The sequence below is a fragment of the Lacerta agilis genome, chromosome 6, assembly GCF_009819535.1.
Source record: "Lacerta agilis isolate rLacAgi1 chromosome 6, rLacAgi1.pri, whole genome shotgun sequence".
Taxonomy (NCBI): domain Eukaryota; kingdom Metazoa; phylum Chordata; class Lepidosauria; order Squamata; family Lacertidae; genus Lacerta; species Lacerta agilis.
In genome coordinates, this window is record NC_046317.1 from 94,495,605 (window position 1) to 94,608,944 (window position 113,340).

At 47.6% G+C, this 113,340-nt stretch overlaps 4 protein-coding genes and 1 pseudogene across 5 annotated transcripts; 3 read left to right on the plus strand and 2 right to left on the minus strand.

The window, feature by feature from the left end:
- Positions 1 to 23,995: 23,995 nt before the first annotated feature.
- On the minus strand, positions 23,996 to 29,751 carry LOC117049280 (coiled-coil domain-containing protein 96-like). Its single transcript, XM_033154019.1, has 3 exons — positions 29,631 to 29,751; positions 25,493 to 25,927; positions 23,996 to 24,057 (listed from the first exon to the last, which is right to left on the minus strand). Exons 1-3 carry the CDS (start codon positions 29,704 to 29,706, stop codon positions 23,996 to 23,998), a joined length of 573 nt encoding a protein of 190 aa, XP_033009910.1. The 5' UTR covers positions 29,707 to 29,751.
- A 12,106-nt stretch (positions 29,752 to 41,857) lies between these two features.
- DNTTIP1 (deoxynucleotidyltransferase terminal interacting protein 1) lies at positions 41,858 to 51,015 on the plus strand. Of its 2 annotated transcripts, XM_033153912.1 has the most exons (13): positions 41,858 to 42,025; positions 42,139 to 42,209; positions 43,767 to 43,863; positions 44,129 to 44,227; positions 46,655 to 46,723; positions 46,938 to 46,994; positions 47,535 to 47,596; positions 48,149 to 48,194; positions 48,517 to 48,575; positions 48,932 to 48,992; positions 49,810 to 49,881; positions 50,401 to 50,456; positions 50,717 to 51,015. In XM_033153912.1, exons 1-13 carry the CDS (start codon positions 41,873 to 41,875, stop codon positions 50,853 to 50,855), a joined length of 1,041 nt encoding a protein of 346 aa, XP_033009803.1. In that variant the 5' UTR covers positions 41,858 to 41,872; the 3' UTR covers positions 50,856 to 51,015. The 2 variants fall into 2 exon arrangements, with proteins under 2 accessions (XP_033009803.1, XP_033009804.1); XM_033153913.1 differs by lacking the exons at positions 50,401 to 50,456; positions 50,717 to 51,015 and having other exon boundaries at positions 47,521 to 47,596; positions 49,810 to 49,874.
- A 2,100-nt stretch (positions 51,016 to 53,115) lies between these two features.
- On the plus strand, positions 53,116 to 57,831 carry UBE2C (ubiquitin conjugating enzyme E2 C). The gene is made up of 6 exons (XM_033151061.1): positions 53,116 to 53,256; positions 53,505 to 53,532; positions 55,358 to 55,444; positions 56,282 to 56,486; positions 57,032 to 57,091; positions 57,605 to 57,831. The coding sequence occupies exons 1-6, from the start codon at positions 53,153 to 53,155 to the stop codon at positions 57,661 to 57,663; spliced, it is 543 nt and encodes a 180-aa protein (XP_033006952.1). The 5' UTR covers positions 53,116 to 53,152; the 3' UTR covers positions 57,664 to 57,831.
- Positions 57,832 to 59,483: 1,652 nt separating this feature from the next.
- Positions 59,484 to 62,227, minus strand: LOC117049281 (annotated as a pseudogene).
- A 15,871-nt stretch (positions 62,228 to 78,098) lies between these two features.
- Positions 78,099 to 90,471, plus strand: LOC117049282. Its single transcript, XM_033154020.1, has 6 exons — positions 78,099 to 78,253; positions 79,677 to 79,781; positions 80,938 to 81,093; positions 82,642 to 82,705; positions 83,470 to 83,533; positions 90,260 to 90,471. Exons 1-6 carry the CDS (start codon positions 78,099 to 78,101, stop codon positions 90,469 to 90,471), a joined length of 756 nt encoding a protein of 251 aa, XP_033009911.1.
- Positions 90,472 to 113,340: the final 22,869 nt, after the last annotated feature.

Here is a 113,340-nt window from a genome sequence, read left to right on the forward strand (position 1 = left end):
ACTGTGGGCAGGAATCCCGTAAAAGAAATGGAGTGGCCCTCATAGTCAACAAAAGAGTGGTGAAAGCTGTACTGGGATGCAATTTCAAAAATGATAGAATGATCTCGATACGAATCCAAGGCAGACCTTTTAACATCACAGTAATCCAAATTTATGCACCAACTACCAGTGCTGAAGAAACTGAAATTGATCAATTCTATGAAGACTTACAACACCTTATAGAAATGACACCAAAGAAGGATGTTCTCCTCATTATAGGGGATTGGAATGCTAAAGTAGGGAGTCAAGAGATAAAAGGAACAACTGGCAAGTTTGGCCTTGGAGATCAAAATGAAGCAGGGCAAAGGCTAATAGAGTTCTGTCAAGAGAACAAGCTGGTCATCACAAACACTCTTTTCCAACAACACAAGAGACGACTCTACACATGGACATCACCAGATGGGCAACATCGAAATCAGATTGATTATATTCTCTGCAGCCAAAGATGGAGAAGCTCTATACACTCAGCGAAAACAAGACCTGGAGCTGACTGTGGCTCAGATCATCAGCTTCTTATAGCAAAATTCCAGCTTAAACTGAAGAAAGTAGGAAAAAGCACTGGGCCAGTAAGATATAATCTAAATCAAATTCCTTATGAATACACAGTTGAAGTGAAGAACAGGTTTAAGGATTTAGATTTGGTGGATAGAGTGCCTGAAGAACTGTGGATGGAGGCTCGTAACATTATACAGGAGACAGCAACGAAAACCATCCCAATGAAAAAGAAATGCAAGAAAGCAAAGTGGCTGTCCAATGAGGCCTTACAAATAGCGGAGGAGAGAAGGCAAGCAAAATGCGAGGGAGACCGTGAAAGATACAGGAAATTGAATGCAGATTTCCAAAGAATAGCAAGGAGAGACAAGAGGGCCTTTCTAAACGAGCAATGCAAAGAAATAGAGGAAAATAACAGAATGGGAAAAACCAGAGATTTGTTCAAGAAAATTGGAGATATGAAAGGAACATTTCGTACAAAGATTACCACAATTAAGGACAAAAGTGGAAAGGACCTAACAGAAGCAGAAGATATCAAGAAGAGGTGGCAAGAATACACAGAGGAATTATACCAGAAAGATATGGAGGTGTCATACACCCCAGGTAATGTGGTTGCTGACCTTGAGCCAGACATCCTGGAGAGTGAAGTCAAATGGGCCTTAGAAAGCCTCGCTAACAACAAGGCCAGTGGAAGTGATGATATTCCAGCTGAACTATTAAAAATTTTAAAAGATGATGCTGTTAAGGTGCTACACTCAATATGCCAGCAAATTTGGAAAACTCAGCAGTGGCCAGAGGATTGGAGAAGATCAGTCTACATCCCAATCCCAAAGAAGGGCAGTGCCAAAGAATGCTCCAACTACCGCACAATTGCACTCATTTCACACGCTAGCAAGGTTATGCTTAAAATTCTACAAGGCAGGCTTAAGCAGTATGTGGACCGAGAACTCCCAGAAGTGCAAGCTGGATTTCGAAGGGGCAGAGGAACCAGAGACCAAATTGCAAACATGCGATGGATTATGGAGAAAGCTAGAGAGTTCCAGAAAAACATCTACTTCTGCTTCATTGACTACGCAAAAGCATTTGACTGTGTCGACCACAGCAAACTATGGCAAGTTCTTAAAGAAATGGGAGTGCCGGATCACCTCATTTGTCTCCTGAGAAATCTCTATGTGGGACAAGAAGCTACAGTTAGAACTGGATATGGAACAACTGATTGGTTCAAAATTGGGAAAGGAGTACGACAAGGCTGTATATTGTCTCCCTGCTTATTTAACTTATATGCAGAATTCATCATGCGAAAGGCTGGACTGGATGAATCCCAAACCGGAATTAAGATTGCCGGAAAAAATATCAACAACCTCAGATATGCTGATGATACTACCTTGATGGCAGAAAGTGAGGAGGAATTAAAGAACCTTTTAATGAGGGTGAAAGAGGAGAGCGCAAAATATGGTCTGAAGCTCAACATCAAAAAAACTAAGATCATGGCCACTGGTCCCATCACCTCCTGGCAAATAGAAGGGGAAGAAATGGAGGCAGTGAGAGATTTCACATTTTTGGGTTCCATGATCACTGCAGATGGTGACAGCAGTCACGAAATTAGAAGACGCCTGCTTCTTGGGAGAAAAGCAATGACAAACCTAGACAGCATCTTAAAAAGCAGAGACATCACCTTGCCGACAAAGGTCCGTATAGTTAAAGCTATGGTTTTCCCAGTAGTAATGTACGGAAGTGAGAGCTGGACCATCAAGAAGGCTGATCGCCGAAGAATTGATGCTTTTGAATTATGGTGCTGGAGGAGACTCTTGAGAGTCCCATGGACTGCAAGAAGATCAAACCTATCCATTCTCAAAGAAATCAGCCCTGAGTGCTCACTAGAAGGACAGATCCTGAAGTTGAGGCTCCAGTACTTTGGCCACCTCATGAGAAGAGAAGACTCCCTGGAAAAGACCCTGATGTTGGGAAAGATGGAGGGCACAAGGAGAAGGGGACGACAGAGGATGAGATGGTTGGACAGTGTTCTTGAAGCTACTAACATGAGTTTGGCCAAACTGCGGGAGGCAGTGAAGGATAGGCGTGCCTGGCGTGCTCTGGTCCATGGGGTCACGAAGAGTCGGACACGACTGAACGACTGAACAACAACAAACCATACTCCTGCAATTTATGCAGGGCTGACATTCTGGGAATCATCCCTAAAGCCAACATTGCATATAGCCAAAGCCCTTTGGGTTCTATGGTGGGGGGGATTTCCAAAGTCATTTCCCCCCAAACGTAGTCCCTTTTCTATAAGGAAGTTTTTAATGCTCGATGTTTTATTATGGTTTTATAATTTGTTGGAAGCCGCCCAGAGTGGCTGGGGCAACCCACTCAGATGAGTGGCATATAAATTAGTAATAGTATCATCATCATCATCATCATCATCATCATTAATTCTGCACTTTTATTTTTTAAATTGCCACATGCGTGAACCTAAATGCGCACAAAGCCCTGCCTGGCTTAAGTCCAAGCCATCTGAAAGACCTTAGTCTCCCCTGTGGACCTGCCCGGGATCTAAGATCTTCAGGAGAGGCCCTTCTCTCAGTCCCACCCCCCCTCCCAGGCCCCCTTCTCAGTGGTTGTTGTTGTTCAGTCTTTCAGTCGTGTCCGACTCTTCGTGACCCCATGGACCAGAGCACGCCAGGCACCCCTATCCTCCACTGCCTCCCGCAGTTTGGCCAAACTCATGTTAGTAGCTTCAAGAACACTGTCCAACTATCTCATCCTCTGTCGTCCCCTTCTCCTTGTGCCCTCCATCAGTGGTAGCTGCTCCCAGATTCTGGGACTCCCTCCCTGGAGAGAAGCCCGGCTGCCTCTCTCCTCCTCATCCTTCCACCGGCAGGTGAAGAAGACCTTCTCGTTCCAACAGGCTTTTGGGAACTGACTGCTTTTTGGAAAAGGGCTGGTGCCATGCTGTTTCACTGTGATTATGTGCATGCTTTAAAGAGTGTGTGTGTGTGTGTGTACACACCGTTTTAACCCTATCATTGTTTAACTGTTTTTTAATTATTGTTTTCCTCCCGCCTGGGGTCCCTATCCGGAAAAGGCAGGATATAAATATATAGTCCTGTTCATTAAAAAATGCTTCCTGCCCTCACCTGAACCAGCTTCCTGACCTCCTCTGCCAGGCTCACGTGGGCTGCTGTGTGGAGCAGAGGAAGTGCCTGTGAGCAAGGCTCCCTGTCATTTCCAATCGGCAATTATGCTAATTAATTGAGCAACTAGCACCTGAACCTGATAGCCATCAGAGTTGAATCAAGCCTGGGAGGAAGAGGCGGGAGGCATGTGAGTGAGTGAGCAGCCCTTGGCAGCAGAAGGCCTGCTGGCGGCATGCCATCCTGCAATAACTAAGGCGAAAAGAAGACAATAGAGCTCTGCCGGTGTGAATAAGGTGAAAGTATTGAACTTAAAACTAAACACAACTCAAAGAATATAAGGGTAAAAATCTCCTGGGAAAAAACTAGATAAGGACATAAGTTTGCAAAATAACCTCTAAACTAAAGACAACCCGGCTCGTTACTCATTTCACTGGACTTAATGTCTGTTTCCTCACAGGGAAAATGATTCACAAAACTAAATAAGAGCTAAGAAAAGCTATAAGGAATTAAACATGAACAGAAAAAAGCAGTCGGGAAAACTTTCTCCAGGATAAAGTTGACATTACTTAAACAGAAGGTTAGCTGACCTAAAAACTTTAAGTTACTGAGTGCCAATATTTTTGAAAGGAAACATGAAAGGCTGCAAACGCTCCTCCAATAAGCTGTTATCACAACATAGTTCAGACTGCCCTGTGGAACGCCCTCCCACCAGATGTCAAGGAAATAAACAACTAGCCCACTTAGAAGACACCTGAAGGCAGGCAGCCCTGTATAGGGAAGTTTTTAATATTCTGTTGGGAAACCCAGCCAGATGGGCAGGGTACAGGGGCGTCGCTGGGGAGGGGCGGTGGGGGCGGTACGCCCCCAGTGACAGGGTGAGCAGCGGCGGGTGGGGGTGACAAGCGGCGGCCCCTCCCGCCACTCCCACGTGCCACCGCTCCCTCCGTCACCCCGGGAGCAGCAGCACACGGATGGGGTGCTTCTGCCGCTTTTTTTCGGCGGGGGGGGGGCCGACCAGCGAGGTGGGGGTCACGCTTGTCACCCCCTCCTCGCTGGTCACCCCCCCCTGCCGAAAAAAACCGCGGGGGGGGCGGGGAAAGCCTGGAAAGGAAGCAGAGCAGGCGCGTTTAAGCGCCGCTCTGCTTCTTTTTCCGCTTTCCGCCGCTTTTTTTCGGCGGGGGGGGCCGACCAGCGAGGTGGGGGTCACACTTGTCACCCCCTCCTCGCTGGTCACCACCCCCCGCCGAAAAAAAGCCTCGGAAAGGGGGAAATCCCCCCTTTCTGTATACACGTGCGTCGTGCCCCTCCCCCAGGGGGTGCCTCTGCGCTGCCGCCGCCCCCAGCAGCGCAGAGGCTAGCGACGCCACTGGCAGGGTATAAATACATATTATTATTATTATTATTATTATTATTATTATTATTATTATTATTATTATTATTATTATTATCATCATCATCATCATCATCATCATCTAGTCCAACCCCCTGGAGCAGGCGCTGCGTGCAAGGAGAAACACAGACAAGGAACTCCGCAGTCTCCCCCGGGGCCTGTACAATCTCTTGCACCCACAGGACCCTGTGCTATTCTGGGCAGAAGCCAAGAGCTGCCACTTGGCCGAGGGATCCTGCGCTCAGAGGGTGCTGAGCAGCTTCGGGGGGTGGGGGCAGGGCAAAAGGTCTTGAGCCAGCCTTGCCTGCCAGGCAGAATAGCCAGGGCTTCTTTTTTTTCCCCCAGACGGAACTCAGTTCCAGTACCTCTCAGGTGGGCGCCATTACCATTATAAGAGAACAAGGGAGGCGTCCATGGTGAGTTCCAGCAGTTGTTTTTCTAGAAAAATAGAACTGAGAATAGTCAGGCCCACTTACAGGTTACACACCAGCCAGGTGTGGGGTATTAAAAAGGTAAAGGGACCCCTGACCGTTAGGTCCAGTCGCGAACAACTCTGGGGTTGCGGCGCTCATCTCGCTCTATTGGCTGAGGGAGCCGGCGTTTGTCCGCAGACAGCTTCTGGGTCATGTGGCCAGCATGACTAAGCCGCTTCTGGCAAACCAGAGCAGCACACGGAAATGCTGTTTACCTTCCCACCGGAGCGGTACCTATTTATCTACTCGCACTTTGACGTGCTTTCAAACTGCTAGGTGAGCAGGAGCAGGGACCGAGCAACGGGAGCTCACCCCGTTGCAGGGATTCGAACCTCTGACATTCTGATCAGCAAGCCCTAGGCTCTGTGATTTAACCCACAGCGCCACCCACGTCCCAGTGTGGGGTATTACTAGCACCCTAAGGAGTCTTCCCCCTCCGGCTCGCAAGGCCTCCCTGTCCCATGAATAAGCTGAATTCCCTTTGAAAGTGCTCCAAATTTGTGGCCATAACGGCACCATCTGGGAGTCAATGCCATAGTTGAGTTATGTGCTGTGAGACGAAATCCTGCTTTGAAACAGCAGCCCAATTTTGATCTCTAGGGTGACGCTCATCACAGTAATATACTGAGCCAAGCCTCTGCCTGGTGGTGGTTGAATCCTGTGCTAAATTTCTGTTCCTGAAGGTGCTTCCGTCCTCAGGTCTCATCTTTCCCATCTTGACTTTGTCCCACCCACCCACTTCTGCATCAATTTGCAAATTTTGTGTTTCAAGCTTGTGTTCAACCAACTTTTATTCAGAGTAGACCCACTGAAATGAACCTAAGTGAGTCATGGATGCTAATTCCAATGGGTCTACTCTGAGTGAATGTTAATCGCATAAAAATCTGCATTTAAAAATTGTCCCCCTTTTTAAAAGTGCTTTTCTCCCAATATAAACCTTTTGTGTGCAATTGTGCCGAGTCCTAACCAGAGGCGTATCGAGGGTCCCTTGCAGCCTTGGCAAGGAGCCATATCAGCATCCTTCCCCCCTCCCCCCCAAAAAACAACTTTACAGCAATAGCTGCATTAGAAATTACTACCTTTTACGCATCCCAAGTACTTGAAGTGTCTGGAGTGAGGGCAAGGCGAGGAAAAGGGGCAAAAGAATTGCACACCTTTGTGCTGTTGTGCAAGAGGATGGAAAACGTATCCCACATTAGATCTCGCCATACACAGCACACACTCCATAGTCTCCAGCAGTCTATCATCATCATCATCATCATTATTATTATTATTATTATTATTATTATTATTATTATTATTTGTATACCACCTTATACCCGCAAGTCTCAGGGCAGTCTACCTTGCCATTTCTCCTACCGCTCAGCTCCCAGCTCTCATCTAAACTCAGAACCTTACACAGGTGAAGATAGATTTCTGGGGTGATTTTTGTCGGGGGCCCTCAGGCCTGTGCCCCCAACAGGGGCCGGTTTCGCCAGCCCCCAGGTATGCCTCTGGTCCTAATCTCCACAAGCAATTTCCCTTTTATTGTACACGTTTCTACTTTTTCCCCCACCAATATGGGCATTTTTGCACACACTGCTTGGCAGGAGATCTGTTTGCATTTTGAGGGACGCCTGCATTTCAGTTTGTGAAAAAGAGAAATGTGGAAAATGAATGTCTATTACTCCCTCACCACTGCCCCCCCCTTTTTCAGGAAAAGAGCAGCTCGATGGCATGCAGGAGTTCTGCAGGTGAAGCTTTCCCCCCCTCTGCATGCTAGGAAAGCATTCCCTGTTGGATTTGTGCCTGTCAAAGTAAAGGCACACGGCTCCATCTGAGAGAGCCGGGGGAATATTGGCAAGTCAGCCATTTACGTGCAAGGACCAGAATTGCACGTCTAATCCTTTTCGTCATTGCAAAACCATTCCTTGATTTCCCCCAGGAAAATAAAACCACTCCTCCCTCACCCGGCAGGCGCCTTAGCTTTGCAACCCAGCACCCACCAGGACAGCAGCTGCCTCTACTTACCTGTATGCGGTGCAGCCAGCAGGGCAGTCCAGAGGACCGAGGACCCCAGAAGGAGCAAGAGGCCACCTGGCTTCATGGTGGTGCTGAGAGGCAGCTGTAAGTGCCTGGGATTTAGCCATGCCGGGATATAAGCAATTGCTTGGGCGGAGCAGTTTGGGGAGTGACGTAACCAGCTTGCAAGGTGACTTTCAAGGGCCTCCCGTTAGATAGACCAATTCCATTCCCTAATAAGCTGCTTGCGACTGCCTCAGCCACCTACACAGCCGGCAGAAGCACGAGAAAGGCAAGGTGCCAAGGGAAGAGCAGAAATCAGCCAGCGCCCCAGGGCATCATAGCTGCGTCCCACGAGGTGCGGATCCTCCTGAATATCAACAGCTGGTCCAGCCAAATTCCGGAGGAGGGGAGCTCCGTTTTGCTCTGGGGCCTCCAGAAATCAGGCTCCTTCTGCTTCCAGGCCACCGGTGTGATTCCTGATTTGCAGGGGAATCCCTTGGAGTCCCTTCCATCACGCCAATGCTATGATTCCATGAAAAAGAGGAGGCCGCCTTCAGTTATCTGCCTTGAGTCACCAATCCCAGAACACAAGAGCATAAGATCAGGACAGGGGACCATCTAGCTCACAGGGGCCAAACAAAAGCCCCAAAGGGAAACCAGCAAGCAGGATCTGAGCCCAGGAGCCATGGACGTACCCAGGTGGGTAGGGGGGCAGCTGCCCCCCAAGAAGCAAAAAATATATTTTTTTAAATGGTTATTGGCAGCCTAGAAGGGAAAAAAGCTCTCCTAAAAAAGCTCAACTACTGGTCTTTCTCCCCCTCCCAAAATCTCAATAACAATTGAGCTCTTGGCCGACACTGTGTGTGTGTGTGTGTGTGTGTGTGTGTGTGTGTGTGCGTGTGTGTGTGTGTGCTGGCTGATCGTTGCAAGGGAGCTTTGGAAACTGAGTTCCCTTGCATGGTGAGTAGTTCCTTTGCGAGGGCTGAGGATCCTGGGAAACTGAGTTTTTCAGCCATTTGGGGCTTTCTGTTTTTTGGGGGGGGGGAGTTTTTCTGTTTTTTGAAGCTGTTGTTGTTTGCTGTTTACATAATGTGGTCAGTAATCTAAAAACGAACTGAACCCCTAAAAAACGGGGCATTCCTCATCCCCAAAAAAGGTCAACAACTTTGAGCTGAACCCCCAAAAACGGGGGTAGATCACTGCTGAAAGTAGATCACAGTCTCTTGGGAGTTGGCCACCCCTGGTATAAGACATGTAACTAGAATAAAAAATTCAAAAAAAATCAAGTAAATAATTGTAATAACTACTGTAATAAAGCACTGCTATAATTATATATAATTTTCCTAAAATTTTGGTTTCATTCGCCTTTCCGTGCTGAAATGTCACAACCTGAATGACCATGGCTTGCCCCCCCCCTAGTTTGGAACCTGGGTACGCCCCTGCCAGGAGCAGCTCTCCCCTTCCATGGTTTCCAGCAACTGGGATTCAGAAGCCTGGCTGCCCCCAGCTGTGGAGGCAGAGCAGAGTTGGTGGTCATCCCTGCTCCCTGCGGGAAAGTCCCCGTTGTCAGGCCTGCTCAGCCCCTTCCTCAAAACCTGGCAGCACCATGACATAAAATCCTAGAACTGTCGCATGGGATGGGACCCGAGGGGTCATCTAGTCCAACCCCCAGCAATGCAGGAACTGAAGCACATGGGGATGTTCATGTCCCTCCTGGAAATGCCATGCCCGTCGTTCTGATCACAGAATCGTACAGTCGGAAGGGACCACAGTGATCAGCGAGTCCAAACCCCTGAAATTTAGGAATCTTTTGCCCAGCCTAGAGCTTGAACCCTCAAGCCCTGAAGTTAAGAGTCTCGTGCCCTTGTTCTGCATTCCTACATTCCGGGATTCAACCGCATCCTGCGCCACCGAGGTGCACTGACTGGCAACATGTGCTGTGGATATTTTTGCTCTTGTGATGCACGCTGAGTCACCCACACTCGGAGTGCAAACTCATCTATCTCCAGAATTATACGTTTCTTGATAATGTTGCATGACTGGTCAGTGCAGTGCTAGAAGCCAAGTTGCATTTCTGCATTGTTACCTTTCGGGTAGCACACCTGAGCACCTTCAGAGAGACGTCTTAATAGCAAGAGCAGGCCAACTCATTTCCTGGGGAGGGGGTGGGCTCTCTCTCCTCCCCCCCCCCTTCCTGGAGGGAGACATTTGAGGACCATCTGCCCGGGGTCTTGGTCTTTTTCGGATCTCCTAGTTGTGTTGTTGTCATTTAGTCGTTTAGTCGTGCCCGACTCTTCGTGACCCCCTGGACCAGAGCACGCCAGGCACTCCTGTCTCCCACTGCCTCCCTCAGTTTGGTCCTAGTTGTACTTCTCTCCAATTTAGCAATCTTGGATCCCGTTTCTGTGGATTATACCCTGTTTGATTTATTTCTGTTGTGTTTTTAGATGTTGTTGTTGTTGGCATCCATCTGCCTTGGAGGACAATGGAGAACTGGGCCTTTGGGGCTGTGGAGACCAACATGTATTGTTGCATCTGGGGCAGATGAAGGAGTCAGGTTGCGTTGCTCTTTCTAGCTATTGTGATGAAAAATGCCGAGTGGTTACTTTGAAGGGTGGGGTATACATTGTGTAAGTAAATAAATAAGTAAATACCCTTCATCGAGCCAGAGCCTGCCCGAGGTGGCCTGCAAGGCCTGAACCATCTGCACAATTTGATAATCCTTTAATTATTGACTTGATCTATTATAGTCTAATCCCCCTTTTCCTCAAGAAAGCTGTGGTTCTTCCTGCTCCAGCTGCACAGTAGACAGGTGTAATGCATTTTTGCTGCCCTGGCCATGCCATAATTATTATTTATTTATACATACATACATACATACATACATACATATACATACATACATACCCTGCCCATCTAGCTGGGTTTCCTCAGCCACTCTGGGTGGCTCCCAACAGAATATTAAAAACACAATAAAATATCAAACGTGGTCCATGGTTGTCTTCTTCTTCTTCTTCTTCTTCTTCTTCTTCTTCTTCTTCTTCTTCTTCTTCTTCTTCGCCAATCACTCGTAGCCGAGTAAGATTGTCTTCCATAAGCACAGTTTTAACAGTGAGTCCATAAGTGACTGTGGAGGCCAATTCTGGACCCACACGTCCTTCCACAGTGGGGACATTGGTTTCCAGGCGGGAGTCGATCACCATGTGGAATTGCCAAGCATGCCTTCCTCCCGGCACGTTTCTCCCTTGCTTCCTGAGTTCGAGTGTCTTCAAAGCCCATGACACCTTTGGTAAAGGCTGTTCTCCAACTGGAGCGCTCGCAGGCCAGTGTTTCCCAATTGTCGGTGTTTATACTACATTTTTTGAAAATTTGCCTTTAGACAGTCTTTAAACCTCTTTTGTTGACCACCAGCATTATGCTTTCCATTTTTAAGTTCGGGATAGAGTAGTTGCTTTGGAAGACAATCCGCACAACATGACCAGTCCAGCGAAGTTGATGTTGAAGAATCATTGCTTCAACACTGGTGATCTTTGTTTCATCCAGTACACTGATATTAGTTCACTTGTCCTCCCAAGTGAAGTGTAAAATTTTCCGGAGACACCGTTGATGGAATCTTTTGAGGAGTTGGAGATGGCGTTTATAAGTGGTCCACGTTTCACAAGCATAAAGTAAGGTTGGTAGTACAATAGCTTTGCAAACAAGCATTTTGGTTTCCCTGCGAATGTCCCGGTCCTCAAACACTCTGCACTTCAATCGGGAGAAAGCCGCACTGGCAGAGCTCAGGCCATGCTGGATTTCGGCATCGATGTCGGCCCTTGTGGAAAGATAACTGCCCAGGGTAGGAGAAGTGATCGACATTTTCCAACGTTACAACATTGAGTTGGATTTGTGGTGCTGCAGAGGGGTTATTTTGTACTTGTTGGTGCAGCACTTTGGTTTTTTGGATGTTGAGTGATAGGCCAAGCTTTTCATAAGCTTCTGCCAAGATATTTAGGATGGTTTGGAGGTCACCCTCTGAGCATGCACACACTACCTTGTCACCAGCATACTGAAGCTCTACGGCGGAAGTTACGGCAACCTTACTCTTTGCTTTCAGCCTGCTCAGATTGGAGAGCTTTCACTATACTGTATGATTTCTACACCAGAGGGGAGTTTCCCTTCGGTGATGTGTAGGATCATGGCAATGAAAACAATGAACAGAGTTGGGGCAATAACACAACCTTGTTTAACACCTGATCCCACTGTGAATGGTTCACTTTGAGAGCCGTTGTTATCTGTGGTTGTTGCTGTCATATTATCATGGAGGAGACAAATGATGTTCACAAATTTATCTGGGCAGCCAGTTTTCAGGACAGTCCACAGGGCATTACGATTTACAGTGTTGAAAGCCTTAGGTCAATAAATGCCATATGCAGGGGTTGGTATTGCTCTCTGCATTTTTCCTGAAGCTGTCAAGCGGTGAAAATCATGTCCTCTGTCTCCCTAGAAGCCCGAAAACGATTTTGGGATTCAGGAAGTGTCACCTCGGATATTGTTAGGAGACAGATTGCTAAGATCCTTGCAAGAATTTTGCCACCTGCAGCTAATAGAGAGATGCCTCAATAGTTTCCGCAATCAGTTCTGTCACCTTTTTTAAAAAAGATTGATAATTTTGGCATCCTTGAAGTCTGCTGGGATGTCCTCTCTCTCCCAGATTTTTTCAGTGAGCTTGTGAAGTTGTTGTGTAAGTTCAATTCCGCCCACTTTGAAGATTTCGGTGGGTATCCCATCAGGTCCTCTGGCTTTCTTGTTTTTCACTTGGTTAATAGCTGTACACAACTCCTCCAAATCTGGAGATACTGCAAGCTCATCTCTAACTTGTTTTTGCAGAATTTGTGAGAGGACCTCAGCAGCTACCGTGGGGGTGGGGGTTGTGGTTAAGGAGATGCTGGTGATGTTCTTTCCAGCGCAGTGCAATGGCTTCTTTATCTTTTAGAAGTGTGGTACCGTCTGCTGAGTGTAGGGGCCATATGCCATGATTTATTGGCCCATAGATGGTCTTTGTGGCTTTAAAGAAACTCTGTGGATCATGAGTGTCGGCTAAGTGCTGGATCTCTTGAGCTTGTTTTATCCACCAGGTGTTTTTTAGTTCTCTGGTTCTTCTTTGAACCTCAGCCTTAGCGTTGGCATAGGTTTTTTTTCTTACTGGCACCGTTTCTATCTCTTTGCCAGATCTGAAAGGCCTTCCTTTTCTCGTCAATCATGCGTTCAATCTCACTGTCATTCTCGTCAAACCAGTCCTGTTTTTCTTGGTTTGGTACCCAATAGTTTGTTCACAGGCTGCAATAATGGATGTTTTTAGCTTGGTCCAGTGTTCCTCAGGGGATTCTGAAAGCAGGTGGTCCTTAAGAGTCGTTTGGAAGCAGTCCCGCTTCATGGGATCTTGAAGGGCTTGAGTGTTCATTTGGCGCCTTGGTTTCCTTCCTTGAAGCCTGCATTGAGGTATAATCTAGATAGCCGCAGCTTCCTTGTTTACTTCTTATAAACTGTTTCCTGTATAGATAACTATTACTGGTTATCTCAAATTGTAACTTAAGAACCATTAATCCTGTAGGAATTAATCGAAACAAGTCCGGGTGGTTATTTGGGGGCACTTTAATGTATTCTTAATCTTTTGTTGGAAGCTGCGCAGAGTGGCTGGGGAAACCCAGCCAGATGGGCGGGGTATAAATTATTATTATTATTATTATTATTATTATTATTATTATTATTATTATTATTATTGCCATCATGGAGCATATTAGTTGGTGATCTGTCCAGCAGTCGTCAGTGCTCATCATAGCTCTGGTAAGGAGCACATCACGGCGATATTTAGCACGAACAATTTGTTGTTGTTGTTCAGTCGTTCAGTCGTGTCCGACTCTTCGTGACCCCGTGGACCAGAGCACGCCAGGCACGCCTATCCTTCACTGCCTGCCACAGTTTGGCCAAACTCATGTTAGTAGCTTCGAGAACACTGTCCAACCATCTCATCCTCTGTCGTCCCCTTCTCCTTGTGCCCTCCATCTTTACCAACATCAGGGTCTTTTCTAGGGAGTCTTCTCTTCTCATGAGGTGGCCAAAGTACTGGAGCCTCAACTTCAGGATCTGTCCTTCTAGTGAGCACTCAGGGCTGGTTTCTTTAAGAATGGATAGGTTTGATCTTCTTGCAGTCCATGGGACTCTCAAGAGTCTCCTCCAGCACCATAATTCAAAAGCATCAATTCTTCGGCGATCAGCCTTCTTTATGGTCCAGCTCTCACTTCCATACATTACTACTGGGAAAACCATAGCTTTAACTATACGGACCTTTGTCGGCAAGGTGATGTCTTTGCTTTTTAAGATGCTGTCTGGACTATGAGCAATAACATAGTCTAAGAGGTGCCAGTGGTTTGACCGGGGATCCCTCCATGAAATTTTGTATTTATTTTTCTGTTGAAAGAGTGTGTTAGTAATAACAAGGTTGTGCGCTGCACATATCATCAAGAGTAAGATTCCCTTCTGGTTGCTGTTGCCAGTTCCTTCTTTCCCAATAGTCCCAAGCCACAGATCGAAATCTTGCCCAACTCTTGCATTAAAATCACCCAGGAGGATAATTTTATCTTCCTTAGGTGTCTCTGGTAGGAAGGTATTCAGCTGAGAGTAAAATTTTTCTTTAATGTCTTCATCAGCATCCAGTGTTGGTGCATAAGCGCATATAATTGTAGCCTGTTGTTTGTTGGTTGAGAGTTGCTCATTAATGCCGGTAGGGACTTCTGACAGGAGCTTCACAAGATCGTTTTTGACAGCGAAGCCTACTCCATGTATTTGACGTTCTTGTTCAGATAGATCTTTCCAGAAGAATGTGTAGCCTCCTTTTTCTTCCTTCAGTTGTTCCTCTCCTGCTCTTCGAGTTTCTTGAAGCGCTGCAATATCAATGTTAAAATGTTGCAGCTCTCCTGCAATGATGGCAGTTCTGCGTTCAGGACGCTCGTTGTCTGTGTTATCTGACAAAGTCCGTATATTTCATGTTCCAAGGTTCAATTTTCTTTTACGACCACTGGGTGGTGACCCCACTGGGCACGGCAATCCAGTCAGGGAAAAAGGGAGGCAGACTATGTTCATGGCGCCTTTTCTAGCCCCTCCCCCTTTTGGGGATGAGCAGAGTGGATCCTAAAAAGGTCTGCTCAGTCATGGATACAGCTGTCCAACTGCTGAATTGGCTCGTTCCTTGAGTCAGAACGACTGAATCTGTATCCACCGCCCATGTGCCGGTTCATGACTAGGGGCTTCCAGATTTCATGATCCTGCCCCCGTTACTATTTTCCGATCGCCATGGGACTTTTGGGGTTTGGGTTGGGTTTTTGGAAGACGCCTGTGCATGAATTCATTTTATGTGTTTAGATCAGTGCACGCTGACCTCTGTTCCGATGGCATGAGGATCACGACAATTCATCTGCCTTCACAGCCATTATAATAATAATAATAATTTATTATTTATACCCCGCCCATCTGGCCGGGTCTCCCCAGCCACTCTGGGCGGCCTCCAACAAATACCAAAATACAATACAAAGTCACAAATTAAAAACTTCCCTAAACAGGGCTGCCTTCAGGTATTTTCTAAATGACAGGTAGTTGTTTATCTCTCTGCCCCCTGATGGGAGGGCATTCCACAGGGTGGGCGCCACTACCGAGAAGGCCCTCTGTCTGGTTCCCTGTAGCTTTGCTTCTCAGGACCAAGGCTGTTTAGGGCTTTAAAGGTCAACACCAACACTTTGAATTGTGCTCGGAAACGTACTGGGAGCCAATGCAGATCTCTCAGGACCGGTGTTATGTGGTCCCGGCGGCCACTCCCAGTCACCAGTCTAGCTGCCACATTCTGGATTAATTGCAGTTTCCGGGTCACCTTCAAAGGTAGCCCCACATAGAGCGCATTGCAGTAGTCCAAGCGGGAGATAACCAGAGCATGCACCACTTTGGTGAGACAGTCCGCGGGCAGGTAGGGTCTCAGCCTGCGTACCAGGTGGACCTGGTAGACAGCCGCCCTGGACACAGAATTAACCTGCGCTTCCATGGACAGCTGTGAGTCCAAAATGACTCCCAGGCTGCGCACCTGGTCCTTCAGGGGCACAATTACCCCATTCAGGACCAGGGAGTCCCCCACACCCGCCCGCCTCCTGTCCCCCAAAAACAGTACTTCTGTCTTGTCAGGATTCAACCTCAATCTGTTAGCCGCCATCCATCCTCCAACAGCCTCCAGGCACTCACACAGGACCTTCACCGCCTTCACTGGTTCTGATTTAAAAGAGAGGTAGAGCTGGGTGTCATCTGCATATTGATGAACACCCAACCCAAACCCCCTGATGATCTCTCCCAGCAGCTTCATATAGATATTTAAAAGCATGGGGGAGAGGACAGAACCCTGAGGCACCCCACAAGTGAGAGCCCAGGTGTCTGAACACTCATCCCCCACCACCACTTTCTGAACACGGCCCAGGAGGAAAGAGCGGAACCACTGTATAACAGTGCCTCCAGCTCCCAACCCCTCTAGCTGGTCCAGAAGGATGTTATGGTCGATGGTGTCAAAGGCCGCTGAGAGATCCAGCAGAACCAGGAAACAGCTCTCACCTTTGTCCCTAGCCCGGTGGAGATCATTGACCAGCGCAACCAAGCCAAGGCAGTTTCAGTCCCATGATGAGGCCTGAATCCCAATTGGAAGGGATCCAAATGGTCCGCATCTTCCAGGCGTGATTCGAGCTGTTCAGCAACCACCCGCTCAATCACTTTGCCCAAGAATGGTAGATTTGAGACTGGGCGATAGTTGGCCATATTGGCCGGGTCTAAAGATGTTTTTTTAAGAAGCGGTTTAATGACCGCCTCTTTCAGCGGGTCTGGAAAGATTCCCTCGCAGAGGGAAGCATTCACCACCATGCAGAGCCCATTGCCCAGCCCTTCCCGGCTAGCTTTTAAAAGCCAGGATGGGCAAGGATCAAGGAGACAGGTGGTCGGTTTCACTCGTTGTAACATACTGCTTGTTGTCATCCACCTGTTCTGCCGTTGAGGACTTCTTGGATCTTTCTTGTCAGGAGTTTCATCCTCTCCCATGCTGCAGAGTGTGTGTGACATTCCATTCTTTGGAATCATAGAATCGTAGAATCCTAGAGTTGGAAGAGACCACAAGGGCCATCCAATCCAACCCCCTGCCAAGCAGGAAACACCATCAAAGCATTCCTGACAGATGGCTGTCAAGCCTCCGCTTCAAGACCTCCAAAGAAGGAGACTCCACCACACTCCTTGGCAGCAAATTCCACTGTCGGACAGCTCTTACTGTCAGGAAGTTCTTCCTAATGTTTAGATGGAATCTTCTTTCTTGTAGTTTGAATCCATTGCCCCGTGTCCGCTTCTCTGGAGCAGCAGAAAACAACCTGTCTCCCTCCTCTAGATGACATCCTTTGATATATTTGAACATGGCTATCATATCACCCCTTAACCTTCTCTTCTCCAGGCTAAACATATCCAGCTCCCTAAGCCGTTCCTCATAAGGCATCGTTTCTAGGCCTTTGACCATTTTGGTTGCCCTCTTCTGGACACATTCCAGCTTGTCAGTATCCTTCTTGAACTGTGGTGCCCAGAACTGGACACAGTATTCCAGGTGAGGTCTGACTAGAGCAGAATATAGTGGTACTATTACCTCCCTTGATCTAGACGCTACACTCCTATTGATGCAGCCCAGAATTGCATTGGCTTTTTTAGCTGCTGCATCACACTGTTGAGTCATGTCAAGTTTGTGGTCTACCAAGACTCCTAGATCCTTTTCACATGTACTGCTCTCAAGTCAGGTGTCACCCATCATGTATTTGTGCCTTTCATATATATTTTTTGCCCAAGTGTAGTACTTTGCATTTCTCCCTGTTAAAATTCATCTTGTTTTCTTTGGCCCAGTTGTCTAATCTGTTAAGGTCATTTTGAAGTGTGATCCTGTCCTCTGGGGTATTAGCCACCCCTCCCAATTTGGTGTCATCTGCAAACTTGATCAGGATGCCCTCAAGCCCATCATCCAAGTCACTGATGAAGATGTTGAATAAGACTGGGCCCAAGACAGAACCCTGTGGCACCCCACTAGTCACTTCTCTCCAGGATGAAGAGGAGCCATTCATGAGCACCCTTTGGGTTCAGTCAGTCAGCCAGTTACAAATCCTCTGAATGGTAGCATTGTCTAGCCCGCATTTTACCAGCTTCGTTACAAGAATATCATGGGGCACCTTGTCAAAGGCCTTGCTGAAATCAAGATAGGCTATATCCACAGCATTCCCTTCATCTACCAGGCTTGTAATTCTGTCAAAAAATGAGATCAGGTTAGTCTGACATGACTTATTTTTCAGAAACCCATGCTGACTTTTAGTTATCACAGCGTTCCTTTCTAGGTGCTCACAGACCGTTTGCTTAATGATCTGCTCTAGAATCTTTCCTGGTATTGATGTCAGGCTGACTGGGCGGTAATTGTTTGGGTCCTCTCTTTCCCCCTTTTTGAAAATAGGGACAACATTTGCCCTCCTCCAGTCTGCTGGCACTTCGCCTGTTCTCCAGGAATTCTCAAAGATTACTGCCAGTGGTTCTGAAATCACCTCTGCCAGTTCTTTTAATACTCTTGGATGTAGTTCATCTGGCCCTGGAGACTTGAATACATCTAAATTAGCGTGGGAATGGAAGGAACTGTGCGCCACATCCGCCTTCTTTGTTCTTGGCTCTGTTCTGTTGTTGTTCTCTCTCGGAGGAGAATAGACACACCATGATTGCTCTGTTCTTTATTTCAATCCTGTAAATAAATCACTAAACCCAGATGCTACGTAGCCTCAGTCCCAGTTTCTGCTAAGTTCTGCTGTTTGCTTGAACGTCCGGAGAAGTGAATGCTGTGCTATGCGTTCCAGACTGGTGCCGGGAGAGAGCTGTCTGTCACCCAGAAGCACCAACAATTCTTTGTCTAGCTCCTTCCCTTGGACCTTACCGCCTTGGGTGACCCTGCTGGGAGTATGAGATTCCCGACGGCTTCGCTCACAAGGGTCATGGGAACGTGACCATGACAAGGAGATGATCCAGTGAGCGAGGATCCATGGTCTACTAACCTCCCCGCCACCTGCCACCAGTTGGATTACTGCAATGCATTCTATGTGGGGCAGCCTTGGAAGATGGCACTGAGGCTGCAGTTAGGGCAGAACTCAGCTCCTGGCATTTTGGTGACTACAGCCAAAGTTGTTCAAGAGAGCCAGTGTGGTGTAGTGGTTAAGAGCGGTAGTCTCGTAATCTGGGGAACCGGGTTCGCGTCTCCGCTCCTCCACATGCAGCTGCTGGGTGACCTTGGGCTAGTCACACTTCTCTGAAGTCCCTCAGCCCCACTCACCTCGCAGAGTGTTTGTTGTGGGGGAGGAAGGGAAAGGAGAATGTGAGCCACTTTGAGACTCCTTCGGGTAGTGATAAAGCGGGATATCAAATCCAGACTCTTCTTCTTCTTCTTCTTCTTCTTCTTCTTCTTCTTCTTCTTCTTCTTCTTCTTCTTTATAAACAAAGAAATAAACTTGCTTCATTTTCACTGATCTCCTCTCAGCCCATTCCAGTTTGTCTGTATCCAACTTCAAGTGCAGTGCCCAGAACTGCAAATGACATCTGCCTGGTTTAGAACAAAGTGGAGCTATTATTTTTGTGACTTGGAAAATCTGGTTCTGCAGCATGGAATCATGTTTGCCTTTCTTGCAGCTGCATCACACAGCTGACTCATGCTCAGTTTATGGTTGATGACAATCCTGAGATACTTTCCACATTTATTTCTGACAATTCAGGAATCCTCCTCTTACAAATGTTTATCTGTTTATGCCTACACATGGAAATTTGCATATGTCTCTGTTGAATTTCATTTTGTGAGGGTTTCTTTGCTTCATTTTCCATTCAACGAAAATCATTTTGAATATTTTTCCTGTCTCCTGAGGTCCCTCCAAGTTCTGTGTCATCTGCAAAATTGATAAGGATTCCCTTCATCCCTTCTTCTTAAGTCACCACTGACAAAAGACGTGAGGAGTGGCAGGCCTTGCACAAAGCTCTGAAAACCCATTTGAGGAACGGCTGATGAATGCCCAGAGTACAGTTTTCCAACCACCTGGAAAGAAAGACAGCAGAATCGTGTCCCCATCCATTCTAAAAAAAAGCTTTAAAAGCCAATGCAATTCTGGCTGCATCCATAGGAGTATAGCATCTAGATCAAGGGAAGTAATAGTACCACTGTATTCTGCTCTGGTCAGACCTCACCTGGAATACTGTGTCCAGTTCTGGGCACCACAGTTCAAGAAGGATACTGACAAGCTGGAACGTGTCCAGAAGAGGGCAACCAAAATGGTCAAAGGCCTAGAAACGATGCCTTCTGAGGAACGGCTTAGGGAGCTGGGTATGCTTAGCCTGGAGAAGAGAAGGTTAAGGGGTGGTATGATAGCCATGTTCAAATATGTAAAAGGATGTCATATAGAGGAGGGAGAAAGGTTGTTTTCTGCTGCTCCAGAGAAGCAGACACGGAGCAATGGATTCAAACTACAAGAAAGAAGATTCCACCTAAACATTAGGAAGAACTTCCTGACAGTAAGAGCTGTTGGACAGTGGAATTTGCTTCCAAGGAGTGTGGTGGAGTCTCCTTCTTTGGAGGTCTTTACGCCGAGGCTTGACAGCCATCTGAATTGGGCCTGGAAACTCACTGGCAGCCAGTGCAGCTGGGCCAGGATCAGTGTGAGATGCTCAAGACGTCTTGCCCCAGGGAGCAGCCTGGCTGCCAAATTCTGCACCAGCTGAAGCTTCTGAACCGTCTTCACAGGCAGCCCTGCGTGTAACGCATTGCCGTAACCCAGGCGTCCCCAAACTAAGGCCTGTGGGCTGGATCCGGCCCAATCACCTTCTAAATCTGGCCCGCAGACAGCATGTTTTTCCACTATTCCTGCCTCCATCTTGCAATGGGGAGAGGCAAAGGTAACATTCAGCTATGCTGCAGAAGGAAGCTGAGAGAGGGAGTTGCTTACAGCAACCTTGCAAGGCAGTCCACGGCTATCAGACGGAGTTACGACAACTCTACTCCACGGTTGCAACATCTCTGATGCTGGTGCCGTAGTCTGACAGAGAGTGGTTTTCAAAAGATCCCCAATTATAAGGATTGCCACCCACACAATCTTTACTGATGATGTATACGCAGCTCAGAGTGACAGCTGTCCACTTTGCTCCCGTATTGCATTATCAATGTATGTTATCAGGATGCAGACAGTAGAAACATTATATAATAGCTGTTGTGTATGGCTATTACAAGTGAATGCTTTGCGTGAGATTTTCAGCTGACATCATCACAACCATGCAGAAAACAGAGGACAGCAGAAGAGGTCAGAAGGCAAAACAACTCCTGGCGCATCAAAAATAAATCTGCAGGGAACTGGTACCTGTAGGTGTTAAAAAGCAGTGGGGAGAGGATGGAGCCCTGAGGCACCCCTGACAGTGGTGTCCAAACTTTTTTCAAGGAGGGCCAGATTTGATGAAGTGAAGGGCCATGAGGACTGACCAAAGGGCCAACCAAAGTTGTTGACCTTTTTTTAGGATTGAAGTTGTTGAGTTTTTATGATTTTACAGCCACAGGAGTCAGATTAAATTGACTGGCGGGCCGCCGGATTAGGCCCCCCAAACGGACTTTGGGCATGCCTGCAGCTGGGCTCCGCAATATTGTCGTGGGGGGTGGGGCTGAAAACACTTCAGCCAACTGGAATTGGCAGCTATGCTCAAGAGGATGTTTGCTGCAAGCAGAGGTGCAATTGGGATTTTGTCAGCTGAGTATTTGACTCCAGCGCAGAGGTGGTTTCCCAAGCTTTTCCCTGGCAAGAGGACTGGACCAGAACTCCCCTGGCAGACTCTTATCATTGGGGGGTTTTGAGCAGAGATTGAGTGGCCCTCTGTCGGGGCGCTTTAGCTGAGATCCCTGCATTGCCGGGGGTTGGACTAGGTTAATCCTTAGTTGCGCCCTGTTATAAGAAAAAACTGCTCCTTTTTCTCTTATGGGGTATCCAAGATCCCATATAGAGTCCTTATGTAGGTTCTCCATCGGTAGGAGAAAATAACAGAGGCCAACCAGAGAATATTGAGAAGCAAAGCAGCTAGGAAGCCTGATCTTTATTAAAGCTGCTGCAACAGGGTCCCCCATTCCCCCCCCCCATACAGGGAGGGAGGAGAGGAACCCAGAACATTGGTGTGCAAACCCTTATATAGACTTTTGAAAGTGCCTCCCCTGTAGCTCAAGACCACCCCCCTGAAACATCACAGAAAGAGGTGGTCCCCAGCAGAAATTTGAGTGTGTTGCTTCTCTGCTGTCTGCCAGGAGACCTGATAATGTCTTATTATCGGATTGCCTTTTCTGGGTAGCCAGGCCATTCCTTTGAGATGGTAAATAGTTCCTGAATCTCTTACCCATATTGAGTGTGCTCAGCTTAACAGATGCTTGCCAGATTGTATTTGAAAAGGGAGGTGGAAGCCCCTCCAGTCCAAAGACACTTGGGGAGCTTTTCCCATTTCCTTCCTCCTTGCAAAGAAATATTTGAGGTCAATTTCGGAGAGTCAAAATGGCTTCAGGATTGTTCTCCTGAACTATTTCAGACACTTGTGTACATGGGGGGTACCAGGGGGGCAGCTGCCCCCCCCCCGAGGCAAAAAAAATATTAAATGGTTATCGGCAGCCTAAAAGGGGAAAAAGCTCTCCTCCTGAATAAAAGCTCAACGACTGGTCTTTCTCCCCCTCCCAAAATCTCAATAAGAATTGAGCTCTTGCCCTCTTGCCGAGGCACAATTGGCCACTGTGTGTGTGTGTGTGTGTGTGTGTGTGTGTGTGTGTGTGTTGCACCATCTGTTTCCCCCTCCCTCATGCCGACAAAGAGCTGGCATGCCTATCAGAGACCGGATCCTAGCCTGCACCCTGCTTGGTCAAATGGGGATGCAGGCTGAGACTTGGGCAGTGTCAGGGGGCGAATCCGAGGGCAGACCATGGTCTTAGCCTGGGTTCTCATCCTTCCTCGTCTGCCTGCTTTTTGTATCCACACTACATCGTGCTGGCAAGAGAGGAACAGTTTCTGAATTTGCCGGGATTCATCGTTGCAAGGCAGCTTGGGAAACTGAGTTCCCTTGCATGGTGAGTAGTTCCTTTGCGAGGACTGAGGATCCTGGGAAACTGAGTTTTTCAGCCATTTGGGGCTTTCTGTTTGGGGGGGGGGTTTCTGTTTTTTGAAGCTGTTTTTGTTTTTTGAAGCTGTTTTTGTTTTTGAACCTGAACAACCATGGCTTGCCCCCCCCCCAGTTTTGATCCTGGGTCCGCCCCTGCTTGTGTATGTCTTTGCCTTGTACATTTATGAACATTTATTTTATATATATAAGACCTGAGAATTCCTATAACACGCCCCACAGACAAAACAAAATCGAAAATTCTTTCTAGTAGCACCTTAGAGACCAACTGAGTTTGTTCCTGGTATGAGCTTTCGTGTTGGTCTCTAAGGTGCTACTAGAAAGAATTTTCGATTTTGTTTTGACTATGGCAGACCAACACGGCTACCCACCTGTAACGCCCCACAGAGCCAGAGTCAGGGTAATGTCAGCTATGGAGTGCAGGATTCCAAAAGAAGGATGCTGAAAACATCAGAGCAATCGTTTCTAATGCTTTATTGAAGAAAGGTATTGATACGGAATGGAACGGGGGGGGGGTCACCTAAGTGAAGTCTCCTCCCGAGTAAATCTGTAAGGAGCGGAGTGATGCCCTCAAGTGAGCCCCTCCGGACAATGTCTCCCTTCTTGCCCCACCACATGAACCCCTGAAGGAAACCTGAAACCCCTGACGAATAAAGATTGTTTTCCCCTCTGCAGTGCTCAGGTACGGGTTACTGTGTATTCTATGAATGAACGATGTTTTTCAATAAAGGCGTTCTTTAGCCAATCAAGGGAATTCATCCGCTCTGCAGACACTGCTCAGCTCCAGCTGTTTTGCACGCTCCATCAACTACTGATAAGGTGATGACAGATCCCGCTGAGAGAACAATGGACTGAGTTAATCAAAGTCTCTCGCCTTCGATAAAGCAATCAAAATAGATACAATGTAGTGATGACAGTCCAGGCCATTTCTCAATCAAGCGGGCCACAGTAAACATACGTTTAGAGAAGATTGGAAAACGTTTATTGAATACATGGAGGGAATTGTGGACACTTGAAAACGTTGGCAGCATTAAGATAAATTCAACAGGGCGGTTTTTAAGCAGAGGTTGGATGACCAGCAGTCAGGTTTTTTTTACCGGTACTTCCTGCCTTGCAGGGGGTTGGACTAATGACCCCTTGAGGCCCCTTCCAGCTCTACAATTCCATGATTATATTACGCCAGACAGGTGTTTTTTAAAAGGTATGTGTAATTTTTCTGAACCTCAAAACTCAGTTGGCAGGAACTTTGAAGGGCCAAAATCCTCTTCATCCAGCTCATCGTCATCTGAAAAGGAAGACAAATGAGGCCTTCGGGGAGGTGGATTAGATCAACCTTTGCCGCACCAACGCAAGGGAGCTGGTATTTGCCAAGCGAAAGGAGAGGTCTCTCAGGTGTAGCTTTAAGAACAGCTGGAATGTTTGCTTCTGAGTTTTGCAAAAGGCCTGCCAGTGCTGCTCTCTGGTGGTCACCTGCTGCACAACATGCCAGTGAGGCTTGCTGGTTCATAAAATCCACCCAGGGAGCGCCTGAGTCCTGCTCCCCCCACCCCAGCAGGTGGGAGGGCGTCCCTTTGGATTTCAAGAGGCAGCTCTGTGGGACCTCCAGCATGAAGCAAGGTTCAGAGCAAACACTGGAACACTTCCCCCCCCCGGGAAGTTCATAGAATTGTAGAGCTGGAGGGGACCCCAAGGGTCAACTAGTCCAACCCCAACCCCTTGCAACACGGGCACCACGGCTGAAGTTCTCCAGCACAATCCCTGCAGAAATGAATGTGAGCAGAGAGCTTCCCAAGGGATGTGGCTGTGGGCCTTTTCCGCTGAGCAGAGAAATGGAAGAGTCTCCACTGCCTACAGGCCAGGATCAGAGGCAGTTTTGCCTCTGGGTACCAGTTGCAGTTGCAGATACCACGGGAAGGACAGATCCTGAAGTTGAGGCTCCAGTACTTTGGCCACTTCAGAGAAGAGAAGACTCCCTGGAAAAGACCCTGATGTTGGGAAAGATGGAGGGCACGAGGAGAAGGGGACGACAGAGGGCGAGATGGCTGGACAGTGTTCTCGAAGCGACTAGCATGAGTCTGGCCAAACTGCAGGAGGCAGTGGAAGACAGGCGTGCCTGGTGTGCTCTGGTCCATGGGGTCACGAAGAGTCGGACATGACTGAATGACTGAACAACAACAACCAGTTGCAGAAGGAGCAGAGCTAGAAAAGGACCCCTCCCTGCCTGCCTGGCTGCAGGGTTTCCCATGAGGGTATCTGGGGGGGGGGGTCCAATCTATGGGAACAGGAGGCTGAGCTAGCTAGGCCTTGCATCTGCTCCTCTTACCTATCTCTATCTATCTATCTATCTATCTATCTATCTATCTATCGGTATCTATATATCTATATATCTATCTATCCTCGTCCAGAGAGGCCAAGGTCTGTGATGCAGCAAGGATGATGCCCCAGCAAGTGGCCCCAGGGACGAAGCAAGTTCCTTCTCTGCGGTTTGTGACATGGCAAGAACTCTGCCCCTGCAGCTGCCCATGTGCTGCTTTGATGAGCTTTATCTTTCCCTGTCTCACATGTTGGGGCAAGGCACTCTGCCTGCACTGCTTCCTTCAGGCTGGCCGTGGACCTGAAGGATACAGACAGGGGTTAATCGCCACCACCACCACCACCACCATCGTCATCATCATCGTCATCATCATCGTCGTCGTCATCATCATCATCATCATCATCGCCGTCGTCATCATCAGCTTTGTCCTCATCATCGTCATCCCTGTCGTCATCATCATCATCATCACGGTCGTCCAGTTCCTCGAGGGGAGGAGGCCTTGCAAGCTTTGCTAGCCTTTCCCCACTGGGGAGTCTGCTCAGTTCAACAGCAGCCCTTGCCGCTTCGCCGTTTCCTGGCTGCCCCCCAGAGGCAGCCGGCCCATCATTGGTGACACGTCCCGCTTTGGACCGTGGCTTCCCGGTGGCTTCCCCACTCGCTGACTTTTCATGAGAGACGGGTTCCATAAGGGCAGCGCCTTGCAGCTCCTCAGACACAGGATTATTCTGGGCCAGCTCCTCATCCTTCATCACCTCGGCTTTCCTCCCGGAGCCTTCTTTGCACTCGGGTGTGGCTTCCGTCTGGGCGCAGCGAGGGGCAAGAGAGGCCCTTCGTGGTGTCTCTGAAGACAGAAAATATGAAGGGCACGCAGTTAGTGAACCTCCTCCCAGCTCCCACAGCGGCTATTCCCAGTCCCCTGACATCATCATCCTGTGTGCGTGTGTCAGGGAAGTTTGGGCGTGGGAAATGCAGGGTGCCCTCCTCCTTGGAAGGGACTGAGCTGTTGCCCAGGTGCAAACACATCTTTCACAGACAAAGGGCTCTTGACTCAGAAGAGCCAAGCAGAGATGGGTAATCCGTGAGCAGCCAAGTTGCCCACTCCAGGGGCAGCCCCACATAGACATCATCATCATCATCATCATCATCATCATCATCATTTATTACATACCCCACCCATCTGACTGGGTCACCTCAGCTATTCTTGGCAGCTTCCAGAATACCAGAAACACAGTGAGTCATCAAACATTAAAAACTTCCCAATACAGGGCTGCCTTAAGATATCTTCAGAAACAGGTAGGTAGCCGTGTTGGTCTGCCATAGTCAAAACAAAATAAAATAAAAAAATTGGTGTATCTGAAGAAGTGTGCATGCACACGAAAGCTCATACCAAGAACAAACTTAGTTGGTCTCTAAGGTGCTACTGGAAGGGATTTTTTATTTTGTTTTGTTATATCTTCAGAAAGTTATGTAGTTGTTTATCTGATGGGAGGGTGAACCACAGGGAGGTTGCCACTGCCGAGAAGGCCCTCTGCCTGGTTCCCTGCAACTTCACTTCCCGCAGTGAGGGAACTGCCAAAAGGCCCTCGGAGCTGGACTTCAATGTCCGGGCTGAACGGTGGGGTGGAGACACTCCTTCAATAATCCAGCCTGGAGATTACCAGCACACAGACCATAGTGGTCAGGTTATCCTGGTCCACAAATGGCCAAAGCTGGGGAAAGGCAATCCTGGCCACTGAAGTCACCTGCGCCTCTAGAGATGGATTTGATTAAAAAAGGAGCCTGTTCCTCTAGGGGACGAGTACAACCCCATCCGAAGGAGGCAGCTGACCCCAGCACCTCCATCTCACCAGGATTCAGGGTCACTTTGTTGACCTTCATGCAGCCCACTGCTGAGTTCAGAGACCAGTCCAAGAACAAAAGAACCTAAGAAGAGCCTGCTGGATCAGGCCAGTGGCCCATCTCTCCAGCATCCTCTTCTCACAGTGGCCAACCAGGAAACCCACAAGCAGGATCCAAGCATCACAGCAGCTCCCTCCTGCTGCGGTTTCCAGCCACTGGGATTCAGAAGCATTGCTGTCTCCAACTGCAGAGCCACCTTGGCTTGGAGCCACCGACAGCCCTCTCCTCCTCCTCCCTGAATTTGTCCAGTCCTCTTCTCAAGCCCCCCTAGGTTGGTGCCCAGCGCTGCCTCCTGCAGGAGCGAGCTCCGCAGTCTAACTCTGAGCTGTGTGAAGGAGGACTTCCTTCCACCTGTCCCAAATCTTCCAGCCTTCAGCTTCACTGATGATCTGATCTGCAGGACGTGCGGCAGTTTGGGCGAGGTGAGGGAGGCAACAACCTCCGCCCTGTGCCTCCCTTCTGCCGCAGGTGTGGCTCCCGTTTGTGACAACAAGGTGTGTGAGGCGAGGGAGGTGTGCAGCTTTGGAGCTGTTGCTCCATGTGGGATGGGGCTGGTGCTCAGTGAGGAAGGGTGGCTGCAGGAGGGTTTGGTGTGGCCAGAGCCCCTTGACCACTCTGCATAAAAACTTTGCCCCAGAGTGGCTTGTGATGCACCAGAAACCAAGGCCCAGGCAGGTGAGCATGAAGCTTCTTCCTTCTCTGTATCTTGGCCCCGGGCATCGTTGGGCATGAAGCAATCCCAGGAGCTGGGGCAGTCATTTCGGCTTGGATGGGCTCCAGCCACCACATTCCTCCTCCTGTCTAGCCACAGAGAGTAGCAGAATCTCTCCCACTGGGTGAGACTTTGGCTCTGGCCTCCTCTGCCGGGTTCTGCTCACTGATGGGAAGCAACAGGGCAAGAGGGGACCAGACGGGGCATCAAGTCTCTCCCTAGCCAAGTGCAGAATCGTAGAGTTGGAAGGGTCCTCAAGGTCCCCTACTTCAGCTCCCAGCAATGCAGGAATCATAGCTAAAGAACCATAGAATCCTAGAGCTGGAAGGGACTCCAAGGATCATCTAGTCCAGCCCCCTGCAGTGTAGAATTGCAGCTAAAGAATCCCTGACAGATGGCCACCCAACCTCTCTTTGAAAACCTCCAGTGGGAGAGTCCACAACCTCCCCAAGGTAGTCTGTTCTACTGTCAAACAGCTCTTACCGCCAGAAAGTTCTTCCCAATGTTTATCTCCTTCAGATATTTGAAAATGGGTCTCATATCACCTCTCAGTCTTTTATTCTCCAGCTCCCTCCACTGTTCCTCTTATTGCATCTCACATGTTCACCTGCTTGTATTGATTTGTAATAGAGGGTCCTTCTCCCCCCCCCATATAATCATGGGCACCTCAGCACAAAATCTCCGGCTTGCACCCCAAGTGGCCATCCAGCCCAAGTCCATTGGCTCTGTAGTTCTTTGCAGACTGTGGCCCCTGGAGAATGTGCCAGTTCTGGCCCGCCTCAGCCCCTGGATCCCCTTTGCTCCTCTCCTCTCAGCCTCCATGCGACAACCAGGCTCCCATTTTTCTCTGTGAAGCCACTTCTGACCACAGAGCTCCAGGGACGGAGGCACAGCATCTGTCCAATTCAGCTTCTCATTTTTCAGTCTTGATTTTGGCTCTCTCTCACACACACATTTCTGCATCGGTCTGCAAATTTTGTTTTAGAAATTCTGCACAAAACTGAATGTCTGTATTTCAAGCACATTTCTCGTAAGATATAGGTTTTGTATACACGTTTTTGCACGCAATTTCCCCCTCACATAATGCCCTTTGTACATTCATGTTCAGAGGATTGGAGTATTGGACTACTACTACCTTCCAACTCGACACTTCTATGGTTCTATGATTCTATAAATTTTTGGGTTGGGGTTGCATCACCAAATTCAGAGGTGTGTGACTTCTGAAGGACAGAGGCATTTCAGTTCTGAACAAAGACATTGGATTCTTATCTCATTATACATAACAAAGCTATCTTTAGCCATCTCACCCCTTGCCTTTCCCTGCAAGACTAATTGCAGCCGTTAAGAGTCGTCAACAGGTTTTCCACACCTATCAGCTGATCACCCATTCCCACCACCCTTCTGAGTCATACCCCTCCCCACTCCCTCACTATATTTAAGGATCTGGTGACTTCTGTTTCAGTGTATCTGAAGAAGTGTGCATGCACACGAAAGCTCATACCAAGAACAAACACAGTTGGTCTCTAAGGTGCTACTGGAAAGAATTTTCTATTTTGTTTCGACTATGGCAGACCAACACGGCTACCCACCTGTAACAGTTCACAGAATGGTTAGGGAAATGTGAACTATGCAACCCTGTGGATTCGCTTTCCTTCTGCAGAAGCTGAGCAGTTCATTCCAAGCCCTGCAGTTCTCTCCGGCTGCTCTTCCTTCCCATCCCATAATTCCCACCCACCCACTGCCCATTTCCAAATTTGAAACCTGCCTTTGACATGCAAGTCCCAGAACTGCATTTCTGCTCTTCCTCATTGCAAAAGCATTCCCTGATTTCCTCCACCAGGGAAAAAAACAAAACCCCACACCCTTTCCTCGCCTGGATGGTCCCAGCCCCTGAGGCCCCTGGCTTTGCATCCCAACAGCTGCCTCTCCTTACCTCCGTGCGGTGCAGCCAGCAGGGCAGTCCAGAGGACCAAGGACCCCACAAGGAGCAAGAGGCCACCCGACTTCATGGTGGTGCTGAGAGGCAGCTCCTTTGGACCAGGACTGAACTATCCTAGTTTATATACCCTCTCTGGGTGGAGCCGGAAATACTTTGCATGGCGACTTACGAGAACATCTCATTGACAGCCAAATTGCATTTCCTAATATGCCACCGTGTCAACTACAGGGAACCTGCGTTTTACCTGTAACACCATTGTATCTATCCGTGTTTTGACCTTGATTGCAAGGTTGCATCATTTCTATTGGAATTCTTTGTGGATAAATTTATAAGGCAAAGCCAGGTTTCTAACAGATTACCAACACAAGCTGGATAGCTGAAAAGTACCCAGTATGGCATATTTGGCGCAGAATGAAGGAATTGGGGCCTTCCTGCCTTCCGTTGGTGGTGAGAAGTCTTTTGACAGGATAGGGTGGCCACTTACCAAGAAAGCTTCGAAAGGCTTGCTGTCTCAGACCAATTATTTTAACCCAGCTACATATAAGATCTTTAGTAAATGGACAGCTATTGAGACAGGTGGTTTTTAAAAGACCCCTGCTCTTGTCCTTCCCAGCAGCTGGTATTTGCTGCCTCCAACAGTGGAGGCAGAACATAGCCAATGAATTTGTCTTTCCCTCTTTGCAAACCACCCCAACTGACGACATCACCACGCCTTGAGGAAGCAAATTCCATTGCTTAACTATGTGAGGCATCCCTTGGAAAACCTCCTCCAAACAACAAAGGGACAATGCAAAGGGATGGTGTCCTCAATGTACAAAATACTACTCCAAAATCATGCAGTCTCTAAACTTCCAATTATCCTTTTTGTATTTTTTGTGCTTAATTTCTTTAACATAACGTACAGTTGTAATTCTCTTTCTTTACTCTTACAGTCTTCTCATGTTCTCCCATTGATTTCTTAAGGTTCAATCTAGATCTGCTTTTAGGATTTCAGTTAAACCACTCTCTATTAGATATTCTTTAAATACCCTCCATTCTCTCCAAACTTCCTGCATGATATGAAGCATTGCAAGATAGGTAAGAATAAATGTGTATATGTATGATGGTTGAAGGTATGAATGTAACGTAATGTATGTATGCTATTATGTAATGTGTGTATGCAATTATGTTGGTTAATGTTTGATGATGGTTGTTTTGTTATGATTTTAAAGAATAAAGAGATACTTTAAAAAAAAAAAAATACTACTCCAAAATCCCACAAAACCCCTAGACGTAATCAAAAAACAATGGGAAGACGACATAGGCTATGAGCATAGCTGTCAACTTTCCCCTTTTCTTGTTAGGAATCCTATTCGGAATAAGGGAATTTCCCTTAAAAAAATGGGAAAGGTTGACAGCTATGGCTATGAGATTAACCCACTCAGTGGACCAGAATCCATATCAATGAAAAGAAAAGAACTCACTCTGAAACTCACCTACAGGTGGTACCTAACACCAAGGAAATTAGTGCTAATATGCCCAGGAACCTCACTAAAATGCTGGAGAGGGGGCACCTCCACAGGCACATAGAATCATAGAATCCTAGAGTTGGAAGAGACCCCAAGGGCCATCCAGTCCACCCCCTGCCAAGCAGGAAACACCATCAAAGCATTCCTGACAGGTGGTTGTCAAGCCTCCGCTTAAAGACGTCCAAAGAAGGAGACTCCACCACACTCCTTGGCAGCAAATTCCACTGCCGAACAGCTCTTACTGTCAGGAAGTTCTTCCTAATGTTTAGGTGGAATCTTCTTTCTTTTTTTTTTTTTTTTTTTTATAAGATTTTATTATTTTCTATTAAGACAAAGGGAGAACATAACATAAACAACAACATTCACAATATAAAAATACAAAATACAATACATAAACACAATACAAAAACATAATCAAACAATCACAATAAAAAGAAACATATACAAACCTTTAAACTAACATTTATCCTCTTACTTTTCTTGTTACTATCTTCTCTAATTTGAGGGACTTCCCCCATTCCCTCCACTGTCTTCAAAATCATATATATCTTCAAGGTAGCTTTGTATCTTGTTCTATTCACATTAACTCAATTTTTAATACACTTTACTTTGCTTAATCATATCTTAACTTTAACACCAAATCTTAACACAATTCCTAACAATTAAATTTTTCACACAAAGATATCTTACCAACAATTTTATCTAACATATATCTACTAAAGCCGCTATTCTATTTAATTCTGCTCAGATATTCAATTTTACTGTTTTGACTAAATAATCCTTAAATTTCTTCCAATCCCTTGACACCTTCTCCTCCCTCTGGTCCCGGATTCTGGCGGTCAGCTCTGCGAGTTCCATATATTCCATCATCTTCATCTGCCATTCTTCCACCGTTGGTATCTCTTCGCCTTTCCATGTTCTTGCCAATAAGATTCTAGCTGCTGTTGTGGCATACATAAAAAACACTCTATCCTGACTGGGTATCTCTTCATTGGTTATGCTCAGGAGAAATGCCTCTGGTTTCTTACAAAAGGTAACCTTCATTACCTTCTTGAGTTCGTTATAAATCTTATCCCAGAAAGCATTTACCGCTGGGCACAACCACCACATATGAAAAAAGGTACCTTTCACATGTTTACATTTCCAACATACATCTGACATTTTGGTATTCATCCTGGCTATCTTAACTGGTGTCAAATACCATCTATAAACCATTTTCATTATGTTTTCTCTTAAACTATGACAAGCAGTAAATTTAATACCTTTTTGCCACAATCCCTCCCAGTCATCCATCATAATATTGTGTCCTATATCTTTCGCCCAATTTATCATTGACGATTTAACCAATTCATCTTTCGTATGCCACTCTAGCAAAAGATTATACATTTTGGAAAGGTTTTTAAAGTTCGATTCTATCAGTTCTGTTTCCAGTTTTGATTTTTCTACTTGAAAACCAACTTTTTTGTCCATTTTGAATGTTTCATATACCTGATGATAATGCAGCCAGTCGGGGACCTGACTTTTCACTTGATCGTAGCTTTTTAGCTTAAAAGAGTCCCCTTCCTGCTGCAATATGTCCATATATCTTAACCAATTTGCAGACATGTTCGGTCTCTTGTAGGCCTTGGCCTCCACTGGAGAGATCCATCTAGGGGTCTTTCTCTCTAACAAGTCTTTATATCTAGACCAAACCTGGTATAAGGATTTTCTAACTATATGAGACTTAAAAGTTCTGTGGATCTTAGCCTTGTCATACCAAAGGTATGCATGCCAACCGAACATATTATCATACCCTTCCAAGTCCAATACATCAACATTCTCTAGTTTAAACCAGTCCTTTAACCAGCAAAAGGCCGCTGCTTCGAAGTAAAGTCTTAAGTCCGGCAGGGCAAAGCCTCCTCTCTCTTTAGAGTCTGTTAGGATCTTAAACTTAATTCTTGGCTTTTTGCCCTGCCATATGAACTTTGATAAGTCCTTTTGCCATTTCTTAAAGCAATCCAGTTTGTCCAAAATTGGTATGGCTTGGAATAAAAACAGCATCCTTGGTAGGACATTCATTTTTATCACGGCAATTCTTCCCATTAACGACAGTTTCAATCTTGTCCATATTTCCATGTCTTTCTTTATTTCCATCCACAGTTTTTCGTGGAATCTTCTTTCTTGTAGTTTGAATCCATTGCTCCGTGTCCGCTTCTCTGGAGCAGCAGAAAACAACCTTTCTCCCTCCTCTATATGACATCCTTTTATACATTTGAACATGGCTATCATATCACCCCTTAACCTTCTCTTCTCCAGGCTAAACATACCCAGCTCCCTAAGCCGTTCCTCATAAGGCATTGTTTCCAGGCCTTTGACCATTTTGGTTGCCCTCCTCTGGACACGTTCCAGCTTGTCAGTATCCTTCTTGAACTGTGGTGCCCAGAACTGGAAACAGTATTCCAGCTGAGGAATACTGTGGTGGGAATGCCCCAAAATCAAACTATTCTGGACAACAGGTATAAGAGAAATATGCAAAATTACTAAGCAAGTATTAGAAATCACCCCAGAATTGGCCTTACTAAACATCTTCCAAGACAATAATGTCCCCTCACATCACAAAAAACTTATAACCCGCCTCCTCTCAGCAGCCAGAAACATCATAACTAGACACTGGAGAGACCTGTCAGGTGTAAGCATGGACCAATGGTACCAAATAGTATGGGAAACAGCCCTACTAGAAAAATTAACCAGTAAGCTGAAACTGACACGGGGACAAATTGAAGATGCCTTCAACTCAGTATGGCTCCCCTTTATCACATACACAAGACAACGACAAGAATCTACCAGCAGCATACGAATCAATCTGGCTAACCTGATTCAAAAACACACACACACACACCACGAAAAAAAAGTTCACCACAGCTAATCACAAACAAGCAACCACACCCTAGGCCAACCCCAACCTCTCCCACAACCAAAGGAACACAAGCGAATAGCAAAGAGAACCTGCACAAGCGACACTCACACAAAACCCCACACAAACATAAAACATAAAATAGAAACATCACCACTCGACCCCACCCCACCCACCATGGCCTCCTCCACCTCTTCCCCCCTTTCCTTCCTAATGTAACACCAATGCCTCAGCAAATGAAACTGACCTGTAGAAAATGTAACCTGAAAAAAGAGACATTGCACATACTTTTGTAAACCAAATAATCTTTAATAAAAAAAATGCATTTTAAAAAAACAACTATGTGATGCATGGATATTTTTTCCCTTTTGTCTGCCCCAAATCTTTCAACGTTCTGCTTCATGATTTGTCCACAAGTTCTAGTGTCAGCACAGAGAGAGAGAAAATCTTTTACCGGTCCGCTTTTCCCATGCCAGGCATCGTTTTATAAACTTCTATCATGTAAAACAACAGGAAAGGACGTTTTAAAGAAGAGGATTAATCTAGGGATGTATGCAGACCAGCGGCCAGCATCTTGTGCATGTAGAATGAAAGAAGAAAGAATAACAGCATGAGAAGGATTTTTAAAACCTATGTGGACATTGCAAAGAAGAGTTCAAGACATGAAATGGACTTGGAAGAATAAACTCCCTATTTGGGCATCTTGAAATATTATATGTTAAATAGAACTTCAGGCAGGATTAAATTTTGAGCAACAGTTGGTGGTGGACAGGGACGTCTTATCCATTGGGGCTACTGGTGCAAGGTGCCACGGCCTGAGGAGGGCACCTGCGCCCTCCAGCCCCGCCGGCAGCACCGCTCTCGCCCACCTCTTCTCAGGCTGCGGACGCGGGGAGGCCGTTGGCAAGCCTCCCGTTGGCGCTGCAGCCAGGGCTCCCTGGACGGCAGCGCCACTTCGGCAGAGCAAGCTGAGGCAGAGGCAGAGGTGGAGCACAGCTGGCAGCGTCCCCACCCACCCCTCCGCGCCCTCCGGCTGCCCGCTGCACCTGGCCCTGCCCGGAGGTGCGCAAGGGGCGCCGGAGGGATCTTCGCACCAGGGCGCCAGATTTACTTAAGACAGCCCTGGTGGTGGATTTGTTGGCAAGTGAAAGAAGGACTACAGCAAGAAGCAGAGGGTGTCCTCTGGAACCATAAATTGTGGGATCCATGGGATTTCCTCTTCATCAAGGCAGGTAGAGGAAGACTGTAGTTAGAAGGGATAATATTCTAGGGAGAAGAAAGCCACGCGGAGACTGTCTGGCCTGAAGTCCCACTGGAGCTTTAACCCAGTTCATGCACATGGCTGGTTTGGTCCCCCTCCTGTAAGGGGTGATGCAGCTGCAAAATTCCTCCGCTGAGCAGAATGGTTGACTAGAGCACACACACCCCAAGTCCCTTCCTAATCTAAAATACTATGACTCTAACTTTACAACATCTATATTTTATATATTTTGGCATGATGTTTCAGAGGTGTGAGGAGATTTGTTTCCAGGCAGTCCTGAGAGACAAGGCAAGGATTTGTTGGCTGCCAACAGGAAGAGCCTAGATCAGGCAGTTCCCAGGGGCCTCACAACTAGAACCCATAGAATCATAGGGTTGGAAGAGAACCCAAGAATCATCTAGTCCAACCCACTGTGATGCAGGAACCACTAGAGGCAGTTCCTCCTGGGAACCAGCAGCTGATCCAGCGATATGCCAGAGGAAGTGAGCTCTGCGTTGCTTTAGGGACCTCTAGAGATTGTGTTCCTCATGTGTCTGGAAGAGCCCCAAAAGAGAATTCCTACATGTTTTCCCCTTCACAGACTCCATATCTAGCAACACCAGGTGAGATCTTGCAGGAAGTCTTCCATGGTGTATTCTCACACCAGGAAACTCCCCATTTCCAGGCCTGTCCAGCTCCTTCCGCCAAAATGGCATTGATAACTATAACTGGTAGCACTAGAAATGTAATCTCTGGAAATACCCTGCCCATTGTTTTCATCTGGTACATTCCTGGACTTAGCCACATCCTGTGCCGGTGAGTTCCACCTGCTGGTAACGTGTGCTATGGATTTTTCCACTCTTGTGTTGCACACTGAGTCATCTACACCAGCTCTCGGGCGAGAGAGAGAATAGCACGGAAAGCAGTGGGTCATAGAAGCACAGAGTTGGTCTAGTTTCTCCCTAGCCAGGTGCAGAATTGCAGAGTTGGAAGGGTCCTCGAGGTCCCCTTCTGGCAAAAGCTCAGAATGAGCTCAGGCTGGCAAGAGGTTACAAATAACAACAACAAAAGGTTTCTTTGTCTATATCTGAAGTAAGAGGAAGAACAAGCAAGTGGTAGGTCCTCTGTGTGGGGAAGACACGAGAAATGCTCTTGGGTGACACAGAAAAGGTGGAACTACTCAACACCTACTTTGCCTCTGTATTTACCCCAAAGGAAGGTGATAACAGAATAAATGATTTAAGGAGGGAGCTGCAGCCCAGGATAGGAAAAGAGGTAGTAAAGGAACACCAGGGTGCTTTAAATGAATTCAGATCTCCAGTCCCTGATGAGCTGTATCCAAGCGTACTAAAGGAGCTTGCGGATGTAATCGCAGAGCCCCAGACACCATGAGAGCATGTTCCCTCACTGGGCATAAACCCAGATGCCAACTTTGCAGCCACATAAACCCGGACAACACCATTACTGGTCCCAACAACATCAAACATACCATCTCAGGACTATTTAATTTCTCATCTTCCAACATTGTGTATGCAATCAAATGCCAACAGTGCCCTTCAGCTCTCTATATTGGACAAACAGGCCAAACCCTACGCCAAAGGATAAATGGACATAAATCTGATATCAGGAATCACAAGACAGAGAAACCAGTAGGAGAACACTTCAATCTCCCAGGACATTCTATAAAAGATCTCAAAGTAGCTGTCTTAATACAAAGAAATTTCAGAAATAGACTGGAAAGAGAAGTGGCTGAATTGCAACTAATCACCAAACTTAAAACCATGGAGAAACCTGGTTTGAACAAAGACATTGGATTCTTATCTCATTATACATAACAAAGCTATCTTTAGCCATCTCACCCCTTGCCTTTCCCTGCAAGAGTAATTGCAGCCTTTAAGAGTCATCAACAGGTTTTCCACACCTATCAGCTGATCACCCATTCCCACCACCCTTATGAGTAATACCCTTCCCCACTCCCTCACTATATTTAAGGATCTAGTGACTTCTGTTTCAGTGTATCTGAAGAAGTGTGCATGCACACGAAAGCTCATACCAAGAACAAACTCAGTTGGTCTCTAAGGTGCTACTGGAAAGAATTTTCTATTTTGTTTGGGCATCCAACGTGTGTGTAAAAGCGGTCTACATAAACCCAAGCAACAAACAAATACATTATTGGACGTTGCCAATTTGTCAGGTTGTTTCCCAATCTCATTTGGGGTGATCTGGAATGTTCACACCCATTTCTCTAGGGATAATTTGCTCCTTGTGGGATCAAGCGCTTGATCCGTCAAGACAGCCCATTTTGGCACAAGGCAAGGCCACTGACTCAAAGGCCTCTTTCAACACCCTGTGATTGTTGCTGTTGTTGTTCAGTCGTTCAGTCGTGTCTGACTCTTCGTGACCCCATGGACCAGAGCACGCCAGGCACGCCTATCCTTCACTGCCCCACGGACTGCAAGAAGATCAAACCCATCCATTCTGAAGAAAATCAGCCCTGGGTGCTCACTGGAAGGACAGATCCTGAAGCTGATCCAATGATTTGGCCACCTCATGAGAAGAGAAGACTCCCTGGAAAAGACCCTGATGTTGGGAAAGATGGAGGGCACAAGGAGAAGGGGACGACAGAGGATGAGATGGTTGGACAGTGTTCTCGAAGCTACCAACATGAGTCTGATCAAACTGCAGGAGGCAGTGGAAGACAGGAGGGCCTGGCGTGCTCTGGTCCATGGGGTCACGAAGAGTTGGACACGACTAAACGACTAAACAACAACAACCCTCTCACTATATATAAGCAGGACCGTCTTAGAGGGATCGGCCGCCGTGGCGTGGCGCTGGAGTGGCGCGGGGCTTTGTGCGCCCTTCCAGTGCTCCAGCTGGGGCTCCAGGAGGCGAGGGCGGCTGGCTTTCACGGGCGGGGGTGGGTTGGGGAGGGGGCGCCCAGTATGCCGGCAGGCTCATGGGGGCGCCCCTGGGGGGCCCGGCGCCCTGGCGCGGCACGCCACCAGCCCCAAAGGACGAGACGGCCCTGTATATAAGGGTCTGGTGACTTCTGTTTCAGTGTATCTGAAGAAGTGTGCTGCATGCACACGAAATCTCATACCAAGAACAAACTCAGTTGGTCTCTAAGGTGCTACTGGAAGGATTTTTTTTATTTTGTTTCAACTATGGCAGACCAACGCAGCTACCTACCTGTAACTACCACTAAACATTGTTGTGGGTTTGGGGAGGGGGTCGGTCTGCCCCAAGTCCCTTCCAATGCTTGGGATCCTGTATCTCTGGGGTTTGAATGGACAAGATTACCCAGCCAGTCCCTTTGTCTAGGTAATGGCTGTGGCTGACTAGCTAAGTACCTCAATTAGCATTGTCAAAGAAGTTGCTCTATGCCAGAGGGCAAATGGGTGGGCCTTGCCTTCACCCCCTCACCTTCCTGTTAGGGAGGAGAACAATGGCCAGGGTGGTGTGAGAGAGCTGGGCAGGAAGTAAAACTGGGAGCTGGAGACACGGAGACTTGCTTGCTCTGTGCTGGATCCAAAGCGGTAACTAGTAGAGAAGCAAGATCTTCTGGGGTGTCGATGCTATGAGCCCCCTCCACCCTATGCTCAGGTTGTATATCTGTGCAAGTAAAACCATATATCCTAAAGACCCCACAGTCTCCTTTCTTGCACCTTACCCAAAATAACCGGTTGTGCCAGAGGACTTTGTTGAACAGGCACTCTATAAATGACGTAAACAAAGAAATCACTGACACCCAAACCTTTCAGCACATGCAAAATCTGGACACAGAGCACATCAAAACCCAGGAACAAGGGTTCCTGCATTGCAGGGGTTGGACTACATGACCCTTGGGTCCCTTCCAACCCTACAGTTCTAGGGTTCTAAGGGCGCAAAGACATGTCTGGAGAACTGGAGGGTGAGGAGGTGCTGGAGGCAGTTTCTGCAGGGCTGACGTGAGCCTGCTGCTTCCTGCCCTGGTTTATCCCTCACAAGGCTTGCAACATTTGGGCGCCACATGTCAAATCAAATCCATGTCACATTCTTCCCCCAAGGACAAAAGGCACCAACTGCCAAAAAGCAGAACAATGTCACGTAAGCAAATTGTACAATATGCAGGGCAGAAAGAGCTTCCGGCCCAGTTACGTCTGTTTCTGCCATTTCATAACGGAAACGCTTCGTTGAAACTTGGGTTTTTTAAAGCAAATATGATGTCAGTATTCACAGATGTCTTATTAATGTCCATTCTTTATGCTGAAAGACAATGGGTTGTTGTTAACTGCTTGTTACCAAGAGTATACCTACTTAAATTAATGGTCATGGCTAACTTTGGACCGTTAATTTCAGTGGGCCTACTCTGAGTAACAATCATATACCCTATGCAGGAAGGGTGGTTCTGTAATGGAGGATCATGGGGGATGCGGGGGCAGTTGCCCTCCTATCCAGAAGGCTGATGGGGTATCCTCCCCCCTCCTTTTTGAAGATGCAGGCAGCATTTGCCCACCTCCAGCCCATAGGGACATCTGAAAGTGTCCAGTTCTGGACACTGCAGTTTAAGAAGGATGTGGACAGGTGGGCAGAGGAGGGTGACTGAGATGCTCAAGGGTTTGGAAACCAGCCCTTAGGAGGAGCGGTTAAGAAAGTTGGGCATGGAAAAGAGGAGACTGATGGGTGACTTGACAGCCAAATTCAAATATATGACGGCTGTCCCATAGAAGACGGAACAAGCTTGTTTTCTCCTGCTATTTGAGTCACAAGAAAAGAGATTCTGACTAAACCTTAGGAAAAAACTTTTTGTTGGTAAGAGCTGTTTGACAGCCGAAGAGACTCCCTGGGGGGATGGTGGACTCTCCTTCCTTGGAGGTTTCTAAGCAGAGGATGGGTGGCCATCTGTCCAGGCCGTGCTTTAGCTCAGATTCCTGCATTGCAGGATACCACTGAGTTGGACTGGATGACCCCCAGGGGTCCCTTCCGCCTCCACAACCATAACTCCATGGAAAGCAGAGTGATGCTGTGCATCTGACAGTTCTTGTGGGCATCCGTCCATCTCGGGAGCCAATGGAGGAGAGCGCCTTCCGGGGTGAAGTCAAACCCTGGGGTGGTTGTAGTGCCTCTTGTGGCTGCGGAGACCAATGTGGGAGAGACATGTTTTGCTGCAGCCAGGGCAGAGGATGGCGTCCTGTTGGGGTGCTGCAGATGCCACCATGCCATTCCTTCTCTCCGCGCTCCTTCTGCTCACTGCTGTGGAAGCACAACCGGGCGGTCCACATTTACCATTCTCCAAGAAGCGAAGGCCGTCTTGCTGTGCCCTCTGCCAGGGATGCTCCAGCTGGGTTTCCTGCAATAACAATAATGATGATGATGATGATTGTTATTATGAAGAGGATTATTTATTTATTTATACCCCACCCATCTGGCTGGGTTTCCCCAGCCACTCTGGGTGGCTTCCAGAAAAATATTTGTTCTTTGCCCAGATCACTGCAAAGCGGGGCAGAACGGACACTCCTCCAGAGCCCCAACCCAGCCAAGGGCACAGCTCTCCACTCTGCTGGGCTTTGCTCATGAACCAGTGCCTTTGTAAAGAGCAGTGATGACACAGAAGCCGCAGACACCTCACTAATCCTTCTTGGCCCAAAAGGTGCTACTTAGGAGGAAAGGGATTTTGTCTGAGTCAGATGGTGGAGGAGATGGAAAGGGGATTTCCCCAGAGCCAATCTCCAAGCAGGCGGAGGCTTCTTCCCCAAAGTCACAGCGGAAGGATTAAGATGCTGTTGTTCCTGAGCTCAAGGAGGAGGGGGTCCTTCATTGCATATTCCTGCATTGCAGGGGGGTTGGACTTGATGGCCCACAGGGTCCCTTCCAACTCTTTTGTTGTTGTTCAGTCGTTCAGTCGTATCCGACTCTTCTTGACCCCATGGACCAGAGCACGCCAGGCACGCCTATCCTTCACTGCCTCTCGCAGTTTGGCCAAACTCATGTTAGTAGCTTCGAGAACACTGTCCAACCATCTCATCCTCTGTCGTCCCCTTCTCCTTGTGCCCTCCATCTTTCCCAACATCAGGGTCTTTTCCAGGGATTCTTCTCTTCTCATGAGGTGGCCAAAGTACTGGAGCCTCAACTTCAGGATCTGTCCTTCTAGTGAGCACTCAGGGCCGATTTCCTTGAGAATGGATAGGTTTGATCTTCTTGCAGTCCATGGGACTCTCAAGAGTCTCCTCCAGCACCAGAATTCAAAAGCATCAATTCTACGGCGATCAGCCTTCTTTATGGTCCAGCTCTCACTGGTCCAGCAAAATATTAAAATACAATAATTCACCAAATATTAAAAAGCTTCCGTAAACAAGGCAGGGAGTGGGAGACTAGATGGCCCCTGGGGGTCCCTTTCGGCTTCCAATTCCAGAGAAGCAAACAAAAGTATTCCCCTGGAGGTGGTGGGGAGGCACTCTGCCCATGCCCAGGAGCGCCTCGTCTGCCTGCCCCCTCCCCCCCTCGCGGCCTGGACGCCGTTGCCAAGGCGACGCGTCTCCGCTTCCGGGTTCCGGCGCCTGGCGATGACGTGTTGCCGGGCGCCTCTCCTTCCCGCCAGCTTCTTTCTCCGTGGAGGATGGGGGCCGCCCGGGAGGCCGAGCAGCAGCCGGCGCCGGAGCCCGAGCGGGGCGACGAGGAGGACGAGGAGGACGAAGAGGCGGCGGCGGCGGCTGCGGCGGGGCAGGAGGAGGCCGAGGAGGAGGCCGGGCCCGGGGGGTCGGGCGCCGCGGTGAGGGAGGGGCTGCGGAAGGGGCGGGGGGGGGCGGGGAGGGGGGCCCCATTCCCCGGGGGAGAGAGAGAGAGAGACCCCCCCCACTGAGTGAGGCGCCTCTCGTCCCCCAGAGCCCCTGGAACATCATGATCAAGCACCGGCTGGTGCAGCGGAGGGGGCGGAGGTCGCAGGTGATGACCAGGTGAGCGGGGGGGAGGGGGAGAGAAAAGGGGGGGCGAGGGGAGAAACTCTTCCCCCCCCCCCACACACACACAAACACACACACCCAGTGCCAGATTTACCTATAAGCTAAACAAGCTCTAGGGGGGGGGGCAAAAAAAATTAAAGGAAAAAACTGGGTGTACATTTCCAAAATATAAGATAAAAAAGCAAATAAAATAAAACCTGCCTACAGCAACAGTGTTGTGTAGGCTCCTATGATGTAAGTCTGGCATAGGCAAACTCGGCCCTCCAGATGTTTTGAAGGACTACAATTCCCGTCATCCCTGACCACTGGTCCTGTTAGCTAGGGATGATGGGAGTTGTAGGCCTATGCCTGGTGTAAGTAATGGTCCCTGCCTGCTCCCTAAAATATCACATATTTTGTTATGTGCAAATGACTTTAGATACCTGTTAGGTCCATAAATGACCATAGAGCATATATTCAACACGAAAAACAGCAACAATTTGTTGTTGACAAAGGACAGCTGGACATATAAAGGGCCCCATTACCTTCAGGAGCTGAGGGCCTCATCAAACCTAAATCTGGCCCTGCACACACCCCACACGCGACAATGGCAAGAGGAGCCCCGACCAAGCCAGTCTCTCCCCCATCACCTGCCCTTCGCTACCAGCTCCATCCCCCTGGGCCAAGGATGCTCATGAGAAAGACCTCACTCACCCCACAGCATAGGAAGCGATGGGGCTGATTGGACCCAATAATCCTTATCTCTCTCTCACACACACACACACACACACATGCCACAGCAAGTAACCGAAGGCAAGCGTCCAGGCTATGGGCTCACCAACAAAAATGAATAAGCAGATTAGGAGCCTGTCCTCATGACACAAAAACTCTGCAAAAGAAGGAAAGGTCATTATCCCGCCCTCCCTCCCCTCCTTTGCCTCGCCCAAGGGGCCACACTTCCTGCAGGTCAGATTAACAATGAAGCTGCAGGTGGGAAGGTTTGGAACAGGTAAAGCAAGGTCCTTCTTCACATGACACAACGTTGAACTGCAGAATTCACTCCTGCAGAAGGGAAGAGATGGCCGCCAAACCAGATGGCTTCAAATTATTATTACTATTATTATTTATTTATTTATTATTATTATTTAGATTTGTATGTCACCCTTCATCCATAGATCTCAGGGAGGTTCACTGCATATAAATGCAAGATGGAAACACAAAATACATAATAAAAACAAGAACAAAACAATAAACCGCGTGCTTGGGACTGATTAATGGAGGAGAGGCTATCAATGGCTCCTAGCCAGGGTGGCTCTGCTCTGCCTCTGTGGCCGGAGGCAGCGACACTTCTGAATACCAGTTGCAGGAAACCACAGGAGGGGAGAGTTGCTCTTGTGCTCAGATCCTGCATGAGGGACCCCTCTAATGGGTACCTGGTTGGCCACTGAAAACAGATAGGCCATTGGCCTGATCCAGCAGACTCTGCTTACGTTGTGCTGCAGAGCCCAGGGCTGGCCTGTGTCAGGGGTGTGTATGTGTTTGTCGGCTGCGTCCAGCCATCTCTCGGTCCAGTTTCACAGACCCCGTGGTTTCCATGGACCTGCTCCGAGCCGTTCTGCAGCCCAGCATCAACGAAGAGATCCAGGCTGTCTTCAGCAAGTACATGAAGGTAAGAACAGCAGAACGGCCCGTGCTGGACCTGCCAGCCTTGTGAGGTGGTGCAGGAGTCCTGCCAGCTATGAGGCTGGACCTCCCTCTCCTTCCCCCCCACTCAGCCCATTGGAGCTTCTGTGGAGGCAGCAGTAAGGGAGCTGCTGGGCCAGGTTTCAACCACCTCACAGTATGCTGAGTCAGGTGAAGCTTGGGAAGGGAAGGGATGGGTGGCACTTTGAGGGGCAGCTAATTTGGTCTGTGCCATCCCTGTTGTTCCCAAGTTCTTCCAGAAGGCAGCGGGGAACGTGCGAGAGAATGTCGGGGAGGACGTGGACACAGAGCAGCTCATCCAAGAGACGTGCCGGAGTTGCCTGGAACAGGTGGGTGCCTGAGGGTGTTCCTTGTTTCAGGAATGAGTGCCCGGGGGGGGGGAGACCCTCCTTTGGGGGCAGAAAGCAACATAAGCAGGTCTCAGGATCTCCCAGGATGAAGCCACCTCTGCATAGCAGGATGCTGCAGGGGGAGTGAGGCATGTCGTTGCTGATGATGATGTCTGGCCGTGATAGTGATGCGTCTGAATAGCACTTCCTGGAAGGCCCAGGAGGGGAGAGTCCTGCCCTTGTGCTCAGACCCTGCTTGAGGGTTTCCCAGAACCGCTTGGCCCTGTGAGAACAGGGTGCTGCGCTAGAGGCGCCCACTGTTACCTCATCCAGCAGGGTACCTCTTCCTCCATTCTTTTGTGCCATACGCACCTCTGGGTGCGTGTGATATAATGTTGTTGTTGTTCAGTCGTTCAGTCGTGTCCGACTCTTCGTGACCCCATGGACCAGAGCACGCCAGGCACGCCTATCCTTCACTGCCTCTCGCAGTTTGGCCAAACTCATGTTAGTAGCTTCAAGAACACTGTCCAACCATCTCATCCTCTGTCGTCCCCTTCTCCTTGTGCCCTCCATCTTTCCCAACACCAGGGTCTTTTCCAGGGAGTCTTCTCTTCTCATGAGGTGGCCAAAGTACTGGAGCCTCAACTTCAGGATCTGTCCTTCCAGTGAGCACTCAGGGCTGATTTCTTTGAGAATGGATAGGTTTGATCTTCTTGCAGTCCATGGGACTCTCAAGAGTCTCCTCCAGCACCATAATTCAAAAGCATCAATTCTTCGGCGATCAGCCTTCTTTATGGTCCAGCTCTCACTTCCATACATTACTACTGGGAAAACCATAGCTTTAACTATACGGACCTTTGTCGGCAAGGTGATGTCTTTGCTTTTTAAGATGCTGTCTAGGTTTGTCATTGCTTTTCTCCCAAGAAGCAGGCGTCTTCTAATTTCGTGACTGCTGTCACCATCTGCAGTGATCGTGGAACCCAAAAAAGTGAAATCTCTCACTGTGATATAATAGCCATGTTCAAATATATCAAAGGATATCATATAGAGGAGGGTCGAAGGTTGTTTTCTGCTGCTCCAGAGAAGCGGACACGGAGCAATAGATTCAAACTACAAGAAAGAAGATTCCACCTAAACATTAGGAAAGAAATTCCTGACAGTGAGAGCTGTTGGACAGTGGAATTTGCTGCCAAGGAGTGTGGTGGAGTCTCCTTCTTTGGAGGTCTTTAAGCGGAGGCTTGACAGCCATCTGTCAGGAATGCTTTGATGGTGTTTCCTGCTTGGCAGGGGGTTGGACTGGATGGCCCTTGTGGTCCCTTCCAACTCTAGGATTCTATGGGGGGTAGGAGTTCCACAACATTTTGAGGTTGCTGATTCCCCGCATGCTGCCGCTGTTAAAACTGGGGTCCTTGTGCTCTGGCCCCCCCCCCCAGTCTTTTTATTTATTTATTTATTCATTCATTCTTTTCAGGTTTATACATTCCACTAATTTTACAATCATTTTAACATTTCAAAACTTGACTTCCTTCCCCCTCTTACGGTGGTTCCTTAAATTTATTTTTAATATCTTCTACATATCCAAATTAACTTAACTCATTTATTCATCTACTTCAAATATATACTCTTATAAAACTGCAGGTTATTATAACAATCCAGCCAATGTTCTTACATGTTTACCATTTGTCTGTAAATATCCAATAAACCATTTCCATTCTTTTATAAAATGTTTGTCATCTTCATTTCTTTTTCTTCCGGTAAGTTTCGCCATTTCTGCATATTCCATAAGTTTTTGTATCCATCCTTCCTTTTGCTGGGACTTCTGCTCCTTTCCATTTTTGGGCAAGTAATATTCTTGCCGCTGTAGTAGCATACATGAAAAAGTTTCTATACAGTTTCGGTAATTCTGTCCCTATAATTCCCAAAAGACAAGATTCTGGGGTTTTTTTTTTTTTTTTTTTACAAACGTTAATTTAAACATCCTTTTCAATTCATTACATATCCTTTCCCAGTAAGCTTTAACCTTACTACAAGACCACCACATATGATAAAAAGAACCTTCTTTCTCTTTACATTTCCAACCTTTATTTGATTTAGATTTATACATTTTTGCCAATTTACTCGGTGTTGGATACCAAGGATATATATGTTTTTCATATAATTTTCTCTTAGACTATAACATGCTGTAAATTTTATATCCATTTTCCACCATCGTTCCCATGCTTCCATATCTATAATATGACCAAGTTTTGCATTGCCCCACCCAACCACCTGCTGCTTCCCAGTGGGCATCCTAAGAAGCCCTGGAGCGGCTGCAATTGGCAGTTGGCATATGATGCCTAGGATCTTAAGGGTTCCAGGGGGTGCCGAGCACAGACTGGGTGCCTCGGCCATCCCTGCTGCATGCCTGACCCATTCCTCTCCCTGCAGGCCAAGCTCCTCTTCTGCGACAGCAAGAAGTCTGCTGCCAGGCTGCCCCACGAAGTGCCAGCGATGAAGGTAGAAGCCTTTTCTCTCTCCTGCAAGGGGCGGGGCTGGTGCCCGGGCTTTGGGTGCCTCTGAGCAGCCATCGGCTATCAGCCCTGTGCCTCTTCCTGCGGAGGACTTGGGGAGCAGGAATGCCCCAAAGGGCCCTGCTGGCCAAGGAGCATCAGAGCGGGGAGAGGCGAATGCTTCTCCCTTTTCCAACTGAGCCTCTCTTCTCCCTGACCAGCGTGCCAAGCCAATGGAGGAGGAGATGAGCCAGCAGGGAAGCCCCATCCCCAGAAAGGTAGGAGACCCTGGGGAGCCGTTAGAGAAGCAGCAGCAGCAGCGGGGGGGGGGGGGTGTCACTCTGGAGCTCAACTCCTGTCCCTTCAAGATAAATCGGGGCTGAGGGTCACCAGGGTACGTCACCAGGCAGAGGGTCTTCTCGGTAGTGCCGCCTGCCCTGTGAAATGCCCTCCCATCCATGTAAAGGAAATAAACAACTACCTGACTTTTAGAAAACATCTGAAGGAGGCCCTGTTTAGGGAAGCTTTTAATGTCTGGTGTTTTATCGCATTATTATCATCATCATCATCATTAATTCTGTTGGGAATGCCCAGAGTGGCTGGGAAAACCCAGCCAGATGGGTGGGGTATAAATAAATTTATTATTGTTGTTGTTGTTGTTGTTATTGTTATTATTCAGGCCCCTGCCTGTGCTGTGCTGCTTCTGTAGTTGTGGGCGGGGGGGGGGGAGGTCTGCTCCCAGTGGGGGCAACGCTTGCACCACCAGGAGGAGCAACTGTTGGCCAGGAGATACTGTAATAAAAGATGTCCCTTTTCAGAGGAAAGGGCGGCCTCCAGGACAGAGCCAGGCAAACGACCGAGCGGCTTCAATCGGGAGCACGTAAGTGTGGCGTCCAGCTGGGCTGAGGGGGTCTATGCTGCAACCTCCATTCCCCCCCCCCCACAGTGCTTCGGAGAGTCCCTGCTGAGACGAAGGCAGGAGCCGGCTCAGCAGCAGAGAGAGCAAAGCAGCCTTATACTGAATCAGGCCATTGGCCCAGCTAGCTCAGTATTGCCGACACTGACTGGCAGCAGCTCTCGGAAGGCAGGAGGTCTCTCCCAGCCGTACCTGGAGATGCTGGGGGTTGATCCAGAGACCTTTGCCATGCAAGGCAGATGCTCTGCCCCTGAGCTGCATCCCTTCCCCGAGTGTGATTGAGCCAGGGAGGGGAGGGAACAGGCCTTCCCAAATGAGGGCACCTCCTGGTGGTGATGAGGCTCTGGCTTGGCTCATCTCTCGGGAGCAGACACCGGAGAGACCAGGCCATCAGCCTTGCAATTGATCCCATTGGGCTTTGGGTAGGGTTGAGTCTCCTCAAAGCAGAGCACCCGGCCCTTTCCGATTCACATTTTGTCGCATGATTCTCAGCTCCGGTGCCTTCTCTCCTTTCAGGTGGAAAACCAAGTCCTGCGAGCCAGTGCAGAGAGATGGTCCCAAGGTAGGCTGTGCACTGCAGCCCCCACCCCCTGGGGAAAAGGGGGGCAGGTGGGGGGACCTTCCTGCAGGCAGGGAGCTCTTCTGCCAGATCCAGTTCTGCTGAACACCAGCTGTCAGGGGAGGGCTGCTGTGTGGCCCTTTGGCAGGTTTGACAATCTGGCTCGCACTCAGAACCTGTGCTGAGTGCACATTAACACTAAGACTTGCCCAGGGTAAGACAAGAGTCAGCAGCAAAACCTGAAGCGGGGATGTAGTGGGGGGAGCAGGAGCAATCTAACTTCTCTCCTTTTCCTCTTCCTCCTGCTGCTGCCGCCGCCTTGCAGTGGAATCCTTCGCGGATCACAGAGGCCACTACCTTTGTCCTTGGATCAAGGGCCAACAAGTAAGCCTTTGCCAGACATGGGGGCACACAACCCCTTGGAGACAAGCAGAGTACTGAGCTGGTCAGTGCTTATTTGAGAGACGGGCTGAGGTCTCTTTAGGCCAGGAGTGTCCCATTTTTTTTTTCCAAAGAGGGCCAGATTTGATGAAGTGAACATGTTACAGAGATTTTTTAAATTTATTTTTTTACAATTTTACCCCAGGATATAAACTGCCACAGGGGCCGGGTTATACCAGATTAGGTCCCCGAAACAGACTTTGGACATGCCTGCTTTAGGCATATGGCTGGGCGGCAAGGGTGGGGTGCAATTTACCAGGTGCAGAATTCTAACCCCCCCCCCTTTGTTTCTGATTCAGAGCCCTCGGGATGGGAGGAACCAGAGGCAGGCTCTACATCAAGCACCCCCACCTGTTCAAGGTCAGTCATTCAACCCCTCTTGACTCCGCCCCTCAACATCCCCTGCCCTTGGACCACAGAGGAAGTGTGTCGGATCTTGACAGACCCCACCTAGGAAAGCAGACGTGGTTTTCTTTCCCTGTCTATTACGGCGGTACCCCGGGTTGCGTACGTAATTGGTTCCGGGTTACAGTTCGTAACCCGAAAAGTACGCAGCCCCCGAACAAGCGTGCAAAAAAAATGAAAGTAGCGGTTTGCACATGCGTGAATGCGTCTGCAAACTGCGCAGAACGCTCCTGCACATCTGTGTGTCATGCACACTCCGGGTTGCGCTTCCAGGTTACCGGAGTTCGTAACCCGAAAAGTACGTAACCCGAGGTACGACTGTACTGTCCTCTGGCTCCTGAGTATTTGTGTTTTGAGTGATTGCGGTAGAACTCACTGATCTTCCCTGTGTGTGTGTACATGTGTGTATGTGGACCATTGTCCCTGGTGTTTCCTTTCCACCCACACACAACTCAGACCTCCTTTTCCACCCCTGAGCAGCAGAGAAGTCTTAGGATGTGAGGAGACGTTTGCACAGCAGACCCCCAGGGTGCCGGCACAACCTCTCTCCGTTTTTCATAGAATCACAGAATGGTAGAGTTGGAAGGGACCCCAAGGGTCATCTATCCCAACCCCCTGCAGTGCAGGAGCCACAGTTGTCAATATCCTCCTTAAATTGTGGTGCCCAGAACGGGACACTCTTTTCCTTCCGGAGGTCTCTCACAGCCCGGCCTGCATTGCTTCATCGCAGTATGTGTCACCCGCGTCCTCTGGACTTCTGTCTCTCTTCCAGTATGCAGCTGATCCTCAAGACAAGCACTGGCTGGCCGAACAGCAGCACATGAGAGCCACGGGGGGCAAAATGGTGAGCGTCCCAAATCCTGAAGAAAGCAGAACTGAATGCACTTTCAACAGCACAACAGATTTAGTGGCGTTTATGAGACCTTCTGCCGTCCAGGGCCTCTGCTGCTTCCTTTATGCAGCTTCCATAGAATTCCTAGAGCCAGAAGGGAACCCAAAGGTCATCCAGCCCAGCCCCCTGCTGCAGTGCAGCAACCACAGCTAAGGCATCCCTGACAGAAGACTGCCCAGCCTCTGATGAAGGAGAGCCCATCACCTTCTGGGGGAGTCCGCTCCACTGTTGAACTGCTCTTGGCTTCAGACAGTTCTTCCAGATGTTTAGCTGGCATCTCCCTTGTTGTCATTTGAATCCACCGGTTCGGATCCTCCCCTCTGGAGCAGCAGAAAACAAGCTTGCTTGGCAAGCACCTGAGAGCTGTGGGCTGGGCTGGGCTGGCTTCTCCTTTGCAAGGGGAGTTGGGGGTTGCAAACTGTGGCCTTGCCGTAGCTAGCAACTCCTCGGTCTGTCTCTCTCCTTCCCAAGGCATATCTCCTCCTGGAAGAGGACATCCAGGATCTGGCTGTGAGCGATGATTACCGGTGAGTTACAGAGCAGGCCCTGCTTGGGGTGCAGATTTTGCCCCTGTGCACAGCTAAGCTTTGTGCCCTGCGCAGGGTGTGTGGGTGTGCATGGAGCCAGCCCTCCAAGTCTCGGAGGACCCACGTGGTCTCAAGTGCCTGGTGCTGGGGGGACGACAGTTTGAGAGGCAGACAGGCCCGAGTCCTAAGCTGGCTTTCCTGTCCTGTTGCACCCTAAGAGCTGCCCCCTCTTCACGGGGTCTTCCTCTCTCCTCCCACAGTTCTTCCATGGATCTGAAGATGGACGAACTGAAGCCCTTCAATCCCCCGCCGTGGATGACCGCCAAGATGCGGAGGTTCATGGAGACCCTTCGCAGCGAAGGGGAGCCGCCACCGCCGGAGGGGACTCAGGACACATAGGGCCTCATCCTGTCCTCGCCCTCCACCGGGCCCATCCTGGTCACCCTTGGGCAGTGATGCAGCACAGGATCCTTCCCAGGGGCTCACCTGCTTCCTGTTTCTGTACTTTAATCTTCTTCTTGCTCTTTGGAATAGTTTGGAAATAAACACGTCCGCCTGACCCCACTGTGTCTCTCTTGAAAAGCTGGGAGGGCGCAGGGAAAAGGCCTGTCCCTGAACCAAAAGTGCAGCAGGCTGGTGGATCCACAAGTCCGTGGGGTGGAGCTCCATGCAATAAGCCTCTTTTTTGAAAAGGGGGGGGGGGTCTCCAACAGCTCTCGGGAGGGGGAAAGCGGCAGAAGCTGCTCCCTTCTCTCTGTCCCGCTGAGCACGAGCTTTGCAGATTCCCTTGTGGGTGGACACAGGAAGGAAGCAGGCAGGGGGGATCTGATGAGTAATAATAATACTTATTACTATTTATTATTTCATAAATTTTATACAGTGCTTGCTTGTAAGAACATCAAAGCAGTTTGCAAAAATTATAAGGCAATAAAATTAACAATAATTTAAGGCTTTCCAAAAAGTTGAAATAGCACTAGGCTGAAAACAGATTAAGACTGGCATTAACTAAGCCTCTGGACAGGCATGTCTAAACAAAAATGTTTTTAGCAGGTGCTGAATATGGTGAAGGCTCCTGCCTGGTGTCCATAGGCAGGGAGTTCCAAAGTGAAGTGGGTGCCACACTTAAGGACTTGAGTCCTTACAAATGCAGAAAAGGGGTCTTAATGTGCACCTGTAACACAGCCACTTCTGCCAGTCAAAGCGTGGGGGGGGGCGATGACACACCCTATTCTCAAGGCTTACTGTGTAAAGCACAATTGGGGAACCTGTGGCCTGCTGGACTAAACTCCCATCAGCCCTAAGCATTGGCCCTGTTGGCTGTGGCTGATGGGACCTGGAGTCCAAGGACACGTGGAAGAAAGAAAAATAAGCCATAAAAACTGAAGGTGGGAAGGAGAAGGAGTGCTTGAATGTGTGGACAGCAGAGTTTGGGTTTCAGGGAACACGGAAGCAGGAAAGAGGAAAGTATTGGTGGAGGGGGAGGAGCCAAGGAAAGGAAAAGGGAGGAGAAGCGGAACTGGCTGTAGAAAGGAGAGCGGAACTGGCTGGAGGGGAAACAGCAGAGGGAAGAAGAGAAGGAAGGGGTTTTGGGGGGGGGGGATACTGGAGCAGCCAAGTTGCCTTGGGAGGAATGTGACGCAGGCCTATCCACTGCACCCCCATCATCTCACTGGAGCACCTCATCCCTTTCCTCTAAACCAGGGGTGGCCAACTCCCAAGAGACTGTGATCTACTTACAGAATTAAAAACTGGCAGTGATCTACCCCCTTTTGGGGGAGTTCAGGTCAAAGTTGTTGAGCTTTCTGGAGAGGAGGAAAGGCCCCTTTTTTAGGCATTCAGGACAGAGTTGTTGAGCTTTTTTTAGGGAGAAGGAAAGCCCTGTTTTGGGGGGTGCAGGGCAAATAAATTGAGCTTTTTTAAGGGGAGCCAAAGTTGTTGAGCTTCTTTGGGGGAGCCAGTGATCTACCACAGGCGTCCAGTGATCTACCGGTAGATCATGATCTATCTGTTGGACGTGCCTTCTCTAAACCAAAAAGTCCCAAATGCTGCAATGTTTCCTAGTCCAGGAGCTGCTTCATCCCCTTGATCGTTTCGATTGCCCTTTCCTGATCCTTTCCCAGCTCTCTCAGATGCTTTTGGGAGGTGAGGCAACCAGAATTGTGCACAGGATTTTATTTTTTAACCCAGTACAGTACACCCCTGCGAGGTAGGCCAGTGCAAGTCTTGAATAAGCGCAGATTGCACACCATGCATTTTAAACACATCACTTCCACGCGCACATCCCGAAAAAATCCGGGTAACTAGTTTGCTAAAGGCTCTGGGAACTGTAGCTCCGTGCGAACTACAGTTCCCAAGAGTCCTTGGGGGAGGGCCCGGAGTCCTGGGCGGGCGGGCGAGGCTCTTCCAATTGAAGGCCGCGGCCCCTTTAAGAAATCCGCCCTCGGCTTCCTTTCTTTCTGAGTCGGCCACGGGCAGCCAATGGGCGGCCTCCCTCCCGCCGAGCCCCTCGGCCAATCCCGCCGCGCCCGCCGCCCGTTTCCAGGACGCCCCCCGCGGCGCGCGCGCTCCCATTGGGCGGATCGAACGCGAGCGCGGCGCTGATTGGCCGCGCCGGCGGAGCTTTGCAACATTCAAACTTCGGCAGCTGCCGGGCGAGAAGGCGCAGCGCAGCGCAGGCGACGACCGCTCAGCCCGCCATGGCCTCGCAGAACACCGACCCCGGCGCCGCCGCCGCCGCAGCAGCCTCCAGGAAGGCGGCCGAGCCCGGCAGCGCCGCCGCCCGAGGCTCCGTGCGGAGCAGGTAGGTAGGGGGACGGCGGGCTCCTGGGCGCGTGCAGAGTGCCTCGGCGGCCCTTGCTGTCGGCGGGGGAAGGGAGGAGGTCGGCGGGCTCCTGGGCGCGTGCAGAGGTACCTCCGTGCTTCTTCCTGTTTGCGGGGGTAAGGGGGCTCCTGAGCGCGTGCAGAGTGCCCGCTGCCGACCTTCTCTTTCCGGACCCCGCCCTGTTGCTGCCGCTCTAACCCTGTTTTTTCCCCGTCTCCGCTCCACAGGCTGCAACAGGAGCTGATGACTTTGATGGTGAGTCGCCCTTTCAGCGGCCCTTGAACTGCTGCTCTGCTTCTGGCTGGAGAGCCGGGGGGGGGGGCTTCCTGCCTTCTGCCCAGCCCAGGGTGGGTGCCATTTAAGGGGGGATGGGGTGCCTTGGCTCCGCCAGGGAAGGCCAAAGATCCATCTTGAATGTCTTGAGCACCCCAGAACAGAGCCAGCGCCCCTGGGTGCCCCTTGGCTGGGGCATCGCCATTCATCTATTTATTTATTTGCTTGCTTGCTTCGTTAAATTTATACCCCCCACTTGATTGTAGCTAAAAACCTCAGCACAGTATAGAAAAAAGTCAAAACAACAAAAGATCCCACGAAAAAATACAGCAATGAGTTAAAACACAAAAGGTTACAAGAAAAATGTGCTGGAAAAAATTGAAACACATCCACTTGTCTAAACAAGAAATTGTGAGTCGCTTTATCTTGCCGAAGGGCAAACCAAACAAAATACAACATCCACATGTCAAAACTTAATAAAAAATAAAAAATAAATCCTTCCAGTAGCACCTTAGAGACCAACTAAGTTTGTTCTTGGTATGAGCTTTCATGTGCATGCACACTTCTTCAGATACACACGAAAGCTCATACCAAGAACAAACTTAGTTGGTCTCTAAGGTGCTACTGGAAGGTTTTTTTTTATTTTGTTTTGACTATGGCAGACCAACACGGCTACCTACCTGTAAAAAGTCCACATGGATACAGTAAAACCAAGTATGGGGCATAAATAAAAAATATCCCCCTCAGGCACCATAAAGCGTGCAGTGAAGACACCGGCCTCATGTCAAGAGGCAGGGAGTTCCAAAGTGCAGATGCTGCCCTGAAAAATTCAAGTTCTTACAAATGTGAAATGCGCATTGTGTGGCACCTGTGACAGGGCCCGATTCACGGTCTGAAGAGGTTGAGTGGGCAGATAGGAGGCAAGGCAAGCTCCTAGGTAAACTGGCCCCAAGTTGCTGAGGGTTTTGTGGGCAGTAATAAATTTTATTATTTGTACCCCGCCCATCTGGCTGGGTTTCCCCAGCCACTCTGGGTGGCTCCCAACAGAACACTAAAAACAGAATAAAACCTCAAACATTAAGAACTTCCCTAAATTGCATGTGCCACTAGAGGGAGTCCCAAAAATATTTGCCATTCTTCGCCACAAAAAGCACCAAATAAGCAAGCTCCAAACAAAACCTATAAATCCCTCAAATCAAATTTGATACTTCAAGATCGGAAAGTGGTGGTCTTAGTTGGAAATAATATGGACAATGTTAACAGGTGGGACAGCAAATGGAAAATATTAGAGGCACTATCACAAATTCTACATCGCAATATCTTACCCTCAGAATTAGCAGGAATTACCTGGCTATCAAGGGGCACCCTTTTGAAAAGGATAATTCTTACCTTTAGCTCCCCCACCTCTCCATCTCTTCTAATTCAAAAGAACTGTTATATGAGAAGATGGAATATCATCTTTAAAAGGTACTTTACAGACAGTTACGTCAGACCTCTAGTTACTCCCACTAAGAGTGCCAAGGCTTCTAGGCTTGAATTGGAAATCACAGCACAGGATCGTACTCCAACAAAGCGATCAACAACTGACAATATACAGAGAGATTCTCCAACCCAGTACATTAATTCTAGCCTTCTGATTGATCTTCACTCTTCCCTTACCAAATGACTAAAGGGAAAAAAAGAACTTCCCTAAACAGTACTAATGGAGGGGCAGCTTGTGAGGCTGTGCGCTGCCTGAGGTGGGCGCCCTATTGCCCCGGGGGAAGAATGTGGGTCTGCAGCCCCTCTAGCCTGTTTCTCCACGCAGATGTCTGGGGATAAAGGGATCTCAGCCTTCCCAGAGTCAGACAACCTCTTCAAGTGGATCGGGACCATTAATGGAGCAACTGGGACGGTGAGTTGGGTCAGGGGGGAGGAAGTGCCAGGAACCTCGGGGGGGGGGGGTTGGTTAAGACAGGGACACCAAATGAGCCATGCTGCTACCATCCGTTTGTCCTGGGAACAGCAATGTCCATCTGAGGGTCCCGGGTGCTTGGCAGTGCTGTGCAGACCTGGGAACATGCAATGCAACATGACCTCTGTGCACGTGAAGAGTGCATTCTGTTATGGTTGTGTATTTAGCCCGCATCCCGTGGTTAGAAGGCAGAGACTGAAGTTCAGGCCACTGTCGTCTCTTGCAGAAGCCTTTTGGGTCCTGCCGCTCAGGGCAGAGCAGTTTGGAGATTGCATCTAAGTTATTTCCTGGGAAATGAGGCATATAGGAAAACGGCTGACAAATTTCAAGCGCTTCACAGGATCTCCAGAAGGCAAAAGGGAATGGCTGCTGCCTGAGGTCAAAGGGGTCCCGAATCTCCTGCAGCGTTCTGTTCTCACAGTGAACAGCTAGAAATGACGGGAAAGGGTGGAAGCAAGTGGAGTTGGGTATCTTTCCTTGAGGCAGGAGGCCAAGAGAGGCAGCGTGGTGCAACGGTTAGTGCGTCAGAATTTGGGACGGGGATTGAATCCCCACATTGAGGACTGGTCACCTGCCTCTCAGCCTAGCCTCCCTCGCAGGGTTGTTGGAAGGGAAGAACTAGGCACGCTCCCTTGAGCTCCTTTAGAAAAGATGAAATATGAATGCAGTTATTTATAATCGGATGGAATGCAGGAGCTTCGAAATTCCACCCAAGCGTCTGATTTATGCCTCTCTGCTCTTCTCCCGACCTCCTCCGCTGCCCCCTCCCCAAAAAAGGTGTATGAGGAGCTGAGGTACAAGCTGTCCTTGGAGTTCCCCAGTGGGTACCCTTACAACGCGCCCACCGTCAAATTCCTCACCCCCTGCTACCACCCCAACGTGGACCTGCAGGGAAACATCTGCCTGGACATCCTCAAGGACAAGTGGTCCGCTCTCTACGACGTCCGGACAATCCTTCTCTCCATCCAGAGCCTGCTGGGAGGTGAGTCAGAAGTGGGGCGGGGGGGGGCTGCTTCTGCCCCCCGACTCCAGGCCTGGCCCCTCCAGCCCCAGTGAAACAACCCGCACTGGCTTCCTGCTGCTCTACCTGGACAAGAACTCCTACCCGGAGTTCAAGGTGGGCTTGCATGATCTTTCTTGCTTGTTCCACCACGAAAGCCGTTCTCCGCACCTCATTCCTTTTTCCCTCGTTGGCGGCACCGAAAACCCAAAACTGATTTAGCCACGATTCGTGCGTTGCAGGGGGTTGGGCTAGATGACCCTTGGGGGTCTCTTCCGGCTTTTTGATTCTTTGAAAACCTGCATCCTTTCCCCCGCCCCCGAATAATTCCTGGGGCTGTGCTCAGAAGATCTTCCTGGCTGCAACTTCTGCCGTGGGAGCTGATGGGGGTTTCTGAGCTTGGAAGAGTCCCCTGGCCTGTTTTTGGCGCGTAGGGGGTGCAGTTAAAGGATCCCCCCACCCACCCAGGCAGTCTTGGGTCTTTGCCGACCGCAGCCCCTGCCCTGACAGCAAATCTCTCCCCTCAGAGCCAAACATCGATAGTCCGCTCAACACGGAGGCTGCAGAGCTCTGGAAAGACCAGGCAGGTGCGTGTCTCGAGATTCAGATTATGCATCAAGGGAGGGAGGCATAGCAATGGGGGGGGGGTCTTTTGAAGTACCTCCTTCTGAGCCCCATAGGATGCTGCAAGGATCCATGCCTTGGAGCATGTACAGAGGACCTGTACACAGCCCACCGAGGGGGCAGTCCTCTGGAACTTGGAGGCAGAGAATGGGCCTTGGCCCGCAGGCGAGGAGCCAGAGACACTTGAGATTGGGGGGGGGGGGGGCGGAGGGAGTGTTGGGGGCTGTTTGGAGGCCCGAGGAAGCGAGACGGGGAGGAATCAAAGCCACAGCGCTGGATCCTTTGGCCCCCCACCCCACAGAAATCAGGATGTGTGGTTGTCTCTTGCTCGAACCACCGACTGCTATTGCAGTCCCATTGGACATGGCCTGCGGGAGGGGAGGGGGATGTTCTGTTTTTTTTGGGGGGGGGAGTGCTGTTGCTCAGCCCCAGCCTCCTTCTGCTGACCTGCATTTCCGTGTCTCTTCCCTCCACAGCCTACAAGAAGCTCCTTCACGAATCCTATGCAAAGCATATGAGGAACCAGGATACCTGATGCCCCCCCCCACGCCCCACTCCTGTCTTCCGTCTCCCCCCTGGTGGTGTGCCTGTCTTAGCACCACTTTCTGTGTGAATGCCACACTGTATTATAGACTCGTTTTTAAATTTATTTGGCATTTTGTCCTGTGGATTAATGTATAAATAAACCTGTTTTCTTTTTGGTACTTTTTCTAAACGGGGTCCTGGTTCCTGCTCGCTGGGGGGGGGCCTGTCTGCTTCTGCTGCTCACCTGGCCCCTATATTTAAACCCAGAGGTGTGGGGTCAGCTCAGAGCACCTCTCCCTATGGATGCTACAAGAGGGGGCTGGCCACTGGGCCGAGGGGGGTGTACACCTCATTTTACACATGGGAGCCCGGGTGTGGGTTGCTGGCTTGGGGAGGAAGTTTTGTAGGCAGCCAGGAGAGTAGCCTTAGCCAAGATAAAGCGACTAACAAAATTAATTAATAAATAGTAATAATAATAATAAATGACAGGGGCTTGCTAAGGGTTCTTGAGACTGCCCAAGAAAAGCGCTGCTGGATCTCCCCCCACCCCCGGTTAAATTACCATACTTTCCCATGTATAGGTTTTTTTCTTTTAAAATTATACTAAAAAATGGGGGTCGTCTTATACATGGAGCCATCTCCTCCCATTTTCTTAAATTTGAGCCCCCCCCCCCCCAAAATAGGAGGCGTCTTATACATGGGGGCGTCTTATACACAGAAAAATACGGCTGCCATTCGCTGCCTCTTGCAGCTTTGAATTCCAGGAGCTGGTGATGGGCTTGGAGAAGATGTCGGCTTGGGAGGAACCCCCAAGGATCACCCTCTAGCCCAGGCATCCCCAAACTCTGCCCTCCAGATGTTTTGGGACTACAACTCCCATCATCCCTGACCACTGGTCCTGTTAGCTAGGGGTGATGGGAGTTGTAGTCCCAAAACATCTGGAGGGCAGAGTTTGGGGATCCCTGCCCGAGGGCCACAACAACCGCTGTCTAAACTCCTCCAATGAAGGCCTGTCCTGTTGTTGGTCCTGAATGTTGCCCCAGTCGCTTTTCTGGAGCCAACTGGCCTTTCTCCCTGGCCTTTTTTGAGCCTTCAGCTGAGACCTCCTCTGCCTGCTTGGAGTCTCCTGCAGGGCTAACAGCCTTTGCTCTGCAGCCCTGACAGAGAGAGAACCTTGATTTGTCTCTCTTGCGGAAGTGGGACTCTGCCCCACGGTGTGCAGCTGCCTCTTCTCAGCCCCAGGAAAAGATCTCTGTATGCCCTGCCCCACCCCTCCCATTTCTGGTTGCCACTCCAGGGGGGAGAGGGATCTGTGGCCCCCTTGAAGTTGCTGGACTCCAGCTCCCCTCATTGCCAGGAGCCAGCCTGGCCCAAAGGTCGGGGCTCATGAAAACAGGATTGTAGAGTTTGAAAGGGACCCCAAGGGCCATCTAGCCCAACCCCCGCAAAGTACGATGGGGTGTTGGGATTTGTGGACCACCCACACCCAGAGGTCCCCGCCATCTGCTCCCATCAACCTCCCCCCCCCCATCAGCCTTCCCAGAGTCTGGGTCAGGTCCCCACTGCAGACGACGCTCAGCTCCAGTCCTTTGCTCTTTATTGACGTGTTGAGTGCTATAAATAGAGGGTCACAGGCTTGGGGGTCGGTGGGCACCCCCAAAGCGGAGCCGAAATGAGTCTCTGAGCTGTGTTGGAGCAGCAGGCTGGAACAGGGCTGGAGGGGTGGGGGCAGCTCAAAAGGCGAGGCTTGGCAGCTGGAGCAGAGGCAAGAGGGGGCCGGCTTGGCGGGTGGCAGCGGCCCTCAACTTGGCAGGAATGTATTGAGTCGCTTTACTGCAATTCCTCCCTCACCTTCAGTAACTCTGTAGGGGGAGACGGAAGACGGGTCAGTCCTGAAGCAGGATGGGGCCAAGGAGCGCTGAATCCACAAACCACAATCCTGAGCAGCAGGATCTGGAGGGGGCAGCAACCTAACCCAGATCAGGTCTGGCTGTGGCTCCAACCCTCCCAGATGAAGGACTCTGGCCAGGTTGCCAAGAGCCCAGGAAGGAAGAGGGAAGCATATTTCCATCGAAGCTGGGAATTGATTTACTTGTTTTTATATAAAATTCATATACTGCCCAGTAGGATGGGGAGCCTGTGGGGCTGGTGGAAGGGTGACAGAGCTGCCCTCCAGCTCCAAAGAAAGGCTCAGCTGATCCACTCACCGTCAAGGTCGACCCGGCCATCGTTGTTTTTGTCACCATCCTTCATGAGCTCCTCATTCTCGTCTTCATCGAGATGCTCTCCAACTTTGTGCAAGATCTCAAGCAGCTCCTTTTCATCTACGAAGACACCGCCATTCCTGTTTTGGGGTAGGGGGAGGAGAAGTGTTGAGGGAGGCAGCACTCAGCTCCTGATTTAAACCCATCACTGCAGTCTGATCAGAGCCCGGTCTGGGCACCCCAGTTTAAGAAGGCTATTGAGAGGCTGGAGGGGGTGAAGATGACCCTCTGGGTCCCTTCCAACTCTATGGGAACTGCTGTGGGGACATGGTTTCTCTGAGCAGGCACTGTCTTCTCCTAAGGGGTGGGATGCCTTCTCTGCACTCTAATGCTTAAAGTTGGGAAGACCAGAGAGGTCTTTCCAAAGGCAAGAAACAGCCCCCTAGCAGATCTTAAAATGCAGCCAGCTTGGTGTGGGAAGAGGTGTTCCTTCAGCCTTAACGCCCTAAAACGGGCCCAGAAGACAAGAAACAATGGGTGCAATGGTTCTCAGAGTTGATATTCTCCCTGCCAGGAAGTCTCCTGCAGAGAGCATTGAGGAAAAGCGCCCTCAATCTCTCTCTCTCCAAGGGTGGCACAGTGGTGCAGAGGCCACCTGCCAAAGGAGCACCCCCTAGCTATGCGCCTGCTCCTTTGAGGGCAGTGTCACCCCGTCTAGAACAAGATGCTCACCAGCGCCCAGATCGGAGAGCCGATCTTGTCTGGATTCAGTTGGTTTGTTGGCTCTGCAAGTGACATATGGGGTGGAACCCCCTGCCCCACTTCTCTAGATGGAACCAGTGTGTGTGTTTTGGATGGGTTAGCCTGTGGCAGACTGGTGGGGAGGGAAGGCTCCCCACTGGTTTGCCAGGGTGAGGCTGCATGTGGCCTTCTGATTCCACACAAGCACCCCAGGGTTGGTGACCCCCAACTCTTCTCCTCCGAGCCTGGCACCAGCTGGGCAGGGACCAAGCAGTTGCTAAGGAGGGCCACACTTAGCTCTGCCTAGTTATTATTAGGCCTCTGGGTAGGAATGCTAGCTCTGGGAAGAGCTGAAGGCACAGCAGGTGGGGAAATCTCCGCTCTACGGTGCCCCAGCTTGGATGGTTGGCGGTGGAGGAGGTCATATTCTCCTTTGTCTAACTGCAGGCGGGGACAACAAAGGGTGGCCCACCCCTTCCTGGTTTGCAATCCTGACCAGGGGAACTCTCCCGGTCTGATCCACGTCACCAGACCCAGAGTCCCACAGACAGAACTTCTTTACTGACTGCATCTGTAGTCCACCTTTCTCCTCCAAGGAGCTCCAGGTGGCCTACGTTGATCTCCTGCTCTTCATCCCCACAACCACCCTGTGAGGTAGGTCAGGCTGAGAGGCAGTGACAGGCCCCAGGGAGCTTCACAGTGGAGAGGGGGGAGGATTTGAACCCTGGTCTCCCGGGTCCTCATCCAACACTCTAATCACTATATCACAGCACATTTGTTTTGACAATAAGGGTCGTTTGACGGTGGAGCGGACTCTCCTTCGCTGGAGGCTTTTGCACAGAGGTCGGCTGGTCACCTGCCAGGGATGCCTTAGCTGCGATTCCTGCGCTGCAGGGGGTTAGACTAGAGGACCTTTGGGGGATCCCTTCCAGTTCTATAGTTCTGTGACTCAACGCCAGTCCAGCTGCCATAAGGAGCTTTGAATGGGGGTCCTGTCAAGACTCTTGGCAGAGCATAAGTATCTCTGTGTGTGATCTGAGCATTGCCCCAGCTGTTCAGCCTTTTTAAAAGCCCTTCTCCGGGCAGGAGGGGCTTCTGCTGCCCCCCCCCGACCCATCTCGGCCTCACCTGTCAAAGATGCGGAAGCACTCGGCCAGCTCCTTCTCCCATTTTGCCCTGGCATCCACCAAGTCGATGGATCTGCTGCCTGCAGGGAGGGTCCCGGGGACAAGGGTGAGGGTTGCCCCCTCCAGCTCTCTCTCAGCCTCCTTTCACCCCCCCCCCCTCAGATGCAGCCCCTCCTCACCATCCACATCCACCTCCTCTATTATGGCGTCCAGCTCCTCTTTGATGGGCACCTAGCCCAGCACCCTCATGAGAACAACAACAACAACTTTTATTCATATCCTGCCCTCCCCAGCCGAAGTCAGGCTCAGGGAAGCTAATATCAGATATATAACATTGGTATAAAATCAAACAATAATTAAATTACCTCCTAAAAACAGGTCAAAATCAAATTAAAGTCTAATTAGATGGCTTTCCGCAGGGTTAGGGTTGGGAACAGTAATTGCTCATTATGATGGTGCCCTACACTTTGGCGCTGATGTCTTCACTACCATCAGCATCAAACAACAACAACAACAACAACAACAATTTATTACTTATACCCCGCCCATCTGGCTGGGTTTCCCCAGCCACTCTGGGCGGCTTCCAACAGGAGATTAAAAATACATTAAAACATCAGTCATTAAAAAACTTCCCTAAACAGGGCTGCCTTCAGATGTCTTCTAAACATCAGATAGTTGTTTATTCCTTTGACATCTGATGGGAGGGCGTTCCACAGGGCAGGAGCCACCACCAAGAAGGCCCTCTGCCTGGTTCCCTGTAACTTGGCTTCTTGCAGGGAGGGAACCACCAGAAGGCCCTCGGCACTGGACCTCAGTGTCTGGGCAGAATGATGGGGGTGGAGACGTTCCACTTTGTTCTCAACTTGACCACCAGATCTCTCGAATGGGAAGCCTCTGAGCAGGACCTGGGAGCCACGCTGACTGTCCTTACTTGTGCTCCCAGAAACTGGTATTTAGAGGCATTTACGGCCTCGGACGCTGGGGGCAGAGCTGAGCCGTTGTGCCTAGGAGCCATTGATAGCCTTCTCCTCCCCCGTGAATTTGCCCATTCCACTTTTAAAGGTTGGTGGCCACCAGTGCCTCCTGTGGCAGGGAGTTCCATGGATCAGATATGCATTGAGTGAAGGAGTATTATCCACCCTGAAGGGAGGCTCTGTGTAGTCTTCCCAGAGGACTCTGAGCAGTGTGAGTTTCTCTTCAAGCTTCATGATTAAGCACACTGGATCTCATTCTCCTCCCTACTAGGAAATTTGATGTTCCTCTGCCAACCTGCAGGGCAGCCACATGGCACCATTAGAAAAGCAAGGATTTTGCATGCACTCTCCCAAGCCCACAGCAAAGCAAGAAAACCCGTTGTTTTAATAATACAAAAGGAGACCCCTCTTTTCTGCTCTGCCCCCCCCCCCCGGAGATGAAAAGGGTGGTGGATGCACAACATTCTTCCATTATATTTTGCTAGAGTATGGAAGCCCCACGCTCCCCCAAATACTTTCAAAGCATCTTTATTCTGAGGTTGATAGTGCAGGATCTGGGCATCGGTGCAGGATCTGGGCATTTGCTCCAAAGGGTTTGACATCATCTGCTATGCCTGAATGTGGGCTGGGACTTGGTTTCTTCTAATTTGGAAGCTGCATTGGATTTCAGCACCTAAGCACCCCCTAACCCAAGCTCTGCCACCTTCAGCTTTTCAAAGGCTGCATGAACCATTGCTTGGCTTCCTTTCCCTTTCCCCCACAAGACATGGCATGCAGGCACTTGGATGCAGGCTCCTTCGGAAGTAAGAGAGTGCTGGAGTCGGCTTCTCTCTTCCAGGAGGCTAAAGCCCATCAGATACCGTCCTTCAGAGGTCCTACCACCACCAACTGCAGCACCCTCCACCTCCCTCTGCTCAGAGATGAGGTGAGGTTTTCAGGGGCCAGTTTGGTTTTCGCTGGAGCCTTGAGGTCCACTGGCTGAAGCCAGGTGCACAGCAGCCGCACAGGGCAGGGGTGTCTACTTAGAATCCCATCCGTGAAGAAGGCAGGGAATAAATACCCTAAACTGACTGCCCGACTCCATGCCTTCCTGATTCTTTGCCCCTCCAAGCAATCCCCAAACTTACATAGCATGGATGGCAGCAGAGCCCAGAGGATGAGCCAGGGACCCATCACAAAGAAGAAGGAGAACCTGGTGGACGTCATGCTGGGAGGGGGCTCTGAATGGTGCTCAAGGCTCTGATTGGCAGCCATATATCCTCTTCCCTCTCCCCCGCCTCTCCTGGGTTGGGCTGGGACAGAAGCCAAGCAGATTTGAGTGTGTGGGTGCAGCTGGATCCTGGTCCAGATAATTTCCCCGTGACAATCAATCAAAAATAGCACAAGAATCACCTGCTGGATCTAGCCAATTGCCATCCACTCCAGCATCCTCTTAGTGTCCGAACCCAAAGAGTACTCATTAATGGTTTCTCGTCATCCTGGAAAAAATGGCAAGCTGCAGGGTTCTCTCCTGGACTCCTTGTTGTTTAACGTATTTATAAATGACTTGGATGAGGATGCTCATCAAATTTGACTTGGAGGTGATGCTCATCAAATTTGCAGATGACACCAAACTCGAAGGGGTAGCTAATGCCACAGAAGACAGAATCAGAATTCAATATTACCTTAACAGACTGGAGAACTGGGTGCAAGCTAACAAAATGGATTTCAACAGGCAAGAAGAACCAGATGCACAAATAGAAGATGGGGGACACCTGACTTACGGGCAGTGCACATGAAAAGGATCCCGGGGTCTTGGTGGACCACAAGCTACAGTTAGAACTGGATATGGAATAATTGATTGGTTCAAAATTGAGAAAGGAGTACGACAAGGCTGTATATTGTCCCCCTGCTTATTTAAATTATGTGCAGAATTCAGCATGCGAAAGGCTGGACTGGATGAATCCCAAACCGGAATTAAGATTGCCGGAAGAAATATCAACAACCTCAGATGAGACAACCTTGATAGAAGAAAGTGAGGAGGAATTAAAGAAACTTTTAATGAGGGTGAAAGAGGAGAGCGCAAGATATGGTCTGAAGCTCAACATCAAAAAAACTAAGATCATGGCCACTGGTCCCATCACCTCCTGGCAAATAGAAGGGGAAGAAATGGAGGCAGTGAGAGATTTTTACTTTCTTGGGATCCATGATCACTGCAGATGGTTACAGCAGTCACAAAATTAAAAGATGCCTGCTTCTTGGGAGAAAAGCGATGACAAACCTAGACAGCATCTGAAAAAGCAGAGACGTCACCTTGCCGACAAAGGTCCGTATAGTTTTTTTTTTTTAAATTTTAAAATAGCTTTATTTAATTTCAGACTTCTAAAATACAACCATATCAAATCAACCAATAGAAACAAACAAACAAACAAACAAACAAACAAACAAACAAACTCCCTAAGAGACATATAATCTATACATTATAATCCACAAAAAATAATATTGAAAAAACAAAACACAGAAAAAAGCAACAATTATAAATAACAATTAAAAATTGACTTCTATGGTTTTCCCAGTGGTGATGTACGGAAGTGAGAACTGGACCATAAAGAATTCTGATTGCCGAAGAATTGATGCTTTTGAATTATGGTGATGGAGGAGATATGCCAGCTCGTGAATTAGACCAGCAGAGCCAGGTTGCCATAGCTCACCATGAAGCAGCCCACAGGTAAGGCCATTCCTCCATTACTATTAGAACTGTGCAGTTGGAAGGGACACCAAGGGTCATCTAGTCCAACCCCCTGCAATGCAGGAATCTCAGCTAAAGAATCCTTAACAGATCACCATCCAGCCTCCGTTTAGCTTATTAGCAGGACACCCCCCTCTAAATTTCCCCCCTTTAAACAATTAAGTCTAGTCAGGGTTCTTGTTTAACCAAGATTTTAAACCAGGCTTTGTAAAGCTTGCTTATAAGTAAAGGTAAAGGGACCCCTGACCGTTAGGTCCAGTCGCGGATCACTCTGGGGTTGTGGTGCTCATCTCCCTTTATTGGCTGAGGGAGCCAGCGTACAGCTTCCGGGTCATGTGGCCAGCATGAGTAAACCGCTTCTGGCGAAACCAGAGCAGTGCACCTTCCCGCCAGAGCGGTACCTATTTATCTACTTGCACTTTGACGTGCTTTTGAACTGCTAGGTGGGCAGGAGCAGGGACTGAGCAACGGGAGCTCACCCCGGATCCGAATCGCCAACCTTCTGATCAGCAAGCCCTAGGCTCTGTGGTTTAACCCACAGCGCCACCCGCGCCCCTCCACAGTGCCACCAGTTTGCTTATAGGCTTCCCCCCTAGACACCCCAGTGAGAGTGATGCTACACCGTGATGGCTCAGTGACAGGTTTGCTCTTTTTGGAGGGGAGCCTGATTTCTATGCAGCAGATGCCCTAGGCTCAGTGGTTTAGACCACAGCGCCACCCGCGTCCTGTGGTCTGTCTCTAAAGGACCGCAAAAACAGAAAGATGTGTTTTGTTCCCATTTAAATCATTTTAATTGAGTTGCATTGGAGCTGATGGGGGGGGGTATGTTTCCTGTTCTCTTGAAGTGTGGGGCTTGCAGGGGGAGCAGAAGCCGGAATCTGCTCAAGCCAGTCTAGTCTAGCCAGGCCAGAAGGCTGAGGCAAGTCCAGGCAAAGGTGGAGTCAGATCTCCCTCTGCAGCTCCCAATGGCTGAGCATCAGAAGATGTTGTCTCAGCAAAGAGCCGGGTCCATCTATCCAGCATAGCTGTCAAGTTTCGGATTTGAAAATAAGGGATCAGCAGTCTCACCTATCCCGGGGACAGTCATATGCCGGGCCCGCGCTCGGAGCGGAGCAAAGAGGAGGGCAGCCATGTGCTCCACGCAATGGAGCCCCATCGTCTTCTTGTCTGATCCCATCAAAACAGGACAGGAAGCAGCAGCTGCTCAAAGGCAGCCAGGCTCCGCCCGCCAGCTAACCCTGTTGGCCGGCTGAGGGGCTCGGCGGCAACGGATAGGGGCTGATGCAGGGGGAGGAATACACCCCCCTGTAAGCACGGGAAACGGCTCCCACTTGCTTTGAGGGCTGAGGCTTTTCTCTCCAAGTAGGCGAGGTCTTCCCACCCAGTCTCTGGCCAGCAGGGGAGGAGCTGCTTCCATTAAAAACGGGAAATTTAAGGGAAATAAAAAATAAGGGAGAGCAGCGGGAAACTGCTTGAAATAAGGGAGAATCCCGGGGAAAACGGGATACTTGACAGCACTGCTATCCAGTGCTTGACCCTGCCTCCCTAGGGAGCTAGGTTTATGCTGAGTTTATGGTGTGTAAGGGAAGAAACTGGTTCTCTGAGTCTGAGCAAGACACAAGGAGGAGCCTGGGGAAGGGAATAAGGGTCTTTCTCCCCCACCGAAAGTGAAAAGCCTATATCCCTTCCTCATCCACTTCTTTCTCAGGGTAGGGAAAGGGACTGGTATGGGAGTCGTGGCAGATCAACTGCTTCCCAGGAGAGACATATTTGTACGTCCAACAAGTTTATGTTTAAATTTATGTCACTTACCAATTAATATTGTTTTTTTTATCAAATCTCACCATGGGCTCAACGGACTGGGAGGTTTCGTCAGAACGGGCTGCCCAGCTGCAGAACAGCAGAAGCAGGCAGACCTGTGTTGCCTTCAGACAGAGCCCCATGGTGTGTCACCACAACGCACGGAAGGAAACAGAGAAGACGTGACCCGAGGAGGAAGGAGCAAAAGCGCAACAACAACAAAAACGTTATTATTTTGGGTTATGAATGAATTACAGTGGTTGAGATTTGAGGGTGTACAAAAAGCGAGTTCCACGAAAGGAATCGTCATTTCTTAAAAGGTGTTGCCAGAATTTCTTCATTAAATGCCTGAGTCACAAAAACATTACCGTAAGTCGCCATTGCTGTATTGGTCTGTCACCCCTCCCCCTCCAAACTCTATTGCCTGGGTTATGAAGGTGCCCTAAATACTCTGGGATTTTACACACAGTGACTTGCGATATCGATCACACGCAGTCTGCAGTCCGCTGGCAGCAGGAGTACAATATGGGCATGCCTTTAAGTTAACATCTTACAGGTGAAACTCGCAAAATTAGAATATACACTGGTACCCCGCAAGACGAATGCCTCGCACAACGAAAAACTCGCAAAATGAAAGGGTTTTGCAAGTTTTTAGTTGATTCGCGAGACGAATTCGTCTATGGCTGTTTTTCGCAAGACGAATTTGTCTGGCGTGGTACCACTGTAAGCCGGCACCGGACCGCGCCGCGTTTTAAGGCTGCTGTTCGCCCGCTGCAGCCTTAAAACGCAACGTGGCGCGGTCCGGTGCCAGTCGGAAGGGGAGTCGGCCGATCGCGCCCGCCATCTTGGGTGGACATGCGCAGTCGAACCAAGATGGCGGACGCGATCGGACGGCACCCCTTGCGACCGGAGCCACAAGGTAAGACTTTACAGCTATGGCGCCGCGCCGCGTTTTAAAGCTGCAGCGGGCGAACAGCCTGGACTTTTTTCCCCATAGGAACGAATTAATTAAATTTTAATGTGTTCCTATGGGAAACGGTGCCTCGCAAGACTAAATTTCTGCAAGACAAAAAGTCTTGCGGAACGAATTAATTTCGTCTTGCGAGGCACCTCTGTAATGGAAAAGTCCATTTATGTAAGCAATTGTTTTCATTAGCTACTGGAGTTTAACAGTTTCAGTGTATCTGAAGAAGTGTGCATACACACGAAACCTCATACCAAGAACAAACTCAGTTGGTCTCTAAGGTGCTACTGGAAAGAATTTCCTATTTTGTTTGGAGTTTAACATGTGAGATAGACTCATGGCATGCAAAGCGAGATATGTCAAGCCTTTGCTTGTTGTAATTGTGATGATTATGGTGCACAGCTGATGAAAACCCCAAAGTTGAGATTGTTAATTTGGGGTTCTCATCGGCTGTACGCCATAATCATCACAATTATAACAAATAAAGGCTTGACATATCTCACTTTGCATGTCATGAGTCATGCAAAAAAACCAAGTCATGCAAAAAAAAACAACCAAGTCTCCAGTCTCAAAGGTCGTCTCCAGAACCTCTCTCTTTCTTGTAGATCTCCTACCATCAGTGGTGTCTTTGGGAAACTGCATCGCTCACTTACCTGTCCAGCTGGACTGCAGATTCCTCAGGAGCAGACAGACCTTCACCTACAGACCTTCACCTGCTAATCTCCTCTTTGATGGTAGGGAAGAGCCAGATATTATATACTCACACCAGAAATGAAAGAACCAATTCAGAGCTTTGATAAGCACTGGGATGTGCGAAGTGAGTGCATCTTCCAAGGTAAATATTTTTACTGACAGATTGGAAATTTTTGGAGGAGTCGTCAAGTGCCAGGGATCATATGACTCTCTGGGAGGCGCACAGAGGCACGGCACAGGATCAGACCACGGCTGAGGCGGCTTCCACAGGAGCCCAGCAGGTGACGCTATAAAGAGCAGGGGGGAATGGATGTAAAACGGGGCTGCCCAGGGAGGACACACACGTGCACCGTGCGACACGTGGCTCGCACTTTCACAAAAGTGGTTCACCAGCCCTGGCTCCTCTCCCCTGCTATGGTTTTATTGGTTTTACTTATTATGGTTCTCCTTCCCATCCCTGTCCTGCCTTGTAAGGGAAATTTCATTTGACGGAGAAAGCAGCCAACACTTTCCCCCTCTCCAGCCTGGTCCTATAAAGTGTTTCACATTAAATATATGCCACCTCCTTAACATTTAACACTGCTCTTTCTCCAAGATTCCACCTAAACATTAGGAAGAACTTCCTGACAGTGAGAGCTGTTCGGCAGTGGAATTTGCTACCAAGGAGTGTGGTGGAGTCTCCTTCTTTGTGTGGGAATGTTTAGGAGTGTGGATGAGTATATATTATTTATATATCTCAATCCCAGCTTGTGTGAGCAAGCTCCAAACTTAGCAGAGTTTACATTCCCTTTTAAAACACAGCAGAAAAACGTTTGCATAGGCTTGCTTAAGCCAGCTATATTCCTGGTATATTTCCCCTTGTTCCCTCTTAAAAGCAAAAAGACACAATACTGATTATAAGATATGAAAGGAGTTTACTTACAGACATCCATGAGTCACAGTACAGGCAAAAAGAGGCAGACGAACTTAGATAAATGTATTTACATGTGGTGAAGCTGCTTCCATGAGGGAACAGGCTTCACCTCTGCTTCTCTCAGCTGCAGGCTGAGAGAGAGCATGCTGCTTCTTCAAAGGATGAGGCAAAATGGACAGTGATCTTTGGGATGTTGTTCCCAGGTAAGACCACACCTACTTCTGGTTCCTGTAACTCAGTCCAGGTAAACAGGAAGTTAAGCCTGGAGGACTGAGTTACCTTCATGTCCTCTCTAGGAGTGTTGTGTTTGGCTGCTCTGTGTTTACATCCCACAAACCCCTTCTCAGACGAACACAACATACAAAAATATACAACTTTATTCAACCACCCAGAGTCCCAGCTTGACACGTAGATTCTGGAAACTCTCTCTTGGGAGGGGCTTCGTCAGGATGTCCGCAGCCATCTCATTGGTGCAGCAGTACGACAGTTCCACAAGTCCATCCTGGACTGCCTGACGTATATAATGGTACCTCACACCTATGTGTTTTGTCCTGGCAAGGAACTTTTCACTCTGTGTCAGTTTTATGCAACTCTGATTGTCCTCCAGCAAACTGACAGGTTCCTTTCTCACCAAACCAAAGTCCTTGATGAGTTCATCCAGCCAGGCAATCTCTCGGCACGATTCCGATGCAGAAATATATTCAGCTTCTGTGGAAGATAATGCTACACAGTTCTGTTTATAACTGCCCCACACAACAGGTCCATCCCCAAACATAAAAACATGACCACTTGTGGATTTATAGTCAGCATTATCCCCAGCCCAATCTGCATCAGTGTACCCCACCAACTTAGGGTCACTGACAGCTGGCAACCTTAATTTACAGTTCACTGTACCCTTCAGATAACGCACCACCCTCTTCACGCCAGCCCAATCATGCTCAGTGGGAGAACTCACTTTCCTGCTAAGAATCCCCACTGCATTGGCTATGTCAGGTCTACATGTGGTAACTAAATACAAAAGTTTACCAATTACCGACCTATATTCACTGTTATCTGGCAACAGCTTCGAATCCTGCTGATTCTTCAGGAAGTCTGTGGCCATGGGCGTTGCAACTGGGTTTGCGTCTTGCATCTGCATGCATTCAATCAGTTCATTTATTTTCTGTCGCTGGCTGAGAAGAAACGATCCGTCTTCTTCTCTTTCCACTTGGATTCCTAGGTAGTACTTGACATCTCCTAGTTCTTTGACTCCCACCTCTTTGCTGAGGTGTTTCACAATTTGCACATAGTCTCTGTTATTAGATGTTGCGATAATCAAGTCATCAACGAAAGCCAATATATAAGAAAATTGTCCATTACTTGACTTACTGTACAAGCACTTGTCAGCGTTTCCTTGCTTGTATCCAAGTTGCACCAGCATACTGTGCAATTTCTGATTCCAAGCTCTAGCAGCCTGCCTTAATCCATAAAGTCCTTTTTCTAATTTGCAGACTAGATGAGCCTCATTCGGTTTTATAAAACCCTTAGGCTGTTTCATATAAATCTGTTCTGTAATCTCGCCATGCAAAAACGCAGTCGAAATATCGATGTGACGCACGTCCATTTGCTTAGAGGCTGCTATGCTCAAAAGCATTCTTACGCTACTGTATCTTACAGTTGGTGCAAACGTTTCATCATAATCTTCACCATATTTCTGCGAAAAGCCTTGTGCTACTAGCCTTGCTTTGTAGCGTTGCACTTCCCCTTCTGACCCCTTCTTAACCTTGAAAACCCACTTGCAGCCAATGGCTTTCTTACCCGGAGGTAGTTCTGTGAGGGTCCAAGTCTTATTTTGATGCAGTGCATCCATCTCCTCCTGCGCGGCCTTCTTCCAGAGACTGGCTTCTGCAGTTGGCATCCGCTGAATCTCTTCCCATGTGGAAGGTTCCTGTGGTGACGCCGACCCTGCAAGGTAGGACAACCTTACCGGTGGAACACCTCTGTTGGTTCTGGATGAGCGTCTGACCTCTGGTTCTGGTTCCCGAACCGCATCAGCTTCTTCATCATCCTCCAACGCTGGCATGTCCCCTTCTGGATCCTCTTCGTCTCTGGAGCCGCCAGGATTCTGGTCCTCTGCGTCTTCTGGTGCATCACCTGTAGGGGGCGCTATGACACTAGAAGGCAGATTAGTACTTTGTGGGGTTACAGAAGGAAAGTGTATAAGTTCTTGAGTCCATTCTGACTCTTTGGAACAGTCAATGACAGTCTTCCTTGTGTCAACCTTTGCAGACTGGCTTTCTGAAAGATCAACCTCATAAACATTATTGATTAGCTTTCCTTGGATATACACTTCACCATGCTTGGTTACATTGCATTGTCCATTTTCAAATGTGACCTTGAAACCTTTCTTTTCAAATGTGGATACACTAAGTAAGTTGCAGTTCAATTCTGGTACAAACAGAACATTAGACACTCTGGTTCTAAATGGTTCATTGTCTACATTGAATTCCAAATGCACAGAACCTGCACCTTTCGACTTCAAAATGCGGCCATCTGGTATCTGAATTTCAGATTCTTCATCATTTAGTTCATCAAAGTACTTTTCATTAAAACAAAAATGGGAGCTCGCTCCAGAATCTAAATACCACTTATTATGCACATTTTCATAATTCTGGACAGCTAAGCTCCTTTCTTGCAGCAGCATGTTGCACTCATGCTTCCCCCTTTTGTCCCCTTCTGGCTTAAAGGGGCGGGGTTTGTTCACTTTAGGAGATTTACAGTCCTTTGCTATGTGACCTCTCCTCTGGCAGTTAAAACAAGTTATTTCTTTGGCCTTTTTAAATTGCTTTGAAGCATAATTACAGTCACTTCTCCTAGAGTTGCGTTCTTGAGAATCCAAGCTTTCTCTGCATTCCTCTCTTAAGTGGCTGATTAATTCATTAAAAGTCAGATCTTTTGTGTGATCCATTAGGCTTCTAAATGAAGAAAATGCTGGTCCTAGCGATGCTAGCAAGAAAGTCACCTTAGTCACTTCATTAAGAGCTTCAGGAGTGAGAGCAATTCTTTGCACAATCTCTGAAAAACTCTTAACATGCTCTGTGAACTGCTCTATGGAGTTCATCTTTAACTTGAGCAATTTATCTAGCAAATGCCTGTAGGAGTTCTGTGTAGATGCTCCATAAATCCGCTCAATGTCTTTTAAAATCTGGGATGCATCATCCTCAATGTTTATTAAGGATAGATGCTCATCGCGAAGTGCACTTAAAATTATGTGCTTGGCTTCGCTATTCTTCCTTTCCCAGGCTTCAATTTTGGCTAAATCTTCTTCTTTATCTCCTGTAGGCTTTTCATCTTTTATAGCCTGCAGAACGTTCCTTGCACTCAGATATACCATTAAGCGTTGCTTCCAGTGCACAAAATTATGGTCGTTCAGCAGCATATAGTTTGGCCTTGCTTCACTAACAAAAGCTACACTAGCCATCTTAAAATTCAAAAAGTTGAAAAAATTTCAAAAATCCAAAAATTTGTCAAAAATTCCAAAAATCAAAACCTCAAAAATGCTCAAAAATACAAAAACCTCAAATAAATCTTCACTGCCTCTGAGTACTGTAAACTCTGAGGGAGGGGAGGGGGTTAATCCCTTTTCAGCACAAAGAACAAAGACAAAGAAACATGTGCTCACCAGGAAGTACTTTAAAAAAAAAATCCAACTCAACTCAAAAACACAATCCAATGCAATCCTTCAAAAATACACAAAAATATGCAATACTGGGGCCCATAACCCTTTGTGGGAATGTTTAGGAGTGTGGATGAGTATATATTATTTATATATCTCAATCCCAGCTTGTGTGAGCAAGCTCCAAACTTAGCAGAGTTTACATTCCCTTTTAAAACACAGCAGAAAAACGTTTGCATAGGCTTGCTTAAGCCAGCTATATTCCTGGTATATTTCCCCTTGTTCCCTCTTAAAAGCAAAAAGACACAATACTGATTATAAGATATGAAAGGAGTTTACTTACAGACATCCATGAGTCACAGTACAGGCAAAAAGAGGCAGACGAACTTAGATAAATGTATTTACATGTGGTGAAGCTGCTTCCATGAGGGAACAGGCTTCACCTCTGCTTCTCTCAGCTGCAGGCTGAGAGAGAGCATGCTGCTTCTTCAAAGGATGAGGCAAAATGGACAGTGATCTTTGGGATGTTGTTCCCAGGTAAGACCACACCTACTTCTGGTTCCTGTAACTCAGTCCAGGTAAACAGGAAGTTAAGCCTGGAGGACTGAGTTACCTTCATGTCCTCTCTAGGAGTGTTGTGTTTGGCTGCTCTGTGTTTACATCCCACACTTTGGAGGTCTTTAAGCGGAGGCTTGACAGCCATCTGCCAGGAATGCTTTGATGGTGTTTCCTGCTTGGCAGGGGGTTGGACTGGATGGCCCTTGTGGTCTCTTCCAACTCTATCATTCTATAATTCTAAGATTCTAAGATCAGAGGCAGTAATACTTCTGAACCCCGGTTGCTGAAAATTGGAGAAAAGGAGAGCGATCTTGTGCTCGGCTTCTACTTGTTAGGTTTCCCTTTGGGGTATCTAGTTGGTCACCATGAGAGAACACAAAGCTGGACTGTTGCAGGCTGTTGGCCTGATCCAGCAGACTCTCCTTATGTTCTCGAGGAGTACTGTTTCAATGTTTCAACCCTACCTGCCCTTTCTCCAAAGAACCTGGAGAAACTGATGTTGTGTTTCCAGTCCCAGGGGTCTCCTACCCAGTTCAGGGCTGGACAGTTTCACATTCGCAACAGAACTGCATTATGTACCTCTAGAAACTGTATTCTCAACATGGATGGTTCTGCAGCCCAGATAAAGGTTTCACATTTGTATATATGCCAGCAATTAGGGTGGATTCTACGTGCATGTTAAAAACATTGTGAAAATGCTTTAAAAAAAAATCATTTTGAAAAATGCGTTGGATTTGCTGTAGCTCAGAGCCGCCACCTAGTGTCAAAATTGTATATTGCACTTGACAACACAGACAAAACGTTTTATTTCCAGCCGTATAGATGCATTCCTGTTCATAGAATCACTGAAGAGACCCAGAGGGTCATCTGGTCCAACCCCCTGCAATGCAGGAATCTCAACAAGCACTCCCTCATCCAATTTGGAACCATGCCAGACTCTGTTTATCTTTGCAAATGTGCTTGCAGTTTTATTGCTGCACAACTTTGTCGGGGTTTGGGTGCTGGAGCTCCTCGTGCACAAACTTGGACTGCTCATGCACGAGGTACCAGTAGCGGGGAAAGCGGCCAGCGTTCCGCGTGCTTTTGAGCACGGGCGCCGGCCAGGTCTCACAATCCGAAGGAAGCTGAGTAAGCCGGGTGATGACTCCGAAGGTGCATGAGTTCTTAATTGCCTTCTAAATGAAATATTGCCTCGAGAAATAGAGGATACCCTGAATCTGAATAGGTAGATCAACTCAAGGAAATTAAAATTTTTACCTTAAACCTTTTACTCCCCTTTTTACCCCAAAGAAAGACAGACACCGGTTATATCTTTAGTGGCTTTGGCAGAACCCGCATAGGCTCGTCCCCTAAGCTAAGTTCTCCTAAGCTCAAAGTCCCTGCGCGCCCAATCTTCCGCGAGGCTAACTAAATAATACTAAAACCGAAATATCTTCCGCAAGCCTAGCCCTAGACTAAACCTAAAAGAAACCTAACTAAAGCTAAACCGAATGATCTGCCGCGATCTAACTCTAACTAAAGGAAAAACCCATCCAACCCATCCAGCCAGCTCCCAATACCCTTAAACTAAACTAAGGCAGAACGTCGTCTAACTGAACCAAAAGAACATAGGAAAAACGTGCCTAAAAGAACGTGCCTAAGCGGGGAGCCTCAGCCTTTTATTTAGGAACAAACGTGACATCATGATCAATGCCTCAACCAATAAAATCACTGTTGCTGCCCTCCAAAAAGGCGGGAAGCAAGTTTAACGTTCATTAATAACTTTGAACATGACCGGAACTACAAAATAAAGGCGGATTAATCTCATTGGTGAACCAAACTATTCATTCTTACTTTCACTTTTGCTTTTGAGCGTAGTAATACCAAAAGTAGTTCCCGAAAACCTCATTAAACAAATAGATAAATGTGGATCCTATGGCGGATCCGTGCAACGTATTCCGACACAACTTTATCCTTTGCTCTCCTTTCACTAGCTTGGCTTATTCTCCACTACACCCCCAACTCATCTCTCTCTCTCTCTCTCTCTCTCTCTCTCTCTCTCTCTCTCTCTCTCTCTCTTCCTGTCCTCCTTCTGCCTGTCCATCTGATAAAACATGCATTTTGCTACCAACTCCCAACACATAATGTACTTGCTAGCCCCAACGTCACTGCAACATCTTTTTGCATTCTGCCTCCTCTAAGCACGACATGTGGCATAAATTCCACCTTAGAAGATTTCCACCTTTATCTGATAGGGCTTTAAGATTTCACAATTTGCAGGGGTTTAAGAGAACTCTGTAGAACACTAAAGATGATTTTGTGGCATGTAACATAATCACTCCATATCCGTCTGTGAAGACAGGAAGTCCCTGGGCACCTGCACTCGGTACAGTAAGGACGTCAAAAACATTTCAGCCAGCGTGATCTGGTGCCATCGTGAGATCCCCTTTCACCTCTCAGCAGATTTTAAAACAACAATGTCACAACAACCCCATTTGAGCTGTAAGTGTAAAAAGCTCTGTTTTTGCCTAATGCGAAGATTACGGAAAAACTCCCGTCCCCACCTTCTTTCTTTTTTTTTAATGTATTTATTAACTTTTTTCAAAACATCAACAAAACACATAAAATAAACCAATACAACAACTACAAACCCACCACAAATACAAAAACAGAAACTATACAAACTACAAAATACAAAAATGAAAAACAAAAAATTATTTGTTAAAGACTGCTTCTTTCCTTAACATTGTTGCTTGACTTCCTCACGTCTGCCCTTCCTGCGTTCATTGTCCTTCGTCTTTAGTAATTCCTTTACATTGTACCAACCATATTTTCCAAAAAATCTTATCCATTTCTTAAATTATTTTCTTAATTCATTATTTCTTTTTTTTACAAAGAATTTATTGGTTTTCCACATCAAAAAACAACAAATACAACAAAGAAACAACAAATGATAACAATCATCCAAAGAAAAAACAACTACATCAACATAATAAAAGAAAACAAATACATACCTTACACACAGGAACACCAACACTCCAACTACTAATTATAATCTTCTTCCAAATCTAATTAGGGGGGACTTCCCCCGTTCTCTCTCCTGCGTTCAATTCAAATTTACTTTAGTAACTTTTCTATTTATTTTAACAAATCATTCACCAATATTCATAATTTTCATAATTTTCATCTCAACATCTTATATCTTTTAACTTCTAAATATAAAAAATACAACTTCATATTGCAAGTCTTAACTTCTTATAACCTTTTCTATCTCTTATTCCCATAAAACGGCTGCTCTTATTACTTCTATTTCATACCTTACGAAATATTAAACCGACACAATATCATAAAAACAATCCAAGTATTTCTTCTTCCAAGTCCATTTTTACTCTCTGACGTCGGGGTACCGTGGTGAGCCTTCCTGATTAATCATACATATTCTTTCACCCTATCCCTCTTCTTGCCATTTTCTCTCCTCCCATCACAGTCGCCCCCCAGCCTTCCCCCCAATCTTTTTCCCCACCATAATCCAGAATGTCTTCTTTTCCTTGATATCCAAAAACCAAGACATTGTCCCAAAGCATCTTTGCTGAACTCTTCAAAGGAAGTAATACATCTCCGCCAAGCATCTCCACTTCAGTCTTCAGATCGGATTGTGATTGTAATTCCCAAAATTGTTGTTCCTGCTTTTCTGGGCTCCCACCCCAGAAAGCCGATATAACGTCACAATAAACAGCCCCGGACCTCCCACGTCGACAGGACTTTTCTTCTTTTTGGAGTTGCATCTTTTCCACTTCAAATAAAATCCTTGAGGATCACTCTCTAATTGTTCCTTTAAGTTCATTGGCAATGTTCTTCAAAGCAGTTCCAATCTCAGAAAATCTTTCGGTAACATTCTGGTTCAAAAGTTCTAATTTCAACAGAATTGTCCTTTGTCCAAAAGTCATTGCTGGGTCAGGAGACATTATAAAAGTGAAACCAAAGAAGGCAGAAGTAGGCAGGAAATAACAAAGTTCAGTACGCATAGCTTCCCTGGTTGGGGACAACCTCCACAGCCCCGCGCTGTTGCCCATTCACTCGGGCGACCCTTTTACAAGGGAAGCCCGAGAATGGGGCAGTGCAATGGGGCCTGCTGGAGAGCCCAAACCGCGGGGCGCTCTTCCCGCGGCTTACCGGAGCCTGCTGTGCAGTTGCGGGACTCCTGGCCCCCAGGGAAGTCGGAGCTGTCTCGCAGCCGAGACAACCCCGAGACGCCGATAATGGCGTCCTTGCCGGAAGTCTCTTAATTTATTATTTCACCTTTCATTAACACTTAACATAATTCTAAATCTGCAGTCTAACATTTCTTCCAAGTTCTTTCTAAATTTCAACCTTGCTGTATTTTTTCAAATACATTTTAAATTTCTTCCATTCTTCTCCCGCTGCGTCGTCCCTCTGGTCACGGAGTTTCCCAGTCATCTCAGCAAGTTCCATATAGTCCATCATTTTCATCTGCCATTCTTCAATCGTTGGTAGTTCCTCTGTCTTCCAGTTTTTAGCTATCAAAATTCTAGCTGCTGTTGTGGCATCTCCCTTCCCCACCTTCTTGACCGAAAGAGGAGGAAGTGTTGCTGCTTATTTTCGATTATCCACCACCAGCACTGTTCCCCTGGATTTATTCTATGGATGCATTAGATAGGACAGAAAGTGACCGCTTAAACCTGTCAGTTAATTCACAGCTTAAAATTCAGAGGTGGGTGGAGTGCTCAGACATTGAATTTTAAATCACAGTTTGATTTTAAATTCAAACTACAAGAAAGAAGATTCCACCGAAACATTAGGAAGAACTTCCTGACAGTAAGAGCTGTTGGACAGTGGAATTTGCTACCAAGGAGTGTGGTGGAGTCTCCTTCTTTGGAGGCCTTTAAGCGGAGGCTTGACAGCCATCTGTCAGGAATGCTTTGATGGTGTTTCCTGCTTGGCAGGGGGTTGGACTGGATGACCCTTGGGGTCTCTTCCAACTCTAGGATTCTAGGATTCTAAGGGGAATCAAGGAAAAGAGCTGGACCCAAAGGAGGCCTTGTGCTGGTTCCAAGGGGGCCTTTATCTCATTTTCTGGCGCAGCTGTGATTTTTAAGTCCCACCCTGCCCCCCCCAACAGAGAACACAACCTCCAAGATCAAGGTGGCCAGAGGTCAATGGGTGCAAGAGGTCCCTTGGCACAATGCAATTGATAGTATAGAATTCATCCCCAAGAGACCTCTGTGTACACAACCCTCTTTAAGTTGCATGAATCTTTCGAGAAATGTGAATTGCAGGTGCAGGGAGAACCTGTCCACACCTGGGACCATGCAAGGCATGGAGAGGGACTTAACCCACCCACCCCCACCCCACACTCACTGCCGCCTTGGTTCTTCATTTTCTTCTCTACAGGTACCAGCATAATTTTTTTGGTATTATTTTTACATTATAGTAAATCCTGTAAGAAGGGTTTAAACGACAGGCATGGAAATTGCAGGCTGATGCGGTCACTGCTTGACCAACAGTTCCCAGCCGTAAAGTGGATTATCTCATGCTCTTGAATTTGAGTGAGCCCCCCCCCCACACCACCACCCCCAGCATTAGTCCCCCCCCCCCGATATACAGCCAGCCATGGCCAACTGAACGCCCACTTCATTTCTCTCTGCTGCCTGGTTTTCAATCTTCAGGTTGCATGTTGTGAGGGTCTTCACCCCGTCTGTCATTCTGGAGCTGTACGAAAAGGGAAGTTCCTTACTGTGCATCAAGGCCAGATTTCATCTCAGCGGTAAATTGTGAGTTGCACCCTCTTTCCCCTGTCCCCCCCCCCCCCGTTTGCTTTTCGCCTATTTCATCGCTACTGGGTGCCTTTGTTTTGGATGGGGGGGGGGGGTTGCTTCCCAAGTTAAGCCAATCCTCGGTGGATATTGTAGGGGAGGGTCTGGAAGGAAACACTAGCACAATTTATCACTTGCAGGGTTGAACATTTTGTTCCCCTGCTGTTGTTGTTTTAAAGTGTTCTGTCCAAGTGGCACTGCCAGTTCAGGGGGGGCACAAGACTGTGACCTGGCAGAAAGCAGGCACCTTATCAGACATTTGAGAAATGTGCCATCCACCGGGTACAGAACGCCCCACTGGTCAGACCAAAGGCCCATCGACCTTGACATCCTGGTTCCAACAGAGGCCTTTCAGGATGCTCACCGACAGGGCAGGAACGTGTCAGCTCCTTCCTGGTGTTTGTTCGCAGCCACTGGCCTTCAGAGATCTGCTACTGCTACTGAACCCATGTCTGAGCAGGACCGGTGCTAGGGTTTCTTGCGCCCTAGGCGAGACCACCTTCTGCCCCCCCCCCGCCAAAGCCTGCTTTAGTGGGAGGTGGGGGGTAGTGGGGCTACTACAGCGGAGAAGCTGCTGCTAGCCCGTCCTGCCCCCCCCCCCCCCGCCCAAGCCTGGCCAGCACCCCCTCCATTTTGGCACCCTAGGCAATTGCCTAGTTCGCCTTAATGGACGCGCCGGCCCTGAGTCTGAGCAAAACTGATTAACACCACTGGGTGGCAATGACTTGCCGGAGCTCAGCCCTTGGACTTCATAAGGCACCTGCCATCTGATCATTTAAAGTAGGAGCATAGGAAACTGCCTTGTACCGAGTCAGGCCACAGGTCTATATAGGGCAGCATTGTCCACAGTGACTGGCAGAGGTGACGCTGGAGATGCTGGTGGAGATGGATGCAGGGGACATCTGTATGCGATGCAGATGCTCTACCCATGAGCCTTGACCCTTCCCTCCCTCAAGCTATGGACACAAGCCATAGAACCCCAAATACTGATGCTCTCTGGTGGATTAAAAACATAATGCTTTGCCCAGAAACACAGTGGTTTGGGTGGTGGTTAAGGAATGCAGATGGGGAGGAATCTCACTGGGGTTCTGTTCAATGTCTTTTCGTCTCCTAGCTTTTTCGGCAAACACTTTGAGCGGATCGACATCATCGTAGACGTGGACTTAAAAGCGGAAGTCAGGTTTGAGGACTATTTTGCGGCCGGCGTCCACATCAGAATGCAAGTGTGCAAGAGTGAATTCATAATCGCAAGGATCACCTGCCCTTCGCAGTAAGTGCTGGCGCAAGTCGCTCTGCGTGTTTCATGTGCATGCCTTGGGCTGAGAGAGCTGCCACAGTTCGCCCCAGAATCCTTTCAGCGAACCAGATCCCTTCCCAGCCGCAGCACACACTCGGCTTCCCTGCCAAAAGGTGGTGTTGGATAACCATTCGAAGAAGATGAAAAAATTCCTTCCAGTAGCACCTTAGAGACCAACTAAGTTTGTTCTTGGTATGAGCTTTCGTGTGCATGCACACTTCTTCAGATACATTCCTTATTTTGAGACATTCCTTATTTTGTTTAATTGCTTGCTGCTTGTCATCTTGGGCTTCATTAGGAGGAAGAGTAAGATAGAAATGTAAAATATAACAATACAGTACAGTACAGTACAATACAATACCATACAATACAATATCAACAACAATATTGAAAGCATGTTTCCATTCCAAGCAATGCAAAAATCTCATTAGTGGCAGAAGAAGGAAATTTGCTTCTCCTGGCAGCATGACTAGAGATTAGGGCTGGGCAATATATTGATATATCATCCCAAATCAGTTTGAAATCCATATTGTGATATCGGTTTCATAATTTTTGACCTGGCAATATATCATGCATCATGGTGGGTGGGTGGGCGCTATGCAAAAATCGTAGTGGGGGGGGGCCGACCGTGAACCAGCCAACGCTTCTCTAGTAACTCTGCTGGTTCAGGGTCAATTCTGCCTCATGCAGGGAGGCAATAAATCACAAGAGCAATGAGGTTTACTAGTGCTGTCCTATTTTAATTGTGTATCCCTCTGATGTTTTTTAGTTCTATAATTTTGTATTGAGAAATGTTTTCCCCCCTCATCTTTCTGACTATCGGTCGAATAAAGGATATGTATGTATGTATGTATCACAAGAGCAGGTGCCAGCAAAAATCACGATGCGGGGAAAACTGAGATGACAGCAGTATATCACGGCATTTAGCTGGTGATGTGTCACAATGTTGAAAACCAGATATTGCCCAGCCATACTAGAGATGCCGTGGAGTGATTTGCCCTGGGAATTCTTAGAAAAAGGAACAGAAACAGCTCATCTGTTGGGGTGGAGCTGCTATCCTAGCTCCTTGCTTACCAGTTGAGGAAAGGTGCCCACAAGCATCTGGTTTGCCACTGAGAGAGCCACTAACAGGAGCCTGCACTAGGACTTTGGCTAGTGCAATGGGGCTTTCTCTCCCTCTCTTCACCCCTGTCCCTACCCCCCTGCTGGCAATTGACAGGCCTGGGGGTTGTTGGGAGAACCCCCAGAACACACATGGGAGCAGGAGAGTGGAGTTGGTTCCATCAGGCGAGCAGAAATGATTGCACTGAGCAGAGGCCTCTCCTTAGCTCTCCCATATGCCGCCGCCAGCATGGTCCGTGCTTAGGCATGGCTGGGAGATGCAGCCCAACTTCTCCAGTTCTTGGGAGTGTCTTACGCATCTGTAAGATAAGCTTTGCACTCACCAAGATTGTGGGCTTCAGAATGAGCTGCTGCCACCCCAGACGCTTTCCTTCCCTTTTTTCTTACTTCTTCCTGCAGCTTGTTGGTGAAAAAAGTGAGGCCCGTTGTAACGACCATCCTTGCAGCATCATTCCAGAAGACGGTGAGTCGCAGCTCCATGGACTCGGCATGGGTCAGCCATGAAAGAGGGTCAAAGAAGTCTTGGGGGTATCATAATACATATATCCGCAGATTACCAAGGTAGACATGATGCCCTTATAATGATGTCTTCGGATGTTTTTTAAATAATAATAATAATAATAATAATAATAATAATAATAATAATAATAATAATGGGGCGCTCAATCAATTTTCCAGCTGGCATCCTGTGTCAGCCATTGTTTGCTCTCTTGGAGAGACTTGTGTATAACTGGATACGATAATCAAAAGGGGTTGAGGATCACTCCATGTGAACTGTGGCACAGGTCCAAACTCACCATAAGGCATAAGTCAGTGTTTTTCAACCTTTTTTGGGCAAAGGCACACTTGTTTCATGAAAAAAATCACGAGGCACACCACCATTAGAAAATGTTAAAAAATTTAACTCTGTGCCTATATTGACTATATATAAAGTAATTTTTCAATTTTTCCCACGGCACACCAGGCAACATCTCACGGCACACTAGTGTGCCGCGGAACAGTGGTTGAAAAACACTGGCATAAGTGCAAAGCCTAAATTCCAAGTTAAAATGGCCAGAGAGGGAGAACAGAACCATGGACAGAGCAATAGTGGGGTCCAGTGATCAATGCAAAGAGCATAAATTCTTACTCCTGGAGACATTTTGGAGATAACCCAGAAGCAAACAAGCTCAAAGATGAGAGACCAAAGCTTCTCCTTTGTTTTAAATCCCTTGCCTTGCATTTCAGCTGTGCAGAGTGGTGGAAATGGTCATCAACGTGGCGAGGGTCGATTTTCTATACACTGCCAACGGTGAGTTACTTTGACTAGCTGCCAAAACGTCTCTCTCCTTCATTCTCCTTGCCTCCTTCTTGTTTCTCTTTCTTCTAGAAAAGGCTCCTGGGCCCTCAGTGCTTATGGGCAGCATAAACTTTCATTGTCAGCAGCAGCAGCAGTGCTTTATAAATGCATCGGTTAAATGCATACATTCAGCTACAAGGCCCTGGTAGATAAACAGGCATAAAGGGAAAACATATAATTTCACAAACTGCTCCCGGTGGGTGCCGAGAGGCAGCACCAGTTCTGACCTGCCCAAATATACTGTATTCTTTGCATGAGAACAGAGCGGTCGTTCTTTCACCTTGGTTTATTAATAGGGTGAAAAAGTTTCCCAACAGCATAAAAACACAGGTTCCTATTGTTAGTCTTAACATTTGGTTTATTGGACCAATATTCAGTGGTTAAGTAGAGTATCCTGGTTCTTATACTTTGTAAACCACTTAGAAGCCTATTTTGGAATTTAGCAATAAATCATTATTGTCATTCCTGTTAGTTTAGTTTGTTAAATTTCTCCACTGATTCCCACTAAAAAAATCCCCAAAGCAATGTCTTATTGTTAATAATAATCTGTTATAGCCAACTGGGTCATCCAAAAGTGAACCTTCCTGGGTAAACATGGGCACACAAGGACCTAACAGAGTTTCTCTGTTTTCACTGTTTGTTATGTTCACTGATTATTCTTCATTCAACCCTACTCAGCAACAGCTCTAACTGGGGGTCAACAAAAATAGGTGTTTTGCCACTACCTTGGAGTGGTCCGGGTGTCCCCAGATAGAATGCATTGATCCTTTCCTTATCTTCACTCCCTGCTGTTGCTGTTGTTGTTGTTGTTCAGTCGTTCAGTCGTGTCCGACTCTTCGTGACCCCATGGACCAGAGCACGCCAGGCACGCCTATCCTTCACTGCCTCTCGCAGTTTGGCCAAACTCATGTTAGTAGCTTCGAGAACACTGTCCAACCATCTCATCCTCTGTCGTCCCCTTCTCCTTGTGCCCTCCATCTTTCCCAACATCAGGGTCTTTTCTAGGGAGTCTTCTCTTCTCATGAGGTGGCCAAAGTACTGGAGCCTCAACTTCAGGATCTGTCCTTCTAGTGAGCACTCAGGGCTGATTTCTTTGAGAATGGATAGGTTTGATCTTCTTGCAGTCCATGGGACTCTCAAGAGTCTCCTCCAGCACCATAATTCAAAAGCATCAATTCTTCGGCGATCAGCCTTCTTGATGGTCCAGCTCTCACTTCCGTACATTACTACTGGGAAGACCATAGCTTTAACTATACGGCCCTTTGTTGGCAAGGTGATGTCTTTGCTTTTTAAGATGCTGTCTAGGTTTGTCATTGCTTTTCTCCCAAGAAGCAGGCGTCTTCTAATTTCGTGACTGCTGTCACCATCTGCAGTGATCATGGAACCCAAGAAAGTGAAATCTCTCACTGCCTCCATTTCTTCCCCTTCTATTTGCCAGGAGGTGATGGGACCAGTGGCCATGATCTTAGTTTTTTTGATGTTGAGCTTCAGACCATATTTTGTGCTCTCCTCTTTCACCCTCATTAAAAGGTTCTTTAATTCCTCCTCACTTTCTGCCATCAAGGTTGTATCATCAGCATATCTGAGATTGTTGATATTTTTTTCGGCAATCTTAATTCCGGTTTGGGATTCATCCAGCCCAGCCTTTCGCATGATGAATTCCGCATATAAGTTAAATAAGCAGGGGGACAATATACAGCCTTGTCGTACTCCTTTCCCAATTTTGAACCAATCAGTTATTCCATATCCAGTTCTAACTGTAGCTTCTTGTCCCACATAGAGTTTTCTCAGGAGACGGATGAGGTGATCCGGCACTCCCATTTCTTTAAGAACTTGCCATAGTTTGCTGTGGTCGACACAGTCAAATGCTTTTGCGTAGTCAATGAAGCAGAAGTAAATCTTTTTCTGGAACTCTCTAGCTTTCTCCATAATCCAGCGCATGTTTGCAATTTGGTCTCTCATTCCTCTGCCCCTTCGAAATCCAGCTTGCACTTCTGGGAGTTCTCGGTCAACATGCTGCTTAAGCCTGCCTTGTAGAATTTTAAGCATAACCTTGCTAGCGTGTGAAATGAGTGCAATTGTGCGGTAGTTGGAGCATTCTTTGGCACTGCCCTTCTTTGGGATTGGGATGTAGACTGATCTTCTCCAATCCTCTGGCTACTGCTGAGTTTTCCAAACTTGTTGGCATATTGAGTGTAGCACCTTAACAGCATCATCTTTTAGGATTTTAAATAGTTCAGCTGGAATATCATCACTTCCACTGGCCTTGTTGTTAGCAAGGCTTTCTAAGGCCCATTTGACTTCACTCTCCAGGATGTCTGGCTCAAGGTCAGCAACCACACTACCTGGGGTGTATGAGATCTCCATATCTTTCTGGTATAGTTCCTCTGTGTATTCTTGCCACCTCTTCTTGATGTCTTCTGCTTCTGTTAGGTCCTTTCCACTTTTGTCCTTAACTGTGGTAATCTTTGTACGAAATGTTCCTTTCATATCTCCAATTTTCTTGAACAAATCTCTGGTTTTTCCCATTCTGTTATTTTCCTCTATTTCTTTGCATTGCTCGTTTAGAAAGGCCCTCTTGTCTCTCCTTGCTATTCTTTGGAAATCTGCATTCAATTTCCTGTATCTTTCACTATCTCCCTTGCATTTTGCTTGCCTTCCCTCCCCCGCTATTTGTAAGGCCTCATTGGACAGCCACTTTGCTTTCTTGCATTTATTTTTCATTGGGATGGTTTTCGTTGCTGCCTCCTGTATAATGTTACGAGCCTCCATCCACAGTTCTTCAGGCACTCTATCCACCAAATCTAAATCCTTAAACCTGTTCTTCACTTCAACTGTGTATTCATAAGGAATTTGATTTAGATTGTATCTTACTGGCCCAGTGGTTTTTCCTACTTTCTTCAGTTACAGGTGGGTAGCCGTGTTGGTCTGCCATAGTCAAAACAAAATCGAAAATTCTTTCTAGTAGCACCTTAGAGACCTTCAGAAGAAGTTTGGACTAGATTTTTGGACTATCTGAAGAAGTGTGCATGCACACGAAAGCTCATACCAGCAACTAACTCAGTTGGTCTCTAAGGTGCTACTAGAAAGAATTTTCGATTTTGTTTTGACTACTTTCTTCAGTTTAAGCTGGAATTTTGCTATAAGAAGCTGATGATCTGAGCCACAGTCAGCTCCAGGTCTTGTTTTTGCTGAGTGTATAGAGCTTCTCCATCTTTGGCTGCAGAGAATATAATCAATCTGATTTCGATGTTGCCCATCTCGTGATAGCCATGTGTAGAGTCGTCTCTTGTGTTGTTGGAAAAAAGTGTTTGTGATGACCAGCTTGTTCTCCTGACAGAACTCTATTAGCCTTTGCCCTGCTTTGTTTTGAACTCCAAGGCCAAACTTGCCAGTTGTTCCTTTTATCTCTCTTTTTTTTAAATAAATTTTTATTATCATTTTTCAAATATACCAATTTTACAACCAATTCAAAATCAAATACAAATTATATCCAACCATCGCTCCGCCGAGCTACGACTTCCCTCCCCCACATCAACAGGCTTTCTAGTCCAATCTTATCGCGCAGTTTTTGTTCACCATATTCACCTATGTCAAAGGTTTATTCCAATCCTACTAGTGTCTTTAAACTTCCTCTGTTCAATCTTAAATACTCCACAAATTTACTCCATTCTTTTTGAAACCTCGAGTCATCCTGGTTTCTGACCCTGCTGGTCAGTTTTGCAAGTTCAACATATTCTGCCATCTTCGTCTGCCACTCATCAATCGTTGGCAATTCCTGCAATTTCCACTTTGGGGCAAGCAATATCCTCGCTGCAGTTGTTGCGTACATGAACAATCTTTTATCACTCTTAGCAATTTCATCTCCCATCAATCCCAACAAGAAGGCCTCAGGTCTTTTTGGAAAAGTATATTTAAACATCTTCTTAAGTTCATTATAGATAGATTCCCAATAAGCCTTGACCTTTCCACAAGTCCACCACATGTGATAGAAACTCCCTTCTTCTTGTCTACATTTCCAACACATCTTATCATGCATTCTATACATTTTTGATAATTTCACTGGAGTCAAATACCATCTATACAGCATCTTATAAACATTTTCCTTCAAAGCTACACATGCAGTGAATTTCAGAGTCTCCTTCCATAATTTTGTCCATGCGTCCTATTCAATATTATGTCCAAAGTCTATAGCCCATTTTATCATCACTTCTTTTGTCAACTCATCTTTAGTATACCATTCTAACAACAAATCATACATTTTTGTCAAAAATTTGCCTTTACCTTCTAATAGCTCAGTTTGTAATCTAGATTTTTTATCCTCAAAACCAATTTTTTTATCCTCCAACAACAAATTGTTCACCTGGTGATATTGTATCCAACCTGTGAAAGTATCTTCGATCTGGTCATATGGCTTTAACTTCCAACCTCTTTCTGTTCTCGTCAGCAAATCCCCATATGTGGACCTTTTACCTTCCATATTAACTTTCTTTAATGTAAGAACATCAATCGGTGAGATCCACCATGGGGTTTTCCTCTCTAGAAGTCTCTTATTCCTTTCCCATACTTCAAAGATGGCTCTCCTTATCACATGATTCATGAAACCTTTGTGAACTTTTACTTTATCGTACCAAAGATAGGAGTGCCATCCAAATCTATTGTCGTATCCTTCTAGATCTAAAAGATCGGTATTTTGCAATGTTATCCACTCTTTTATCCAACACAAACAGGACGCTTCATAATATAATTTCAAATCTGGTAGGGCAAAGCCCCCTCTTTCCTTCTTATCGATCAACAATTTGAATTTTATTCTTGGTTTCTGCCCTTGCCAGATAAATCTTGTCAATATTTTTTGCCATTCTTTGAATTGTCCTGTTCCTTTAATTATTGGAATGGTTTGAAATAGGAATAACATCCTCGGCAAAACATTCATCTTAATTGCAGCTATTCTTCCACTAAAAGATAATTTAAATCTAGTCCAAACTTCTAGATCTTTCTTTATCTCCTTCCAGACTGGTTGGTAGTTATCTTCGAATAGATTAATATTTTTGGGAGTTAACCAGATTCCCGGATACTTCACTTTCTTTGATACTGCTATTCCAGTTCTTTGTTCTAATTCTTCTATCCTCTCTTTCTCCATATTTTTCACCATCATCTTGGTCTTGGTTTTGTTCAGTTTAAAACCTGCAAGTTGACCAAATTTCTCCATCACCTCCAACACTTTCGGGACACTGTTCTGGGGTTCTTCTAATGTTACCACCAAATCATCCGCAAAGGCTTTTAACTTAAATTCTTTTGCACCAATTTTAATTCCTCTTATTTCCGGGCATTCTCTCAATCTTCTAGCTAAAACCTCCAGGACCATTATGAACAATAAAGGTGACAGCGGGCAACCTTGTCTGGTACCTTTCGTTATTTCAAAACTTTCTGTTATTTCATTATTGACTATTAACTTTGCTCTTTGATCCGAATATATTGATTCAATTCCTCTCAAAAAAGATCCCTCTATTCCTATTCCTATCATGCTCTTCCTCATAAACTGCCAAGAAATATTGTCGAAAGCTTTTTCCGCATCAACAAACATTAATACCGCTGGTTTATCATTCCTGATTTCCAGATATTCTATTACATCAACAATATGTCTTACATTTTCTTTTAACTGTCTACCGGGAAGAAAACCAGCTTGGTCTTTATGAATTACTTTTAAGATTCCCTTCAATCTTGTAGCCATAATATCCGCAAAAAGCTTATAATCGTTGTTTAATAAGGAAATTGGCCGATAGTTCTTAACACTTAATTGATCTGTATCTTGTTTAGGTATTAAAGTTACATATGCTTCTTTCCACGTACTGGGGATCTTTCCTCCTTCCAAAATGTTATCCATTACCTCTTTCAGTACCGGAATCAGTTGCTCACTGAGAGTTTTGTAATATTTTGCCGACAGTCCATCTGGTCCCGGAGATTTCCCCAATTTCATTCTTTTAATCGCTTCCTGTATTTCCATTGCCGTAATTTGGGTATTCAAATAATCCACCTTTTCTTTCGGAATTTTATCCAATTTATGTTTTGGACTTTCCTTTCGCTTCCAGGCATATCCGCAACTGAGCGTCCTTTCAGCTTTGGCCCAGCCGCTTCATCAGCTCTGAATCTACTTGTACTTGTCCTCCGCTCTTCCCCAGTAGCATGTTGGACGCCTTCCGACCTGAGGGGCTCATCTTCCAGCGTCATAACTTTTATATGCCTGTTGTCTTTGTCCATGGAGTTTTCTTGGCAGGGATACTGGAGTGGCTTGCCGGTTCCTTCTCCAGGTGGATCACGTTTGGTCCAAACTCTCCACTATGACCTGTCCATCTTGACCTGTCCATAGCTTCCCTGAGTAATTCAAGCCCCTTCGCCACGACAAGGCAGTGATCCATGAAGGGGATCACTCCCTGCGCCGTGCACTAAATGCATCCCTTGTGCTAGGCAAACGAAGCGTGGTCTGTACATGATGCCTGCGCTTAGCAGGAAATGGCTCCTTGTGAACAAGATGTACAGCCATATCCTCGTTCTTCTGCATCCCGGCTATCAGCAGCTAGGATACCGTAGACAGCATATGGTGTTGCTGGCAAGGCCGTGTGCATCTGCAATGTGCGTTTGGGAGACTGTAACGCCATCGCTGTGTTTTATTCCTTGCAGTGTTTTTCTCAGTGGGCACAGTGGCTACCATGCAATATCAGCTCGCCTGCCTGCCATTGATAACTTCAAGCCATGTCACGCTGGAATTCGACGTAAGGAGCATGTGGGACTGCAAAGCCCTCCACCCAGGGTCTCTCTCCTCCTGCAGGGAAGCTGATCTCCACACAAAACATACACAGAGCAGATCTGCCTTCCACTCAGAATTCACCTAGGGAATATTCACAGCCACGGTGCTGGCTGCTTGCAAAAAAAAGGGGGCTCTTTTTAAAGGATTCAAGGAACCAGTTTGGTCGGCGGCCGTCAGCCGTGGCAGCCCAAAATGGCCAGTCCCACTAGCCTGAGCTACGACTTCTGCTAGCCCAACAGGGCTTCCTCTCCTCACCTGCACCTTTCCCCCACCCCCAATTGATGTGGGGTGTTGGGAGAACCCCCAGAACAGCACGTGGGGGGGGGGAGGAGAAGCATTTTTGCACTATTAGATTCTCAGGCGGGTGTAGTCAGCATGTCGAGATATTGCTGGGATCCAGCTCCCAGATACCAATATTATGGGCTGGAGAGTGATCAAGGCTACCACCTTTTTGAGTAACAGCGCTGTGCTTTTCGCTCTTTCTCCAACTGCTTTCCAGATGATCATCCGAACCGGGGGGCGAGTCATTACCCTCCCTGTCGGCGCAGGGCCTGTCACCCTCCCTGTCTTGCATCACCATGGTTTCTGCCTAGGGATGTCTCAGAGCAGCCTGGACGCCATCCTCATGGTTCTGATCCAGATCCGGGTGCAAGAGTTCATTTCCACCCCGGAAGTGGTGAGTGGTGGCACATCAGATAGAAGGGAACAACCGCATGTTGCAAATTTCTCCGCTTGGCTCATCAAAATTTGCAGGTGGAGGCAGAACGGGGCAGCTGCCTCTGGAGGCAGAACGGGGCAGCTGCCTCTGGAGGCAGCTGCTGAGTGGCAGGGACTGGACAGAGCTGTGTGGGTCATGTGACCCCAGTGTCAGGATGTCCTACACACGAGTAGGACCTTGGAAGAGACACATGCCCAACTGGCATGTTCCCTTCCTCCTGGGCGATCGTTCGGGAGCTTCAAAAGCATTCGTCAGCCCAAACATCACAGCGACTGATGCCAGAAGACATCAGCACACTTAAGGATCCACACTTAGGGTTTGCGCAGTTGTGTAACAGAACTTAGCAACTCAGCATATAGGCTAATCTACTTTATTTACATATAAATACACACGGAGCACTTCAACATGGCTTCCTTTCTCTCTGGCATCAAGCAGCAAAGAGAGAGAACAAAGGACAATAGTCCCACTTCAGGGAACACAGTAACACAAACATCCTGTCTTTGTCACATCCCATTCCTATGGAATCAAAAGGCACACCATCATGTGATAGACAACAATCCCATGACTGCACACGGGGAATGAATCTCCAACACCCAACACCCAGCTTGCCTTTCGCCCTTGGGTGCAGAAGAGGACGCTTACCTTTTCATTATTTTTTAAATCATTTTTATTTGATTTTACAAATACAAAATTATAACAGTCCAAATGTATTTCCATATACAGAGATTACTCTGAATCTCGCGACTTCCCCCATCTCCTCCATGGGCCTTATTATCAACATTTACAACTTCATATTATTCCATAATCTATATTCTCTGTCAACCCATATTACCCATGGTATTTGTTACATTACAAGTGAGATTAAAATTCTAAAAACGTTTCCATCCACTTGCAGTGGTCTCTTAAATAACTTACAAATTTCCCCCATTCTTTTTTTTAAAGTTTTTGCCCTCTTGGTTCCTGAGTTTTCCAGTCAGTTTTGCCATTTCAGAGTAGTCCATCAGCTTAACTTGCCTTTCTTCTCTGGTAGGGACTTTGTCTTCTTTCCATCTCTGAGCTAGTGGCATCTGAGCCTGGGCTGTTGTCCCATACATAAAAAGTCTTTTTCTGATCTTTTGGTGGGTACCTAAAATTCCTAACAAAAAAGCTTCTGGTTTTTTTTAAACAAAGGTTATTTTAAACATTTTTAGTAGAGGACGCTTATCTATCTTGTTGCAATGAATATGCACGTTTCAGATGACAGTGCCGTAGCTTTTTTAAAGATTTCATTTACTGTATATACTCGAGTATAAGCCGAGTTTTTCAGCACATTTTCTGAGCTGAAAAAGCTGCCCTCGGCTTATACTCGAGTGAGGCGGGCGGTGGGGGTGGCGAGAAAGAAGCCCTTTCTCTCCGCTCGTGCCGCCACCCGCTCACCCCAGTCAACCATTCCTTAAGAAGCGTACAAGAACGGCGGTTCTTTACTCTCCCCAGGCAGCTTGTTCCATTCCTGAACTGCTCACATAAATGCAAACTTTAGACCCCAGAAGGCAGAAAGCCTATCAGTTAAGGAAGTATTAAAACCCCACAGGTGGTCACTTTCCCTGGCTCCTGCTTAAACAGGACAGGATCCCAGCCTTCTCTGTATAACACAAGGGAACATTGCGCTGTGGGTTAAACCACAGAGCCCTGGGGCTTGCCGATCAGAAGAATGGCAGTTCGAATTCCCAAAATGGGGTGAGCTCCACAGCGGCAAAGGAGGAAGAGGAAGGAGCAGCCCAAAGGGCTGCTTTTGGGCTGCTTGTTCCTCCTCCTCCTCCTCCATAGCGGCAAAGGTGAACCGGCTTATACTCCAGTCAATAAGCTTCCCCAGGTTTTTGTAGAAAAATTAGGTGCCTCGGCTTATATTCAGGTCGGCTTATACTCAAGTATATAAGGTATTTATTCACTAAATTCATATCCTTCCCTTCCACCAAAGGAGCCCAGGGGGGCAGACATGCCAATGCTACAAAATTATAGTTAAACATCTCAAGACAGTTAAACACTTTCCGCCATCGGATGGCTGGGAATAAAAGAATAAGGAGAGGCCTGGTGTCACCCTTCATGGCAGAAAGCAAAATGGATTCAGCGCTGCCTTCTGCTGTGTCCTTGGGGAAGGGCGTTCTGACGCACCAAAGCACCCCATGAACCACCTTGCATGCTGGAGGGTCAAACTGAGAGGGTCTTTGCAGAGCAACGATGACCCACGTAATTTAAATGAAGCTTTTAAAAAGATCTGCCATTTTGTGCCAACAGTTCTCCGCTGCCAGCGAGCTGACAACCGCCGTTGCGTCTCTTCTGTCACATCAAAAGGTGAGCGGATGCTTGCTTTTAAGAAGTGCATGCCTTGTTTTATCTCCAAAAGCCACACTGCGGATAAAGATAAGGGTGAAAACCACCAAAGGGGGGGGGGGGGAACTGTCTCGGAGCGCAGCAAAGCAAGGCAGCAGGAAATCACCCTTAGCGGGCAAAATCCAACAAAAACATTTATTTAGAAAACTGCAGAGGAGTTCATAAAGGGCACGGCCCTGTCGCAAGCAGCAGGGCCGGGGGGGTAGAAAATGTGCAAAAAGCCCCCAGCGAAAAATTATCAAAGGCTTGTTGAAGCAGACAAGTCTTTGGCTGGGCATCTAAAAACAAAAGAGAAAGCATTGCTGCAGGCAGCTGAGATTGGTGCAACTTGCGACTGGCGGGCAGAAGGCAAGGAGGCCAACAGTACGGGGAGCCAGGGCCAAAGACAAGCAGAGCCAATGCCCCCAGGGCCGTCTTAAGGACATCCAGCGCTGTGGCGCAACGATCCCTCCGGCGCCCCCTGTGCCCGGGGTGGTAGGTGGGGCAGCAGGCACTGGAGGCACAGAGGAGGCCCCTTGGGAGCCGCTCCCAACACCGCCTCAGCGTCTCGGCGGGCAGTGGCTGAGGGGAATTCCCGAGGCAGAGGCAGAGGAGGTGGCGGCCTGTCTTCGTCCTCGGCCGCTACACTGGCCACCGCACGGGCTGCCGCCTCAGAGTCAAGGAGCGGCCACTGCTGCAGTTGCTGACATGGGCGTTTGAGAGAGACGCCCGAGGGCTGGGGACACAAAGAGTCTATAGTATTAAAGTAGCAGAAATAGAGACACAGCTAGCTAGATAGACAGAGAGACAGAATGATCTGACACACAAACATAGGCTTAAATAGGGGACCCCCTAGAACAGCAAACATTTTCAGCCGGACTATATTTTTGGGGGGTGAACAAATTCCTATGCCCCACAAATAACCCAGAGATGCATTTCAAATAAAAGGACACATTCTACTCATGTAAAAACACGCTGATTCCCGAACACATGCTCCCATGTGTGTTCTGGGGGTTCTCCCAACAACCCCCAGGCCTGTCAATTGCCAGCAGGGGGGTAGGGACAGGGGCGAAGAGAGGGAGAGAAAGCCCCATTGCACTAGCCAAAGTCCTAGTGCAGGCTCCTGTTAGTGGCTCTCTCAGTGGCCAACCAGATCCCTGTGGGCACCTTTCCTCTACTGGTATGCAAGAAGCTAGGATAGCAGCTCCACCCCAACAGATGAGCTGTTTCTGTTCCTTTTTCTAAGAATTCCCAGGGCAAATCACTCCACGGCATCTCTAGTATGGCTGGGCAATATCTGGTTTTCAACGTTGTGACACATCACCAGCTAAATGCCGTGATATACTGCTGTCATCTCAGTTTTCCCCGCATCGTGATTTTTGCTGGCACCTGCTCTTGTGATACATACATACATACATATCCTTTATTCGATCGATAGTCAGAAAGATGGGGGGGGGGAAACATTTCTCAATACAAAATTATAGAACTAAAAAACATCAGAGGGATACACAATTAAAATAGGACAGCACTAGTAAACCTCATTGCTCTTGTGATTTATTGCCTCCCTGCATGAGGCAGAATTGACCCTGAACCAGCAGAGTTACCAGAGAAGCGTTGGCTGGTTCACGGTTGCCCCCCCCACTACGATTTTTGCATAGCGCCCACCCACCCACCCACCATGATTCATGATATATTGCCAGGTCAAAAATTATGAAACCGATATCACAATATGGATTTCAAACTGATTTGGGACGATATATCAATATATTGCCCAGTCCTAATCTCTAGTCATGCTGCCAGGAGAAGCAAATTTCCTTCTTCTGCCACTAATGAGATTTTTGCATTGCTTGGAATGGAAACATGCTTTCAATATTGTTGTTGATATTGTATTGTATGGTATTGTATTGTACTGTACTGTACTGTATTGTTATATTTTACATTTCTATCTTACTCTTCCTCCTAATGAAGCCCAAGATGACAAGCAGCAAGCAATTAAACAAAATAAGGAATGTCTCAAAATAAGGAATGTATCTGAAGAAGTGTGCATGCACACGAAAGCTCATACCAAGAACAAACTTAGTTGGTCTCTAAGGTGCTACTGGAAGGAATTCTTTTATTTTTCATCTTCTTCAAATGGTTATCCTTTGATGGTCCCACAACACCACCTTTTGGCAGGGAAGCCGAGTGTGTGCTGCGGCTGGGAAGGGATCTGGTTCCCTGAAAGGATTCTGGGGCGAACTGTGGCAGCTCTCTCAGCCCAAGGCATGCACATGAAACACGCAGAGCGACTTGCGCCAGCACTTACTGCGAAGGGCAGGTGATCCTTGCGATTATGAATTCACTCTTGCACACTTGCATTCTGATGTGGACGCCGGCCGCAAAATAGTCCTCAAACCTGACTTCCGCTTTTAAGTCCACGTCTACGATGATGTCGATCCGCTCAAAGTGTTTGCCGAAAAAGCTAGGAGACGAAAAGACATTGAACAGAACCCCAGTGAGATTCCTCCCCATCTGCATTCCTTAACCACCACCCAAAACACTGTGTTTCTGGGCAAAGCATTATGTTTTTAATCCACCAGAGAGCATCAGTATTTGGGGTTCTATGGCTTGTGTCCATAGCTTGAGGGAGGGAAGGGTCAAGGCTCATGGGTAGAGCATCTGCATCGCATACAGATGTCCCCTGCATCAATCTCCACCAGCATCTCCAGCGTCACCTCTGCCAGTCACTGTGGACAATGCTGCCCTATATAGACCTGTGGCCTGACTCGGTACAAGGCAGTTTCCTATGCTCCTACTTTAAATGATCAGATGGCAGGTGCCTTATGAAGTCCAAGGGCTGAGCTCCGGCAAGTCATTGCCACCCAGTGGTGTTAACCAGTTTTGCTCAGACTCATGGCCGGCGCGTCCATTAAGGCGAACTAGGCAATTGCCTAGGGCGCCAAAATGGAGGGGGCGCTGGCCAGGCTTGGGCGGGGGGGGGCAGGATGGGCTAGCAGCAGCTTCTCCGCTGTAGTGGAGAGGTGCTGCTTGCCTCTCCACTACCCCCACCACCCACTAAAGCAGGCTTTGGCGGGGGGCGGGGGGCACCAGAAGGTGGTCTCGCCTAGGGCGCAAGAAACCCTAGCACCGGTCCTGCTCAGACTTATGGGTTCAGTAGCAGATCTCTGAAGGCCAGTGGCTGCGAACAAACACCAGGAAGGAGCTGGCACGTTCCTGCCCTGTTGGTGAGCATCCTGAAAGGCCTCTGTTGGAACCAGGATGTCAAGGTCGATGGGCCTTTGGTCTGACCAGTGGGGCGTTCTGTACCCGGTGGATGGCACATTTCTCAATGTCTGATAAGGTGCCTGCTTTCTGCCAGGTCACAGTCTTGTGCCCCCCCTCCCTGACATGGCAGTGCCACTTGGACAGAACACTTTAAAACAACAACAGCAGGGGAACAAAATGTTCAACCCTGCAAGTGATAAATTGTGCTAGTGTTCCCTTCCAGACCCTCCCCTACAATATCCACAGAGGATTGGCTTAACTTGGGAAGCAACCACCCCCCCCCCCATCCAAAACAAAGGCACCCAGTAGCGATGAAATAGGCGAAAAGCGCACGGGGGGGACGGACAGGGGGAAAGAGGGTGCAACTCACAATTTACCGCTGAGATGAAATCTGGCCTTGATGCACAGTAAGGAACATCCCTTTTCGTACAGCTCCAGAATGACAGACGGAGTGAAGACCCTCACAACATGCAACCTGAAGATTGAAAACCAGGCAGCAGAGAGAAATGAAGTGGGCGTTCAGTTGGCCATGGCTGGCTGTATATCGGGGGGGGGGGGCTAATGCTGGGGGTGGTGGTGTGGGGGGGGCTCACTCAAATTCAAGAGCATGAGATAATCCACTTTACAGCTGGGAACTGGTGGTCAAGCAGTGACCGCATCAGCCTGCAATTTCCATGCCTGTCGTTTAAACCCTTCTTACAGGATTTACTATAATGTAAAAATAATACCAGAAAAATTATGCTGGTACCCTGTGGAGAAGAAAATGAAGAACCAAGGCGGCAGTGAGTGTGGGGTGGGGGTGGGTGGGTTAAGTCCCTCTCCATGCCTTGCATGGTCCCAGGTGTGGACAGGTTCTCCCTGCACCTGCAATTCACATTTCTCGAAAGATTCATGCAACTTAAAGAGGGTTGTGTACACAGAGGTCTCTTGGGGATGAATTCTATACTATCAATTGCATTGTGCCAAGGGACCTCTTGCACCCATTGACCTCTGGCCACCTTGATCTTGGAGGTTGTGTTCTCTGTTGGGGGGGGCAGGGTGGGACTTGGCCCCTTGGGCATCAAAGCTTGTTTTTATATGCTTGCCATGTTCTCATTGCACCTCATCTGGCTTGAGTTTGGGCCAACAAAAGCCAAAGAAGATTAAGCAGTCAGGTGCTAAAAGAAAGAAAGAAACCCAGGTGCATTCCTGGCCAGCCCAGAACAAACCCACTCAAGAACTACATTGAATTGTATTAAAAATCACAGCTGCACCAGAAAATGAGATAAAGGCCCCCTTGGAACCAGCACAAGGCCTCCTTTGGGTCCAGCTCTTTTCCTTGATTCCCCTTAGAATCCTAGAATCCTAGAGTTGGAAGAGACCACCAGGGCCATCCAGTCCAACCCTCTGCCAAGCAGGAAACACCATCAAAGCATTCCTGACAGATGGCTGTCAAGCCTCCGCTTAAAGACCTCCAAAGAAGGAGACTCCACCACACTCCTTGGCAGCAAATTCCACTGCCGAACAGCTCTTATTGTCAGGAAGTTCTTCCTAATGTTTCAGTGGAATCTTCTTTCTTGTAGTTTGAATTTAAAATCAAACTGTGATTTAAAATTCAATGTCTGAGCACTCCACCCACCTCTGAATTTTAAGCTGTGAATTAACTGACAGGTTTAAGCGGTCACTTTCTGTCCTATCTAATGCATCCATAGAATAAATCCAGGGGAACAGTGCTGCTGGTGGATAATCAAAAATAACCAATAACACTTCCTCCTCTTTTGGTCAAGAAGGTGGGGAAGGGAGATGCCACAACAGCAGCTAGAATTTTGATAGCTGAAAACTGGAAGACAGAGGAACTACCAACGATTGAAGAATGGCAGATGAAAATGATGGACTATATGGAACTTGCTGAGATGACCGGGAAACTCCGGGACCAGAGGGACGACGCAGTGGGAGAAGAATGGAAGAAATTTAAAATGTATTTGAAAAAATACAGCAAGGTTGAAATTTAGAAAGAACTTGGAAGAAATGTTAGACTGCAGATTTAGAATTATGTTAAGTGTTAATGAAAGGTGAAATAATGAATTAAGAGACTTCCGGCAAGGACGCCATTATCGGCGGCTGGGGGTTGTCTCGGCTGCGAGACAGCTCCGACTTCCCTGGGGGCCAGGAGTCCCGCAACTGCACAGCGGGCTCCGGTAAGCCGCGGGAAGAGTGTCCCGCGGTTTGGGCTCTCCAGCAGGCCCCATTGCACTGCCCCATTCTCGGGCTTCCCTTGTAAAAGGGTCGCCCGAGTGAATGGGCAACAGCGCGGGGCTGTGGAGGTTGTCCCCAACCAGGGAAGCTATGTGTACTGAACTTTGTTATTTCCTGCCTACTTCTGCCTTCTTTGGTTTCACTTTTATAATGTCTCCTGACCCAGCAATGACTTTCTGTTGAAATTAGAACTTTTGAACCAGAATGTTACCGAAAGATTTTCTGAGATTGGAACTGCTTTGAAGAACATTGCCAATGAACTTAAAGGAACAATTAGAGAGCGATCCTCAAGGATTTTATTTGAAGTGGAAAAGATGCAACTCCAAAAAGAAGAAAAGTCCTGTCGACGTGGAAGGTCCGGGGCTGTTTATTGTGACGCTATATCGGCTTTCTGGGGTGGGAGCCCAGAAAAGCAGGAACAACAATTTTGGGAATTACAATCACAATCCGATCTGAAGACTGAAGTGGAGATGCTTGGCGGAGATGTATTACTTCCTTTGAAGAGTTCAGCAAAGATGCTTTGGGATAATGTCTTGGTTTTTGGATATCAAGGAAAAGAAGACATTCTGGATTATGGTGGGGAAAAAGATTGGGGGAAGGCTGGGGGGGCGACTGTGATGGGAGGAGAGAAAATGGCAAGAAGAGGGATAGGGTGAAAGAATATGTATGATTAATCAGGAAGGCTCACCACGGTACCCCGACGTCAGAGAGTAAAAATGGACTTGGAAGAAGAAATACTTGGATTGTTTTTATGATATTGTGTCGGTTTAATATTTCGTAAGGTATGAAATAGAAGTAATAAGAGCAGCCGTTTTATGGGAATAAGAGATAGAAAAGGTTATAAGAAGTTAAGACTTGCAATATGAAGTTGTATTTTTTATATTTAGAAGTTATATTTAGAAGTTAAAAGATATAAGATGTTGAGATGAAAATTATGAAAATTGGTGAATGATTTGTTAAAATAAATAGAAAAGTTACTAAAGTAAATTTGAATTGAACGCAGGAGAGAGAACGGGGGAAGTCCCCCCTAATTAGATTTGGAAAAAGATTATAATTAATAGTTGGAGTGTTGGTGTTCCTGTGTGTAAGGTATGTATTTGTTTTCTTTTATTATGTTGATGTAGTTTGTAGTATTTGTTTTTTCTTTGAATGATTGTTATCATTTGTTGTTTCTTTGTTGTATTTGTTGTTTTTTGATGTGGAAAACCAATAAATTCTTTGTAAAAAAAAGAAATAATGAATTAAGAAAATAATTTAAGAAATGGATAAGATTTTTTGGAAAATATGGTTGGTACAATGTAAAGGAATTACTAAAGATGAAGGACAATGAACGCAGGAAGGGCAGACGTGAGGAAGTCAAGCAACAATGTTAAGGTAAGAAGCAGTCTTTAACAAATAATTTTTTGTTTTTCATTTTTGTATTTTGTAGTTTGTATAGTTTCTGTTTTTGTATTTGTGGTGGGTTTGTAGTTGTTGTATTGGTTTATTTTATGTGTTTTGTTGATGTTTTGAAAAAAGTTAATAAATACATTAAAAAAAAGAAAGAAGGTGGGGACGGGAGTTTTTCCGTAATCTTCGCATTAGGCAAAAAGAGAGCTTTTTACACTTACAGCTCAAATGGGGTTGTTGTGACATTGTTGTTTTAAATCTGCTGAGAGGTGAAAGGGGATCTCACGATGGCACCAGATCACGCTGGCTGAAATGTTTTTGACGTCCTTACTGTACCGAGTGCAGGTGCCCAGGGACTTCCTGTCTTCACAGACGGATATGGAGTGATTATGTTACATGCCACAAAATCATCTTTAGTGTTCTACAGAGTTCTCTTAAACCCCTGCAAATTGTGAAATCTTAAAGCCCTATCAGATAAAGGTGGAAATCTTTAATAATAATAATAATAATAATAATAATAATAATAATAATAATAATTTATTATTTATACCCCGCCCATCTGGCCGGGTCTCCCCAGCCACTCTGGGCGGCCTCCAACAAATACCAAAATACAATACAGAGTCACAAATTAAAAACTTCCCTAAACAGGGCTGCCTTTAGGTGTTTCCTGAATGTCAGGTAGCTGTTTATTCCCTTGACTTCTGACGGGAGGGCGTTCCACAGGGCGGGCGCCACTACCGAGAAGGCCCTCTGCCTGGTTCCCTGTAGTTTTGCTTCTCGCAGTGAGGGAACCGCCAGAAGGCCCTCGGCGCTGGATCTCAGTGTCCGGGCTGAATGATGGGGGTGGAGACGCTCCTTCAGGTATACAGGACCGAGGCCGTTTAGGGCTTTAAAGGTCAACACCAACACTTTGAATTGTGCTCGGAAACGTACTGGGAGCCAATGCAGATCTCTCAGGACCGGTGTTATGTGGTCCCGGCGGCCACTCCCAGTCACCAGTCTAGCTGCCGCATTCTGGATTAATTGCAGTTTCCGGGTCACCTTCAAAGGTAGCCCCACGTAGAGCGCATTGCAGTAGTCCAAGCAGGAGGTAACCAGAGCATGTACCACTCTGGCGAGACAGTCTGCAGGCAGGGAGGGTCTCAGCCTGCATACCAGATGGAGCTGGTAGACAGCCGCCCGGGACACAGAATTAACCTGTGCTTCCATGGACAGCTGTGAGTCCAAAATGACTCCCAGGCTGCACACCTGGTCCTTCAGGGGCACAGTTACCCCATTCAGGACCAGGGAGTCCCCCACACCCGCCCGCCTCCTGTCCCCCAAAAACAGTACTTCTGTCTTGTCAGGATTCAACCTCAATCTGTTAGCCGCCATCCATCCTCCAACAGCCTCCAGGCACTCACACAGGACCTTCACGGCCTTCACTGGTTCTGATTTAAAAGAGAGGTAGAGCTGGGTGTCATCTGCATACTGATGAACACCCAGCCCAAACCCCCTGATGATCTCTCCCAGCGGCTTCATATAGATATTAAAAAGCATGGGGGAGAGGACAGAACCCTGAGGCACCCCACAAGTGAGAGCCCAGGGGTCTGAACACTCATCCCCCACCACCACTTTCTGAACACGGCCCAGGAGGAAAGAGCGGAACCACTGTATAACAGTGCCCCCAGCTCCCAACCCCTCTAGCCGGTCCAGAAGGATGTTATGGTCGATGGTGTCAAAGGCCGCTGAGAGATCCAGCAGAACCAGGAAACAGCTCTCACCTTTGTCCCTAGCCCGCCGGAGATCATCAACCAGCGCGACCAAGGCAGTTTCAGTCCCATGATGAGGCCTGAATCCTGATTGGAAGGGATCCAAATGGTCCACATCTTCCAGGCGTGCTTGGAGTTGTTCCGCAACCACCCGCTCAATCACCTTGCCCAAGAATGGTAGATTTGAGACTGGGCGATAGTTGGCCATATTGGCCGGGTCTAGAGATGTTTTTTTAAGAAGCGGTTTAATGACCGCCTCTTTCAGCGGGTCTGGAAAGATTCCCTCGCAGAGGGAAGCATTCACCACCGCGCAGAGCCCATCGCCCAGCCCTTCCCGGCTAGCTTTTATAAGCCAGGATGGGCAAGGATCAAGGAGACAGGTGGTCGGTTTCACTCGTCCAAGCAGCCTGTCCACATCCTCGGAGGTAACAGATTGGAATTGATCCCATGAAACATGACTAGACAGGGCTCTAGCACTCTCCCGCCCTGGCCCTGCTCCCACGGTGGAGTCTACCTCCTTCTGAATCTGAGCGACTTTATCTGCAAAAAACTTTGCAAAAGCATTGCAGGAGATCTTGGGGTCCCTACCAGACCCCGATGACAAAGGTGGTTCTGCTAGGTTGCAAACCACCTGGAAGAGTCTCCTGCTGCTGTTTTCTGCAGATGCAATAGAAACAGCAAAGAAGGTCCTCTTCGCTGTCGCCATTGCCACTTGGTAGGCTCGAAGTTGAGCTATAGCCCGTGTCCGGTCTGATTCAGAATGAGTTTTCCGCCACCGGCGCTCTAGCCGTCTCAGCGACTGTTTCATCGCCCTCAGCTCCGGGGAAAACCACGGAGCTGTCCAGGCTCCATGCAATCGGAGAGGACGCTTCGAGCCAGACAGTCAATAGCCCTGGTTAACTCCACATTCCAGCGGGCCACCAGGGAATCAACTGAAAGGCCATCAACATGGGATAATGCATCCCCTACCACTCTCTGGAAGCCAATTGGATCCATTAAGTAGCGGGGGCGGACCATCTGAATCGGTCCCACCTCCCTGCAGAGGGAAAGGGTCGTGGAGAAGTCCAGTTGCACCAGGAAGTGATCTGACCATGGCACTTCTTTTGTTTCACTTTTACTTAGTGTCAGATCACCAACATCCATAGAGGTAAACACCAGGTCTAAGGCATGTCCGCGGCTATGAGTTGGACCAGACTTATTCAGGGACAGCCCCATGGAGGCCATGCTTTCCACGAAGTCCCAAGCGGCCCCTTGTAAGGTCGTGTCGGCATGGATGTTAAAATCCCCTAAGACAACCAAACTAGGTGTCTCCAGGAGCATATCCGCCACGACCTGAAGCAGCTCGGGCAGGGAATCCTTGGTGCAGCGGGGAGGTCGGTACACCAAGAGGAATCCTGTACTGCCCCTATTGCCCAACTTCCAGAACATGCACTCAGAAAACTGGGTCTTCCCAATAGGACGCCTGGTGCAAACTAATGACTTCCTAAAAATCACTGCAACCCCCCCTCCCCGCCCAGATGGCCTGGGTTGCTGTGCGTAAGAGAAACCTGGTGGACAAGCAGCGGCAAAGACAGGCCCATCTGCTTCATCCAACCAAGTCTCTGTTACACATGCCAGGTCAAATCCTCCATCCACAATCAAGTCGTGGATGGCAGTGGTTTTGTTAATCATAAGGTGGAATTTATGCCACATGTCGTGCTTAGAGGAGGCAGAATGCAAAAAGATGTTGCAGTGACGTTGGGGCTAGCAAGTACATTATGTGTTGGGAGTTGGTAGCAAAATGCATGTTTTATCAGATGGAAAGGCAGAAGGAGGACAGGAAGAGAGATAGAGAGAGAGAGAGAGAGAGAGAGAGAGAGAGAGATGAGTTGGGAGTGCAGTGGAGAATAAGCCAAGCTAGTGAAAGGAGAGCAAAGGATAAAGTTGTGCAGCAATAAAACTGCAAGCACATTTGCAAAGATAAACAGAGTCTGGCATGGTTCCAAATTGGATGAGGGAGTGCTTGTTGAGATTCCTGCATTGCAGGGGGTTGGACCAGATGACCCTCTGGGTCTCTTCAGGGATTCTATGAACAGGAATGCATCTATACAGCTGGAAATAAAACGTTTTGTCTGTGTTGTCAAGTGCAATATACAATTTTGACACTAGGTGGCGGCTCTGAGCTACAGCAAATCCAACGCATTTTTCAAAATGATTTTTTTTAAAAGAATTTTCACAATGTTTTTAACATGCACATAGAATCCACCCTAATTGCTGGCATATATACAAATGTGAAACCTTTATCTGGGCTGCAGAACCATCCATGTTGAGAATACAGTTTCTAGAGGTACATAATGCAGTTCTGTTGCGAATGTGAAATTGTCCAGCCCTGAACTGGGTAGGAGACCCCTGGGACTGGAAACACAACATCAGTTTCTCCAGGTTCTTTGGAGAAAGGACAGGTAGGGTTGAAACATTGAAACAGTACTCCTCGAGAACATAAGGAGAGTCTGCTGGATCAGGCCAACAGCCTGCAACAGTCCAGCTTTGTGTTCTCTCATGGTGACCAACTAGATACCCCAAAGGGAAACCTAACAAGTAGAAGCCGAGCACAAGATCGCTCTCCTTTTCTCCAATTTTCAGCAACCGGGGTTCAGAAGTATTACTGCCTCTGATCTTAGAATCATAGAATGATAGAGTTGGAAGAGACCCCAAGGGCCATCCAGTCCAACCCCCTGCCAAGCAGGAAACACCATCAAAGCATTCCTGGCAGATGGCTGTCAAGCCTCCGCTTAAAGACCTCCAAAGAAGGAGACTCCACCACACTCCTTGGTAGCAAATTCCACTGTCCAACAGCTCTCACTGTCAGGAAGTTCTTCCTAATGTTTAGGTGGAATCTTGGAGAAAGAGCAGTGTTAAATGTTAAGGAGGTGGCATCTATTTAATGTGAAACACTTTATAGGACCAGGCCGGAGAGGGGGAAAGTGTTGGCTGCTTTCTCCGTCAAATGAAATTTCCCTTACAAGGCAGGACAGGGATGGGAAGGAGAACCATAATAAGTAAAACCAATAATACCATAGCAGGGGCAAGGAGCCAGGGCTGGTGAACCACTTTTGTGAAAGTGCGAGCCACGTGTCGCACGGTGCACGTGTGTGTCTTCCTCCTCCCTGGGCAGCCCTGTTTTACATCCATTTCCCCCTGCTCTTTATAGCGTCACCTGCTGGGCTCCTGTGGAAGCCGCCTCAGCCGTGGTCTGATCCTGTGCCGTGCCTCTGTGCGCCTCCCAGAGAGTCATATGATCCCTGGCACTTGACGACTCCTCCAAAAATTTCCAATCTGTCAGTAAAAATATTTACCTTGGAAGATGCACTCACTTCGCACATCCCAGTGCCTATCAAAGCTCTGAATTGGTTCTTTCATTCCTGGTGTGAGTATATAATATCTGGCTCTTCCCTATCATCAAGGAGATTAGCAGGTGAAGGTCTGTCTGCTCCTGAGGAATCTCCAGTCCAGCTGGACAGGTAAGTGAGCGATGCAGTTTCCCAAAGACACCTCTGATGGTAGGAGATCTACAAGAAAGAGAGAGGTTTTGGAGACGACCTCTGAGACTGGAGACTTGGCTTATTTTGCATTCTCTGCACAAAAAGTCCTTTTCATCAAATGTGATTATGAAACATGCCTGTAATTACTACTCGTATGTCACCATTTGCTTGCAGCTAATTCAGATAGCCTCCAAACTGTCATTAATTGGCAGGAGGAAAACAAGCATATATCAGAAATTTAAGTTTGCAATATTAACGTGGTATAAAGCACTCTGCTACCAGTCACTTTCAGACAACTTTTTTTAAAAAATGAACATCCGTTCTGATTTGCTTGTAGGGAGATTAGATGATGCTGCAGGCCAGGGCATTTCCCTGTAACTTTCCTTCTTGCAAAAGAGTCCAATATTTGGGGGGAAGCAGGTTTGTTTTGCAAGAACTCCGGATCAGCTTGAATTGCCCTGAATTTGCCAGGATGTGGCTGAATTCCGCTTGAAAAATGGCGACAGCCCGGAAGCACAAACCCTGGCGCAACAAATCCACTTTCGTGGCTAGGAAAGTGACGTGGGAAATGTGCACAAAAGTGTGAAAATAGTGAGCCATTTACAGGAAGGCATAGAAACGCCCCACAAGCAAATCGGAACAGATGCTCAATAAAGAATAGACGTGGTCTGACCTCCGCAGAAGCTTTGTGCAAGCGAATCATGAATGCTCATTCTCATATAACTAGCCCCCAAATACTCAGCAAAGACAGGGCTGTGTCTAACCTCCAAGTAAGCCTTAGGCAAACAAAACATGGCAAATGCATGATAAAACAGGTCATTTGGACAAACCCTAAAATGTTGCATAAATTAGAATTTAGTTTGATGATTTCGTTTAGTGCGGCAGCACCTGCACTCCAGGACTTTGTGCCTTTTGACACCCGGCAAGTGCCTTCAGCACCCTTTTCTTCCCCTGCTTAAAATATTTTTGTTTAGGCAATTCTATCTAGGCATGGAGGCGTGGAGATGCTTCAATGTGCTTTTATCTTATGGTTGATTTGAATTTCTTTTTTTTACTGTTCATTATTTTATTTGTTATGAAATTGTCACATGTCAAATGCTCTAATGCAAACAAAGCTGTATCTCAATGCAAATATGTCAAACAGTTTAAAGATGGAAATGAATAAAAAAAAAACACGTTGCAAGAATCATTCTTTAAATTTAAGCTAAATACTTAGCTCTAACTTTCCAGTCGGCCGATTTAAGTGTTTGATTTTACATTTTTGTAAACCACTCAGAAGTGGATTTTTTAAAAACAATCAAGTGATTTCTAGACCTTGCTAAATAAATAAATGAAATATGGCGGGAAACAGAAAACAGTAGTTTCAGTCTTTCAGTCTGAACGGAGAAGGTTGCTCTTTATACGGCTTGTACAGAGTGAATCTAGGACTGCAATGAAGCATTTCACTCCTATCTTATTCAGGGACTGGACCTCTACTCTTTATAGCGTTTTGAGAATTCTGCCCCATTGCATCTGATTTTTATGTTTACTTTTGCAAATCAATTTGAGATTGTTGTGAATATAAAGCAGTTAAGAAATATCCTAAATAAATAAATAAATAAATAAATAAATAATTTCCATTGGGGGGAAAAGTGGAGTCAATTGATTCATAGATCTTCTTAAAAATAATTGCAGCTGCATAAGAGCTCCTTTGCTTTTCCCCGCAGACAAGGACAAAACACAACAACAATCTTTATTACGGTCCAGAGACCCAACAATTCATTACAAAACAGTACACAATTTCGACAGCCTGCCTTCAGGTTACACAAGCATTTTGTTCAGAGTTAGGAATAGGGATCATTGGTCCTTGCCACAGCCGACAGAAACTTTGCCACTGCTAATGTTCTATCATTTGTCCGGTCTTCCAGTAGGAACCTGACATAGTAAGCCTCTGATTTTCCTGGGAAAGGTACTAACAAGGGTAATATCAGTCCAGTCCTGGCTTGCTCGAATTTCACACAGGGCAGCAAAATATGTTTTATAGAGTCCATGTCTTGGGCACGCGAGCATAGTCTGCCCTGGTAAGGAACTCCTCTCCATCTGCCATCCAACACTGCAGAAGGAAAGACATTAAGTCTGGCTTTTGTAAATAGCCTTCGGTAATTAGGGACTGTCAGATTTTTAATATACAGGTGAAACTCGAAAAATTAGAATATTGTGGAAAGGTTAATTTCTTTCAGTAATTCAACTTAAAAGGTGAAACTAATATATGAGATAGACTCATGACATGCATGGTGAGATACGTCAAGCCTTCATTTGTTATAATTGTGATGATTATGGCGTACAGCCGATGAGAACCCCAAATTAACAATCTCAACCTTGGGGTTTTCATCAGCTGTATGCCATAATCATCACAATTATAACAAACAAAGGCTTGACATATCTCGCTTTGCATGTCATGAGTCTATCTCACATGTTAAACTCCAGTAGCTAATGAAAACAATTGCTTACATAAATGGACTTTTCCATTACAGAGGTGCCTCGCAAGACAAAATTAATTCGTTCCGCAAGACTTTTTGTCTTGCGGAAATTTAGTCTTGCGAGGCACCGTTTCCCATAGGAACGCATTAAAATTTAATTAATGCGTTCCTATGGGGGGGAAAGTCCAGGCTGTTCGCTTGCTGCAGCCTTAAAACGCAGCGCGGCGCGGCTTCGGTGCCATGCCGGTCGGAAGGGGCAGCACCCCTTCCGAACGGCACCGGAGCCGCGCCGCGCCACGATTTAAGCATCAATTCTTTGGCGATCAGCCTTCTTGATGGTCCAGCTCTCACTTCCATACATCACTACTGGGAAAACCATGGCTTTAACTATACGGACCTTTGTCGGCAAAGTGATGTCTTTGCTTTTTAAGATGCTGTCTAGGTTTGTCATTGCTTTTCTCCCAAGAAGCAGGCGTCTTCTAATTTCGTGACTGCTGTCACCATCTGCAGTGATCATGGATCCCAAGAAAGTAAAAATATCTCACTGCCTCCATTTCTTCCCCTTCTATTTGCCAGGAGGTGATGGGACCGGTGGCCATGATCTTAGTTTTTTGGATGTTGAGCTTCAGACCGTATTTTGCGCTCTCCTCTTTCACCCTCATTAAAAGTTTCTTTAATTCCTCCTCACTTTCTGCCATCAAGGTTGTGTCATCAGCATATCTGAGGTTGTTGATATTTCTTCCGGCAATCTTAATTCTGGCTTGGGATTCATCCAGTCCAGCCTTTCGCATGCTGAATTCTGCACATAATTTAAATAAGCAGGGGGACAATATACAGCCTTGACGTGCTCCTTTCCCAATTTTGAACCAATCAGTTATTCCATATCCAGTTCTAACTGTAGCTTGTGGTCCACCAAGACCCCAGGATCCTTTTCATGTGCACTGCCCGTAAGTCAGGTGTCCCCCATCTTCTATTTGTGCATCTGGTTCTTCCTGCCTGTTGAAATCCATTTTGTTAGCTTGCACCCAGTTCTCCAGTCTGTTAAGGTAATATTGAATTCTGATTCTGTCTTCTGTTGCATTAGCTACCCCTTTGAGTTTGGTGTCATCTGCAAATTTGATGAGCATCACCTCAGTTCCTTCATCCAAGTCATTTATAAAGACGTTAAACAACAGGGAGCCCAGGACAGAACCCTGCAGCTTGACATTTTTTCCAAGATGACGAGAAACCATTAATAGTACTCTTTGGGTTCAGACACTAAGAGGATGCTGGACTGGATGGCAATTGGCTAGATCCAGTAGGTGATTCTTGTGCTATTTTTGATTGATCATCACAGGGAAATTATCTGGACCAGGATCCAGCTGCACCCACACACTCAAATCTGCTTGGCTTCTGTCCCAGCCCAACCCGGGAGAGGTGGGGGAGAGGGAAGAGGATATATGGCTGCCAATCGGAGCCTTGAGCACCATTCAGAGCCGCCTCCCAGCATGACGTCCACCAGGTTCTCCTTCTTCTTTGTGATGGGTCTCTGGCTCATCCTCTGGGCTCTGCTGCCATCCATGCTATGTAAGTATGGGATTGCTTGGAGGAGCAAAGAATCAGGAAGGCATGGAGTTGGGGAGTCAGTTTAGGGTATTTATGCCCTGCCTTCTTCATGGATGGGATTCTAAGTAGACACCCCTGCCCTGAGCGAATGCTGTGCACCTGGCTTCAGCCAGTGGACCTCAGGGTTCCAGCTGATCACGTAGCAGCCCTTGTATTGCTGATAATTCTTGCATGAATTCCTCAGTGGCTGGTAGCAGTAATAATGTCTCCGGAGACGGAAAGGCACGCGGGTGGAACCCATAGTTAGCAAAGAACGGGGTCTGTTGTGGGGAGGTGTGCAAGGCATTGTTATACGCAAATTCTGCCAAGGGTATTAAGGCCACCCAGTCATCCTGCCGATAGTTTACGTAGCAACGCAGGTACTGTTGCAGAGTAGCATTGGTCCTTTCTGCCTCTCCATTTCTCTCGGGGTGTCGCGTGGAGATCAGGCATACCTCTACCTTTAGCAACTGCATGACTGTCTTCCAAAACTGGGAAGTGAACTGGGCTCCCCTGTCTGACACAATCCGATGAGGCAGCCCACGCAGCCGGAAAATGTGATCAATGAACAGCCGGGCTGTTTCTTGGGCCGTCAGCAGTGCCTTGCAAGGCACAAAATGGGCCATTTTGGTGAAGAGTTCTACGACCACCCAGACCACCATCTGATGTTGTGAATCCGGAAGGTCAGTGACGAAGTGCATGGCTATCATCTCCCATGGTCCCTCTGGAGTAGGTAGTGGTTGCAGTAGGCCTGCCGGCGCTTCTCCTGGCCTCTTGGCCCACTGGCAGGTCTCACAGGCTCTGACGTACTCCCAAACGTCTTTTCGCACTTGTGGCCACCAAAATTGGCGCGTTACATGATACAGTGTCTTGTATCACCTGAAATGACCTGTCGTTGGACAGTCATGACACTGGCGTAATACTCTCCCGCAGTTCTCCATCTGGCACATACAGCACTTCTCCGCGGTAGAGTAGTCCATGTTTTTCAGCAAACAGTTCCGCCGCGGGGTCACCTTTTCTCAGTGCTGCAAGTTTATCCCTGGCGAATGGGTCGGCCACTGTTTAGTGTTGGAATTCAGGGATGGCCAGTCGACCCAGCGGCTAACTGCAGCTGGTGGGGTTGTAATATGTGCCTCAATACCAGGTCCGGACTGGCATTCCCGTACTCTGGCTTCCGGGACAGGGTGTCAGCTCCTCTATTTTGATTGCTTGGTATGTATACCACCCTAAAGTTGAATCTCGAAAAGTATTGAGACCACCGGATCTGTCTCTGATTGAGGTGGCGAGCCGTCTGCTAGTATTCCAGGTTATGATGGTCGGTACGGACCTCTACCAGGTGCTGGGCGCCCTCCAGGAAATGCCTCCAGGCCGCGAAGGCGTCCTTGATGGCTAACAACTCTTTGTCCCAGATCGTGTAGTTCTTCTCCGAATCATTCAGCTTCTGGGAGTGGAATGCGCAAGGCCGCAAGAACCCTTGCTTGTCGGCTTGCAGCAACACCGCTCCAATGGCTCTGTCAGAGGCATCAGTCTCTACCACGAAAGGCCGCCGGGGGTCTGCATGGGCCAGGTACGCCTCAGCCGAGCATAGTACCTTGAGGCGTTCAAACGTCTGTTGCGCCTCCTCAGTCCACCGGAATGGCTGCTTACCCCTCAAGCAATTGGCGAGGGGCATGGTGAGCCGGGAGTAATCGGGTAGGAACTTCCTATAATAATTCGCGAAACCTAGAAACCGTTGCAGGTCCTTCTTTGTTCATGGGGCCTGCCAGGATCGCACACTCTGCACCTTGGCTGGGTCCATTCTTACCCCCTCAGGAGTCAGGCGATAACCCAGGAAGTCTACCGTGGAAGAAGAGTTTGGATTTGATATCCCGCTTTTCACTACCTGAAGGAGTCTCAAAGCGGCTAACATTCTCCTTTCCCTAACTCCTCCCCCACAACAAACACTCTGTGAGGTGAGTGGGGCTGAGAGACTTCAGAGAAGTGTGACTAGCCCAAGGTCACCCAGCAGCTGCATGTGGAGGAGTGGAGACACGAACCCGGTTCCCCAGATAACGAGTCTACCGCTCTTAACCACTACACCACACTGGCTCTCACACTGGAGACGTGAAATTTACACTTTTCCAACTTCGGGTACAAGCGATACTCCCGCAACCTCTGGTAGTGAAGACATTAGCACCAAGGGGTTGGGCACCACCATGAGGGTGCTTGGCTAGGTGCCCATCAAAGAGGAGCTGGATGCCAACATAGAGGAGGTGGATGAGGGGACTTCCGTCTGAGTTGCCACGGAAAATGGCCGAACAGTCCATCGCTCCAACTATCTATGCAGCCTCCCGAAACCTTCCCAGAGTTAGGGAAGACGCAGTCTCATCCGCAGATGCCCATTCCACCCGGTCCCAGCTTCAGAAGGAAGGAGGGGCTGGGGGGCTCTGGAGGGAAAGCACCCGAGATAGCCTGGCTCTCCTAGACACTGTTCCCGTGAAAGCGAGTCAAGTTCCATTACTTAAGATAAATAATTCAATTTAAGTTTTGGGCATGCTTCAGATGAGGAGTGATGAATTACTCTGCAAAAAAGCTCAGCCACTGAGGAGATAAAGATGGAATTGAGGAATGACTACATCGGAGCCAGAATGGTATGTCGGAACGGAATGGAAAGGGGGGGGGAGACTTTTTATTTATGCCTTAATATCTTACCTAACAAAACCCCCCTAGAAGAGCCGTTTACAACATTTATAACAAGCGAGACTGGAAAGTTTGGAATTTGTTGTTATAATATGGTTTTTAAAATTAAACTGTGTGGAAATGAAAACAATACAATTAAGGGTTTTATTTTTTGATTTGCTTGATAACAAATAGAGTAGGTCTCATTAGGTGCTGGAGCTTCATTAAAAACATCTCTTTGGACGGTTTCCTGGAAGGTTTGTGGGATGTGATGCAGTTTTTAATTGAGGAATCCACCATGTTGGTGTCAAGACCGGCTTACAGATTAATAGTCAAAGGGGGAGATAAGCCTCCAACACAGTATGTTACTACCCTGTTTCTCCTAAAATAAGACATAGCCATAAAATAAGCCATAGCAGGATTTCTATGCATTTGCGAAATATAAGCCGTTCCCCAAAAATAAGCCATACCCTGAAAATAAGCCATAGTGACTTGGTACTTCCCATTAAAACAGCCTGGAGAGGCGTGGCTATGCAGCGTACCGATGCGACGCGGTTAAAATAAGACATCCCCTGAAAATAAGGCATACTGTGTTTTGTTGAACGAAAAAAAATATAAGACGGTGTCTTATTTTAGGAGAAACACGGTAGATGGGTGTTTTCATCTTTGATCTGGCAAATCTCTTATTTTTTATTTTAACAAGAATTTATTGGTTTTCCACATCAAAACAAATACAAATACAATAGAAAACAACAACAACAACAACAACAACAACAAATACAACAAGAAAAACAGAATTAAAAGAAAATACATACCTGGAACACCAACGCTTCATACATTTAATTAAAATCTTATTTCAAATCTAATTAAGGGGACTTCCCCCGTTCTTTCCTCTGCTTCCAATTCTAATTTACTTTAATAACTTTCTATCTATTTCAACAATTCATTCACCTAAATTCATAATCTTCATCTCTAAAATTTAAGTCAATTAACATCAAAATATCAGAATATAACTTCTTAATACAA

Excerpts from the sequence above, each read along its gene's own strand:
- LOC117049282 (XM_033154020.1), top strand. The coding sequence starts at position 78,099 with ATGGGGCAGTGCAATGGGGCCTGCTGGAGAGCCCAAACCGCGGGGCGC. Across the intron at positions 78,254-79,676 it reads CCCGAGACGCCGATAATGGC|GTTGCATGTTGTGAGGGTCT; the intron begins GTCCTTGCCGGA and ends TTCAATCTTCAG. Across the intron at positions 82,706-83,469 it reads CAGCATCATTCCAGAAGACG|CTGTGCAGAGTGGTGGAAAT; the intron begins GTGAGTCGCAGC and ends CTTGCATTTCAG.
- DNTTIP1 (XM_033153912.1), top strand. The coding sequence starts at position 41,873 with ATGGGGGCCGCCCGGGAGGCCGAGCAGCAGCCGGCGCCGGAGCCCGAG. Across the intron at positions 42,026-42,138 it reads CCGGGGGGTCGGGCGCCGCG|AGCCCCTGGAACATCATGAT; the intron begins GTGAGGGAGGGG and ends CTCGTCCCCCAG. Across the intron at positions 46,724-46,937 it reads ACGAAGTGCCAGCGATGAAG|CGTGCCAAGCCAATGGAGGA; the intron begins GTAGAAGCCTTT and ends CTCCCTGACCAG.
- LOC117049280 (XM_033154019.1), bottom strand. The coding sequence starts at position 29,706 with ATGAAGTCGGGTGGCCTCTTGCTCCTTGTGGGGTCCTTGGTCCTCTGG. Across the intron at positions 25,928-29,630 it reads GCTGGCTGCACCGCACGGAG|AGACACCACGAAGGGCCTCT; the intron begins GTAAGGAGAGGC and ends TTCTGTCTTCAG. Across the intron at positions 24,058-25,492 it reads CAAAGCTGATGATGACGACG|ATGACGATGAGCTGGATGAA; the intron begins GCGATGATGATG and ends CTTCCTTTTCAG.
- UBE2C (XM_033151061.1), top strand. The coding sequence starts at position 53,153 with ATGGCCTCGCAGAACACCGACCCCGGCGCCGCCGCCGCCGCAGCAGCC. Across the intron at positions 56,487-57,031 it reads CATCCAGAGCCTGCTGGGAG|AGCCAAACATCGATAGTCCG; the intron begins GTGAGTCAGAAG and ends CTCTCCCCTCAG. Across the intron at positions 57,092-57,604 it reads GCTCTGGAAAGACCAGGCAG|CCTACAAGAAGCTCCTTCAC; the intron begins GTGCGTGTCTCG and ends TTCCCTCCACAG.